General features: G+C 33.9%; 11 protein-coding genes across 18 annotated transcripts; 6 read left to right on the plus strand and 5 right to left on the minus strand.

Moving 5' to 3' along the window:
- Positions 1-2,341: 2,341 nt before the first annotated feature.
- On the plus strand, positions 2,342-24,271 carry LOC126842891 (elongation of very long chain fatty acids protein AAEL008004-like). The gene is made up of 9 exons (XM_050580106.1): positions 2,342-2,690; positions 5,566-5,706; positions 14,200-14,390; positions 19,629-19,709; positions 19,792-19,848; positions 20,535-20,640; positions 20,757-20,893; positions 20,991-21,176; positions 23,146-24,271. Exons 2-9 carry the CDS (start codon positions 5,646-5,648, stop codon positions 23,263-23,265), a joined length of 939 nt encoding a protein of 312 aa, XP_050436063.1. The 5' UTR covers positions 2,342-2,690; positions 5,566-5,645; the 3' UTR covers positions 23,266-24,271.
- Positions 24,272-28,811: 4,540 nt separating this feature from the next.
- LOC126842700 (uncharacterized) lies at positions 28,812-29,227 on the plus strand. The gene is made up of 2 exons (XM_050579795.1): positions 28,812-28,905; positions 28,998-29,227. The coding sequence occupies exons 1-2, from the start codon at positions 28,812-28,814 to the stop codon at positions 29,186-29,188; spliced, it is 285 nt and encodes a 94-aa protein (XP_050435752.1). The 3' UTR covers positions 29,189-29,227.
- Positions 29,215-49,410, minus strand: LOC126842699 (cubilin). The gene is made up of 61 exons (XM_050579794.1): positions 49,007-49,410; positions 48,662-48,791; positions 48,410-48,586; positions 48,296-48,331; positions 48,067-48,207; positions 47,750-47,998; positions 47,489-47,630; positions 46,928-47,028; positions 45,997-46,120; positions 45,731-45,910; positions 45,509-45,655; positions 45,233-45,420; positions 44,977-45,148; positions 44,725-44,906; positions 44,495-44,657; positions 44,230-44,435; positions 44,003-44,162; positions 43,740-43,927; positions 43,485-43,659; positions 43,173-43,398; positions 42,965-43,095; positions 42,714-42,900; positions 42,484-42,644; positions 42,218-42,411; positions 41,794-41,950; positions 41,503-41,726; positions 41,070-41,429; positions 40,836-41,004; positions 40,284-40,621; positions 39,804-40,194; positions 39,260-39,592; positions 39,027-39,196; positions 38,734-38,962; positions 38,445-38,669; positions 38,146-38,301; positions 37,849-38,015; positions 37,613-37,741; positions 37,270-37,475; positions 36,970-37,148; positions 36,629-36,880; positions 36,382-36,546; positions 36,089-36,291; positions 35,822-35,996; positions 35,566-35,751; positions 35,396-35,487; positions 35,140-35,319; positions 34,565-34,972; positions 33,768-33,911; positions 33,530-33,692; positions 32,982-33,182; positions 32,623-32,755; positions 32,322-32,557; positions 32,027-32,247; positions 31,773-31,938; positions 31,489-31,703; positions 31,053-31,197; positions 30,719-30,888; positions 30,479-30,650; positions 30,003-30,143; positions 29,511-29,617; positions 29,215-29,405 (listed from the first exon to the last, which is right to left on the minus strand). The coding sequence occupies exons 1-61, from the start codon at positions 49,081-49,083 to the stop codon at positions 29,292-29,294; spliced, it is 11,259 nt and encodes a 3,752-aa protein (XP_050435751.1). The 5' UTR covers positions 49,084-49,410; the 3' UTR covers positions 29,215-29,291.
- LOC126843193 (uncharacterized) lies at positions 49,406-51,985 on the minus strand. Its single transcript, XM_050580560.1, has 3 exons — positions 51,760-51,985; positions 49,958-51,255; positions 49,406-49,415 (listed from the first exon to the last, which is right to left on the minus strand). The coding sequence occupies exons 2-3, from the start codon at positions 50,995-50,997 to the stop codon at positions 49,406-49,408; spliced, it is 1,050 nt and encodes a 349-aa protein (XP_050436517.1). The 5' UTR covers positions 50,998-51,255; positions 51,760-51,985.
- A 776-nt stretch (positions 51,986-52,761) lies between these two features.
- Positions 52,762-54,453, plus strand: LOC126842841 (uncharacterized). The gene is made up of 6 exons (XM_050580028.1): positions 52,762-52,976; positions 53,073-53,223; positions 53,322-53,574; positions 53,807-53,917; positions 53,984-54,092; positions 54,182-54,453. The coding sequence occupies exons 1-6, from the start codon at positions 52,847-52,849 to the stop codon at positions 54,334-54,336; spliced, it is 909 nt and encodes a 302-aa protein (XP_050435985.1). The 5' UTR covers positions 52,762-52,846; the 3' UTR covers positions 54,337-54,453.
- Positions 54,454-56,904: 2,451 nt separating this feature from the next.
- LOC126842835 (cell division cycle protein 20 homolog) lies at positions 56,905-61,467 on the plus strand. Its single transcript, XM_050580019.1, has 11 exons — positions 56,905-57,291; positions 57,442-57,576; positions 57,648-57,784; positions 59,008-59,111; positions 59,204-59,344; positions 59,410-59,539; positions 59,616-59,809; positions 60,245-60,424; positions 60,511-60,638; positions 60,706-60,955; positions 61,031-61,467. Exons 2-11 carry the CDS (start codon positions 57,464-57,466, stop codon positions 61,220-61,222), a joined length of 1,569 nt encoding a protein of 522 aa, XP_050435976.1. The 5' UTR covers positions 56,905-57,291; positions 57,442-57,463; the 3' UTR covers positions 61,223-61,467.
- Positions 61,468-62,786: 1,319 nt separating this feature from the next.
- Positions 62,787-70,573, minus strand: LOC126842833 (ninein). Of its 2 annotated transcripts, none has more exons than XM_050580015.1 (18): positions 70,452-70,573; positions 69,778-70,054; positions 67,864-68,024; positions 67,717-67,789; positions 67,329-67,638; positions 66,989-67,255; positions 66,629-66,769; positions 66,392-66,554; positions 66,194-66,310; positions 65,532-65,662; positions 65,267-65,459; positions 64,542-65,129; positions 64,343-64,477; positions 64,094-64,276; positions 63,869-64,012; positions 63,516-63,639; positions 63,347-63,447; positions 62,787-63,259 (listed from the first exon to the last, which is right to left on the minus strand). In XM_050580015.1, the coding sequence occupies exons 2-18, from the start codon at positions 70,025-70,027 to the stop codon at positions 63,134-63,136; spliced, it is 3,207 nt and encodes a 1,068-aa protein (XP_050435972.1). In that variant the 5' UTR covers positions 70,028-70,054; positions 70,452-70,573; the 3' UTR covers positions 62,787-63,133. The 2 variants fall into 2 exon arrangements, with proteins under 2 accessions (XP_050435972.1, XP_050435974.1); XM_050580017.1 differs by lacking the exon at positions 70,452-70,573 and adding an exon at positions 70,221-70,340.
- A 128-nt stretch (positions 70,574-70,701) lies between these two features.
- LOC126842843 (ribosome biogenesis protein NSA2 homolog) lies at positions 70,702-71,919 on the plus strand. The gene is made up of 2 exons (XM_050580031.1): positions 70,702-70,936; positions 71,112-71,919. The coding sequence occupies exon 2, from the start codon at positions 71,122-71,124 to the stop codon at positions 71,899-71,901; it is 780 nt and encodes a 259-aa protein (XP_050435988.1). The 5' UTR covers positions 70,702-70,936; positions 71,112-71,121; the 3' UTR covers positions 71,902-71,919.
- A 1,453-nt stretch (positions 71,920-73,372) lies between these two features.
- Positions 73,373-78,068, plus strand: LOC126842839 (retinol dehydrogenase 12-like). 4 transcript variants are annotated; one of them, XM_050580025.1, is made up of 7 exons: positions 73,373-73,641; positions 73,711-73,845; positions 76,405-76,608; positions 76,862-77,020; positions 77,109-77,234; positions 77,475-77,682; positions 77,774-78,068. In XM_050580025.1, exons 2-7 carry the CDS (start codon positions 73,725-73,727, stop codon positions 77,895-77,897), a joined length of 942 nt encoding a protein of 313 aa, XP_050435982.1. In that variant the 5' UTR covers positions 73,373-73,641; positions 73,711-73,724; the 3' UTR covers positions 77,898-78,068. The 4 variants fall into 4 exon arrangements, with proteins under 4 accessions (XP_050435982.1, XP_050435981.1, XP_050435983.1 ...); XM_050580024.1 differs by having other exon boundaries at positions 73,374-73,845; XM_050580026.1 differs by lacking the exons at positions 73,373-73,641; positions 73,711-73,845 and adding an exon at positions 74,116-74,301.
- An 871-nt stretch (positions 78,069-78,939) lies between these two features.
- Positions 78,940-82,858, minus strand: LOC126842834 (acetylcholine receptor subunit beta-like). The gene is made up of 10 exons (XM_050580018.1): positions 82,652-82,858; positions 82,337-82,565; positions 82,016-82,263; positions 81,720-81,946; positions 81,610-81,654; positions 81,034-81,140; positions 80,734-80,950; positions 80,483-80,678; positions 79,670-79,822; positions 78,940-79,311 (listed from the first exon to the last, which is right to left on the minus strand). Exons 2-10 carry the CDS (start codon positions 82,465-82,467, stop codon positions 79,004-79,006), a joined length of 1,632 nt encoding a protein of 543 aa, XP_050435975.1. The 5' UTR covers positions 82,468-82,565; positions 82,652-82,858; the 3' UTR covers positions 78,940-79,003.
- Positions 82,859-100,987: 18,129 nt separating this feature from the next.
- On the minus strand, positions 100,988-106,048 carry LOC126842844 (uncharacterized). 4 transcript variants are annotated; one of them, XM_050580032.1, is made up of 3 exons: positions 105,653-106,048; positions 101,632-101,873; positions 100,988-101,491 (listed from the first exon to the last, which is right to left on the minus strand). In XM_050580032.1, exons 1-3 carry the CDS (start codon positions 105,754-105,756, stop codon positions 101,112-101,114), a joined length of 726 nt encoding a protein of 241 aa, XP_050435989.1. In that variant the 5' UTR covers positions 105,757-106,048; the 3' UTR covers positions 100,988-101,111. The 4 variants fall into 4 exon arrangements, with proteins under 4 accessions (XP_050435989.1, XP_050435990.1, XP_050435992.1 ...); XM_050580033.1 differs by lacking the exon at positions 105,653-106,048 and adding an exon at positions 105,049-105,218; XM_050580035.1 differs by lacking the exon at positions 105,653-106,048 and adding an exon at positions 105,034-105,218.
- Between the last annotated feature and the right edge of the window lie 38,131 nt (positions 106,049-144,179).

The raw sequence follows: 144,179 nt of genomic DNA on the forward strand, positions 1-144,179 counted from the left end.
AAAGTCTCATTGCAATTCTTTAGACTGTATTGGAAAACGTTTACTTTTCGGTTTACGGGACTGCCAATCGATTAGATTAGATGTTTATTAGTCAAAACTATCATTTAGTCATTATCGACCAAGTTCGTGTCCAGACAGAACAGAAGAACGAGAAACAAGATAAATTAGAATATACACTTCGCACCTCAGGCGGGTTTTTTTTTGGAGGTGGGGGGGGGGATATACTCCATTGTATTATTTTCAATTTTTTTGCAATATGATCTATAATAGAAGAGAAAGCGGTCGAGTAGTAATTGTGTTATAGTGTGAACTGTGCAAAAAAAAACATGTACCTTCTCGGATTTGCGTTAAATTTAATAAAGAATGCTTTCTGTCAGGGTCGATGTATCGTTTTAGTATGTTTGATGTGAAAATAACAGCTTAATCGCGTGATCGATGATGATTATGATAGTAATTAAATCATTCTTATGCGTATGCGGAAAAGTGACAAGATAGGAAAAAAAATTTGGTTCGCTGGCAGTAGACAGGTCTGGCGGGTTGCCAGAGCTTTCCAAGAGCTCTTGAGTGAGCCGCCGCAAGCCCTGTGTATTATGCTGACAGTAGAAAAATAAACCACATTATAAACTGACATTTTGAAAATAACCAAACGATTTATATGTATTTCCCCTACGTCCGTCCCTAATATCGTTGGATAGTTAATAGAAGTGTCCACTGAAATGTCAAAAATCAACGATATCATCTTAATTCTCAGTTATGGATTAAAAAAAGACTATATCCATAGCATAGTGCACAGGTGTGATGACTGTATTTTTTTTTTTTTAGAAATTTAGTTATGTATAGCAATAGGCACTTAACATCATCATACACGTTTTGTACAAATATTTGAGTTTCCAATTTGTATTGCTAAGTCAGTATCTTGTCGTTTCTATACATTAAAAAAAAAAAAGGAATCTATGACGCATGTGTGACATCCAATCGATCTAGATATCACAGGTTATCTAAATATCAACAAAACAATTAACTAATGAGTTACTATTTAGGTTTAATGATTTTGATTGTAACAAACTAAATATAAGCATATTGCTGGCCCGTGTATTAATTTCTTAACTAATAATAAATTGGACGATAAACTGAATTGGTATTTTCGTATCAAGCCCGCCCACAAAGAATGAGTTCAATGGGTGCAAATAATTATGAATTGTATTATATACCACACTAAATTAATATCTATCTACCGCCGTATTTCATGATTACTATTTTTGTAAAATTAAATCATACTAAAAAATACTCAACGTTAACATGGTATTACATTGTATAAGTTGTATTCGACTATAATTATGACAATATACTATTGAGCTGGCTCTTTAATTATTTGCCCCGAACAAATTATGTATTGTTCCATGTACCTATTTAGCGCCAAAGGAAGCTAAATGTAATGTATGAATATACAATTATTTAGCAAAAATAATCTCAGTGAATTATTTTTTATTCCCTGTGAGAGGAGCTATATAAAAATTACACGCGAATGCATGTAATAATACAGTATACACACATCAATACATATATGTTAAGCGTTCGGATACATCAATAAGTAATTTTTAAATTTAGAGGTAGGTTTAAAAATAGATAATGCGTTGAATCATTTAACTTGAGATTTATCTGATTGTTAAAAGCTAACTCCAAGTGTAGAGTTCAGTGGTGTTTGTTAATATATTGCCTTTCCCCCAGGCTTTCTTATTATCTTTTTATAACTTTTTATTTTTTTGATAATAGATTACAATATTTATAAAACTTAATAACTTGGTTTTGAAAAATGTTATTTTTTGCATATTAAAGTAGTGTTTTTGGTTATATGCTAAATACATAAAGTATCAGGGACCTATTGTGCGTTTTACAGAATGCACCATTATGTAGGTTATAGATGGCACGCTTACTGTTTGTCGACTACTACGGGGTTTTTTTTTTATCCTTTTAAGTATGTCCGTAGTATGCAAGTACTCGTCGATGAAAACAAAGTACACTTTTTAAAAAATAATGCACTACGTGTAAAAACGGGAGAGACGACGGTGTATATTATAATATTGCCTCGTCGATGGATGATTGCCGCGTCCGCCAACCCCTTAATTGTTTTCGCGGTCGCTTCCCTCGGGGTTTTTTTCCCCTAAAGATCCGGCCGTGTCCTTTTAATAAACAAAAAATTAAAAAAAAACGTATTATACCGGTAGTTATTATACTGCCGTCCGGTTACCATTGCCGCCGCTCTCGGTCGTTCCCTCTCCTTAGTGTTGGCGCTCCGCCGTCGCCTCCGTGGCTCTTATAATAATCGTCGGCGGTATCGGTCCAGTCAACCGCGTGGCTTGCGTGCGAATGAACGTCCGGGGCGGCTTATCGTCGTTTTGCTTTACTCGTTATCGAAAATAGTAAATACAAAAAAATAATAATAATATTGTTATTATTCTATTTAAACGTTTCAAACGCATAAAAAAAAAAATCGTGCGTCGGTATAAATTACGCGTACGACGACTAGTGGTCAGCAAAACGACGTCGATCGCCTAAGTAGTGCGCGAATCCTTAGATCTCTCCTCGAGATCCTCGGCGTCCGAGGGACCGTCGATCGTTTAAATATATAATTTTTTTTTTACCTTCAAAGACAACAACGACCGCAGCAGCAGCTTGTCGTCGACTACCAGGTTAGAAGAAATACAATTAATTTTTTTTTTTTTATGCGATTCGAAATATCAGCTCGATTTTTGGCAACATTTTTTAATGGGCTTCCCGTGTTAAGAGACTGCGAAAAACGGTCTTACAGTAATAAATCAATAAATTGTATAACTTATTATCGCAGAAGTAAAAAAAAAAAAAAGCTCAGCATTTCCAATTTTTCCTCTCATTTCTTTATCTTAAATTATTATTATTTTTTTTTGCGTGTCTCGTCATCATAATCGTTATGTATTTATGCGTGTGTCATAGCGCACCAAACACACCTCCACGGATTGAACCGGCAACGTTTGAAAATAATATAAGGTCGGTCATATTATGTTGTGTGTGCGCTGTGCTCAAAGTACGTGGGTCGAATTCGAAAATCGTACGCACAAATTTCTATACTCTTTAAGATTGCGTTAACCACGTGTGGTTAAAATATTTAATAACATTAAAATGATTGTACTATTTTTTTTTTCGATTAACTCAATAACGTGTTCTGTTTTGTAGGTAAGGGGTATTAAATATCATTATTAGGTTGTAGAGTTGTAGTAATCATGAACGGACACGAGACCGCGACGTTTTGACGCACGGTGACGTCAGGGTAGACCACCGACCCCTGATAGATCCCCTGCAATATATAGGTACAATGTATACGAAATAGCGTGCCACGTTTTTTTTCCCATTAAAAACCGTTCCGAGGAGTCGTATAAAAACAACAAAATGTACATTATAACAAAACAGTTAAAAATAATAGGGAAATCGTCGGCGCGAGGGTGGATTTAAGCGGGAGTATAATATATATATATATATATATATACATACAGGGTGATATCCGTTAAAAAACTATGAGTAAAGCCCCTTATTTTCATGAAAAATAACTCGATGTGAGACCGGACAGTTGGCAAAAGAAAACACGAGCCTACAATTAAATAAAAAAAAAATGGGACGATTTCTTGGTTTAAACCCAGCAAATGTTTGATATTCAACCAAAACTACAGTTTTTATTGGGCTTATATGTACATTAGAAAAATCCCAAGTGTTTGCACATCTAGTAGTAGACAAGGAACGACATACTATTTGTTTATTTTATATAATTGTTCAAAATTGATTACTGTGCAGTCATAATTATTATTTTTTTTTATTAAGTTATTCTATTGTAAAATATGAAATGTTGTTTTAAAAAACCAAAAGTTAAACATGTCAGTAAAACTAAAATTTAAGAATGATACATTTTTTTATAAATTATTAAAAAATATAACCGCTTTGTGTCAGTTTATCTTGTTTTTAACACTTAACAATACATTGCAATCTTAGCGAAATTGACTGGATCTTAGTTTGACTATCTCTACGTATAGCGTTTAACTTACTTACAAAGGATTCATAACGAATACTTTACCAATAATTCATAAGCACTGAAATTTTGTTACAAATGTTAAACGTTGCCCAAGTATAACCTTTAAAGTTTTAAAAGTCAGGAAAAATAAACAGTTGCTTGATTAATTAATAACTGGAAAATATTTGTTTTAAATACTACTATATTTATAAAAAAAAAAATAACGATTATGAATCTCTAATCGAATATAAATAGTTCAACAATTGTTTTGTGTCTAATACAAAGTTATAAAAATATATCGCTGTCCATTTTACCAAATGCTTCTGCTAAATATTTGTCATGAATTTTTTTTTACCTAAGCCCTCATGCGCAATCAGAAGAAAGTTTATCACTATTACATTGACTTAGATTAGTCTAACAATGCTTTGCAGTTTAAAATTGAGTTTTATATTGTTGTTGTTGTTTTTTTTTAATGATATCAATAAAACTAGTGACAAAAAAGTCTATGTATTTTGGCTGTATTCGACCACCTGTGACAACGGTATTTTTTCTAAAAACCATGTACTGTTTTTCAAGTTCAACCCTTTCGAAGAACATAATTTTATATTTTATAGTTTATAGGTAACCTCGATTGAGTGCACACCCATAGACAAACCCTAATACGCGGTTTCTTTGCGTAACAGCTTGGCATTACGATGAGACAACACATAGCTATACTAACACTTTTACTTCCTCCCTCCTTCCTGATCGCACAAAAAACGTCATTTTATGGACGGCGCACAAATGTAGTCGTCCGTGATAGCTCACCGCGTTGATATCTACAGGTCGATAATTAATTACATGTATTTAATATATAATAATTATTTTATATACGGACACAATACAACCGAGAGTCTCAATTACATCAGGGCAACCGCTACCGCCGCCCGTATTAGGGCCACGACCGAGGAGGTCAACTAAAACTAATCCGACCTGTTTCTCGCGTTTATTTATAAATCACATCTCGGTATAAGTGTATATTTTTTTATAATTTTTTTTTTTTTTATATATTATATTATATATATTATACACAAAACATATGTAATATTATTGTTGTACACACGTTCCGCCCGGTCGTTACCGTGCTCTTCCACAACAACTTCTGCTAGGTACCACTACTACTACTACTACTACTATTACTATTACTACTAGTAGTAACACTATATTTTACTATACTACTCGCCATTATGGATGCATACTTGCTGGCTTAGCGCTTCCTGTTTGTAAATATTGCGCACCCCGCATTATTACATACGGTTATCATTTTTTTTTCCTGGTTCAAAAATCTCTCTTGTACATTTTTAGAGTCACGTCAGGTCGTGTAGGTATACTTGCTGCCTACCTGTTTTTTTTTCGTTTCATTACGTGACATCATTATTGTTTTTTGTTTTGTATTTTTTGTCCGTCCGTCTTCGAATAATATTGTTATTGTTGCGTTTGTTTTGTCGTGAATGATATAAAAATTTTAATTGCCGTTTTCGCGTTTTCAGTCCAACAACGACCGCCGAATTCGAAGAGACGACACCAGTGATTTTCAACGGAACCAAGCATCTCAACCCAAAGCTACAAAATGGCACAACTAGTCTTAAACATTATCGACAGTTACCATGATATAATGGACAACAAGAGCGGTAAGTTATTATAGTTTTTGTCGTATACATAATGTTAAAAAAAAAAAATGGTCACCGGAGTCAAGACGGACATAACCGCATGTGTATCTTGATTCCGGTCTCTTTGTTAATAATAATGTAAAAAAATATTGAGCACATTAACATTAAATACGTAAAAGCAGGGCCGGCCTGGGGGCTAGTGTGCTTAGGCAAAGTGGGCTATGGATAGGAAATATGCCAGCTCTCCCTCATTTGCCAATGGATGGTAAAAAGATCTGTTGAGTGTTGGTAAAAGAGATTAAGATATATTTTAATATCCTACTATAAATTTAGATTACGAAAATATTATAATTCAAAACTTTGCCGAACGCTGTAGCTTTTATAAAGTACAGATTTTATTTTTTTAATTAATTAAAAACTTTTTTACACTAACCACTATTTTTGGGTTATGGATAATTTCGGATCAGTAATATTCGACCATCGAATATACACATATTATAATAATTTTTCCACTACCAAACAAAAATTAACAATATAATTTGAGCGATATAAACTGTATAAACTATAATCTACCATTTCTAGGGTAAAGTGGAGTAGTTGTAAACAAATTAGGCAAGGTCAGATACGTTAGGAAGTAGATTACGTCATCTCTTCTATTTCATATACATAGTTGAGGTACTTGAACTATAGCACTAATAATAAACCCTGCTAAAAAAAAAATGCGTTTATTTATTATATTATTAACATACTTTGTTCGCAGTATCGATATTTTCCAAGTTAAATAATTTGTAAATTTGATGACGCCAATAAAAAGAAAACAATCAGTTTTAAGTGTTTTAAATAAAAATAAAATACTCGGCCGTGAAAGGACGTTTACTGATTAAGAATTATAATAAGCATATTAACTTTCGATTTTCTACTTCAGCTAAGTATGTTTGGACACATTTGAATTGTTAAAATAATATAAAGTTTAAATTCTATACTCGAGAGCCGAAACTTAATAATTCGAAACAACAAAGGTTGTTAACTTTAATATGAAAATTCATCGTAAATTACATTTTTTTGGAAAACGAATAAAGATACTTTTTAGTTTGGAGGAGATACCCTATTTTTCTTATGATTAAGGAAAGAGATCTTATTTAAATTGCTTAAGATATTTCTCTTATGCGAATTTCAATGTTTTTAACACGTTTATTCTTATTTAAAACTTCAAAATCTAATTTTTGCCTTTATCGTTTTTTGGTTCTGGATTACAGTATTATTCCTTATAGAATTTTATGCCGTTTTTCATCGTTATTCTCGACTAACGGCAACACTTTAAAACAAACTTAATTTGAAAGTAAAACGATTTACAAACTCCTAAACTCGTGTATAATATTATTTATTGTATTTTTTTATTTTTACATTATTTTCAGCTGTTGCATTTTTGAATTGGGGCGTTTGTTGTTGTCATATTTTTTTCTTATTCCGTTTATATTTATAATATTATATTAAAGCGTGTGCGTGTGAGATCGTCGGATGTTATGTAAAAATCGCCTATTACTATTACGTTAATCTCAGCTTACCCACACTCGGTAAATGGGAAACGTCTGGCTGCAATATCAGGAAAAGAAATGTTTTTTTTTGCGCTGCCGGGGAAAGGTGTAGATTAGTATTTTGTAGAACGTTAAATAATAATATTATAATAAATTTCTTCGGACCGCCTCCATCTGAGCTATAGATTTATTATAGGTACTCGAATATATAGCTAACGAGGTCTAGCGACAGAGCTGTTGCTCTTGAATAGTTAATTGATGATCGTTAAATGGTTGCTCAGGTACACGTGTACAGTATTTAAGTAGTGTTCATTTTATTAGGTTATGGTGTATAGTTTTGCTTTGCCTATGTCGATTATAGCACCTATTTCATCTCGGCGCGTGCGTGGTATTTCATGACAAATGTTATTAAAAAAAAAAACTGAGATTTTCTCGCTGCTAGATATTATCTATTGTATAACAAATAATAATCCATAACATTTAATTTATACATTTTATTGGAATTTGAGAACGGAAATTGGACACGGGCCAAACAGCTGATTTTATAATAAGCCATTGAACAATAATGCTCATTTAATCTTTTTTTATTCGGCTACTTCCCTTTTTATTAATAATTTTAAAAAACTAAATCAAATTTTTAATACTAAAATAACTTATAAAATAATAACCGTAATTGTATTGTCATCAAGTTTTCAGCAATAAACGAATTATGCAGAGTTTACATAATATTGGCACCTCCTATTATTATAATACATTTTTATATAATATAATACATTAGTACACTCTTATTATAGATAATCATAAAACAAAACTTGTAAATTCTGATATAAATAATAAGAGGTAGCTTCTAAAATGTCTTAGTTTATAACAGGTTAGGGTCTATGTGTGTACGTTTACCGTATCGAATTCGATATACCTACCCCTGATTTGCTGTCTAGTTTATACCTGCAAAAAACTTTGTTTTAAATTTCCCAGTATCCATCTAACTATGCACAGTATCACAGAATACCTTTTGCAAAAGTAGTGTTTACCTTCAGACCTATAATATGTGGAAGACCCGTTGCCTCATGCCTGTTATTCGTGTGTTATGTTATCGTTGTAATCGAGTGTTTTGTTGCTGGCGTGCAGAGTAGTAAGTTCCTCTGTGTAAAAGTTTTTAACTTTCGCGCTTCATCGAACGCCTGTCGTGGTTGGTATTTAATATAATATACACGTATAGATGGGTAGCTATGTATAAGTATATCTGTATATGCAGTTTCAATCAGAGATAGTTTACTTCGGTAGAAAGTGTACAACGTTCCGTGAATATCGTTTCTGGTTAGCACAGCTCCTGCTGTTATCGCTGGCATTCTGGTTATTCAGTTGTGCCTGTGTTTGTCTGTGTTTGTTTCTTTGCTGTATTATACACCGTCTCAAATATTTTATCACTTAGTCTCTTGTTCCTGTACTTTCCCCCTCGATCATCGCTCGTATCTTGCTGCTTTCCCCCTTTTCGTTTTAAACGGCTGAGCCAAAGTCGTGTAGTCATGATACGCTCGTGTTAAGGGTATGTAAACAGCGTCGGGCTGTCCCTAAAAGATCCACAAATAAAAACAGCAAATATAACAAAGTATAACAACACTTAACTGCAAATTTTCGAGATTTGAACAAAAATTTAAAATACAGAATTATCGATTAAAATATAATATTATATAAAGGAAATATTGTCGGTATTGTGTGGGCAATACAGTACAGTAAGATTGCAAAAAAGAATGAAATAAATAAAACAAAATTCATGTACATAATTTCTCAGTTGGGGATATTATCAAAACGGAAATCAAAGTTTAATACACTATTAGCATATTAATGTATACGATTCAGAGGACCGAAGTAACTATACTTTTGGGTGTGGCTTTTAATTAAAAACGTTTCACTCTTCAATGCACTCGGCATCCTGGACAATCAATCATGTAATTCGCAGAAATTAATAAACAATATTTTCGGACTTTCAACGGTTAGCTAAAGGCACTAAACTTCAACGAGCAACTGGTGTTTAAATTCTATTTCCTCATATATTTATCAATAATTATCTATGTACGTATATTATAATAAAAACATTAAAAAAAAAAAACATAATTCTGCATCACACATTGTAGCTGATATTTTATTTATTAATAATGTTTGTAAAATTTACTTTAATTCTACTAAAAAAATCTACTTCGATTATAAAATTCTAAAAACAACAAATTTATTGTTATTAGACAACATACTATTGTTGTCTTGTTAAAAATAGTGGGTGTGATGACTTCACGGTTTATCACAAGTTAACATTCTAGTTTTATGTCTATGTCGTTTTGCGAATTCTAGATACTATAGTGGTTAAATGATGCGGTCGACGAAAAACCACAGTTAAAAAATACACAGTAAAATATCAACTTATCGAGCCTCTATAATATGTTATTAATATTAACGCGACATTAATAATTATTGTTATTGTATGTGGATGACCAATTATTCGTAATGACGTGTAAAATATTTATCAAATCGATAGTTTTCAATTTATACATTCTTTAGGTATTCAATTCATTTTATACTACCGGTTTTGATTTAAACGATGTATTGTATGTTATTTCATCGCCTGAAAAATATTATATTACTATACAAATATTAAGGGCATAAAATATCGGCTTACCGGTATTGAAATCGAATTACGGTGGTTTTAATTCAATTAGTTTTCATAGAAGTTGAAACTTAGATTATTATTCGTCTATTCCGTTGTTATCTAGTTACCTGTATGGTCCACTGTGGTTAAATAAGTTTGATAGATGAGAGCAAGTTCTTATCAAGCGTTCTCCGCTGTTTTCAATTAAAAACGGATTCCTAAACATAATTAAGGATGAATTTAAACAATGTCTACTTCGCATATGGCGTCTAGTTAAATGGCTTGATTATGAAAGGCACAGTTGCGAAATTTTAGCGTTGTTCATTTAAAGGTGTAAACTGTTATTGTTATTATAATAGCGAACCGATAATAAAAATGAAAACCGCGCTCGTTCGTCTTTCAATATACATAATATTAAAATAATAACATGTTCCTGTTATTAAATTAGTGTTTCTAATATCATGTGTATAATATAATATACTATACCGCAGTAATATGTCGCCGCTTCTATTGTCAATGACGTTTGTTATTGATCGACGACGGTGGAATTCGCAAATTCGGTCGTCTCTTGCCGAGGCCATTGCCTATTACTATTATGTATATTGGATTATTAGACCTGACCGGCAATATTGTACAATACATATTAAAGTCTATCTGCACGGACGACTACGTTTATCGAAATGACCGCAAGGTCTTCGCGCTAAGTCGTTTCAAGTCGGTAATACGGTTTTGCCAAGCAATTCGTCGTTTCCTTCGATACCGCCCGGTAAGATATAATGCAATGTTTAAAATACAATATAATGGGCTTTGCCGAACGACATTATTTGGGCGGCTTGTTTTCTTTGTGATGGCTTGCCAAAAGCATTAACGGTGACGATACACCCGGAGTAGTCGTTTAATGTATACAGAAAAGTCCAATTATATATATATATATATACTTAGATATAAAAATACTGACAGAGGAGGAGGGAGATCATATTTCGCCGGTTCTTGTTATTATTATATGTTATTTATATAAAGTCTTGGTTTTTGACGACCGGATCGATACACGGCCATGGGGGCCGACAAGCTCAGGTCGGTCGCAAGTTTTATTAATGATGATCCGGTCTGAGTGAATCAAACAGATTGTTTGCAGTGTCTTCTATACTGTGCTGTAAATATAATATGTCAACCGGCAACATTGTTATGCACTTTTGATGTCGCGGTATGACGTACCTAGTTCGACTGTACGGACTTTGAATAACTTAAACGCGACGGTATTGTTTGTTGCTTTGTACATTTTTTTTCTGTTTTTTCTTGCCGTGCATGTAGTGCGTTCAAAATGCGTAAACAGTTATGTATACAAATCAGAAATAACTAGAACTTATGCTTGACAGCGCTAATTTTGAAAACTATTTCTTTCAACCCTTAATCGGACGCGAAATAATATTTACGCTATAGATAGCTATATTTTCGGTTTTAGTTTTTTGTTCAAAATTGTGTATTGTATTGCACTTATATTGTTAAGCTAGGCCGTTTAAAAAAAAAGTATTTGATTGATTGAAACAAATATTGTATTAATTAATTCACAAAATCATTGTTTCGTTTTGGAGAAAACCTGGATTTTTTTTTACATAAAAAAGCCCAAGTCAGTTAGGATTTTGGGTAAACTTAAATGCTATAAAGCTTATAATTTTGGCTAAGTGACAATAACACGTCTTGCTGGGTTTAAACCAAAATAACCTGCTGGTTTCTTTGGGTTTTTTTTTTGTCAACTCTGTATCTAATAGCTAGGTATTTGTTTGTATTCGACGTGGTTAAAAGCAATCCGTTACAATCGGTTTGTAGTCGCTTTGCTTTATAAAAGTCGAGGTAAAGCTGCGGCGGGGCCGAGTGATTGATAAACATTGTTGTGGATAATAACGTGGTAAAGCTTTTAAGTTTCGGTTTTATTTCTGTTTTTACTTAATTCTCTTAATAGCCAGCTCGCGTTGTTTATCAAAACGTTTCGGTCGAGCGATCGTTACATTTATGTAAGGCGAGATTAAGAGAAAACACTACTTCTGCCGCCATTAATCAATTGACAAATAGCACGCCCATTGTATTCGTCTTAGGTTCAAGTACACTACGCGAATTTTTATAATGATAATAATAATAATAATAGAGCATGCTAGTTTGTCGCAAGAACCCAAGGTGTACGCAAGAGCTATACGATTTGTGTTAAATACTCTACACAATATACAGGAATGGTAGTTAATCACTTTTCTCAGTTTTATATATAGTCACTATACGTTATTTCGTTCACTTGTTATTTAGATTTTTATTTAACGAGTCATTTATAAACGGTGTAAGCATTGTTCAGTCACTTTTCCGGCTCTTAATTGCCACCCCATCTACTATTTCCACTCGACTAGTTGATTACTTTAATTAATTTAGGTTTAATTATTTTAATTTCAATAGACCGGGTAAATCAAACTTATTTAAAATGGACGTTGTAGTACCTCCAGGTCTAGGTGTAATCTTATAGTTGACAGGAAATATAATATTTTTAGCCTAATTATTACATTAATGTTTATCGCTATTTCATTGCTCACCAGATAATATCCGATCTAGTTGAAATTATTTGTAAAAGCGACGGTTGTGTTAATTATGTATGCCATGTTGTAATTTACGTTTTTTCCTATGACGTGTAACTTGTTTGAATTTGTATTATTTTTTTTTTTTAACCGATCATACTTAATAAATAACCGGAACTTTCGAGTGTCACGAATTTGAACCTTCGTGTTTGTCTTTGTGTGTGAAAAATAAGTTAAGTACAAAGTTGACACCGCGCGCCGCCTCTGTCGCCTGTACTTAATATAATTGCATAAACAATTAGTTTGCCTTCCTGTAAAAACACATTATGCAGTAAAGCTCTCGGTTTATGTTAACGATTAGGTTGTTAATTAAAAAAAAAAAAACTTGTGAACTCTAGAAGAAATAATTTGTTTAATGTATTCCCTCCGAAACGTTCGATTACATTAATGAAAATGTTTATTTATGTTTCAACGTCTACTCTGACGTTTTTAATCAGTGTGACATACGTCACAATGTGCACACGAATAATACTATCGAGAGAGAGGTGTTATTGATACATAAAAACGGGACTCTGCAGAGTTGGCCGTAATAGTTTTTTTTATAGAAAAATAACAGGCCCAACCCAAATAGGTTTGTCGTGTATTCATTAACTCTAAAAAAAACAATTTTTTTGACAACGTTTGTTGGGCTTAAACAAAAAAAAAAAAATTAGCCGGGTTACCACTTGCACACCTACGCCAAGTCAAGTAGGTAAAACAATATTAAATATTAATAATAATCATAATAAGTGATGACGCTGCCAGGGTTCGTGCCTTCGAACTTAACAAGTCAATGTCTATTTAAAAACTATTGGTGGGGGGGGGCACGTTGTACATGCAATGTAATATTTATATGTAATGCATTGTGTCAATACGTAGTAATATTATAGCATACATCAATCAGACAGTATAATATGATATCTTTTTAAATCTATTTCCATTTTCTGTAAACGTTGGCCAACGGTTAAAATCGATGCCATGTGTGTGCGGCCCTGCAAAATGTAATGTGTGTTTTGCGTTAACTGTCAGAATATCGTTCAAATCGACATGAAAAAAAAATAATATGATATTATATATTTTAATATTATTATTATTAAGTCGACGGTATCCGTTGGAAAGCAATGGCTTAACATGTTAACTGCTGTTTAACAGCACTACGAGTAGATACTAAAATATAACCACAAGAAAAACACTTAAAGTTGTCTAGTGGTAACGAGATGTACTCGCATCAGGACTTGGCCGTTTAAATCGAAAGTAGAATGATTAGTCGCCGAGGAGTTAAGCGAGACAGTTTTATAGTTAATGGTTCAGTCCCCTCTACAGCACATGAGCAGATAATACAGATAAATGCGTTTCAGTAGTAGAGTTACGGTTTTGTGAACCGCAATTGAAGAAAAATGTTCGTTTGCATTTTAAAGTAATGAAAATAAACTTTGGACCTACGCAGGATTGGAAAGTGGCAAAAAGTCATTGACAGAGTTAGTAAAATTACGGGGTAGGATTTTTTTTGTTCAGTTTAATTCTGGCAAATGTTCGGTATCCAACTACTGGCTTTACCAATTCCGAAGCGTCAGCTTTTTAAGCTGGGTCAAAAGTAAGGGGACTGAGTGAGCCTCCCCCCCCCACCTAATTTAACGTGTGCCAGATAATATTGTATATTTGTAATATAAAAATTATATTATCACTATACTATGTCGCAACTGTGTTTTTAAATTCATTACTTATGAGTGTGTTTTGTTGCCAGACCCCAGAGTGAACGGCTGGCCCATGTTATACAGCCCGTTCCCGACGCTGTTCATATGCCTGTTTTACGCGTACTTCGCCAAGGTGCTCGGACCCAGACTGATGGAGAACCGAAAACCGTTTCAGATGAGAAAAATCCTCATAGTGTACAACGCCATACAGACCGCGTTCAGCGCTTGGATATTCTACGAGGTGAGCGCAACCGGTGAATTTATCGTCACGGCAATGTTATAATTACCATCGGTGTACGATGATAATTATATATTGTATTACATCATTATTATTATTTGTCACGTGTGCAGCCCACAATACCCCGATATAGTCATTTTGCAGCGCTCGTTTGAAGGGGGGGAGGGGAGGGGCAATATGCGAAACAGACTCAAAATCGTCTGACTGGAATTCGTTATTGGCACAACACGGTAATATTATTTTTTATCGTCATCGTCGTCGTCGTCGCCATCATCGCATGATCAATATTCTAAGAACGATATAATAATACACACGAAGAACGCCGCCGCACGTTATGGCGTTTCCGCGTTCGATTTCCTCTTTTCGAAACTCCTTGAAACCTGTCTCCCACTCTATCCGCCTGAAATCTAAGTGGCTAAAAAATAAAATCTATACCCAAAAAGTATGGGTGTATTTATGCATATCCAAAAAAATAAACATTATGACGGCTATGAAACGGATGGCAAGTTTTTCTATACCAGTACCAGTTATTATAACGACTAAAATTGTATTATTTATGAGCTTAACAACTATTCGGTACTGCCGCCCCGTCTTCCACCATTGTATGTATACTTACTTCAGCGGTGTTGGACCGTTTAATCAAAATTAAATCATCGTCTGGTTAGGGTTTATATACAGTGTTATTGTCTTGGGGAGAACGACCGTGACCTTTGAGCGCCGTTGCGGTTGATCGCTCATCTCTTATGAAAACCGAAAGTGTACGATACCGATATTGTTGTCGCCGTTAAAAAAAAACCAAAAGAATTCGGCTGGAGTGTTATCCGACGTGTCTCCATGATAACCATTCACAAAACACACACACTCGGCTCTCAGCGGGTCAGTTTTCTTACCGAGTGGTGGGGTAAATGGGTCATGCCCAAACAAACCTTTCCCCTAATTACCGCGTGGCTCTGGTGAGTTTTTGAAACAAAAGCAACTAGCGTTCTCAAAATTAAGCATTAAGGAAAAAACTACAAAAGTAGTTGGAAGCTGATCAGTTGTAAAAGACGAGAAGGCGTCATTGAATAAAAAGACTTCAGGAAAAGCAAAACGAATTTCGAAAGAATAGAAATAAATTTAAAAAATTAACTAGTTAAGTTGCTAAGAAAGATTAGGACCCTAGTATAGAGGCAGAGGTACAGATAGGTGAACAGAAAAAGTAGTCTTGTGTGTGTATAATTCGGAAACGAAGAAGGATAACCTGTCTCATCTTTCACTTGTAAGCTCTCGTCAAACGGATGGATACAGAGATACAGAGGCACGTGGAATGGGTAATGAAAATATGCCGGCAAAGGGGAGGAAGAAGAAAAAGTTTTGGGTATTTTTTTTTTTTTTTTGAAAAGTCTTTTAGTTTTGATCTGTTTGCAACAAAGCCAACGCATCCATCTTAAATTTGAAACAGGGAATGTTATCGATTGGCATCTTTGGGTTCTTGGATATTTTATTTTATGAGATTTTCAACAAGGACTATAGGAGACATTTGCGGGCTTGAAAAATTCAATTAAAAATCCAGTTCTTAATTCGTATAACTCACTGTATTCATTAGTTGATGGGAATTACGGAATTTTGGTTTTTGATACTCTCTTTTGCCGCTAACTGGTCGACTGCAGTGAGGTAATGAACAGTAAAAAAAAAAAAGCCACCCATGGGGTTTATTTTATAGACTTAAATAAGCGGCAGTGACCTGACCTCAGCGTGACACTACTTGCACTTTTGTTATTGTTATTATACTTAGTTTTTTGTTGTCAATATTGCGCACTATCGACGAGGACACTCGGACCATTATCCGTACACTTGTAGAAACTTGTTTCTATCTTTTAACTTGAATTTTGTCGTCCGGACTTAAGTGAACATATTTTTATAATTTACGCAGCGACAAAATAGGAATATCTAGAATCGTTCTGACTTACAAAATCACCTTGAATCAATTTCCGTTTTCCCAACCTGTTTTGAGTTTTTTTCATTTTAATTTCAGCACTTGCAAACTTGTGTGTTTTTCTTTAATCCGGGTTTAAGAATTGTTAAAAAAAAAAAAAAATACTTTAAGCGTTTCCCTAACTTTGTTCATAATATTTTAAACAGTAATTAAAATTCGATTATAAATCCAGAAAACTTAAGCTTCTTGACTTACTGGTTCTTTATCATATTATTATACCCGACCGAGATGTGTCGAGGCGAAACCAGTCTCTCTCTCTCTCTAGAACGTCGTTAGTGTGTTGATAACATGATATGGCACAACTTAGCATCAACATTACATGACTAGTATAGATTCTCACGTTTAGCTCGGTCATTATTGTATTATTTTTATTATATTTTACACGGGTTATATAGTTTTTCTCCGGTCCAAGTGTGCTTTCCGGTTTCCCGACAAGGTTAAACGTCGTGTACGCGCACATTATCCAAATCGAAACATTATAATTATAATATCCACTACACATAATATATTATCGTTAGATGAACAAAAACATTTATGAAAACAACGGGAGACACGTTTATGTATATATTATTTATATTTTCCATAATAACAGTATTTTATAATATTATGTTTGCGATTGAACACAACGTCAATAACGTTGGTACAGTTTTGGTCGGCCAAGACAACATGCAAGAATCAAACTACCAACGCGTTTTAACTTCTATTTTTATCCGACTTAAATCTCTTTTTTTAATTATTGTTAATGTTATTATTTAATTGTTGTTTACTTTTTTTAACTCCCAAGCGTCGTCCTTCTTCTAGCAATTACACATAGCCGCTCACTGTACTGTGATTATATTATTTTTATAAATGCTGTTATTGCAAAATGTACAACTAATGTTACTACCGGAACTCCGGTTACTATATTTTTTTTTAAAGCGTTAAAATTTGACTACTGTGACGTGTACAAACTGACTTTGTGTAGAAAAGTTCGGTTAGCTTTTGAATAGATCATCTAATATTCAAGCTTTTGTCGTGAGGCCAAATTAAATCAATACTGTGTGCTGCTGTAGACGGCAAAATTGTCGTAGTTAAATAATTTAGGTCAATCGCGAGTTGGACAAAAATAAAAAATTACATATTGTTTTTGGTAAATTCAATGTAATGGTTTATTGTGTAAAAAAAAAAAAATATAACAACAGTAGGGTTAATCCACTAATGATAAATTACTTAACCTTTTTCAGCGAAGCAAAGGAAACAAAAACAATAAATTTACCGATATGACATTGGCCGATGTTATTTTAGATTGATCAGTCGAATTTATTTCTGATTTAATTTCCTTTTTTTATTTTTTTGGTTCCATTTAACGGCTGTTTACATAATAATGCACGAGTATATAATTTTAAATTTAAATGTATTAATAAATCGTCATTTAACATGGATATTTTAATAAATCATACCTGTACAAAAGTTGTAGTATGTTCAGCGGGAGTACGTTTTTAATTTGGAATGACCTTTTGGTCGTTTTTGGGAAATATCCAGCAGATACGATAATATTCGCATATTACCTATATGATCATTTGTTACGCGTACGATTAAAATACTTTCACACATTATTGGCTTGCGAATCAAAATGTTAAATTCATCTTTCGTCGCTTAGAGGTTTTTTTCCCCAACCCGTTGCCGAGTTGATCGCAAGAAAGTGACGACGTATATATCGGCCTTCGTGACGTTACGCAATGCAAACAGATGTTGTTGGCAAGTCTACACTTGCATACTTACACAGTAAAACCAAAATTGAACGCCAACGACGGTGTTGGACGGTTAAAGTGTTTTCTGGACAATTTTCACTCTTTTTTTTTTTTCCACGCCACACTTCCTTACAATATCGTGCTTAGGTGTAGATATAAAGTTGGCTGAAACACAGAGTTATCTAATATTTTTTTATTCAAGTTAACTAAACTTTTTCCGGATTTAAAAAATAGAACCGTCCAGTGCGCAAAACAGTTTGGTTAGCGCACTCGTACCTGCATATTACAGTATTATTATAATGTGTTCAACAACGTAATCGTCTAAACAATACTCTAATCGAGAGACAATAGCCAATATTGGGATGCAACAATATAGTGACTAACATGCGTGAAATCGTCGGGTATTTGGCAGAGTTTGCTGGAGCGTATTTGCTCGGCCCTACTCCTCTTCTCCACAATAATCATTATAGGTATATAACATTATTATGGCTATGCCTATACCTTGGGCATTGTGTATAAAGGCATACCGGTTGGCGACCGGTGTCTGACATTGTTGTGTTTTATATTAGATGCATTATTCGCACATTATAGTGATTAGTAATCAATCGCACGCGCGTGACCCAAATACACGTAGTCTATGTGTGTCTTCGTGTATAATATTGTCATTGAATTATTGTAGGAGCAACCGTTTTTGGGGGGGGGAGGGGGGAATTTTTGCCTCGGACTATCTAGTAGACATTGGCGGGATTGCGGGAACCTGGACAAGAATCCTTAATATTCATATAGCATAGCCCTCGAGTAAGGTCACCTCAGAATTCTAGTGAGAGTTTTTAAGAGTATGAACTTCTCTCGAGCTGTTTCCCGCCGATGTCTGACAATGAAAACCAGACCGACCTATCTCTGTTGCTGGCCGATATAGTCTATAAAAGTACCATTAAATACTATTTAATTACAATCAATCCATGCACGGTATGTAGTCAAAGTCTATTTGTCGTTCACAGGGTGGAAGGGGCACACGATGCGTTTGCTCGTTATCGAAGATCTCTGTTTTTTTTTTATGCTTGCCAACCGCCTAGTGATTTTATAACAATATTTATACTTAATGTAAATTGTATTATTACAATACTGGTGTTATTATCATTATTGTCGCCGGACAAACGCACGATAAAATGTGTGCGGTGGTTCAACGATTTCGATTAGTCTTGCCTTGGGCCGGCCTTGACTAGGTTTTCCCTCGGTTTTTTACTCTGGGGAATAATAATAATAATACACAAATAGTATAAGAAACGACTGTGTGTATATTACTTAGATTATAATATGTGGCTTGGACGAGAAGTTGAAACAAAGAAGGCCGCGCGCGTGACGCCAGACAAATTCAAAACTGTCGCCGTCGTCGACAGATAGGTCCAACAATAATAATAATAATAATAATTATAATGATGATGATAATAACGATTAATGCGTTTAATACCCCAAAGCGCGCGTTTGTGTGTAAAATATATATTCATATTTAATTTGAAAATAATGTTTTTGCAGTACATGATGAGCGGATGGGGAGGTTCGTACAGTCTGAAATGCCAACCTGTCGACTACTCCAACAGCCCGATGGCCTTGCGGGTGAGTTATTCGATTATTATTATTTTCAATACTGTGTGTGGTTATAAAGACATTTTAATAATACATTATTAATCCGTTGTAGATGGCTCGCACGTGTTGGTGGTACTACATTTCCAAGTTCACCGAATTCTTCGACACGGTAAGCGCAGTATTTATAAAATATCCTAGGCCCGCAATCTGACCATCTCTCTCTATTTTACACCGAGTTGTTGTGCACCTGTAGTGGGCAAAAGACTATATATTATGGAATGGAATGGGAAAATTTTCCAATTTGCCAAAAGTGCTGTGGTTGTAATTATATAAGTATGATTATACAGGGTGTCCCAAAAATAATGGTGGGGTTTCAAACGCAGTCATTCGAAACTTGACGACTCCCTCTTTCATTCAAGCCCTACCGGAGCGCTGTAGGTCCAATATTTTACAACCTACAGCCGTGTTTGAAACCCCACCATTCTTTTTGAGACACCCTGTATTATGAACCGCGTCATACCGTTTGTGATCGGGGAATGGGATGCACGCGTACGGGATTCCGGCGGCGTTTGACGGGAGAAAAGTGTGACGTTGGAAATAAATTGCCAGACGTATATGTGTATGCGTACGTGCTTACCAAGGGCACACGCCGGACCCTAAAGGAGAAGCGGCACCGGGGGGGGGGGGAAAGGAGAGAAATGACTGAGAGGATAACGAGGTGGAAAATATCGATCGGCTCCGCGGTCGGGTTTTCGTGTACGCTTTAGAAGGAATTTTTTATTTTATTTTCTAATCCATTGCCGCCGCCAAAGACTTGCGATTTCTGATAATTTTTTTTTTTTCGTACAATTACAGTTGTTCTTCATTCTGAGAAAAAAGAACCAACAGGTGTCCACTTTGCACGTCATCCACCACGGATGCATGCCCATGAGCGTTTGGATGGGAATGAAATTCGCACCGGGTGAGCAGTGCAGCAATTCCCATATGGTGTTGTTGCCCACACGGAAAACCGGCACCGGTTTCTTGTGTTTTCATACTTTCTTTGTATTTTACTTAATACTCGGTGTTTTTTTGCAGGCGGTCATAGTACTTTCTTCGCGTTGCTCAACACTTTCGTGCACATAGTCATGTACTTCTACTACATGGTGTCGGCGATGGGACCACAATACCAAAAATACATTTGGTGGAAAAAGTACCTCACCTCGTTCCAGATGGTGAGTAGTCGAACCTCTCCCTCCCCGTCCTTCCCCTCGTCTAAGCCGCCGCACTAAACTCATTGCCGTCTCCGTTTTCTTTTGTGTCTTGCTACAGCTGCAATTCGTGTGCATCTTCATCCACCAGTTCCAGCTGTTGTTCATCGAGTGCAACTACCCGAAGAGCTTCATGATCTGGATCGGCCTGCACGGCGTCATGTTCTTGTTCCTGTTCTCAGACTTCTACAAATCCAAGTACACCAAGGACGGCAAACCGAGATCATCCAACGAAGGAGCTTGCATGGTGAGTAGCACGACGACGGCATTCGTCTTTGGTATTTGCCTTATTTTTGTTTGGCCACTTAAGTACATAATATAAGGTGTCTATCTGATGAGTAAGTTCTACCGAAAAAGTAGCTTCCCGAAAGCAACTGTCTTTTATTTTAAACTTCTCAAATAAATATCAGTGCAAGTACAGCACTAGTTTGAGTTGGTCTAGTATAAAATTCCATCTTCCATCTTCTCCATTAACTTAATTAAGTTTTAATCAAATAACTCTAAACTGGACTTGATTACTTTTTCTTTTTCCGACGCGAAGCTAACAGGTCGGTCATATTAGTATTGGTTTTAGAATGAGCGTGTTTTTTTTATTTGTATGCAATGTTATACTCGAGAAACTTTTTTTTTTTTTTATATTAACTTGAACTAGTTTTTACACAAAATTAAAGTTCAGTGGGTTATGTAATATTTGTCTGTGTCAATATGTACTCTATCCGCCGTCCGGGTCGTGTGTGTTATACCACAATTGGTTTTTCGTTTCATATATGTATTATATTGTATTTCTCTTGCAGAGTTTCCGCCCGGCAAACAATACATATATTACTCGCACGAGATTTTTTCTCCCTTTCGAAAGGCAGGGACAATAGACTTTTCCATTAAGTCCGTTATTTGTAAAAATCTGTCTTTCCCCCCCCCACCCCTTTTAAAAGACTATTTGTTTTCCGTTACGTGCTCGGCAAGGTTAGGTCACGGCAGTCGCCAAGTAGTCGCTTTGAGAATATATATAAATCATAAACTTTTAAGTCGAATATAAGTCGTCTCTAGGTTAACGCACCGGTGAGGTGGTTAAGCGACAGTTGGGTGGTATTTTGTTTAATATGTTTCATCGTCGTGTCCTTATCGTGTCCAAGCCGATTCTGTGTGCGAAAAATTAGCGAAATCTTAATCCGAACAAAACAAACACCTCGACAGTGTCTTGGAATCGCGTTAATGGGTTTTTAAATGTCCGATAAAATCGCTACGTTACCCCGGATGTTGATGATGGCGCGTGTATGTTGAATATATTAATTATTATTGTATCGTAGTGGTCTATAGTTGCTTTGGGAATTTTATCGCTAACACTACGTGTGTTACATAATAATATGCGTGTGCCCTCGGATGTATCGTCACTCGGTGCTGACGTGTATTCGGTTAGGTTAGGTTAGGTTAAACTCAACCTAACCGGAATTAAGCGTGTGTGTCGCATAAATGTTAAAAAAAAAAAAATGTAAATAATTATGTGCCAATATGTGACAATAATATGTCGTCTTATAATGAAAACACTACTATATTGCATCATATTATGTTTCAATTGAGAAAAACACTTTAATATCCTTTTCCGTGAAACACTAACCCGGGAAAAACCACCCCGAGTAAGGCGAAGAGAGTTGTTTATTTTGTTTGGACGGACGAGTAAGATTTTGTCTCTACTTTGCTGTTTTTTTTTTCTTCTTTTCTTAGCAAGTTTGATTTAAAATAATAACTAAACGCGACCCTTTTCGCGAAACGCCCGATTGTTCGTCATTTTTTTTTTTTTTTTTTATGGAAAATACAATATTTTTTTTACATATATATAAACAAAGAGCTTGGATCGCAAAAACAACTCCGGTTATTGAAATTAGTCTTTATGCAGGTTAGGTTTCCGGGAAACAAAAAAAAAAAGTGTCTTATAACAACTTAAAATTCCGGTTTGCCATACCCGTTTAACTTGTGCGAATGCGACAAGGGGAATACCTAATCATAATAATAATAATAATACTATGCAAAAACGTCAACAGAGTCATAAAAAACGTACACGAGAAGAAGAAAAAAAGCGTCACACGCGACCAAACTGATCTTATTTGTTTTCATCAAATTGTAGCCAACCGTTGAGATGGTTTTTTTTTCCATTTCACTATATTGACTTACTGGTTATACCTACTTCTTATGCTTGTTTTTTTTTTGCCATTCATTAGCCAGTCGAGAACTCAAACAACTACAGCAAGTGTTCGTCCAACGAGCACGACAACGTGGTGTACTATTCGAACGGCATCAACAACGGCTTCAAGACGACCGAAGACGCCAAGACCAAGTAGTTAGGGAAAAACCGCCCCCCCACCCACACACACACACAAACAATCGAGTTATACAAAAAAAAAAAAAAACGTTCCTAAACTATATTGGAAATGGACAAAGCCCGGGCGACTCAATCAGCAAAAACAAGCAAGCACATTAGATGATAATAATAAATGTTAAACAATAATATATATATATGTATATGTATATATTATATTAAAAAAAAAGAAATATAATATATAGTATTTTATGTAAAAATCCGTTCGGAAGAAATGTTTGAAAACAAACGAAAAAAAAAAAACAAAAATTAAACTTTCAACTTTACTATAATATTACAATATATAATATTATAATGTCAATTCGCATATTATAGTAATATGTACATATTATATGTCTTCTCCCGAAATTCGACAAATTTTTTAGTTTAAGAATAAAAAAAAAATAGAAATCAATTTTCTACACACATCCACCGAACAATATTTGTTATATATTAACCTATATATATATATATATATATATGTATTTTTTTTTTTTTTCATAATAATTATTATTATATAAAAACCGTGTGTGCGACGACGCTTGATTATCTATTATTATTAATAACAGGTATTAAAATTATTATTATTTATATTCTTTTCGTGTTTCGAAACGTTTTTTAGGGGATGGGTTTTAGGTCCGTCGATACTTTTTTTTCTTCTATCAATTTTATATTAATTATATTACCTCTATTCAATGTGGGCGCACCTGTTTATCGTTTCTCTTCGATAAAATTTGGGGGAAAAAATGTTATTGGTGCCCGTCCCGGTGAAATTTGTTCTTGTTTTTTTTTTTTATACTCTTCTTTTCTCTATAACGATACACGAACGTTGTCGTCGGTTTTGAAACAATAATTTAACGATATAATAAATTATATAAAAAAAAATCCCAAAAAAAAGAAAAACAATTTGCTACGTTAAAATTGCGGAACGCAGATTTTCAGTTTTTTTTCATCGTTTTGTCGCTTTAAAGGATTTTTTTTTTTTTTTTAGTACAATAATACAGTACAAAAATATATTTGAAAAAAAAAAATTAAAAATTGTAATTAACAGTACGATGATATTACCGTATGTTTTGTTTTTGTATAATAACTAACTATTGTAATAAACGCTAATAATTATTATTATACATATTATATTTTATATTTTATACGTTGTAGATAAATTACTGAGCGTCTTTTTTTTTTTTTTTTATGTTACCTTTTTGCGTAAGTTATGTTAAACGATTTTTTTTTTTTTAATTTTACTTGTCTCGTGTATTTATATTATATAATATAGTAAAGGAAAATAAGGAAAAAAAAATACTTTAGGACTCGATGCTGCCTTAGTGTGAACGATATATAGATTTTTAAGAATGCGAGGCCATTGTACTTTTCTGAATCGGCTGTTTCTTTATTATTATTAATATATAAATATTTGTGTTTTTTTTTATATATATACATATAATCGTCTATATATGTATATATGTATATTATATATGCAATTTAGTCATTACCTTTTTTCTTTTTTTTTTTTTATGGCTATTAAAAATGGTGTAAAAACCGCTGAAGATTTTATGTGTTTTAATCTTTTTAACTTTTATACATAACATAACATACTATACAAGTGTATTTATTTAATGTGAAAGTAAAAAAAAAATGTAAATCAAAAAAAAAAATTGTTATTTTGCAAAAACATAGTACTTTTGAAAAATTGATGCACTTTTTTATTTTTTTTTTTTATGGTAATTACCAATTTATTATTGCGAACCGTTTATCAATATATCGAGATTGGAATTTTCAATCCGTACCGGATAGCACTAGGCAACTCTATACACAACAGTCTGACCTCGAGGAGCAAAAAAAATAAATAAATAATAAAATAATTGGATACCACATTTTGTGTACACTATTACTGTCCGTCCGTTTTGTAACGCGTTATTAAGGTTTAATTAAGGTGCATGCCAATAATTAACGCCATTATAATTTAATAAATATATATACATATATATACATGCTACCTAAACCATGTAATATAGCTGTTATAACTGCAGCGTCAGTGTTTACAAGGTCGTGCGGAAAGTGTGTTTTGGTCGTTAATTTCAGTTTCTTCAATGAAAATACTTGGCGAAATAAGGTCAGCGTTGGACATAATAATTTAAATGATACACTAAAAAAACATTAAGTTTGTTGTTTCACGTCATAACTGCTAAAAAAAAAAATGAAAACCAACTGATAATTCAGTAGAAATTTAATTTTATCGTGTGAAGTGAATTACATTATTTTTTTTTTTTTAACTTTGACAAAAGTATTATAAATTATGATTTTGTTTAATTAAAGCCAAAGGCGGCGGCATACTGGTACGTACAGTTTGCTGGTGTATTAAAAATAATGAAATAAAACTACCATTACAACAAACAAAATATAGGTAAGCCAAACACCAAAAACGAGTATAGTAAATGGGGAAAACAGACCTTGTCGTGACGTGTGTACGCCACTAATTAAAGCGGAGGCGGTCGAGTCTTATTTGGACAATACAATCTTAGCGCCGCCTGCGCCCTTTCTTGACCCGGACGAACGCGGTAGTCGAGGAAAACCAAAAAAAATTGTACATGTTGTTTACAAGTCGTAAAAGTACCCTCGAGCCGAGAGATCTCGACCAGGAGGACAAGACACGAGTGGTGTAATTAACAAAATCATTAGGCCCGTATTAACTTGACCTAGGGCTGAGTCATCCTGCGTGGCCATCTACACTGAAACCCGATGGCTATACGGATCAATTATCTATACCTATTATGTGTGTTTAGTTGTGGCTGTGGCGTTGTTCTAAACACCAATAATCTATATTTGTGTACTCGTTATATCATAATGTAATTAATCGGAACTGCGCAGTAGTACAGTATCTATGTTGTTTTTCCCCCATATCGTATCGTCTTAGGCTAGGTACCCGTAGAATAAGAAACGTACGGTTCTCGGACTTCCGGCTACCGCTTCCTTGTAATATATATATATATATATATATATATATATACATATATATAATATATATACATATATATATATATATACCGACAAACTGGTTTTTCTGACCGGAATAGCTAGCGCTGCACCACGTGTACTGCTCGTCTAAGTACCTACGTCATAGTATTATGTATAAATTATAATATTACAGTCGATTAAATGGCTGTGCAAAAAACCAAATGTGCATTGGGAATTCCCCAGAAGCTCTCGCGTTCTTGGAAAAACCCCGACGGTTTTTACAGTAATTTACACGGATATAAAAAATAAAAACGCTTCCATCACTGGACCGTAAACGATGTGTTCCTACTAAAGTGTTTTGTTTTTTTGAAATTTAAATATCTATTAAATTTGTTATTTAGGTATATAAAGTATAAGTACCTACCCCAGTTTTTGGATTTTCTGAATTTTGATTTCAGCCTGGTGATATACTTACATATATATATATATATATTTATTTATTATAATAAAAAAAAAATGAATCTGAAAAAGAACTTAGTTTACTTAGTTTTTTTGAAACCGTACTTCTTTAAACGATAGCAACGTTAATATATAGTATAGTATTGTCTTAATTTTATGTCGTGGCCAAAGGTTTTTTTAATATATATATATTTAATTTTAAATAATTAATATAAATATTATTAATATAATACTTATTGTATATTAGATGCACGGTACTCGGTATTTGTACCAAATTTTGACATTGTAAAAATATTTAATTCAAGTTTATACTAGTTGAAAGTTGCTTTACGTGTGCCCTTTTAACAAAAATCAGGAAAATGATGTATAAATAATTACAAATATTTTAATTTTCGGTATGTCTTTAAATTAAAAAAGTATATTGATGTATCATCATCTTCGAAATAATCTGCAACGATACTTTTGTTTTGTGGAAGTTGGATTGGAGTTCGAGTTGAGTTGGCCAAGTGGAATGTGTTTACCACTAAACCGTTGATGCAAGACATTGCTTTACAAACACCTTTGGCGGCTGTGTCATACATGCAATATGAGCCTATACCAAAGCTAGTCTGCTGCTGTTTTGGTTACTTACACCACCATGACTGAAAATCCAAAGTCTTGTTCTCATCTACCTCTATCACTAAAAACTTTCGATGTACACTACTTTTGATGATTAGTTCCGTGAGATCAATCGAAATAACCACTAGGTAAGAATGATAAAAATAAATAGTATGTAAATGAATGAATATTTTTGTTAAAAGGGCACTCGTGCTACACTATTGTGTCCTTTTAACAAAAATTAAAAATGTTATATCTCTGCTATAATTATTCGCACGTGTGCCGTTTTTAACACACATGATGGTCCATATGGACACAAAGAACAGAAAACCAAAATAAAACGATTTTAACCAAAAATTTAACACATGCCCTTTTCACAAAAAGCGATTCATTTATAAAAAAAACTCGATTTGGCTCCCACATACCTCAATCCAATTAACGAAAATAATATATATGCAAATATATTATGAATGTACTATATAATTATAATAATAGTCTATATGTAGGTTTCACTACAAAAATATAACATTTTTTTTTTTAATCAATAGTCTATTGATCGCCTGTAACTCAACAAATATATATATACAGTTATTTTGCAATTTGCTTATTTAACCTGTGGATGCACACTGTACCGTATATAAAATATTATTGAAAAATAAATTGGAGAAATTTGTTAGAATTTTCTTTTCTGATTTATGCGCTAGTAGTGGGAGAATTAAATTTATTATTTTAATACATATATTCGCGTAGGGTCAGAATGATACAATTTACTAGGTTTTGTAATATCATTAATTAATATTACCTATGAGAACCATCGACATTTGATAATTACTCATTGAAAAAAATATCTGTACATTTGTCAGAAATATTTTCTATATTACCTACCGTTTGACCTACACTTTTATTTTAATTTCCATGTAATTTTTTCATGCCTAGATTCTAGTTCTAATATCTTATTATTACTTATACATTCATTTATTAGTATATTATCTTATTAAGTAATTATAACATATTGCTTAGCCGCTTAAGCCTAATTATTTTCCTAATTTATTTATTCAAAATTGCGTTGCTTTACTCACTGGCCCTAATAAACAATATTGATTTTGAAAATGAATTTTATTTTGTAAACTTTATAATATGGCAATTACTTTATTAAAAAAAAAAATGAAATAATCCGTATATTAGGTACACGCATTTTCATAGTTGTCAAGTTAGCTTTTTTGATTTGTCATCTTGGCTTGAGGCTGTAATAGATTGGGTAGCACATTTAAGTTTGTTTACAAGAAAGTGTGTAAACGAGCACAGAGGCGAGTTTGAAGCGAATGATTGCTTTTTGTTTTTTTTTTTCAAACAACAAAACAGTCTTTATTATTTCTATAACTGAACTATTTACCGCCTACTGTTTATGTATTATAATATAATATAATGTCACGCGTGCAATATAGTAGTAACCCTCGCAATAGTTTGATCGATAAGTTCGTGCAATATTGCTTTCTTCCGGTTGTCAGTGTGTTCACAATGAGCGAGGAGGTCGGCAACGTTGAAGTAAACCGAACAATCTTCTGTCTGGATAAATCATCAAACTTACCTGTGCAGATCGAACACAATCCAAGTACGTTTACTTACTTAGATTTACTTAAATGTTGTAGACCAAACATACTGTCAGTAGATGCGCTTCATAGATTCGGTTTGTATACTTTTTAGACTCCCATTGTTCGAGTACCGTCAAACGACATCCGGCCAATGTTTTCTACACGACCACTTACCACGATTATGGACACTACGAACCTCCGGCCGACAGCGACCTAAGAAAACGTTTCTTCGGCAAGCCTCAGCGGTTCGGCCAAGAGCAGTTCATCAGAGGAATGTACAGGAATCGCAGTTTGAATATGTGATTGAAAAAAAAAAATGAACCAATTCGTTGTGTCTAACTAATAATATGCACGCTATATTGTATTTTCGAGGCATAGTATATAATATAATAATATAATATATTCATTAGTCGGAATGTAGTTGAAAATTCAATATCCAACCCGACCCGACGTTGTGTATGTTTGTGGTGTACCGAATAAACACAGCTCCCGTTTTGCTTACATGATACGCCGGAGTGTCCTGGCAAACAATAAGTGTACAGAGTTTTTACACAGAAATTAGAACATAATAATTATTGTTATTATTGTTCATTATCGGCATGTGCATTTATATTATTATACTCACCCCGCCGCAGTATTTAGCCACAAACGACTCTTTGCCGGTGTTTTGGTCGACGTCGTACATGTCCACGAAGTTGGTGTCGCACATTGATTTCGGTCCAAGATCAAAAACTTAAGGGAAAAAAAACCACCCCAAGACGTTGTGTTTATATGTATTTTACCAGCTATCGGTACGGTCCAGTTGCAGTTGAGCCGCTTATATTATTAGAACAAGGGTCAAATTTCAAACTTCCAGGAGACACAAAAAACTATTTTTCTATGTACATTTTTTTTAACAATACTTTAAACTTTGAGCATATCACTACACTCGAAAGTAGTCATTAGAATATATTTTACTTTGCAAGACTTTTTTTAATCACAGCTGTACTCTGGTTTATAAAGTAACACTGTTACTCCTATTGCTGTACGTTCCGGGTACGCATACTGGGCTAATATTCTACAACCCTTGTGTGTGTGTGCCCTTGTTCTAATAAGTTTCTGAATATTATTCACTTACCTCTAAACGCTATTCCTATTGGCTGTGGCGCAGGTACAGCTATATCCCATCGGCAAGTGGTGCCGTTTCTGTATAATTTCGGATACATTGGGCTCGTAACTGTACCCTTTGTGTTGAACAGTCTACCGCCACATCCTTTGCCTATACACAAATATAATTGGAAAATATCATCAATGGGCGTTATAATAATATCTGTTTTAATGTTAACTTCTCAGTTGACGTGAGCTGTAACCGATTTATTTCCCAATAGTTAGATATTCATAATAAGGAACCGGAAATTCACGCATTGTTACACGTTTCGAGGTTTGTTTCAAATGTGTGCATATTTTTCCATATTTGCAGCATATTTTACAATTACAAACACAGGCGAACATACATTATTAATATTTGTAGCGCATAAATGCATGCAGATTTCGGTTATTTTTAGAGCATAAACTTCCGGGCCCTGTTCATAAACATTTGTCAGTTTCAAATACCTTGATCTGTTGACGTGTAACTAAAGTCCATCGTTCCACTGTCTGCACGCGAGACCTTATAATGCATTGTTAGAGTCGACGCCGAAGAAAATATGGGCACAGGTGTGTACACTTGTGAAGAATCCGTGAGTTTTGCCAACAAAGGTGCCGACGTGGACGAGCCATCGTAAACCTATAACCATATGAGTTTACTGTAAAACACAAGTTGCAAAGATTGAGTATGAATGGATAATATATTACTTTAAGGAAATTCGAAGGGTCGTTTATGGCAAACGTAGTAAAGTATACAGAAATCGTCAAATTGGGTTGACCGACGTCTATGGTGAACACACAATCGTCGGAAACCGAAGATATTTTATTCATATCAAACATTACACGGCCCTGAGTGTTGTTGTAACTCGGTTGGCATCCTAAAACGACAAACAATTTAATTACTAATTACTAAACGGTATGATTATTATTTTGTCATGCGAATATGCGATGTAAAGATTCAATAATTGTATAATTGCTGTACAATTTTTTTTATGAAAATAGATTAGTTAAGAAATATAGTGATCATATTATGATATCTTACTGGTTTTGGAATATTCCAACCGGAATCTCCTGGACGATTCTCGTTCATCGGTGAATAGTTTCAAAGTCAAAGGCTTCCCCCAAAGTCTAACGTGGAAGTCGAATTGATGATCTACATGACATAACCGCAACGTAAACGGCGTCATCTAAACCAAACAATTTATTTCAGTCTAGAACATACTTCAGTGTGAGTTCAATACAATGATTATAAATATATACACTCTTTGTGAAGGCCATAATATATTTATTTGTTTAAATACAAGACTATTCAAATAAAATATCATTTGCTCGAAAAGAAGCAAATAATACAGCAAATAATTATTATTGGACTAGTAATTAGAATTGATAATTCTTAATAAAAATCAAATATAAACTCTGGCGTTTAACTACAATATAAGTAGGTACAAAAATTCATTGAAAATATAATAAATAGTTACTTCGGTTGAATATTGAAGTTCTAAATAGTCTGTTTGGCAATCTTTGGTTTGTTGCAACGCGATTTCCGTGAAGTGCAATGACAATATTGGATAGATTTCGTCCACGCCTATTGTCCAAACGCATCTCAAGTTGTTATCACAAGACATTGGGTAGCCGGGAGAAGCCAACACTTGTGTCTTGTTCGAAGCTATTAACGCACGTGGACCGCATACAGCTGGAGGGTAAAAAAGCCACGGTGTGATTAAATGCCAAAATAAAAAAAACAATAATATTTAATAATTACATGTCACCGGTTTAATCTTCAACTCAAAGTCGACGCCAACGTCGTCGCTAAAAACTTGCATTCGTATATAAGCCTCACTGCCAGCCGAGATCAGCGGACCAACGTCGGCTTCTCCAGCGCAATACTTATGAATACTTGCACTTGCCCGACCCGGACCGTCTAAGAACTATATTTATGTAGGTGTGGGAAAAAATGAAAAAACAATAGACGGCGTTATCGTTGCAACGTTAAAGTATACAATAAGTTAATTATACCTGTATAGAACTACAGCCGCAGCTTGTAGAATTTGTGGAACATTTCGGGGTCTCTGTGTACTTGACCATCTGTATCTGCACCGCGTACGATGAATTGACTATAACCAGCCAGCCGCAATCCAACGAAGTCCTTTTCAACCTTTTGGGCGATTCCAGTGTGTACCCAGATTGATAATTCGTTTGGTCCAACTTTATTGTACCACCGCATCCACTAGCTTCGCCTACAACATGTTAACACGATGATACCATTAGGCTGGATAAAAATTGAGATAAAAAATGATGGATGTGTACCGACCATAAGTGAATACAATTTCGCCGGAAAACCCAAGGTTGTACGCCGAACCATCGTTAACAGCTTCAACGACCATCGAGTTGGCCGTGGACCGAACTACGGGTAACATGTCGTTCAAATCTCCGCAAAATTCGCCTAAGGTCTTATTGGAATTTATTTTGGGACTGTCATAAACTGTGACCAAGTCCGAGTCGCAGCCTTCTCCTTCGTTCGACATGCCCACTTGGAATTTATTGAAACTGAAAACAGTACCAGTACATAAAATATAATAATACAAAGTACTTAACGCCACGCTTGACCGTACAATAATTCGATTATCTGTTCCGGCGGAGCTTGAATTGTCCACGTACAGTTAACCATATAAGCATAGCTTGCTAAATTATTGTTCTTGTTTACAAATGTTATCAATCCAGGTTCAGTCATTTCGCCTCCACATCCTACACATCAAACGGGGTATATATTAAAAAAAGTCCGGCACAATGTTTGAATTGTATTAGTATATTTTTTGTAATTACCAAAAAAAAAAAATTTCCTATTAAAAATATTAACATTTAACTGATTACATACAATGGCAATATTTCTGCTTCGTTTTTAAGTTATACAATTATATATATATATATATATATATATATATGCATTATTAAAACCATGCATTTGTCTTACCTTCTGTGTCGTATTCAATTTCGAATCCTGAATAAGTACCCGAACTATCCGTCTTGAACAATAGCATTACATGACTATTCAGAGTTAGCACATTTGGCGAATTTTTCCCGCAATATGTCCCGATCAAATGCAATGACTTCGCATTGATATTTTCATGCGGTTTATCATAAATCGTTAAATTGTCATAACGACAATTGGCATCTTAAAAATAAATTCGATGACACTAATACAATATTATGTGGTCTACAAGACGGAAAAGTAAAAAATATTGTAGCTGTAAAGTATATTAGGGTGGTCGTTATCATACTTAAAAGTAAACTGTTCGGTTAACTAATTCTTGATTATTTATTGACCCTTTATTTGTTATTTAAGAAGTTATCATAAACTAATTTACCCAGTTTGTTCTCAAGTCACTACTATGATCTAAATACTTAATAAATCACGTTTTGTTATAAAAACATCTAGGTATGCGTTTAAGACACAGCTTTATATATTTTTGTATCTTATTGCTAGTGCGGTATATCAAACTCTTGGTGTTGTTCACAAACCTTCAATGTTGAACGATTTGAAAACCAAACGAATGTTCTTTTTTGGAGCGATTATGGTATAGTTACACGTTAAACCGTGACGATACAATTTTGGAAAGTTCGGGGAAACGATTTTTCCTGTACTCTCAGTGAATACACCTCCGCAAAAACTCTTCCATGTAGCCTAAGCAATAATAATAACGATTTGGTATGACTGAACAAATTAACATATTTTGCGCTCGTTGTTTATAGCTATTACTTTAAATCCTTCTGCTGTTATTTCGCTATCCGAACGGAAACGAACTTTGATTTTGGTCCCCGTAGAGTTTATCGTCGGCGGTACTTGTCTGCCACATAACCGATTTCCAAGAGGTACCCAGTCTCCATCTACGAGGTCGTAAACCTAAACGTATTATGACATTCATAATTATACAATTTTTAGAAATGTGTGATAAATACATTAATAAAAAAGAGTAAAGAGTATCCACACTTCATGCAGATACATCAATAAATGGATATCTCCTGCAATCTAGTATTGCTGATATCTTATCTCTAATCTACTATCTCTATTAAGTCACCTCTATAATCCCTCCATAATGCCTCCCTCCATATGAGGAGACTCTTAAAAAACCCAACCTCAAGATGACACTCTAAACCAACCGGTTAGGTTTCCTAAACAAATTTGGCGGCCAAACAGTGCATGTAACTCAATTTAATCTAACTCAACATAATCTCTAAACGACCCCTTTAAGGGCCACTCTCCAAAGAAACTCTATGTTGATACCAAATATCTTAATCTGTTTGCTTAACAATAATATTTAACTACTGTTACTCATATTTACTACACATTTTATTACATGTTATCGCATTATCATTACTATAAATATTGCATGTAACGACAAACCATACGAATAAATAAAAATATAATTCCTTCATAATCCTCCTCCGTGACACATAACACTGACTCGCAGCCACCATAAGACATATATTCATGTCAAAAAATTATAAAATATTTTATATTAATGATGATGTCCAGTGCAAACGTCGGGGACCAACCTGTACGAAATCTTTGGTGCAGTTTTTGCTCTGCTCCACGTTGAACCTGTCGACGAATGTCAAACTGATTCTGTTGCCCGGTTCCACGTTTATTGTCCATTCGCATTCGTCGTTGTCGGGATAGGAGCCCGGGAAATTTGTGCTGGTTATTTCTCCTTTTTCCAGTAAATACGACTGGCCGCAACCGCTTTGCACTTTCGGTTCGATCGTTACGTTGAACCCTTTTTTCGAAATTTGATCGCCGGACGCAAACACCACCCAGATATTATTCGAGAACGTCTCCAGGTTAGCAGGCAACACATTACCGCAGAATTTGCCCAACAACGGAGCTTCGGGGTCAGGCCCGTTGTGGAACGCTAAGAAATTCGATTCGCACGAGGATGCCAAATCAAAATCGGTGAAACGAATCTAAACACAATAAAACAATATTATCAACACATATTTTTCAAAGGCACTTCTAGTGTGTAATATAAAATCTATAGCATAGATAACTGCTCCTTCTGAGGTCTCCAATGCATATACAATATACAAACTTAGTTAGACTTTATAGTCTATATATATATATGTATACTTACGTTTACGTTTTGGCCTTCAGGAAGTTTTACCGACCAAGCACAATTCGTGTTGGGTGCAAAGTTTTGCGGGTAATTCGGACTTGTTATGGTCAATTTTTGTCCTTCAAACATTCCACCACATTTACTTACGGTGTAGTTGAGAGTGGCTGTATAGTTGATGTATTTTGTGTTGCCTTTAACCTGTGTACACATTTTAATGTAAACGTTTTAAAATTAATTATCACGGCGTGGGTTGTAACAATAGCCGGGCTCTTACTATGACATGAGTTGATGCTAACGGACTTCGAATAATGAACTTGTCGTTGGAATTAGCGCTTGGCTTGTAGTCTTTTAGATATATTAAGTTGCCTGAGTGGGAAACGGGCCGAAACGAACATATTATACATCCACGTTGAAAATTGTAATTGTGTTAAATTGTATAATTACCGTCACTGGCTTCCAAAGTGTTGGTGTAATCAAACGACATGACGTTGTCGGTAACTTTGAAATTCGCATTTATCACTACTGTACCGTTTTTGTTTACAAAGTCCCATGCGCAATAAAATCTTGTCAGGTTCGAAGGAGGCAGTTGTAATTGTCCACCAGCACTAGTGTCTATAGATCCTCCACATACTGAAAAAAAAAACAACTGTCATAGTCTAGAACTTAACCAGTGGACAAACTTAGCCTTTAAATAGCTTACTTGAAGGTTTTTCCGACGTGAACTTCAGTCGAAAACCAATTTGGCTACCATACGAAAATCTGTACACGACAACCATCACGTTGGAAGTGGATTCGTAGACATAGTTAAACGTCTTGAGGCTATACGTATAGTCGATACAAGTTTCGCTGTACATTGACGCTTCGTAGCTCATAAACTGAAATATTTCAATTTATACCACAATTTATTATTTTATTACACTGTCGAATATTTTGTAGTAAATGAAGTAAAATATAAAACGGTAATTACGAAAAGCTTTTCTTTGTAATTTCCCCACAGTTTCAAGGTATCGCAGCGTTCGGCGATCGATCGTCCGTGCAGAAGTTCCACCGTAATCCGACGGCCTTGTGGCACAATTATTCTGTACACACAGGCTATTCGATTCGAATGCAAGCTATCAAAACGAGGTCCTTCTATCTCGCCACTTTCCATCTCATAGTCTTTCGCACAATCTGTCAAACCGCATAATATTTAAACAGAGTAGTCAATACGAATTTATTGATTTCACCCGATCCGAGTTCATCAAACATATGTGTACATACCGTTGTACTCGGTTTCATAAGACAACAAGAACTTGGCGTTGTTGCTCTTTGATGTGAACGGTCCACTCTTGGGAACCGATTTGAATTTGATCACTAATTCCTGACCGGACGATCTGATTGGCGAAGCCGGGCTGTTGGATCCGAAAACCTTGGTTATCATCGTTCCTATAAACGATTTTTATTCGTACGTTTAATTTAAAGAAAACAGTGTACTTTTGTATAGTCTTAGAATAGTGTAGTGTTGTACTTGTGCCGTTAAACTGGTCCACGTCAAATATGGTCAACGTGTCGTCAACCGTTTCGTTGTCTGCTACCGCGTGGATCACCCCGTGATCTGGTATTAGCCTTTTCAAAGACAATGTGACGAAACTCAGCACAATCCTATAGTGGTTGTTGACTATAATTCGGTACTCACAGTCCATGTTGGAATCGTACGAGCCCGGATAATGGGGCGAAGCGATGACACCTTTGGCACCGCGACGAGTGCCACCACACCTGGCTTATGATTAGAAAACCAATATATATTATTTTAAAAAGCAAGCAACCGGCTTTATAATAACATTGTACTTTACTGCCGAATCGCAATACCTATGGACAAATTTAATTTGAATCCGTTGCTCGGCACGTTCAAATCGGTGAAATACTTGATGTACAGATAATTTTGTGTGGTCTCGATATCAGGAATGCCCGTCGTTCGGCACAACCGATTGATCACTGGCGAAATGTGAGCACCCCCGTCTCTGAACTCGAGATATTCTTGTGGACACCTGAAGAAACAGTGTAAGCAATAGAGTAGAATAACAGACCCTTCATTGCTTGTGTTGCCAATCCAAATCGCAAGCTAATAAATCCTACAGACGTCTCGAAGATATATATATTTCAACTTACTTTTCGTCATATTTAATATCTATGTCTTCGACGGTGGCGGAAATCCGCTCTCCTGTAGGTGCTACTACGATCCAAGTGCATTCTGTGTGTGCCGGTGGTATGTTTGGGTACATAGGAGATGTAATTTGAGTGATATTACCGGCGTCCGTCAACGATATTTGGCTACCGCAATTCAATGAATGTTCTTGGTAGCTTATTGTAATGACCTAAAAGTAATAACATGCGTAAATTGTCAATTTCAATTAACCGTACCGAACCGTTCATTATAGTATACTACAATGCTAGCCTAGCTTCGCTTTTTTGTCAAATATAACTGTAATGCTTTTACACTATAAACACTTACATCGTGAATGTCTGCTTTTATTTGAACTTGTAATTTGTTGTCAGTTGTCAACGGTAGAGTTGCATCTGTTTCTTCGCAATACTTGCCTTTACCGAGAAGAGGAGAATCTTCGTAAATACCATTTTTCAACTGGACAAATTTCAAATAATTAAGTGAACCACAGACAAATGTACAAACTACAATGTAGCTGTCACTTATTTTGAAGTCGTTATAATTTTGCACGGTTTGTAACTCACCAAAACATAACTATTTGAACAAGTAGGAGTGCTAACTGTCGCTGTTTTAAAATGTGTGATTTTCAGAGCGATTTGTCTGCCAGGGCGCACAGTAATATTCCAAGTACAGGAGGATATCGCAGTTACATTAAGTGTACCTGATCTGTCCCTTAAATGACCACCACATTCTATAAAAAAATTATTCAAATTCTAAGTAAATATTGGCTAAACTGCAAACAGTTATAGGGCTCATCTATTGACCATATCAATTGAAATAAACACATTTTTTTGTTGTAATAAGATTTAAATAGTTCTTACTCATTTTTGCTTCTGCTTTAAACCCAGTACCGTTCGTTTTGCCTGATACGAATGATAAATTTACTATATTACTACCAATCAAAGTCGAATCTGATCCGGGAATTTTATTTTTGCATATTTTGTCCAAAAATTTCATGTTTCCATTATCTGGATCCACTAATAAAAACAGTTAGGTTTTTTACAACAATAAATACATATCTACAGCGCGTGGTGGTACATGTTCGAGGTTTGTACATATTCATGTCAAAAATAGAATGTGTAGTGAAAAATAACTAATAGTAAAGGCATAAATAACATACGCGTTTTAACAAGTATATAATCCCTGTAACAAGACAGGAAAGCTCTTGAACTCGCGGACAATTGAACGTTTATAAAATCAATTTCAATGTGATTTCTTGGTTCAGTGTGAATTGTCCAGGTTATATTCAGATTTGGCGCATACCCAATGGGATAACCGGGACTTGTAATTATCACACTGGAGTTGGTAGACTGTGATAAATAATAGTCTATCTCGGATGTGTTCGCTAAAAATAATTAATAATTTTAATAATCAACATTTTGAGCTAACAATCTGAATTGTATACTTACACGCGGTTTCGTAGTCAAACTCGGGAAACAAAAATTGGGCAGATGGTTTATCCAATTGAATCCATGATATCAAAAAATGTGTTACTGCGTAAGATCCACTGAGCGAGTCCGTGTAGAACTTGATGTACACAACGTTGTCGCTCGATAACATTGGCTCTGTAAAGTCCGAATATACTAGACCTGTACTCGACAACAAATTCACCGAATTTTCGTCGTAGCCATCGAAAATCTAAGTAGACAAACAAAACCAGTAGAATATCATACGGTGTAAATAACGACTGAGTTGTAATTACTTCTATGTAGTGATCCGTAGACGTAGATATCATTTCCTTAAACACTAATTGTATTCGTTTTCCATTGTCGACAGTTATTCTCCAAGAATAATGACCATTGCCTCTGAACATTTTTGGATATCCCGGATTGGCAATCATGCCAGACCGTCCTCCCAACTCGTTATTCGATGCTAAGTTACACGATGGATATTACTAGTTTTTCTTAAAATTGAATGAATCATTATTGTTTTTACCGTATTTAAAATTAGCCGTAAATCCTTTGGCAGAACCAACGTTGCTGGAACGGAATTTCACCCAAAGTGTTTCACCAGACATTACGGTGGACGGAATATTCGGTCCACAGTAGACGCCTAAAAGTGGACCCACGGAATTTCCTTCTCTGATTTCTACATAGTCAACGTTACAAAATTCATCAGACTCTAATTGAAAGTCAATAAAGTTTAACGTCATGCGATTTCCAGCAGACGACTTTAATATCCAAACACATTCCGCATCTCTCGGATACCCGTTTGGGTAATTGGGCGAAGAAATTGTTCCTCTGATCGTGTCGAATGTTCCACCACAAGCTATTTAATAACATAAACATTAAACGATATTGTATTATTTTCAACTTTTATTTTAAACATAATAGCTATCGGGCTACATTAGTAATAGCAATATTATGATCACGACCGGAGCTTTGATTGTCGAATCCTGAATTGACGGATCAAATAACACATCAAATTGATTGTGCATTCTTATAAAAAAAAACAAATTCATTATACTTGAAACACTGACCTATCGACCGTACAGAATAACTGGCAGTAAACGAATCAAATCCACCTGAGGTTTCATTAAACTCAATTCGCATGGCGGGTCCGTTACTTATGATAGGCGATGGGAATGGATTAGATTTGCAGATTTTTGTAATTTCAGGCGCGTCTGAATCACGGCCTTCCAAAACTCGAATAGTCGATGAAAACAACACATTAGAACAGTCCTCGGTGTGATTGCCAACTACATCTTCAGTATAATGGCCAACATCGATCTGAGTAAAAGTTAACGTGACCTTTGACTGAGGAATTCCCGATATAATTGTCCATACGCAGTTTGACGATTCCACGGAATTAAAAGACGGATGATTGGTGATAATCCCTGAATCATTTGTCACTAGTTTGGCGCCACATGCCTAAAATATTACAATTTGAAAATGTCAAACAATACATTGTGTTCACACAACAGCGATCAGGCTGGCGTACGATTAAGCCGTGTACATACTATTCTGTAGACAGCCTTAAATCCTTTAGCGCGTAATTCGCCTTTTCCGACTTTGAAAGATATTTCTAGCTTATTAGACGAAGATATAATCGTTGGCGGGATACTGTTTCCAGAATGGTTCAAAAGTAGTTGACCTTCAATGTCACCGTCGTACACAAGCACCCTGTCGTTTCCTAAAACCGGGTTACTACGGGTGCTAAAGTCGACAAACGTTAAATTGATTAAATGAGTTTCTGTCACTTCGATGTACCACACGCAAGAGCTATTAGAGTCATAGTTTTGAGGGTAGTTGGTTGTGTGAATAACACCCTGAGGCGCAGTAAATAGTCCTCCACATTCTAAAATCAAACCAAAAAAAATAAAATTAATGATAAAAATTTTTGTTTTAAACGAATACCGAGATTCGATTAATGTACAGTTGGTAAAATATCTGGAAATTAAATTTGATTCTTAAAAAAAAATTGCATCCTCCTACATTTTCACCTACTTTGCTCGATTTCAAAAAAATAATTGTAATCAATTTATTTATAAAAAATAAACAGTTCCACCTACTTGATTCGACATTTTTGTATGAAGCTTTAAACCCTTTCCTCTGTATACCGTTGTCCGAGACAAACTTTACAAACGCTGTATTTCCACCGGTAGTCACAATTACCGAATTGGACTCTTTGTGACATATTCTAGTTAATTCGGGGCCAGAATCATCTTCCCCGCTATAAATCTGAAAAATGTAAAAAAAACATGCATCGTTCCAAGAGTCGTTCAAATGACAAATTTTTTACTTACTGCTAAGAAATCAAAGTTGCAAGACAATGACGATTCGAACCAAAAATCTTCTACAGTTATTTCTATAGTATTTCCATAATCGACGACAATTTTCCATTCACACGATACACTACTAGGGTACACTCCCGGATAGCCAGGTGATGTGAATTCTCCATCCGGTTGATTAAGCACTCCCCCACATCCGTCAACTATCCACTCTAATCGAAAACTATCGTATCTATCCAAAAACGGCCATTTACTTCGGAAATTATAATTTACTCGCACAATATTCGTTGTAGATGATATTGTCAGAGGTGGATCGCTCGTACAATATTTCCAGAGCACTGTGTTCACTTCGTCTAGTTTGACTCCTTCGGATATCTTAGGATAACACAAAAATATATTATTACAATAAATATTACGCATTCCTACGTTGTGTATAAAAAAAACTTACGGTTAACTGAGATGTATTACAAGAAGTAGCTGGATCCATTTGACCAAAACGGTGGAACATGAGTGCTCGCATACGGCTGTTAGCCATTTTGAACGTAGTAAAAGTTATGTTCATTTTATTACCTTTGGGAGCCATAACGGTCCATGCACATTTATCCGTTAAAGTATTTTCATATTTAGCTATTTCTATTGCGCCCTGGTAGCCTTTTAACGTTACGTTACAATCTAAAAGAGAGAGTAATATATTTTATTTCAAGTAGGTATTTTAATTGTTTAACTTTGCCATACACACCTGTAGCATATTTCAATGAAAACCCTCTGCCCTTCGATAAACCACTACTTCTGAATTTAATGTACATCTCATTCGAGGACGAATGAACGAACCAAGAATGGACGTCAGAGCAAAAAGTACCCAAAGACTTGCTAGCTGTACTTGCACCATCAAAAAACTGAAAAATAATCATTTTATTAAATTTATTAACACCTACTAGAATATAATGTAGGTTCACAGTCCAATCAACGTATAATATATTCGTGGGATGTTTATTATATTTATAGCATCTGCTTTCGTTTAAAAAAAAAAAATAAGAGCATATAGCCTAAGGTAGAATAAGGTGGACCACTTTGTTTTGCAGAAGTGCAGGAATTGAACCATATGCCCTATTGGACCAAGCTTGACGCCTTGTTCAAGTATGTTTACTGAATACTGTTCTTACTTCGAGGTAATCGTCTTTGCACAAAGATCCAGAAAAAGCGCCAGTTGTTAGTTCAAGATCGACTATAGTGAGTTTGATCTGACTTCCTTGTGTCACGGCTATCTTGTAAAAACATTCTAATGTCTCCTGGACAGGCAGCGGATAGTTTGGCGATACTATGTGTCCGATACCCGAGTTGAGTGTTCCGCCACAACCTTCAAACATACGTGCATACATGTATTCGATTATAAGTTTATTGTATCTCGAACAGACAGTAGGCGGCTAACCTTTTGCAGATGTATACCATTGCATCAAAAATCCTTTCCTAGCACGCGATCCATCAGAAACAAATCTAATGAACAGAGAATTGCCCATCGACGATATAGATGAAAGTATCTTGCTTCCGCAAAATTTCCCTATCAAAGGCGACGACGCGTATCCTCCGTTTCTGTTTTAAACATCATTCAAGAATAAGTCGATAACAATGATAACAATAATAATTTCAAATTGCACGGACCGAACTTCAACGTAATCAAAGCGGCAGTCCATACTTTCTTCTAGCATGAAAGATGTAAAATTCAATTCGATCTGGTTCGTCACCGGCACGGTTATCACCCAGCTACAATCTTTGGAGTTTGGATATTCGTCCGGATAGTTTGGAGATTTAATGAAACCTTCCGGAGTGAAAAAGTTTCCACCGCATGCTAGAGAACGTGAAATGCGTGTTAAAAACGAGAAAATTACTTTACTACCAACGCCGCCGAGTACCTTGTGATTTGGTGAGAGATATGTAACTCAACATAAACCCGTCATGGGATACCGATTGATCCGTTTTGAAAACAACCGTCACACGATTTCCCATTGAAGTCAACACAGGTGGCACTTTGGTTCCACAATATCTGTCGCAAAGCAGATTAAACATAATTTATACATCAATATCTCAGGGAAAAGTCCGCAGTCGCCACCAAGTCCCCACCTAGCAATTTTCGACGAATTACCCTCTATACTATTGTCGTACACTTCAACATAATCGTTGTTGCATGATTTATGATTTTCTAATGAAAACGAGAGCCACGTTATCTGTATTTGATTAGTTTCGTTTACCGACACGATCCATTTGCAAAATTGATTGTGGAGATATTTTTCCGGATGTTTGGGCGACTGTATGATGCCTGCAGACTCTTTCAGTATGCCGCCGCATGCTAGAATCCGGTTAGTGAAAACCACCAATAAGATGCAATACGATTATGGTGATATATTATTGTAAGTTTCTCCCAGGTATACGTACAGATGTCAATAGTAGTATAATTTGCACGAAACCCTTTATTGTTGTTAGAGCTGTCGGTGACGAACTTGAGTAACATAAAATTATGAGTCGAAATGAAGGGTAGTTTGGGTAATTTTTCTGTATAACCACATAATGTCGCCAATCTGGTGGAATTTTCCGTATCGCCGTCTCGTATCTGTTAGTGAAAAAAAAAAAAAAAAAAAAAATAATCGAGCGTCGTACAAAATTGGAAGAGAACAAGATTCTTGTTTATACCTCGAGTGAATCATATACACAGTTTGGATACGTCACGTCTTCAATGTCCATGTTTAGTACTGTAAGACGTATTGCTTTACCCACTGGCTGAGAAATGAGATATTTACAAACGCGATTATTCGGATACGGATTAGGGTAAAACGGAGATTCAATTATGCCAGTGCTTTCAGTATATGTGCCTCCGCATACTGAAAATGTTACAATAATAATTTTAATGTACATATATAGCCTATATGTAATCCGATAGCTGTTACAGTCCTTACTCGTTTCGTATTTAATGGTGAATCCTTCAGCAGCAGAAGAAACGTCGGTTTTAAACAATATGGTCACTTCGTTACTGCTACTAAAAATAGGAAGATCAGATTTGGTTGATCCGCAATAGCGGCTGATCAATGGTGATTTTATGGTCGGTCCATCGTGAATCTTTAAGACAAAATGGCAGTTGTTATTTGTTAAAAAAAACCAATTACAAACAGTTTCAAACACTAACTTCTAAATAATCGGACGTGCAGTTTTTCGACGATTCTATATCAAAACTCTTTAGAAACATTAATTTAAGCTTTTGTTTCAAAGGCATTCTAATGTGCCATTCGCAGTTCAAATTGTCCAAATACATTTTGCTATCACTCAAAACGTTCATCGGAGACGAAATAGTTCCCGAGGGGCTTGTGTGAACACCTCCGCATCCTGGTACACCTATTTACCGATAACGACCGACTGTAGTAGTGCCTTATATTTAATCACCATGTACCAACCTTCAATAGCACTGTATGTCATTTGGAATCCATAATCTTGGCCAGTTGAATCCGTATGGAAGTGCAAGTGAGCGTGTGAACTGGAAGTTAAGATCGGCGGAGGCACCGTGGTGTTGCACAGTTTATCAATAACAGGACTGTTCATAGAAATGCCGTCTCTAATCTGAAAATCATTTTTTTGTTGTATAATATATATTGTGATAAATATTTTAAAAAAAATTTCTTTGTACCTCCAAATAATCATAGCATTTACGTTGTTTTTCTAATCGGAAAGAAAAAAATTGAAATTGTATTCTCTTGTCGGGTGGACCGTTGAGTGTCCAATAGCAGTTTCGGTTTGGAGGGTATTTCCCGGGAGAACCGGGAGAACTGAGTGTACCGTGCGTTTCAAAATTGATTACACCGCCGCAGTCTGAAATACCAATGCAAACCCACTGAAATGCCTGAGAAATAATAAGATAATATGGTAATGAGTTAAATACTCGGTGGCGTCGTTGTATAGTTCAGCTGAAATCCTTTATAGTTCTTGGATTGATCACTACGAAAACGTATGGTCACAACATTCGAATCGGATATTATGCTGTTATTGGCCGGCAACGATTGTCCGCAAAACTTTCCCAATGATTTTCCATCGTCTTCGTCACCGCTGAGTATCTGTAACATTAGTAATAATTGTTCTCTGTACTTGTCATTGGTGTCGACAAACTATGTTGGCTAACTATGTATGTATGTACAAACCTCAACCGAATCGAAACGACAGTCAATCGATTTTTCGACATCGATCCACACGAAAGACATGTTCACCACTTGAGTGTCGTTCACGTCGATGGACCAAGCGCAGTTTAAATTGCTCTCATAGGTAGCAGTGTTGTTCGTCTCGGGATAACGGATTTCTCCCTTGGACTCCATAAGATAACCGCCACAACCTTAACGAGACAGAAGATGATTGCATTTCATTTAAACGTGACACATTTTAGACAAAGTGCTTTCGGTGCTTCTATTAGTACTACATACTGTCTAAACGATTTTCACACGAAGGCCCAAAGTATCCGGATTGACACACACAAACGGTAGTTCCCGGTTCGAATCCACTAATGCAAGTCCCAAAAACACAAGGAGTGTCTTCACACGAGTCGATCACCGGTGTTTCGCATACCTTTCCTAAAACCCAATAATTTGATCCATTGATCTAATAGAGTGAACAAACCATTTATAATATAGTCTATAACGCTATACCAGTGTAGCCTGGATTGCAGACACATGTGAAACTAGACGAGTTGGAAACGCAATTTCCGTGAGGACCACACGGATTCGATGCGCAAACATTCGAAACGGCTGTAGGAACACATCCGTTTTCGCCAACTCCAATTCCACTATAACCCAAACGACACGTGCATTGGATTGTCTGACCATAAGCTGAAAGTATTTTTTTTGTTTGTGTAAGGATCTTGTTAAGGCAATGTCTAAGGAAAAAAATAATAACGGATATTTTTTAACAATACATGTGCACAAAGCGTTGTAGTGGCAGCCTCCGTTGTTGATCGAACAAACCCCTCCAGTGACGTACACACAGTTGAACCCGTCGCCACTATATCCTGGTGGACATGGCTCGCAACGAAATGATCCCTAAACGTTTTCAAATCAAGTCATTACATCATTATACCGTACTTCTAATCCGAAATGTTTAGGTAATCTCCATAAAAAGCATAATAATACGTCACAGGTCTAATACACTCTGCACCATGAGAGAAGTAACCCGTTGCTCGACCGAAACGCGTTCGATTCCGCGCATAGCCACCGATAGGCCACACCCACGGTCGGCGGTGGCGGCGGCGCTGCATATATAGGGTGTATCATAACGTAAACTCGATACAGTATGTCCTAAGACTCACGTCTTACGTATTATAATAATAATATAATAATGTAATAATTCAACAGTAAAAGCAAGCGCGTGGTTCAAAGACGTAAGACGTGAGTCTTATGACTTGTGACACACTGTATCGAGTTTACGTTATGATACACCCTATATATGCAGCTCCGCCGCCACCGCCGACCGTGGGTGTGGCCTATCGGTGGCGATGCGCGGAATCGGACGCGTTTCGGTCGAGCAACGGGTTACTTCTCTCATGGCGCAGAGTATAGTTTCATTATTTTGTTTTTATTACTTAGAAAATAAAAATAAAAAAACGCTATAACGTATCACACCTTCCTAATAAAACAGATTTAATTTAAAAAAAAAAATGTTTTATTTATTTAAACTAAAATTACTTGTTATTTCAACTATTCATTGCTATAGGCGTTGTTATAATTTTAATAAAAAAATAGTTTAAGTTAAAACTGTAATGGATTACATAATAATACACTGTACGTTGTTGATTTAAAAAAAAAGAGTCTTTCTATAGGTTAATACAAATTATTGACATTTTTGTTTACCCTTGTATTGATGCATTGGACTTTAGGTAATAAACTACATCCGCCGTTATTCTGTAAACATTCATTGTTATCCGTGCACACAAATCCATCACCCTCATAACCTTAAATTACAATGATAATTGTATTAAATTCTATGTTAATTGTGTTTTACTATTATTAAAAATTATATCATAGCATATAAATGTGGATATCACGACATTTTTGTTTATTAAGTGTACCTACTAAATATTATAGTATTTAAAATGCAATAACATATTTAATACTTATAGTGCTTTTTATCGATGGTTTAAGATTGGTTTTTAACATTCATAGATTGTTCGCATCTAAGCGTTTTCTTGCAATCAATAAGTTATCATCTTGTTAAAATAGGATACTATTGTCATGTATCGTTTTTGTATATTTTATTCTTAAATAATTATAATATATAATGCCTTTAATATATTTAGCTTTGTCATCGGTTGGGTACATTTAAATTAAAATTATTTAGATAAATTTCAAACAAAAAAATGTCAAATTATTGTCTGATTTCTAGACCGTCGTATATATCATTATCATACCTACCTCTAGGACAATTTCCACATGTAAACGACCCCCTGGTGTTTTTACAGTCTACCGGTGGGTTTACTGAGCATGTATGTTTGTTTTCTTTGCATTCGTCCACGTCTTTGGTGCAAGCCGGATTATTTCCGTCGGTTGTCCATCCCTGGAAAAAGTGTTATACAGTTAGGGCCACTTTACACTGGAGGGGTGTTCACAATATTCACCCTTTAGCCGTTATTGCTTATCACTTTGGTGTGTTTTTTATGTTCATAAAATACTCACTTGATCGCATATGCAAGTGTAGCCTAGAGAAGAAATTTGGTTGATGCAGATGCCATTTCCGCACAGTTCTTTAGACGTTGCCATGTTACAGTCGTTTTTCCTTTTCGTACAGTGCAAACCGTACCAGTTGGGAGCACATTGACATTCGTAACTGCCCGGGGTGTTCTTACATTCTGCCCCGTTTTGGCACCCCAACTCTGTGTGCATAAAACGCACACATTCGTCGACATCTATCTCGCATAATCTCCCCTGTGCAATGTGACGATGAGTTAAATTTGTCGTACACATTAAAATAAAGCTAAAGTAAAAACACTGACCTGCCAGTTTTGCGGACAGTTACACTGAAATCCGTTGTATTGATCCAAGCAAGTGCCACCGTTTTGGCATGGATTGCTCAAACACTCGCTTACAGATAAAAGACTGACAAGATTGGAAACCTTTTTCTCCAAATTCGATAACTTCAAATAGACGGTAAATAACAATTATCCAACTAACTACGATTCAAACTTGAAACTATTATTTTGTAACAAAATTAAACTGACTTACTCTCATTCCAAATTTAACGGGATTTCCTACTTCTTTCTGTGTCAACAAACAGTACAACAAATTGTTGTAATTGAATCAAGTATAAAAAGCAACATAAACAGCAGCGGTACTCACTCCTTTGGCCGTGCCGGTAGTTGGAGTACTGTTAAAAAAGTGCATCTCCAGTGAAGTTAGCCGATTGGTTAGACTTCTTGGTCCTTCTAACAGGGCTGCTAGGTTTTTGAGAGATTCTGCAAATACTTGTAAATCATTAGCCCGGAACGACTCTACCGTATCCCAAGCTTCTCTAGCCTAATTAAAAAATAAACCATTATACACACGACCACCGTTAACATATCTTTAAGCAACTTATTTTGTAATACATACCAGTGATATTACATGATGTAAATTTTCGCCGTTCATGTTCACATAGCCTTGTCCTTTAGTAACCAAAGAAATGTTGTGGTTTGTAGCACTTTCGATAAACAAGTGGCCATTTTCTGAACGAAAGCGCGGCCTGGATTTTAAAAGATAAATTTGAGACATGTTGTAATATACTTACAGCTACATATGTATATACAACCAGAGTTGGGCATTATTTTGAAAATTTTATTTATATTTAAAAAAACATTTTATTTGAGTAAATAAAATGCCCAACTCTGAATACAACCATGTTCTGCAGAATATATTATATCTACTGTACTAATATATTATATCTACTATTATACTTACTGGTTACTATATAAGCCAGATGTTGTATTAGTTATTATTGAAAAAAGCAGTACGAGAAAATGTAGTCGAAATTTCATTTCGACCCGATTTTTTTTTGCACTTGAAACACTTATTATTTTAATTATAAGCTAGGGTTTTGTATAATAAGACATTATCAGGCAATTACAATTTGACACAATAATTTTAGATATTATACTAGAAAATAAAAGTGTTCCGTGAGCAACTGCGAAACGAACTGAAACTTATTTAGTTTATGGGAAAACGAGTTAAAATATTAAAGGAATCTTATCGCTACACAAATGTTAAACATATATTATTACAATGCGATAGTCAGTCGATAGAGAGCCGGTTTGTTTGTTGAATCCTCCCCCGATGATAAACATTGGCACGCGTCAGGCACTACCAGCATCTGCATTTTGTCACAACAACATAACTATGTAATATTATACAAAAATTGTCGATGCCATAAAAATATATTTAAATATTATTAAAACTCTATAATGAATTACAACTTATAATACGGTTAGGTTAGGTTAGCTTATAATACTTGTGATACGGCAATGCCATAATAATACAACGTTGTGTATTTAACTTTGCTCGGTTTTGTCTGTCAAGCTAAGAAACACCAGCTGACCAAAGGCGTATTTAGATTAGGGGCCGAGTGGGATGTAGGCTTTTCCGGAATTTCAAAAAGTATACATTATAGTGCCTAGTATGTCACTTATTGAATTTTGCCAACCAAAGGCTAGCCCTTCCCGAAATAAAACACTGACCATATTATAAGTCAACTGCCATACACGCTGCTACTACATAAATATATCTACCTAATAGAAATATTGTATTTTCAAGCAAGTGCGATATTACATCAATTGATATATAAAGGCTAACTACAAAGTTCCATACATAAATATCGTTTTCTTAAATATTATGTACAATATTTATGTTGTAAACGGAATTTTTCTTTTGCTAGTAGAGAACATTTGTATAATTGGCCAATACAAAGGCGATGTGGCGTCCTTTAATTCTTTAAAATACTCGTCCATATCGTTACATATTTTCCGCAAGTCTTCTTGGATCGTTTCTAAATTACACGTTTTCGGAATTTCGACCACTTGTCTTAGACTAGATTCTACTAATTCTGCTTCTAGTCCGTACATTTTCCCATAGTAATTGTACTGGCGTAACGTCGAGGTTAACATAGCGTCGAGTCTCTCTTTAGTCACATTCCGGTATGAACTCAAAAACGCAATAATATCTTTTACATGACAGAAGTGTTCGTGGGCGATATAACAGACCATCTCTTTGAACGTACTCAACGGCATTGCTAAAAAATTCGCACGGATCTCTATTAAAATTCTACAATTTTCCGAATCCGAATCGAAACAAGTATGCCATGCAAATATGATAAACCACATTTTTTTTACATAGTACAAATGACGGACTATCGAATAGTACACTACCAATAGTGCATTTTGTTTGATAGCGTCGGCGTATGTCAGTATTATGAAATAATTTTTACTCCAAGAATTTTTCACTGCGACGTAGCTTTGCTCGACAATACTGTCGTTGTAAAAAGGAAATAATCTTCTCTGCGGAATGATCTTTCTGTAGTCGTGGTGCTCGTCCCAAACGAACTCGTACATGTTCGATGAGTTTTCGTAGATAAACAGTTCGTTCACTTCGCTGTCTTTGGTTAGCTTCAGATAGTTGATAACAGATTTAATATAGCCGACACAATACGCCATACCTTCTTGGTTGTGATAATCCGTAGGGACATTTACGTGCTGCAAGTTGTTTCGTCTTTGGCACAGAACACAATAATCGTAGTTTAAGTAAATGAAGTGTACAATATTCAACTCGTTTATGTTAAGTCGATTGCCACTTATCGCATCTAACGAAATGGATACAAACCAAATGCATAAAGGCACTCGGGCTTTCACAAAAATCAGAACCGACAACATTCTGTGCACGTATTCTCGGTGTAGTTGCATTGTCGGTTCGTTTATCTGGTTTAGCAAAACCGCATGTTGTATGTAATAGAGCACATGAAGAAATACTAACGAATATGCACATCTTAGTTCTGAAATTTTTTTCCCGATCCTCGTATTATTGGGAAAATAAAAAGAAGGGTCGTGTTCTATGTTGTACAAAAATGTATTTATCTCGTTGTCTGAAAATATTACCGGATAATTTGCCAACGATGGAATTTTATTAGCCAAGACGATAAACTTCTTGTTCTGTTCTTCCTGCTAAAATGAGAAACGACAGCTTTGTTGAAAATTGTTGTATAATTTAACTAATTTTTATACTATATGACTTCTATAGTTTCATAAAAAAAAAATATTTCTTTCAATCTGGTTATTTATTTTAATAATAATGAGTCATGCATAGTAGATAAAACAAGTGTTTTTTTTTCTATCATATTTTCAAGGCTTAACTTTTTATTGTTAAAATCAGGATTTTCATGTTCTCATTACCAGTAGTAACCCTAAACAATTTTATTTTTTTAAATTAGTCAATTTGATTGTATAATATCGGTGTCACACTGCCTTGAAACATTAAGGTTGTGTGTATACATGTTCACACATTGTCAAAAGACAAAAGTTGTTAGTCTCACTTGAAATTTTCAAGAAGTAATGTAAATAGTCTGAGTAGGTGCTACATATTTTTAAATGCCTACTAGCTATAGGCATGATACCTTAGGTTAGTCCTAATACTTATATTATATTATTTAATCATCAACCAGCTATTACTTTTAATTAAAAATTGTTGTGCACATAAAAACAATTTACTTGTTTAAAATCACGTTCGCAATATGCCATCATTGTGAAGATGATGCCAACAATACATTTTGAATACATTATGTCGGTAATTCGTATTTAAGTAACAAATAACATTTAACTATAAATGAAGATTACACCTAACATTGTAAAGTGTGTTATCTTAAATACGGAAAACAATTATTTTTTATTAATATGTTAGTACTATGCAATAACATTTAACATAGAAACTATAACTAGATGATCATTTGTACTCAATTGTAATAATAATATGTACACCTGTGTATATGTGTATTTGTATTTTACCAAAATACAACATAATATAATATCTAAATATTGATATTATTTTTTGTTTAGCTAGTGCAAATTATTTTTTTAAAACTTATTAATATGCATACAGATGGATACTATTATACTAGACGGGTTGTAGAGCACAGACTACAAAATCAATAATGTTTTTTAAACCGTTGTATAATTTGTATGGACAAAAAATGCAAAAATAAACGCATTGCCTTAGTATTTTTAACTTGACAATGTTGTCTTGTCTTGAAAATATTGAAATGCAGTTTGTATAATATGTATACAGAAACAGCTGTAGCTGTACAGTCAAAAGCCAATAAAATATATCATTATGTCTTTCCCCTAGAAACTTTTTCTCGTTAACTTTAACACTGAATCGTTGGCATTACGATTCCATGGAAATTACATAAAGTAAAAATCAAGTCAATATCCGTGCCAGTGAGCTGAGTGGTGGTGTTAGAACTCACATGGCAATACATGAATCAATGGAGTACCAAACCCTCGAGATCGGTAGTTTTTCTATTGGAACAATTGAAATAACATTTCAATGGAAATGTTTTGTTTTTACGGTGATTAATATTTTAGTAATCTTATATTTTTATACAGAAAACCTACTTAAAACCTCGAAAGATTAGATAACAATTCGTAGAGCCTCGTGAAAGTTCCTAGTGACAAAAACGACAGTATCGTGTTATTGTTCAAGCATAAGTGTTTCGGCTATCATACAGTTGAGTAACACGTTGTAATTCAACAATAAACTATGGCACTCGAGCCGCAGTACGTAGACTACTTTAACGACGACGAAGAACTTGTATCTAAAGTCGGTGTCAGCGACATTGAGATCATCCGAGGATGGCTGACAAAACAGCCACACTTGCCAAGAATATCAGGTAGGTACAAGCAAATTATGCATATTGCTTACATCCACGTGCCACTAATATTAGTTTTTGTAAATTGACAATTGTTTTCCATTTTTTTTGCGCTAGACAAACAGCTGGTGATATTTTTAAACTACTGCCAAAACAATTTGGAAAAGACTAAAAAAATGATCGATTCCTATTACACGACCAGGACACACTCGGCCGACTTGTTTGCCAACAAAACTATGAAAGAGCTCGAACAAACCTTCGACACGTAGTAATATTGAAAATTCAGTTTTTTTTAAATTATTATATTATGTTAAACAATTTAATGAAAATAGGCGTACAGATGCTATATTGCGGTATTATTTCTAGTTACTTCCACAAATTACCAACGTTGCCCAATGGATGTAGAGTGGGTTTTTCGCGACTAAGAGACATGGATCCAAGTCACTTTAACACGTTGAACACGATAAGACTTTTGTTGGGCTTGTACGACATGTCGGTCAACGAGGACCCGTTGGCCCCGGAATGGAGGTTCGTCATTGACATGACCGGATTTTCAATGGGCCATTTGACCAAGTTGATGGATTTAAAACTAATGAGAAAATGTATCGCATACGTTCAGGTATAGTCGATCGGAAACACGGGGAAAATATCGTCGGCTTACAATTAGTGAACGGTACATCAAATCAAGGTGTTGTAGTTTTTTTTTTATTAAGTTTTTCTGGTGGTCTAAAGTGTTGACCGGTGAAACCCCCCATTTGGGCCAAATCTTAGTCACCGACTTCGTGTGTATCGCCGCTTGTAAGCCAACGATATTATAATTATTATATCATGTTGTTTTGTTGAACTTTTAGTTCGTGCAGCCAATACAACTGATCGGTATTCACATGATAAACGCCCCGTCGTTAGCTAGTCAGCTGCTGATATTCTTGAAACCGCTTATGCACAAAGACATGTATTCAAGGGTAATGCTACGAGCCCATCGTTCCGTACTGAGAGTTCCTTTCTAATATAAATTTTTTGAATTTTAGATAAGTGTATTTTCGTCGAGCGAAATGAAAAACTTTTATAAAATCGTTCCTCAAGAAAACTTGTCGAGCGACTTGGGTGGAAAATCGCCATCTCTAGAACAACTGAAAGGTATTAATTGACATCTACATTGTGTGTACTATTTAATGGCATTTTATTGCCATTGTCGCGTCGAACTTAACGATTGGTGTTGTGTGCAGAAACAACGTTTGAAACGCTTAAGAAATACGAAAAATGGTTCGAGTTTGATGACAAATTTGGTCGCGTAGACGAGACCAAGAGAACAGAAAAATATCAATATAAATCAGACGATTACGGATTAGAAGGATCTTTCAAAAAACTGGAGTTTGATTAAAAAAAAAAAAATCAAACGAAACGCGTTTCGTTATTATCATAATATATTACCTATTGCAACATTAGTGTAATAATATTAATTTATCAAGTATTATAGTTTCAAAACTGATAACAGATATTTTTCAGTCAATGTTTTTTTGAAGCATCAATATTGAGAAATGGGTTCGGAACTACGATAAAGTCAACAGAAAGCGCAATAATATTGAATAATAAATTGATAACGCGGTTATAATAATGTTATATAGTATGGTAATTGAAACTGATTTGTTTGCATTACTGTAAAGTTGAGAAAAAAAAGATAGGAGGTTTTGCCTCTTAAACGACGAATTAATCCGGTGTTGTGGTTTTAACGTCATATAACTAATTGGAATTAACCGTCGTTACTTACCTACTTTGGTTACCTACTAGTTTACCTTAGATATTTAAACAACCCACCACTAATGAACGACCGAATAAAAACACAATTATTCGTGTTTCAAATTTTTGTACATCTAAAAAATTATTGGCGCCAACCAATAAGCAGTTGGTCAGTTGATCAGGTAAAAAAAAACCACTATATTAGGACCCCCAAAAAAAATGTACCCAGGTAAATACAATGTTGAAACTGATTTTCCAAACACCAACCAAAAAAGCAACTTTTAAAATATTTTACTCCACGTTCTTGATATAATACATATGTGATATTCCTAAATAATTTATGGGCAATTTTTAACATAAACGCATGCTGTTGCCGTATAATTTCAAGAAAACAACAAGTAATAATAGTGTTGTAATATATGTAATAATTGTATACTGGCCAAGTATGCTATTCTCACGTGTATCCCGTCTACTAGAAATCAAGGCAGAATATTTTTAAAGATTAACCCGGTCATAGAAGAACTGGATTTAAAACTAATTTTGGTAGTTTTTTATTATATTTACACGTCGCCCCGTTTCCACCCCGACTCTAAGGGCGCTAGGGGTTTCTTTCCAGGATCAAAATAATAAATATAGGTATTATATACCTAAACGCCTACACTTATTTTTAACTTGTGATATTCGGTATTTCTTACTGAGTTTTGACTTGAAGAAGTAAGTATATTTATGAGTCACGGTCCACGGGCAGTGGTTTGAAACAAATTAGTGGGTTTGCAAAGATGTTTTTTTTATAGGCCTTCATCCATAATAAATAAAAGAGACTACTATAGTTAGGTTAGGTTGTAATAATATTGTATGCAATATTATTTTTTGTAGTCTCGGGGTGTACAAGGCGTGATTTGAAATTATCAACTGAGATACTAAACGTTAGTTTTTTAAACTGTTAAAAAAAAAGAAATAATGTTCGTATTGGTATGCATTACACATGGTGGGAGTGCTTATCTTTCCCTATCCTTTCTATTCTACATATTATCTCGCTTGTGCTGTTCAAGTAATTTAGTAGTTATAGCTACTGTACACATATTTGTGCGTCATGATTTTTTACAGGAAAGCAAAAATTAATAACACAAATGGTTCAGTAATTGGTAGCTATTTCATTCTACACTAACAAGGTCTCATTTGTCAAGCCTTTATCTTGTCCTTCGTTCGGGATGGCGGCCTCAAAGGGTTTTAATACAGCCTATCCCTGTCATTATTATTATCTATGAGAAAATTATATTCATAGTTTTAAACTATTGTGTAGGCGTTTTTGTAAAATGTATTCTAACAAACACACTTCGTTAGCTCACTGTAAATGAACAGAAATGTTTTTAAAAGATGTGATATAGTACGGGAACTAAATAAATACCATAATGATATCTTAATAACATAATATACCGTCGCCTAAAATCAGTGTCGATGGATATATATATTTATTATTATCGCCTAATATAATATTTAGGTAAATAATATTATAAGTCACATAACATTATAGGGACGAGTAAGGATGACCAGACGAGCTGGGACAGTCAGCAGTTTTCAAAATTCCGTTTAATTCGTGATAAGAAGTAAGAATCAAATGGTACATAACCTCAAAATATTTTTAGTGTACTTATGGTCTGTCTTATAAAGGTCTAACAGCGATTTTACCAAAAACCAGTCAAGAGAAATTTTGTATTTTTAAATCAAAAACATGGCCTTTAGGTAAATTTTTATCTTTTTTGCTAATTGCACAGTTGTATATTTATCGATACGGTAAAATTAAATGTCAATACTCGTTAACTAAGTACTTGCTAACCATAATAATAACAACAACTTATAACACACTATTTATTATTGTAATAATATATTGTGTTTTTAAATGATTTGATTTTATTGTATTTTATATTATTATTATTATTTCTACTTGTTACCTCGATTAGATTTCAGAATTTGACCGACCGGTATAAATTAGTTTTACCGTACCTTGCACAGATAGAGTATCTTACAATGATTTTTAAAGAAATAAGAACAGCTGTCTCGGTCGAGTAAATAAGAGACAGTACGATTATTTTACATTGGCCATTTGTACACACTGTATACACACCCAATGGTATAGCTGCTGTTGTTATCGAATACCAATGTCCCAGCCAACAGCTGCCAAGCCAATTAAATCCAAGCGGCATGCATAGTCAGTTGTTAGGGAAAATAACGGTCATTTTGATTTCAACAGCAGGTATAGGCGATATAATAATAATAAACATTAAACGGACGCATTCTTATACCAGAAATCGGGATACTATTTTGTCCAGACTCCAGAGTCCAAACTCCACCGTATGAATTACAGTGAATACTGAATTGTGTGTGATCTACAAGTTGTCATTATTATATCATGTTATAGCAGAAAAAACCCGAGTTTTTTTATTGCAATTTTATTGTTCACCATATTCGACGGAATTCCTCGCTATTATTATTGTTGAAGATTCCATTTTTAAATTTGTTTCCAACCATCCGACTTCAGTTCCTATTGTGATTTGTGTCCACACGCACGTCAACCACACACTATTCTATAGCACACAAGGTAAGGAAACGTTTTAACATTGTTTTTTACAATATTTAAAATTGCAATGCTAATGCAGTTTTGTATATTTTATTAACGTTAGCAACATCATGTTGTAGAGTACATTACATTTTAAATTTTAAATTTCTTAATTTTAATTTTACCGTTCAGGCGAATTCACATTCAAACAAGAATGTCTCAATTCGCCTTCGTAAACGATCTCAAAAGTGCTGTAAGGATGGACGACCCAATCACCAGTGGGCCGGCTCCCCGTTGGATGAAGAAAAGCGTTGAATCAAACTCGAGGTCTGTATCCTACGCTAAAATACCACTATTGCCATGAGTGGGTAATGAAATAATCAATTAATTATTTTTAGTTCGGCTAACACGTCCAGGAACAAGTTATCTACCTCGAGTTCGTTCAGTGCTAACATGAGAGCGTCTAAGGAAAGCATGGACTTAATTTCCAGCAAGAAGACGCCATCAAAAACACCAAAGAAATCAAAATCACCTGGTATGTGACATTTTTTTAAAATCAATAATATCCATGTTGATTTTATTATCATTAAAAAATACACAGCATTCTATAATCATCTTTTCAACAAAAATAAATTTTCAGTCAATTAATTTTGTTAATTACTGTAAAATTTAATTTGAATGTTAACTTACCTTCGTGAAATGAATGAACTGAAACAAAAAATGAATAGATTTTCTAAAAGAAATAAGTTAAAACCTCGAAAACTTGATGTGAATTCTCCGGATTTCTCTTATCTTAGATGTAAAACATTATCTGTTATTAATGAAAGTAAGCATTCACGTTATTTGTTTTGTGTAAGAAATAAAAATATCATTATTGTAGTGTGTTAATAAAAAAAAAAATAATATCTGTGTTAAAAAACTAGCATATCCAATCCGTTGAAATTACTGACATGATAAATTATATTATTATAAATGTAAGGGTGAACGTAGGTATCGCAATTTTTATTTAATAAATAATTTTTTGTTACTTGTAGTTGAAAAAAACATGACTTTTTTTTGTTGTAAAAATATTTTGAAATAATGGGTTTTTCTAAATGGCTTACTGGTTAAATATAGTCTTTGAAATTCTGCTTACAGTTTGATAATTACTCTGGGTCACTTACCTGGAAAAGTTCAATAATATTTTTGGAGCAGATTCTTCCAGTAGAGTGTCTTTTTATTTCTATAATAATTAAAAATCATATTATGAATAATGTTTTATATTTTTACAATAAGATCGTAGGCAATTCTTCATTGTACATAATGTAAATATAGCCCATTAAAAAAAAAAAATTAACCTTACCAATATTTTAACACAGCAAACTCCTCTCTCTAGTTGTTCCTGATGTAGAAATTTCAAAATATGGACTAGTAGCGTTCAAACGAAATTTTAAGTACACTTGCTAGACATTGAGAATCGTACATTTTATAATTAAACGTGCTACATTAAAATAATATTTTATACTTTATAATATTGAAAACAATTATGTAAACATGACTGTTTAGGATAAAGTTATTTATTTGTTGACTTGAAATAACCAAAACTATGATACTTTTACTTTGTATGTATAGTAAAATAATACATTAATTTTGTAATGAGTCTTAAAACAATTTTATTAATCGATTTATTGATTTGTATTTTTTTTAATCCGCTTTATGCTTGAAATGAGCAAATTTGTATGCATCTATTTACAGTAATAATTTTTAATTTTGTTTCAGCTTCAAGATCAGCATCCAACACACCAGCCAAACCCAAAACACCTGGTGGTGACCGGTTCATTCCTTCCAGAACATCGACAAATTTTGACATCAGTCATTTTAAAGTAAATACACGCAAATTGTTAAAATTATACTTTTCGTAAATATTCAATTTGAAATTGTCCATTAACAATTATATGAAATTTTTGTTTTTTAGATGAACCAAGAAAATGAAAATTTTGACATTAGTCCCTCGAAATCGGACTATAGAAAAGCCATGTCTGAAAATCTCCATGGCTGTGACATTAATAACGTTCGTGTTCTGTCCTATCAAAACAAAGCTCCAGCTCCCCCTGAAGTATGTTGTTTGATATTTATACAATTTTCGAATGTTAATACTCATTGCGTTGTAAATGTTTTTAGGGCTATCAAAACGCTTTGAAAGTAGTCTATAGCCAATCCAAGACTCCAATGAACGTACGAGGAACTACTCGTTACATACCTCATGCGCCAGACCGTATATTGGACGCTCCTGAAATAGTTGACGATTATTGTAATAATATGTTCATAACTAAACTAATTAAAAGAAAATCAATTAAATTTTTTTAAAAATATTTATATGTAATTAGATTTAAATTTAATTGACTGGAGCTTCTCTAATATGCTGGCTGTTGCTCTCGGAACTAGTGTTTACCTGTGGAATGCCGACAGTGGTGCAATCGATCAACTTCTTGATTTAGAAGGTGCCGATTACGTCACCTCCCTAAGCTGGGTTCCTAATGGAAATTTGTTGGCCGTTGGAACCGCTTTAGGACCTGTACAAGTTAGTATTGCAGTTATTACATTAAATATGTATTTTAATTAAGTTTTCAAAGTTAAAGTAATTAGCCAACTACTAGAGTAAACCTATGACAGTTAATACCAATAATAAAAATGCTTGCAAGTAATCTTCTACCTACTTTTTTAGTTCACTTATTATCTTCTAAATTATTTTTATTATAACTTTGTGTTATTTCTTTTTTTTTTTCAATGATATAATATAAGTTTACAACCTAAGCTCGCAAGAAAAACAAGTTAATCTTCAGTCTTGGGAAAAATTCAAAAATAATTATCTCGATCTAGATAAAAAATGATTTGAATAATGCCCAAATTTGATGTCATATTTTATCGATAAAACTTAAGCGCAGTTGCGGCCAAAATAATCTGATATTCCTAATTACTTATGTACAGAAATTAATCATTTTTTTTTTGTTTCCAGTTATGGGATGCCTCACAAACAAAGAGACTGCGTGTAATGAATAGTCACAGTTCTAGAGTTGGTGCCATGTCATGGAATACACATATTCTTACGACTGGTTCTAGAAATGGACAACTCGTTAACAACGATGTTCGACAAAGAGATCATGTCATAGGCACAATCCAATCCCATACACAAGAGGTACGCTAAATAAATGTGTTTAACTCAGCCAAATGAAATAGGTAAACTTATGAATTATCATTGTAACGTTTAATGTGTTAATACAGGTCTGTGGTTTAAAATGGTCACCAGATGGACGTTACCTCGCTAGCGGCGGCAACGATAATTTACTCAACATATACAGTGGCATGCCTGGCCAAGCTACATATCAGGCCGAACCTATTTACAGTTTCAGGTAAATGAGTATAATATTAACTAGATTGAATTTTTCAAAACTCCTAATTGCAAACGTAACGTTTCAGTCAACATCAAGCTGCAGTCAAAGCTTTGGACTGGTGTCCGTGGCAAACAAACGTATTGGCCAGTGGTGGCGGTACGGCTGACAGGCACATACGGTTTTGGAACTGTAATAACGGCCAATGTATCGACTCGGTAAATGCTAATTCACAGGTGTGCGCAATACTGTGGTCAAAAACATACAGGGAATTAGTTTCCGCCCACGGTTTCGCTAACAATCAACTTACCATCTGGAAGTATCCATCGATGACAAAGGTAGTAATAACTTCTACAAGACAAGATGTGTTTATTTCACAATAATATATTAATATATTATTTTAATTTTAAAAGGTTGCTGAACTGACAGGACACACGAATCGTATATTGAATCTTGCCATGTCCCCTGACGGCTCGACAGTACTATCTGCCGGAGCAGACGAAACATTACGAATGTGGAAATGCTTTTTGCCAGACCCGAAAGTGAAAAAAGAACAGGAGAAGCGTTCTTCCCGACCCACATTGTTAGGCCCTGGCTTACGATGATTATTCATAGTTTCAATTCTTATAAATACTTGTGTTACAATTTTGAATTATTTTTATACCTTATCAAAATCTTTTTTTTTCCCGTCTAATTTTACTTTTGTCTTAACATTTTCCTATTTTTTCTCAATGTAATATTCTTAGTACAAGTATTCTTAAGAAAGTCTTTCAATGACCACATTTAACAGTCTTGTTAAAATGTACTAATAGCTTTTTGACAAAAAACAAAAAATGACTATACTTATTGATAACGACTGTAATTGCTTCTCAAATTATATTAATTGATTATAATAAATGATTTTGATTATTTATGTTAAGGTTTTTGATTTTATGTTCAAAACAGTCTATAGTTAAAATTGGGAATGGGAAACGTTGGTTTTTATGTACTTGAACCGTTAATTTTTGTTTAACATTTTTTAGAAACACTAAAGAGAGAAAAGTTTTAATTTAGCACATTGTTGTTCGGTATAATATTGGTGTATTTAAAAACTAATGATTTATTTGGCACAAAATAATAATTTTTTTAAAGTATATTACCTACTTCAGAATTCACTAAATAAATACTGATGATTTTAGTTTTGGACTAGACATTTTTTAATAGGAATAAATTATTATTCACAATTATCTAATATCTGCATTTCATAAATGCAGCTATAATCAGAATAAAATAAAACAGTTTTTTTTTTCAAATGAGGTTTATATTTAAAATGAATAACAACAAAAAAAGCACAATAATAACTAAAGGAAAAAAAAAAGTGTATAATATAATTTATTTTGTAAAACAACTTGACTGTAGTTAGTCGTAATACGCTTGCTCTTATCAGTCACAACCATTTAAAAACCCAAAACTTTTTTTTAAAATTTAATCGAGTATAAATAATTCCATAGTGTCTAGTATTATTGCAACTATATTATACTGCTGTGTAGAGCTAGTGTTAATAAATGAAAAATTTAACAATGGTTTTTCAAATCGAGTATTATATATTATTGGTATATATCGTAACACAATGTAGACGTAATTCAAAATTACTTGGAGGTAAGCAATGCATATAAACAACCTATAAATAATTCGAATTAGAAATTGAATGTTTCGTTTACAAAATTGACTAGAAATATTGAAATTAAAACAGTGAAACACGCAACAGCGATCGTGTTTATAATCTTTGGTTATCTCCAAGTTAACAAAAAAAAAAATTGTATTGGTTACACGTAAAAATAATACAGTTGAAAAAATGTGACTGAAAGATTCAAATAATATAGTAACAACAATTAATAATAAAACTAAAAGATTAATATGAATAAAAACAAAATTTATAACTAAGATTACCAATATTCAATACATAATCTTACAAATTATACAATTAATTTTTTTTTTTTTTTTTAATAGAAAGTGCACACTTATCGCGATAATTTAAAAAGGCACAAATAAAACAGAAACGTACAATTGCTGAATGTTAAAATCGAACATTGGTGCAAATATTAGCTTTACATACAATTAAGATGATATTAATATAAAAATTTTTGAAATACTCAAAAGTTTTTCCATTTAGAAAATACACAAACAAAATCGTTTTCCAAGGATACATATATTTAGTTATTTTAGAAAATACCCTGCTACAGTTTTTATTACTATGGCTGACAGAGCCATTTGATAAGCTCTTTTATAAGGCACTGTTTACAATATAATAAAAATACAATAATGATAATTATTAGTATACTTAGGGAACTCAAAACGTATTCAATGAAAAACAAAACAAAAAGTCCACACCTTAAAAATTAGTGTACGAGTCCTTAAAACTATAAATAATTACAATTTCAAAAAAAAAAAAATTTAACATTAGGTTGCAAAATATTATAGTATATAACAATAATAAGTAAAATATAAAAAATAATGTACAAAAATAATATAGATTCTTACATTGAGTTGTAAGTCGATGAATGGTCAATTTGCAATTGAAGATTATGTACCATTGACATAAGTTTAGCGTTATCAATAAATAGTTCTTTGACTACCATATCGGCACTCATAAGTTGCTTAGTCTGTCAAAACAAAATGCATTATTTGTAAAAAATACTGTCAATTTTAATCGTAATGTACTTTTCGATTGCGTTAAATGTAAAACATACTTTATCTTTTCTCAGTTTAATTTGTTCTTCGAGTCTGTCCTGCAAGGACCGTAATATTTTATGAACTTCGTCTACTTTCAACTGATGTTCTTTCCATATAGCTGTAAATTATAAACAAGAAATGAGATATTGTTTAATGATAAAAAACATTTTTTTTTTTATCTCTGACCATCTGTAAGTTTTTGATGTCTCGCCTGCTCGCTGTGCAGCTTCTGTTCCAATTCTTTACATTTCCTAGCCTCGGTAGATAATTGGTTACTGTAATAGACGTCCTGTCGAGTTGGCTGATTATTCTGAAAGCGAAATATACACGTATATTAAAATATTATTTGTCATAAATAAAAATAAAAGACTCGTACATAGCCGTGTTCGTCAATGAGTCGTAACCAAAGGACAACATCGATTTAAAAATTAACAAAATATATGAAAATAAAATGTTCTGGATTATTTAGAGGTAAGGTCAAGTGGTAGTTATTTTACAGAAATATTAAGAATAAACTCTATCTAGGAAGCGATACTCACAGATAATTTGATGAAATACTGTTGTAAATTTGATATTTCATTTCTTAATCTGTTTCTTTGTAGTACAAGCATATGGCATTCTTTATTTAATTGATGACACGATTTTTTTAGACTCAAATGTTTGGTTTTAAATTCATTATAAGCCTGTAAAAAAAAAAAAAAAAATACTTATTACCATCTACAAAGTAATTACATAAATTTGAAATATGAAAAAAAAATTCTCACCGTAAAGTTTTCGTTGCATTTTTCACATTCTTCCGATAATTTACAAACAGAAACTTCGCGGTCAACTTTTTCAACTAGTGGAACTATTTTGCATTTTAATTCATCATTTTCTTTTACTAATCTAAACAACTCCTCTTCAGTTTTAGTTTGATATTCCATAAATTCTGTTTGAATGCAATTGATCTACACAAAATACACAAATACAAATTAATTAACTAATCAGCCGTTTAGCCGTTTTGTCACACTAACCTGTTCTTCGAGTTCAGAATTTTCATTGATCGTAGATAATTTATTATTATCGGAAGTTTCAGCTTGTAACATATCACTGTACTCTTTTATTTTGACTTCCAAGTCGTTCAATTTTTCTTCATTCATTTTCTTTTCCTGTGAAAATGAACGCCACAGCTGTTGAATTTTAAACACAATACGCATCGAAAACAACACTTACCATTTCATTCAGCTTTCTTTCTTCATCCAATTTCGTTGACCAATATTCTTCACACTCGTAATATTCATTACGAAGTGCATCCATGCCATTTTCCAACCCTGTGCATTCGTCTTTCAAACGTTTTGCTTCGTCCAAAGCTTTGTCGGCGACTTCACCCAAGTCGCTGTACCTTGCTTCCCAATCAGCAGTAAGTTGTTCACAGCGTTTGTGCAATTCTTGGTTGTCCATTTTGCACTTGTTGTACAGCTGTTGTAGTGATTCAATTTCACTATTAGTGTTTGTCGGCGAAGAGTCCACAAATGTCGACTCTAAAGAAGAGTTTTCAAATTGTTCGATCAACGAACGCCGAGTGGGATACTTGGCCAACGGCGATGACGAAATCACGCTATCTGGACTATGCTGTAATACGGGTAAAGTTTTTTTCTGGTCGGATGATTGTGATTTTTGTTTCATTAATTCCAAATAGTTAATTAGTTCGTTTAATTGATCTGAATTGATTTGCGATTGCGATAATGTGGATTTGATATTGTTAACAAGCGTGGATGAGGTCAACGGACATTTTTGTTCTAAATCGCTAGAAAGTTCATCCTGAAATTAATGAAAATGTTTTAAAAATAAATTCTTAGAATGTTCAAAGTTTTATTTTATTCGCAATAAGAACACGTTAAGTTTAACCAACATTTGGTTCGTCGCCACTGAACAAAGTATAATATTATAACACTTACTTTGTTCCAAGTGCTACTGTCAGATTCGACTGTATACGTCTCCGAGGTGTTGGTTGAATCAGTGCATTCTTCAGCCAAATCATTTGTCGTAGAATACATATTAATTTTACCAAAACAATTTGGACTGTTTTCTTCGGCTAAGAAATTTCTCACATTACTTTCAAATGATCTATCATGATCTTGACTATGCAATCTATATATTATAATAAATTTTGAATTATAAATAATATTACTAATAATCAATTTAAATTAACTAAAGATTTACCCTTTAACTGCTTCGAGTTCAATTACTAATTCGTCATTTTGATCTCTCAAAGTTTTATTTTCATTTTTCAAGTTATCAATTTTCTCCAATAGATCTATTATTTGTCCATTGTTTGCTTCGAGTTCCAACTCCTAAATTTTAACAAACATTACTTATTTACTACTTCCAAATATTTGATATTTCATTAAACATAAGCATTATTAGTTACTTAAACTAGAAGTAAATAATTTTACTAATCAAATTGAAGAAATTAACAAAATAATGTTCAATAAAATATTAATACTTGTATATATATTTTCATAATTAATGAAACAACCGCTGCTAAATTGTCAGCATATAACTTCTTCAATATTTTTGTTTTTGAAATTTAAATATTATTTAGACTTTTGGTTGCCATACAAATATAACAAAAAAAAAATCTCTTATCATGGTCTAAAGGTAAGTTTGACCGATAACAGCAAGTCTTTCACAATTATTAAGCTAGAGAGCCAAAATATTTAACCAAGTCGAGTTCAATCAACCATACAAACTCTGTTAATTTATTTCAGATAATATTTGCGTTCAATATATATCGAGAAAAACTCATAGTGAGATGTTAATTTTTAAGTGAAATGAAATGACAATATCAAATATCGCTGAAAGTAAAACTATTTCAACATTACCTTTTGCTTTAATTTTGGAATTTCTTGTACATGTATTTCCAACGCAGCATTCTTTTCTAATGTTTCTTCCAAACATTCATTTAATTGAGAATTTTCTTTTTCTAATTTACTCAATTGCTAAAACAAACGTAATATAATTTAGAACATTACATTCGGCTTTATCAAGATTTTTTTTTAAAAAATAAAAAAATAAAATACTTTTTTTATTGTTGCGAGTTCAGATTGTAATTCTGATTCATAATTTTTAATTTCTCTTAATTTTTCATTGAGCATATTGTTCTGACTAAATAAATGATCTTTTTCTAATCCCCACTGATCGATTAGTGTTTTTCTTTCTTCATTGTGTTTATGCTCTAAAGCACTAAAACAAGGAATGGGTACAAAATTAAAATGAATAGTCAAAACCAGGACTGAAGTTCAAACATCAACACATACATAATTTTTTCAGTCGAAGATTTTTCTAAACGCATATGATTTTCATCAACTTCTTGAGCAAGCATAGCGGCTCTGTTGTTGGCAGTGTCCACGTCATACTTCAATTTATCTTTCTCACAACTCACCTGTTCAATAATCATCCTGCAAAGAGACAAATTAATTAATTAAATATGTATCAAGAATTTCAGAACCAAATGAACTGGCAGTGGGTGATTTTACCAATCTGGACTAAACCATTTGTTTACAAATGTGAACTACCAAAAAAATCAGTTCTGACCATTAGACGGATGCTAGCTGTAAAAGCCTCCACCAACCACCAGTTTGGTTGGCTTCGATATGATGTAAGTATTATTATCTTACTTGAGCCATTTATTCTGATATTCGTTTAATGAATTCAACGCTTTCAGTAAAACAAAAGCCGAATGTATGATTTCATAACTTGGTAACGTAGAAACAGTAATGTTATTATGCAATTTGCGAAATTCAGCACTTATACTAGATATTAATTCAAGTAAATTAAACATAGATTCTGAAGACGGATCTATCCCGAGGTCTTGCAATAAGTTTATTGGCTCGGGTATGCAACAATTATCCCATAGCTCAACTATGGTGTTCACATTTACCAACCTAAAAAAAAACATAAATAAATAAAATGAATAAGTTAAGAGCTAAAATAGAGATTTAACAATATAATTATTACATTGAACTGGGAGAGTTGTCCCCGTTATTGTAAAACGACGTAGAAGATACGCCCGACGTCGATGTTTCAGAGTCCGGTGAAATAGATCGAAAATCTAAGTTGTTGATTATTTCAAGTACTTCTTTAATGGGTATGTCATCGTTTGTGTATTTTTCATTAATTTTTTCAAACAGTTTTTCATTATTACCAAAGTGTTGAACCACATCGTATAGTTGAACTTTTGAAATGAGACCGCTAGGCGTAATTTCTAAATGTTCACAAGCCAGACTCAAGCCATGTTTGTCCATTGACAAACGATCATTTAATGTATCTACAAATTAAACGTTTGAATGTTAATTGTAAAATTAAAACTGTCTGACACCAAATCTTAATATAGAAATATTCATACAATTTTTATCGTCACCATGAGATAACATTCTATTTTTTTCTTGTAGTTCGTTAGACTTTAAATTTGACGCTCCCTGTAAACACCACCAATATTTTTAAAACATACTTGTAAAAAATTAGTTATAAATCTAACCTAAAGTCGACTTACATTTTCATATTCCAGTTTTCGAGGAGAAAATGACATACAGTTATTCTTCATATCGTTCGGTGATGATTGCAGTGGACTAATGATATAATTGTCATCTCGAGGTTTCGATCGACGGCCATATTTTTTTGCACCAGAAACATATTTTGGTGATATTTCCCTTACTACAAAAACAAAAAATTATTAAACTCCTTGTACTACAAAAACCGCATCATTTGGAAACACAATGGACGCTGTTTCATTTTACACAATCGGCTTTTACCAAATAACTTTTCACTATTCACTTGTCACATTTCAACAGCTATCATGAAAAATGGTTTTTAAATATTGATTTTACAAATTATACATATATATATATATAAATATATATATATATATATATACATACATATACATATATAATACTTTATATCAGTAATACATAGGCCTAATATATGTGTGTGTGTATATATATATATATATATATATATACAGGGTGATCAATTTAGCGTAAAACACTCATTTTCTCGGTAAGTAATACAAATTTTAAAATAGTTCTTCTTCTTGAAATCATTTATACTTATGTTATTTTACAATTTAGTAGAATTTCCAATTATTTATCCATTTTAGTTTTTTTCCAGAGCTCTATCAACTTGCTGTAGCACTGAAGATGACAACATAGTTGTCAATCCGTCTATAAGTGTTTTTATTTTGGATAGGGTTTCTTATTAATTAAATTCCCATTTTTAAGTTTCAAAAGTTTATAGCGCTAGGGAAAATACTTAAAAACGTAAATATTTGGTAATTTTACAATGTTGTAATATATCATAAATGAAAGTGTTTCAAGAAGAAGAACTATAAAATTGTTATTACATTTCGAGAAAATAAGTGTCTTATAATTGATATGTTTATTAATTGATCACCCTGTATATAATAAAACATGTAAATGTTTTAATGACAATATGTCGATAAAAAAAAAATCCAATTTTAAATTTGTTTATTGATTATAATCATAATAAACATGAACATTAAACAGCCAATCAAAAGCATTAGTTTACCCATAGAACTTAGTCATAACAAATTCTTACCGAAAACAAACACTAATAATGGTAAAAAATCTGTAAGTTTTAGAGAAAAAAATAATTAGTCATTGGATACTATATTATATCTTGTAGATAATAAACATATCAATATTAATTTTGTCATCCATATAAAAGCAGAACACACTACCCACAGGGGCGTAACCGAAGAACTAAACATACATTTCTATATAATAAATCACCCACCCCCTCCCTCGAAGAAATTTCTTATACTCGTAATTTTTATTATAAAAATTAAAAAAACATATATATTGAGTCAAAATTTGGAGGGGGATGACTTTGAGCGTTGATTGTTTGGAAGGAGTAGCTTAGTCAAGTGTAAGTTTGGAACTACTACTATGTCTGTGTTGGGGGGGGAGGTTCAACAATTTTACTGTAAGCACCTCAAACACAACCTGTTTACACCATTGATAAATAATAAATAGGTACATAATAATGCTCAATATTTTTTTAGAATTGTTTAAAAATGTCAGCTGTTGACAAAACAAAAAAAAAATTTTGTAAATTGAAGTTTATGAATTGTTCATTTTAAAAAGTATAAAAATGAAAGAATTTTTTTTTCTTTCTAATGTCAGTTGTCACCTAAATAATTCTATAGAAAAGAAATAATAATAAAGAATGTATTTAACAGTTTTTTAACAATAACAATACACTATGAGTGAAAGGAATGTCAAAAATAAGGTCAAAGAACAAGCATTTAGTGACAAAAAACTATTAGCATTATTATTATTGAAGAAACTTTTTAATTGAGAAAAATTCAACTTGATTGTCTACTAGTGACATTAAACATACTAAAGTAAAAACTTAGGAATTATTTTTTAATTTATGATTTTCTTACCCGGTGATAACTCTCTTGGTTCATTTACATCTTTAACGCCATTATTTGCTAAATAAACTAAAGCATCTCGAAACTGTTGAAATGAAACACTCGGACATCGATCCAAACATGACCAAATGTGTTCTCGTTGATTGAAGTCCAATTGTAAAGTATCACACAAAGCTTCTACGCCATTATGATCTACGACTCCATTAGCGTTGCACTCACTTTTGAATAAATTGTACAATTCTCTTTCATATGGTTCTTCCATATTTGCATTTAAAAACCATTACCAGTCCTGCAATACAATTTGTTATTAAAATGATAATATTATTAAATGCTAACATAAATATGTCCCATCTTGAGCCTAATCAGTAAAAAGTAAGAAAGAAAAAATGTCAGTTATTGAATAAAACAATTACAATATAGATATAAAACAAACATAATTTTCAACAAATAATTACATATTTCATTGGTAAATTTCGGGTGAACTTTAAAAAAGAAACATTATAGGGAAACCGATACACAATATGTTAGATGTTTGATGTTTCATAACGGAACAGTACGACATTTCACTTACTTATCAAAAAATAAATAATGAACAGTTATTCGATTAAAAAAAAAAAAAATAGGTATGCATAACAATATCAGTGCATATTATTTACTATAACAAGAACAAAATAATTAAAAATTACCTGGTTTTTCGAGCTGTGAGTCACAATCATAATAATTTAATCTTGTAATGAACATTGAACACTGTCAATTTGTCATGCCAATAAAAGTAGAATTGTATTATTGTTATTGCTATCAATATCGCATATGAACTCGCTTATCATTGTATTTCCTAAAAAAAAGGCATTACAGTTTTTTTTGTTATACAATGTCTTTGACATGGCTGATTTTGAGGTTAACATAATGTGTTGCACAGACATGTTGATATTTGATAATTTAATTTTCTTTACATTGAGTGCAAACTCAAGTCAGTTTTAAAATTTAAATTATTTTAAAACAAAAAAAAAAATGAAAACATAATACCTAAATACGTACTTTATTTTTTAATTAACAATTGTCATTAACCTAGGTATTAATAATTAATTGAACATTATATTACTGTTATAGTTAAATTTTTAATAATACACACAAGGTATATTTTGTTGATATACAACATCAGCTACAAGACGTAAGTTATCTGTTTTATATCTATCCTTTATATGAACTGTATTTTATCATCGTACATAACTTCTAATATTTTAGAAGATTTTACATTTGTTTTTTTTGTTATTGATACTTAGTCTTTTGTTTATATATTGAGTTATAATAAAAGATATTTCATAACAACCGTTATCATTTTACAGAGTATAAACCATGCCACAGAATGAGTACATGGAGAGGCACCGTAAATTGTACGGTCGCCGTCTCGATTATGAACAACGTATGCGTAAGAAGGAGGCGAGAGAACCTCATCTGCGGTCAGACAAAGCAAAACGTCTTCGAGGTCTGAAAGCTAAACTTTACAACAAAGAGAGGCGTAATGAAAAGATACAAATGAAGAAGAAGATCAAGGAACATGAAGAGAAACTACAAAAAAAGAAAGAGGATAAACCTAAAGAAGGCGCTCTTCCAGTTTACTTACTCGATCGAGATGTTCAGTCTAGTGCTAAAGTACTGTCTAATATGATTAAACAAAAACGTAAGGAAAAGGCCGGTAAATGGGATGTACCAATTCCCAAAGTACGTGCTCAATCCGACGCTGAAACATTCAAGGTATTAAGAACAGGAAAATCCAGAAGAAAGGCATGGAAGCGGATGGTTACAAAAGTATGTTATGTCGGCGAAGGATTTACCCGCAAGCCGCCAAAGTTCGAAAGGTTCATCAGACCAATGGCGTTACGTTTTAATAAGGCCCATGTCACTCATCCAGAATTAAAAGCCACATTCTGTTTACCTATCATTGGTGTAAAAAAGAATCCAAATTCTCCCATGTACACAAATTTAGGAGTCATAACTAAGGGTACGGTCATAGAAGTAAATATTAGTGAGTTGGGTTTGGTCACGCAGTCCGGAAAAGTAGTGTGGGGTAAATATGCCCAAGTTACTAATAATCCTGAAAATGACGGTTGTATTAACGCTGTACTTTTGGTTTAAATAAATTTGTTTTCATTATTTTATGGTTCTTTTTTATGTGCACAGTGTTGCTAGTATTCCAGTTAATGGTAAATTCCTAATCTGATAAGTGGTCCTATAACACTGGGGAACAAAAAAATTTATTTTTGTGGCATAAAATTTGTCTATGTTTTTAGTAAAAAAAAGTATAGCCTAAGTTATACAAATATGAAATGCAGTTACTTTGTTTATAATAACTCTGGTTCTCGAGATAAACTACATGTCTAAAATATCATACTTTTGCGATCTACCCTCCTTCAGTTGTATTATTTTAAGTATACCCAACCAAAGGTTGTTTTTACCAAATTTACTTACTTACCGCAGTCTTACTTATCAGGCAGTGGTCTCTCGGTTATCTGGCTATGTGATAATGTGATATGTGATATATGTGTATAATAACCAAATAGTTCATAAAATTGATAAAGCCAACTAATTAAGTCCAAATAAACTGATAAGATATATTAATAATAATAATTTTTGCTTTGTTAACCCCTTCTGCAGCCTATTAGCTGGAGTCTATCTCATAAACTAGAGACAATTCGGTAAAACTGATATTTTTTGTACTTTGTAGCCTAGAATTATTCAAAATTGACACCTGTATATTGTGTCGCAAAATAACTGTTCCCCAGTGTAATTTATACATATTTTGCCTAATAACTAATAAATGCTATTAGTGACAGTGTATAACCATGCAGTGTTAATAGGTTATTAGGTTTATTTAAATAATTAGTGGCCGTGTGAGTAAATTAATAAACGTAAAAAAGCGTTTATATAATATTATTAAATAAGTTATTATTTATCTTTACACAATACAAAACAGTATGTTGTTAAAAATACCTATTAAACTTGTTATTAAAAAGGTTACAAAATATCGGTCTATTGAAAAACGGTAAATGTCACATTTAGTTATTTAGTATGTATATTAATATGATTAATTGGCAATTGAATTTGAATTACCAATTGTTATACTCGTATTAAATGTCCACTTTCTCTACATTTTTATTACAATTTTAATTATTACCAACATTGTAGATTCGATAATTTTGCAAATTTTAATTTTTCCCAACTTGCAGAGAGCAATATTTTTTTTTTTATCAAAATTTGTTTTGACTTCTAATGATGGCCGCGAAAAATTGAATTTTTCCTAATTTTAATTAGGATATTGCATTTTGTAGGTTTTTTAATATTATGACTTTATAGTGAATGATTTAATATTTTATAATTTATATTATTAACAGTTGTGTAATTATGATTTAGTTATTAATATTGTGTAATAACATCATCTTATATACATTGGTTCATAAACTTCATATGCTAACATATCCAGGTAATGCAAAAAACCTGTTGAGCGTGTGTAACGCATGCGCTGATACAATCTGTGTGTACAGAAAATCAAAAAAACAAAAATTGGTAATAATACAATATATGTTTAGTTCATTTTAAAGTATGACGCTGTGCGGAAAATATGTGTTTTCATGAAATTTAGTACAACTGCAAACTTGTGTTGCTTATATAATGTTTACTATGCTACGCCACAGCTGTTGAAATTTTTATCATAAAATATAAAATAATGTGATCATTGATCTCGATAAATAAACGGCAGAACAGTGATAATATATATATATATATATATGTACATTAACACAGCATACACTAAAGTTGATATAGCACACAAACCTATAGTAAAAAAAAAATAGTTTCGTATACGTGTGCACGGCTGTGGTAAACTCTTATCATCATATTTAAAAATTCTCATTTTAACGAAAGTTTATTTCATTTAAAATTAAACAGTTTAAAAGTTCAAAATGGAGTATCTTTTACCGAATAGCTGCAAGTCTTTTGTTAGTCTCGCCGGAAAAACGGTCGTCGTAACAGGATGCAACACGGGAATTGGAAAAGAAATTGTACTGGACCTGTACAAGAGAGGTAAAGTTAAACCTACTGCAATGTAAATATTAAAAAAAACTTATTACAAAATTTGATTTCGTTGTTTTAAAAATCATACTACCTACTGCGTACTGTCTGAAATAGTTATTAGTTACAAAAAAAAAAAAAATTAAGCAACAGTAATATGCATAATTTAAAATTCTATGTTATCTTATCCATTTGTGTAGGTATAGAAATAATTAGAACTATGTACCTTTACAGAGTACAATATTATTAGCGGATTTTCACTTCTATAGACAGTCTATAGAAGTGTACTATAGTCGGACTATAGTTCAATATTAAATCACACATCATTTGTATTTAACAAAAGTTTACACGTTGTCCGAAATCGGATATTATATTTTAACATCTTTAGAGTAATTTAGGTACCTACACTTTGATGTACCACATTCATATTGTGAATTGTAGAGAACCTACTTTTAATGCAAAAGTAAAGTGAGTTTTTTTTTCAAAAGTAAGTTTTTTAAAAACGTGGCTGATTCATATGAGATCCTATTAATAAGAAGTGATCACTTATGTAGTATACATATTAAGTAGGTACATAGAATTCCTGTTTTTTAAGTCTCCATCTTAATTTTGTTATCAATATTTAAGTATAGATAATGTATTAAATTTTAATTAGTTAAAACAAAAAATAACTAATATTATCATAGGCGGGGATTGGGGGGGCTTATCCCCCCAAAATTATCAATAGCCCCCCCCCCCAATTATTTGATCACTCATCAAAGTAATAAGTTCCTTAGTTAATGGAGTAAAAACTAAAATTATTAATAAGAATAAATTATGGAAATTATTTCAGTTCCAAAACGGCCAAACATTATAACAATGTGTTTGATAATGTTATCATTTAATTTTAATTCAAGTGCTAAATAAAGTTATACATTTTTCCACTTTTTGTGATTGCGGTCGCCGGTCAGTGGTCACACTGTTAGTTTGACCAACCACTGACCGTCGACCACAGCTGTCGTGACGATACACTAACCGCTAACGTTTTTTTTGTTGTTTATTGTTAAATTAAGTTTTTCTTTTATCTTAACTTGTGTTTAAAATAGCAAAATATTTTGATATTTGTAAATACACCAAAAAAAAAATGACATAATTGTTGAAAATAACACCGATGTAGCTTCTGGCTTTTCAGCTATGCGCAAAATTAAGACATGGTTACGTACTAGTATGTTGCAAGACAGGTTTAATAATTCATCCATATTGTACATTGAAAACGATTTAAATATTGATGTAGAAAAAATAATTGATATATTTGGATCTAATTATTATGATTTTTATTTATACATTTGTAATGTTATATAGTATTATATATTAATAATTTAGGAGTGTAAATCTCTTGCGGGTCATTTTAGGTAGAAAAATGCTAGCCCCCCCAAAAAATTAATGAAATCTCCACCTATGAATATTATCAAAACGACACAATAATATCTTTTATAACTAGGTATTATTAATTGTATTAATGTAAAATACAAGTTTAGTTGTCTTGTAAGTTAACTTGATTATACAGTAAATATTTAATAATTCGCTACCTATTTAAGTAAATTGTAACAAAGAGCCATTCTTAAACTTAGAGGGAACATGGCCGTAGACGGAACAGTCTCTTTCAGGAACGAGCTAACTATTTTGATAAGACAGCTTAAAGTTTAGATTCGAATTGATAAATCTTGATCTGACTATTTTTCTGAAGTTGTCAAGTAAATGCATGAGGTCTGATTTCCAAAAAAATTGTATCAATAATTTGTTTTTGTACAATAATGGTATTTTATGCTGCACCTACTTAATAATTTTTAACCCACCAAAAGATGACAAAGTAACCACGTTTGACGGGTGTCGGCATAGTTGTTATCTGTTGGTATTCCGATATCAATGTATTATTGTAGATTGAAAATAGCCTGTGATGTCTATAAAGCGATGATTGCTAGGTGTTTAGTTTTAATTCAATTGTTAGGGGCAGGCACGTGGCGGAATGAGATAAGGCGGCAGTGTACTAACGCGCGGTCGCTGCCCACTGTCGGTTTGTTCCTTCGGTGGGGGGCAACTGTCTGGAGGGAGAAATAGGCACCTCCCCTCTTTGTGGGGCCAACTTGTTTGGTAGCGTTAAGTCGGCAGCCAGCTATAAGCCCGAAAATGCCAAACCTAAAACCGTCCAAGACCCGATCGGTGGAATAACAGGACGTTAAACGTAAGAGATAGAGAATTTGTGCGATTAGCGATTGAAGTACCTAAAGAAATGATAATCAAAAAAGGTAATCAAGGGGGGTTCTTGAATTTTGAGAAGGGAGTAGATTTCCAACCCTTTTATATGCTAGCTTCCGGACATGACGTCTTGTAATCGATTGCCAAGGTGAGGTGTGAACACTCATCGTCGGATTTAATTTGTAATGTGATCTTAAATGGTGGAAAGAGACCCCCTCACTTGATTCCACTATTCCGGCCGGCAAATTTTGATGGAAAAACTCTATATAAGGAGATGATAATCAAGTAATTAATAGATTTGACACAATGTTGTTAATTTAAAAACCGTTTATCCAGGTGCTCGAGTTATAATGGCGTGCAGGAGTTCATCTAGAACACAAGAAGCTATGCAAAGTATCAAGCAAATGGTCGAAAACGACGAAAATGTTGGAGAATTAGTGTACAGACATTTAGAGCTGTCGTTTTTTGCTTCCGTGAGGAAATGCGCCACGGAAATATTAAATTCCGAAGAAAACATACACATTCTAATTAACAACGCAGGTTAGTATGCTTTTTTAAATTGGCTTTAGACCACCCGGCGTTGAAATGTATAAATCGACTCAATAAAATATTATGTACCTGCGAGGCAGAAGGGTCCAAGTCCATTTTGATCAGATTGAGGGGTACTCATGTGAAAATTAGTTTTTGTTTATATTTTTACCACTCTCAAAAATGGATCTGAGTCACCGAGACGGAAGCGTCCTTCTACCTCTCAGGTCTTTAAAACGATTAGACAAAATGTAAATTCCTATAGGTATAATGATGTGTCCAAAGACAATGTCCGAGGACGGACAAGAGCTCCATTTCGCCACCAATCATCTAGGTCATTTCTTGTTCACCTTGTTGCTACTTCCTAGAGTATTGAGGTCGAAGCCGGCAAGAATTATCAACGTGACTTCATTAGCTCACACATGTAAGAGTCGCCGACAAATTATACCGTTATAATATTATACAAATCCACCGCTTTTATAGTTGTCATTTTTTCTACTCAATGATTTTAGGGGGCGACCAACTGATGCATTTCGACGACATCAACTTGGACAAAAAATATACTCCTACCGGTGCTTACGGCCGGTCGAAATTGGCCAACATTCTGTTCACTTTGGAACTGGCAACACGACTTGAAGGTTTACCGCGGATAAATTTAACACAGAGATGGCAAAAAACGACCAAACCCCAAGAAGGGATTTTTTTCTATTCCAACTAATGTTTCGTATTTATCCTCCTCCCCCCCCTCCCCACAAAAAAAACCGGTTTACACATATCTAAACAATTTTAATTTGTTTGCCAACTCTGCAGTAAATTATTATTGTATAATTGTATAAAACAATGCGCCATGTATACCTAAGTATGATATTTTTTGCCAGGAACCGGCGTTAATGTATATGCCGTAAATCCAGGAGTGGTGCACACCAACTTGAGTAGGTATGTCGATCAGACAGTGTTCCCGGGAGCTTCTTGGCTCTACAACGGTTTTACCAAGCTGATTGTGAAAACACCCCGACAAGGCTGTCAGACAACGTTACATTGCGCTCTGGACAGTGGATGTGCCAACGAAACAGGCTTATACTACAGGTAATAATATTGTATCCTATTAGCTGTTGGGTTGTACGATAACTGTATTGTTATCGACTATATGTTATATATTGTCTTTTCCGCGTGTTAGCGATTGCAAGATCGCGGACCCGTCGCCGGCGGCGAAAGACAAAGAGACTGCGGCAAAATTATGGGAAGTTAGTTGTAAACTCGTTAATCTGGACGCCGAATACGATCCATTTAAAGCAGATTAAGAATTAAATACATTTTATTTAAATACCCCCCCCTCCAAAAAAGAAAAAATGTACACCTATTTATTTCAAACTTTAGCATATTTGTATTATAAATGTTACAATATGAATTATTTGTTAATAATGCCTTGTTCGTATAGCATTTATTATTATATTATCGCTGTACCTATTGTGTTATCTGTTGTATATTATATCAAAAATATTATGTTATACATATAGTGAGTCACTATGGTATAATCCAGCCGGTGTCTTTAATGATTCGATCAAATAACACAATTCAAATAAAAACGTTGGTGCTTATTAGAAATAATAAAATAATATACTATGTGCACAATTTGGCTCTCTAAGTGCATTTTTGTGGCTAGTAGTAATTATTACTTGTCTCGATTGATAAATTGCAATAAAAACCATCTTCATATATATTAAAGTTCAACTTTGGTACACGCTGTGGGGCGTCGGCAGTTTTATGTTACAACTCAAGATAAAAAGAAATATTTTTATATCAAAATATAAATCTTAACACGTTACCTATTAATAATTATGCAATATGATATTTTTTTCAATATAATTTGTAATCTATAAATTCTCAGGTCAATGACCTCAGCTGTTGAGAACTTAAATAAATAAACCTTTCACCCATAATTTTTTCTGATAAAAGCAAAATGTATGTAGTAATGAGAAGCAAATAGAGAAAAGTGACCTTTCGCTTGAAAACCAGTTTTCGATTTCGCATCATTATGTTCTACATACTTCAACTTCAACATTTAAACAGATATTGAAAAGACAACTAAACCCCACCAATAAGAACTCATTGTTTTTATAATTTTTCTAAAGCTATAATATAAATAATAAAACATGTATAATATATTATTTTGTACGCTGCAAAGTTGGCTTATAGTTGGTTAAATGTAAACGGGCCGGTAAATTAGTGTAAATAAATAAAAAAATAAAAGGTATTTCCCTCCCTTAGCAATTCTAGTTTGGTTTATAAAGGTTAAAATTCGTTGAAAACCTTTATAAACCAAACTAGAATTGCTAGGGGGGAAAAATACCTTTAATTTTTTTAAATTTATTTACAGATATTTTCCCCCATAGGTTTTCAACGAATTTTAATATAATGTCAATATTAGTGCAGTGATTGTAAAATAAAACAAAAATAATATTCTTTGTGCTGCCGCAAAAACGATATCCCACATGGTGGTCGGCTGTTCTGCGTCTGGCAACTCACTGTAAACGCCAAGCGATTCCAATTTTGGCAGTAAAAATAATTTGGCGACAAAAGGTGTTGTCAAGAACCGCATCAACTTGAATGAAGGAAGTTCAGTTTTTGTTTTTTTGTGATTACGAAGCGCTATGAAAATCGATGACGTGAAAGCGTCAATTGAAATAATCAACACCATATTTAGATACCCCTCAACTGAAAAAAAAAATGTACATATTATAACTGTAATAATATTCAATTTAAATGATAATTAAACAACAAACAAATATTAACATTTTTTTTACATATTTCAAAACTAATATTTATTTAGAAGTAATTTGCATCGACATGTCATAAAACGAGGAGTATATTGTAACAGTTATGATTATACACTGGCGCACCTGCTCGTATAATTAATAGTAATTAAAATTACTGTCTATTATTTTTCTTTACTCTGAATAACGAAACCGCTTAAATATAAGTTAAACAAATTTTAAAACGATCAATAACGAGCGGGCAATAATTAAGCGATCAGTGCATCTAGTAGAAAAATATTTGAACGTTTAATACTCACACAGTATCGGCGGGTCCTGCACTTCAACTGGTACGTAGATCCCTATGGTTACAATTACAAAAGTCAAAATAATTATTGACATAAAAATGATTTTGAACTTTAAATTGGATTTGGACCAAACGAAAAATGATGACAACCACACTGAGCTTATTACTGAAAATAAAAAAAAACAGTTTCTTATGGATTAATTGTGTTAATTATTTGAAATCACAGTCTTCGTCGCCTTATCCCATAAGAATATGACCTAGGGGGCAATTTTAATGAAAAAACTAGTATCTGGATAAGTATTCAAGTCCGGATTTTAAAGATCCGTATTTTAATATTTAATTACTTTTGTTTTAATCCAGGCTAAATCATAAAATGTACGTAGTAAAACGTATGTATAACTAGATTGATTACGTTTGTTTAAAAAAATTAACTTTACTGTTTACCTTGGACAAAAATAAAATATGAAATCCAAAAAAAAAACAGATTGTTCGACTAATCCGGATTTGAATAGGTAAAGTGTTCTGCATATTCCAATATTACTATAACTACTCTTCAATCCAATTAAATCTTTTGTCGGCTGATTTTATCTTATTTCTCATTGTAACCCCCCCCTATTCCTCAATAGCAATCGCCATTGTTATTAGTGTAATCATTTTTTTTCCAATTGACATCTACCATTTTTTCACGACATAGTACTTTTTCATAACTAGTCTCTTCACACATCCAACTCAACATGTTTATTCAAGTCACTTCTGTTTTGAATTCATTGCCTTGTCCCGTTTAATCCTAAAGATAAGTTTAATTACTGTATACACTGGAACATACATATTAAAGGAGTGTGAAATAGCTTCCTCAAGCTGTTTGCGTTTCTCGATAATTCGATTTCGAGTTGAAGCGAAATATTGTTAGTGTTGACGTCCAGTGCACAGTTCATGTCATCGTTCCGTGGTGTATTTTCTTCCATGTATGAGCTTCGGAATTGGGTGATTTTCCAGCCGGAATGCACTACATTAGGGCACGCCTACAATAATATTCGCTTTAAACGTGTTTGTACAAACTACAAATTCAACACTTACGGTTTTGTAATTTTGATTTGCCTCGTAGTGCACATTCAATGTATTCTGCGACCTAGTACTTAACGGTATAGTGCAATGTTGCACGTCCCACGGCCAAAACCGCAAGTCGATATTGCATGTAGTCAGTACACGAAAAGCTGGTCGCCAGATTATTTTGCCATTACTATTTACCAAAATTTTGGCTTTAGAAAATATGTTTACCGAAGGTGCGAAAGAACTAGAATAAAAAAAAACAGCCACTTGAAGTGTATAGGCGAATTAAAGATAACATTCGAATAATTAAATAGTTTATCAATTCACTTTTGTAACACCAATTCGGGCCGCCTCAATTCAGAATGAGAAAAATGAAGTTTAGATATGTTGTGATAGGCTTTAGGATCCCAGCTAAGCCTACTGTTCGTCCACTCCTATTAAAACGATTATATACGTTTAAACACTAGATGTTAGATTTAAAATACTACGAGGATATTATATAGCTTTTCATACAAATAGTTCAAATATTTTTTCAACCTAATTATTGTAACGCGTTGTAGTTTTTATTCAACGAGTTCCTATTTTAGTTATTACACCAAGTTGGAAAGCAAAAAATAAATACATTGATTGGTTGGAACAATCAGATTTTGAGATAAAAAAATATAATGTAAACAGACATACTATTGTTAGGATAATGACATAGACATTCATTTTTTTTTATTACTCAAGGTGAATATTTGTTTAATTGTGATATGTAGATCGAGAGAATTTTATTTAAATAAAAGAGGAAAATTTTTTGAGTTGTATGATTGATAATTTATTTAAACCTCCCTAATTAAAAATTACACCATTAAGTTGTAGTCAAATTAGCCAGTTTATTTAGGTCCTAATAAAATTGCTTACAAGTGTGGCGAATCCTATGATATTAAGTTTCGATGTCATAACGTCCTATAAAATACAAAAATAATTAAGTTTATCTTAAAAATTGTGCATGCTTTAAATTATTTACCTACCAAATATATATACTGAAAATCGAAAGTTATGGTTACATCCAAAGTTTCAGTTTTTTCATCCGTCGATGGTCTGTTACTGAAATGACTGCCATTTTTTAGAATGTCTTTTCTAAGGCGTTCGATGGGTGTAAGAAAGGTCGTCTGATTGACAGTTTTGTCTAAAAATAAAAATTCACGCCGCCCTTGGACAACTCCTGGATCCGCTACTGTCTGATTGTCAGTTTTGTCTGAATCAAAATTGTAAATTTATAGCTATTAATACAGCGTTAAAGTACCTACAAATATTTCATACTGACCAGAATCTGGGTTTGGATAACAGTTAAAGAGCCATTTAACAACTTTATTGTTCCAACAGGCAAAACTGAAATAATTAATCGTTATTGGCGATGGATCCGTCCAAGTCATAAGAGGTATGGAGTCGCCGAGCTTGCCAGTGTTGAATGTTCCATTTCGAAACACTTGAATCCAAAAACCGGTAAGTCTTTCGTCGTCGAGAACAAGCATAGAACTTAAGGCCACGTTTTGATCATAATAATTTGAAGATCTACAACCATTAAATATACAATAATACACATAACAATCAATAGAATAATACATTTTTTTTTAATGCTATTTACTCGTTTAACTTCCGTATCGCAGAATAACGATTTCCGTCAACTCCAATAACTATTTCATATTTTCCTTTTTTGCCCCTGTCCGTTGTCAGCGAGATATGTGCATCGCTCGGTCCTTGCGCATAAAATGTCATAAAAAAGCAACTACCATCACAGCGCACCCAACTTTTATTCACCTCGTAATACTCGTTATATCCATAGCCCGTAGTATATGCAACGGTACATTTTTTTCCTGCGAAAAAACAATTTTAAAAGTCGTTGTTAAATGATATTTTAATTTGCTGTTCAACACAGAATTACACAAACGTTTCAATGTACCTTGAAAACCTCGATCGTTTCACCGAAAGCCAATGCTAACAACGTATTAGCACAATAATATAACACTGTAACGTATATCATTTTTTAGTTTTGTTCATGTTTTTCATATTCTATGGCTACTGTAAAAATGATAATATTTTCAGCTTCCAAAAATCAACGTACAGAACTAACAGTCCAACAAGCAACTACGATATTCAACGCAGAGGAAACGACAACCTGTTCAGTAGTATTTTTTGCAGATAGTGTTATCCAGCCTGGCACAGTCAAGGGCCGTGACGCAGAGCTAAGTAAAAAAAGTAGAAAAAACCGCACCCGTGACCCGACGACCAAATATATTTACAGGAAGCAACCAAATTTGTATTTATCTCGTGCAATCATCAATCGTTCCTATCATACACTCTATAGGCTAAACTAAAAAATGATTTATTGAAACAAAAATGAAATTAATGGTACAAAAAAAAAGTTCAAACAGGATTTTTAAATATTAACGCAAACATTTAAAAAACATTAATATATATGTAAATGTTTTTTTTTCAAATGTTTTCTGTAACTTTTAAATATACATCTTGTACGGTTAATAGCAAAAAGCGCAAAATGTCAGCTAGGTACCTAAAATATCACGAAGGACCAACATGTTATTTTTCATTTAAATAACATCTACAAGTGTTGTTTTGACAGAATTTTCGTCTACGCAAGCTATACATAAGGTCACCTTTGGATTTTAATAAATAAATAACATTTGTGAGAGTCCAAAGTGTGTGTGTGTGTCTACCTCTACATACTCGATAAAACACTGTAATTTATTTATACTATTATTGCAGATGGCTGGACGAAAGGACCTGAGGTCGGAACGTCCGTTCGAGTTATTTGAGAAAAGCTACCAACGTTATTTATTGCTCCCTTGGTGTATTAATACGGAACACAATTTAACGACGGACCCCTCAAAGTTTAATTATTCAGAATCGACACTGACCGCCGCCATGCACAAACCGTATGTGTGAAGAAGTTATATTACTTGCCGGCCGTAAATCACCAGGTACCGACCGAGTTCGGTTACCCATAAGGGATTTTACTATCCTCGTAGGCCGAAGCCGAATTGTATTAATTAAACCGAACCCCGTGCGCTATGTGTAGTTTCACGGCTATCGTTTCTCACCTATATCCTGTCCCGCCAAGGGTTGCCGTCGGGGGTGTTGGTTTAATTATAACCACCCCAAAACAACCAAGTCGTTACCGTTTTACACAAACAGGTCGAACAGGTGTTTGATAGATATTATATTGTTAAAAAAAATCCCCGAACGATTGTCGGCAATACCGACAATATAGTTATAAAATATTTACACCGATCGAATATACGAATTATTTAATTTATCAACGAATTATAGTAACGTACAAATAGTATTATGATTTTTTATACGTGTTTCGGCCAAAATGTCGATGGTCCATTGTGTGTAGATTTGAATAATATACCGACGGGGGAGCCAAGTTGACTACATAAACAGCACCTACACCTCCCTTGCGAGTGCGAAAACAATAAATAATATTTCAACGCCGTCCCGGTTTACTCATCGGAATTGCTAATGTCCGGCAAACTCTTCGCCCTGCAGCCCAGAAGGGTTACACACACGACTACAAGCAATAAATCATAAGTTACAATACAAATATAAATGTATATATTATATGCCCGTGGATAATATGTAGGGGACAGTTGTGTATATATATATTTTATAAAGTAGTTTCTACGGAGTGCGTTCATTTATATAATAATATGTATGTGCGCTTGGTGTACAGTGTGTGTGCATGTTGCTAATCAGTTTAACTCTTTGAAATCATATGACAAACCTAAAAATATGTTATTAAAACGATGACAAGCCAATCCTCCAGTGGTCAGTGTAAAAACCTTTGAAAGAAAACATTTCACAAACCATAATTTAGCACTAATCGGATAGTGAAACTAAAAATTGAAAAATACAAATATTGCCCCCCCCCCCCCATTGACAAATCCCTGCGGTCGCCCTTGCTGTAAATGATGCGGGCAGTGTGTACAATATTATAAATTATATTTTTATGTTCCTCAATAGTACTACAATAGTGTGACCTTTTCAAAGCGCATCATAGTTGGTTGACTCGCTCCCTTTTTATAAAAATAAACAATTTTCAGACAAACGTTAAAGTTCTACGGGAAATCGAAAATCGTTGAATTCTTATTTGGACGAAATAAAATCCGGATCACGTTCATCCACAGTTCTTATATTTTATGAATTAAGTAATGTGATTCACGGATGACCGATAGGGGACAAAAGCCGCTTATAAAGTGTCCCTTGTACATTTTCCTTACGGTTACGGCGGACGTCCTGCTATGGCCGGATTAGGTTTAAACTGTTTCAAACACGATTATTCCATTTTCAAAAAAAAATGTTCTATGGACGAAAAAAGATTAGACTTGGAATTTTCTAACGAATTTTCCTACATGGTTGCGTCTGGATTGTTACTGCAAACGGATTTTTTCTATTGGAGGTTTCTTATTAGACATTATACACAAATATAATATTATATACCTACCTACTACAACGCTGGCAACAGGATTTTCATTCCTATTTCCCCTAACGCGTACCTGTACTATAACACGGGTTGTGCTCTTCAGTTTTTGTATACATTGCTTTGACTATTGGCTTGTTGGTTGGGTTTCTTTACGGATTTTTAAAGATGCATAGTATATATTTTAGAGCCAATGTTAAACTATGTAATGAGCTTTTAAGTTAGATCTTAGATTGACACGTGTAAATTATGTTTACACTTTTTTTTGGTCAAAATAAAGAAGTTTTAAACACAATACTATAGTGTCATGGGTGTTATTTTCTTGAAAAAAAAATATATATTTTATGATCAATAAGTATGGAGGCCGGATTTTGTATGTTTTTATGATTTACTGTTGTGCTTTGTGGTGAAATCGATACCGTTCCCCAGTCGCCTGGACGTAATGGGATATGAATATTTTGACTGTGGACTGATCTATTTTATCGCGCTTCCATATTATGTTATGGAACTATATCACTTTTTTCTCTCCATTGTACTACATGTAAATGCGAGCCTATATCCTTGGCCATGTGAAGTCATTAGAAATAATTTATCAAATTCTACAAAACGACCGGCCATTACGCCGGTGTGTGTGTGTGTGTGTGTGTTATGGCTAGTACTAAAATAAAGTTAGGACCCCTCGCTTATAGACGCACCGCATATCATCATGCATAATATTTTTCATCGAGGTCATCATAGAGAAATGCATGGCAATTTTTTTTATCGCCCCCGCCGCCTTTAACGCGCACTTCAGACCAGTGCCAAATGATTTGGACACTATATATCCATACAAACACACATGAAAAACGGCTCTCATCTATGAACACCCAAATGGCCAGTAAACACACGGGCCATTAGGTACGCTTTACGCACCCCATCTTGAATATTATATTGAATATTATCACTATTTTATCAATACACTTGTGTACAGTATCCAAGTAATGGTTTAATAACTATTATGCTCCAAACCTACCAAAATATTACAGTAGAATAGAAAGTTTGAAAAATAGTACGTTTTTTATGCAACGACATTTTTTTAAGCTTTGCCGTGTAATTTCTTATTTGTTTTAGTTTCGAAACTGTCGTTCCAGACACGTTTCAGTCTTCAAAGTCATCTTTACAAGTTCAGTCGAGGTGGTGTCGATTTAACTCCATGACTGGTATTATGTAGGTATCATTTATTTTTTAAGAATCCAAGACAGTACCATAGAACAGAATATATTTTACTTTAAAATGACTAGAATTAAGCACTTCAAAATAGTATGCACTATAACTGAAATCGTACTTTGAATATTGTCAACATAATATTCTTACATCATACTTTGTAAGAAAACTGAATGTTTCTTTAATATTAAATTTAATAATTAGGTATGTTGTGTATTTAATAAATTATAAACGAATTATTTACAACACATCTTGAATATATTATTATATTGATAAAACATTTTGAAAATATGTTTAAGATATATTTTTGTTGATATAGTGAACAAAATTCTATCCACTTGAAGTTTTTTTCTCCAACTAGCTCATTTTGTATTTAAATCAAATTAAATTTATAATACCATATATAAAAAAAAAAGCTATTTGTATTTTAAAGGTAGGCTCATTTTTTTATTATTATTTAATAATACGACAGGTAGTTATAGTAATAATATGTTATAATGTATGGCTTTTTTGATATTTTTATCGGTTTTATGGTTGATGAAAAGCGAATTATATAAACAATAATGTCTGTTAAACAATACAGTGCGTCAATCTACTTGCATATTGTCTGTGTGTAAAATGTTACTTGATGAGAATTAATTAAAACATTTGTTTGCTCTGGCGGGGTGGCACCCCGCGGCTGAAAAGATTGTTGATTTCCAACACAGCGGAAAGCCCTTTTGGTTAAGTACAAACAACTCCTGAAATATGATCGTGCGGTCGTACATATAATACATAATGACAAAGTCTTTTGGAAAATCCTACACAAGAGAAGCATACGTTTTTACCTCAAATCCTTTTCATTAGAAATTAAAATCATCCTGATATTCATTTCTAATTAAGACTGCATTGTGTGTACCTACTCTTCCAGAAATATTAATATCATCGCAGGATACACACACATACATATATATATATATATATATATATATATATATATATACATATAATTAACTTAGGCAACTTTACCATTGAAATATAAAATATTTTCTAAACCAAAATCGTCTGTACTCTGTATAATTCTACTTAAATACATTTTCACCGCAAAAACTTTTCATCTTTGGACAGGATAATTATTACTGTCCGACAGTATAATATTTTTTTAAATAAATAATCGTTTAATCGAAGAGTAGGTTAGGTTATTATTATTTATGTAAATTTGTTCAGAATAAAATTACAAAATTTTAACTACAGCGGTCGAAATTGTTTCAATTGTTATTTCACGGTAATTATTACCTAATAGTAATTATAATCGATATCTGTGTTGCGTCTTTGTGAGTGTTTGGACATCTGGCATGACCAATTGTTGAACAATACACTTGTACATGGGTAGGTATATCAACGAGCAGCACCAACAGAAGTCAATAATAATATTATAGCTACGGACATTTGATTTATTTTGGGCGGGAAAAAATACGCCCATCAGTTATTATATCGATTGTTGTGTTAGGTAGTTTTTTATTATGTTTTACCGCACAATCAATTTTTTTTCCCCATTGATTAATACGCCCCCGAATCTCCTGGGCTTACCAGGCCTTATACTGCAAACGGTCTGTTTGTTTATTAACATGTAAAACGAGGTGTTTTTGTTGTAAACCCGGGAAACCGCTGACATTTTGATTTTGAAAAAAAAAAATAAAAAACCCAACGACGTCCCGCAGTCAGCAGCACACGTCGTCACGGCCATTGGATTGCATAATAGATATATGTGTGTGCAGAAAATTCATGGATGAACAAATAAACTCAATGCCCGTGTGTTATAATAATACCGCGACGGTGTGCACACGTGAGACAGAGAACCCTTTTTTCTTGGAGCCGCCACGACCTCACCACAACAACGCGCACTCGAAAGGTTTTCTCTATAATATTTTATTTGTTTATTTTCATCCCCTTCTAGCCGAAAATCGAAATTGTTTCATATGGGAACGTTAACGATCCGGAAAAAAAAACATGTACATATTTTAGTCGATAAAATATATCACTTACGGATATTGCACGTTTTTCACAAATAATCATTTTTAATATAGATAATAATATTCGTACACTCGGCCAACTACCAAGTCCAAGGCTACGGTCCACTGCTAATGACTAATTTAGTTGAATGCAGACTGTGATTGAATCGGAAGTGGCTCATAGTGTAACATTGATAACACATTAAAATGATAATAATATTGTACTCGTGGGTCTAAGTAAAAATTAGTTATGACTAAGTATATCAGGAAATGATGATGTCTAGCATAGGCTTGTGTTCCTTTGTCGGTAAACAGTGATTATTACAATGAATTTTTTAAATATTCTGCAAACACTTTTATTTGCCAAATAAAATAAATACTTGGCACTGCTTTTAACAAAAGTGGTGGACTTGTCGTATTAGATTTTATACAACAGCTGTTGTTGGTTTTCTATTGTTCTTGTATACTCGTTATTTAATGACATCACATCGGCTTAAAGTTAATTTATTGCACTGTTCCGAAATCACGTGCCTTTTGCAGTAAACCATTTTCAGTATAATATGTGTTTCCTTGATTTTATTACTCGTCTCCGGTCTCCCGTATCCGTTATCAATAAATTCCTAATTATTATACTATATGCTTCTATAAGATTCCTTAGTATTAAGTCTTGAATAGACAACCACACGGGACGTAGTATAAAAACTGTATAGAGTTTGATTTTGGTTACTGGTTAAAAATGAAAAAACAACACTAACCGAATAACCAAGTTGCTTTGTCAATAATAAACATCATTGTATTAAGTTGCTTTATGAAGGTTTTTTTAAGACTGTGAACAATAATAACAATAATGTATACTATACTGTAATACAATAGTAAAACATAAACAAAATTTGAAGATAATAATTATGACACCACCGTGATTATGTACACTCGGGCACATAAAAATGAATATACTCTAATGGCCATTAGTATCAATTAAATTAAATCGAGTTTAGCTTATAGTTGCAATACTGCTGAGTTACACTTAAATTGTAAGTATAATTGTTACATTAGCACTAAAACACATCATTCAATAATATACCAAGTATTGAAGTCTATCGTTTGACGCGAATGACATAAATGCAATATTTAAATACACAAAAGCGTAACTATCTGATAAGATGTTTGTGTGTATATTTTATTTAAATGATAGCCTGAGAATGGGAATGAAGTACTGAGTTAACTTTTTTTTGTGGACAATTCAAACTTTCCAAAAAGATTGATTTTTCTTTCCATAAAGTTTTTTTTGGAAAAGTTTTTTAATATAATATATTTTTTAATAGTATAAAAACTGACGATTAAAGTGTCTAACTCTACTCTTTGGAAATGGAGTTACAAATAATTCGAGGAAGGGCAATAGGTCGCAAAAAGGCAAGGGGGGGGAGACCCGTATCTGTCCCTCGTTTACACCACTAACGCAGTTAACCTATTCGAAATTGATTGCATACGACCGTCCGTACAGGCTATTATAAATAATAATATGTGTGCACACTACATTTTATACACAGTCTGATAATGTTAACGATTTTTATGTGTCACCGTTGGATCGGCAAGCGGCAATAAAAAATATATCGCATAAAACGAAGATGTTATATTACGTGTCGTTTCCCTCTTCCTTTGTAAACTTTTATTGCAAAAAACCAGCCAAGTTTACCATTAGCGATCGTTTGTGTTGCAGTTGTTGTTGTGTCGCCCCCATGACAATCCAACTGTACAGCATATAGTATATTGTGTAGCATTACAAGCTACACGGATCCGTTTTATTCGTGCCCAGTGCACACGGGCTCCTTTGGTTTTCTTTTTTTTTTTTTTTATCGCCAATTTGGACAAAATACACTTACCGGAAATAAAGAGTGTATTCGTCATTTTTGTTTTTTTTTGTAAACTCCTGCAGTTGTTATCTCGTGTTATGTAACCGAACAAAATGCAGGAAAAGCCAATACCGTCTGCCAAGACTGCCGGCTGTTCTTAATAATAATTGTTCGCAGTTTCCTTTCGGGTTGGTATCAGGAAATGTGTTGCGATTAAAGCGCAAAGTGTAAACCCATAAACCTTATGATTAATCCTCGAGTTCGGTGTCTCCAGAATACATTATTATTACCAACATTGACAGAATTATTGTTATTGCCGACCGATTACAACCCATATAACTCGTGAATAGTTGCATGTACATGCACTGTACACTGCCTTATGCATAATGGACAAAAACGGACATATGCATATTATGATGTATGTATGTACCTAATATATATTTTGAATTATGCGAATCTATATTATACAGTGCAGGGATGGTCGTAAAACGTAATACCGCAATGGTCGTTTTACAGGAGTACAACATTTGATTTACTAAAAAAATAATGTTTTCCATTTGATGATGATGATTAATAAATAAATTATTATCATAATATGGTCATATTATGATAACAAGCTATCAGGCTTGTAATATTGTAACAATTTGAATTAAATAAAAATAGATTTTCACTTTAAATGCGTTCTGTTCCAAACGTTTTTTTTTTAAATAGAATATTTTTTTTAAATCGTTTTAAAAATTTTAATCTTAGTCACGATCGGTTTTCATCATAAAAATTATAATAATAAATATTATTATTGCCCATACACTTACAAATGTATTTAACTAGCTAAAAGTTTAGCAGATATTATAAAATACAGTTCTTTCTTTATATTATTGATTTTGTAATAAGTATTGAAACAGTTTTATTTTTCAGTATTAACGACCCATTTTGGTAGATATTTCTGGAACAGTTGTTTCATAGCCCGTTCAGTTTGTTTAACAGTAATTAAAAACAAAAATAAACATTGTATAGGTTATTTGAGCCGCCTCAGTGACAACAATATTTAAAAAAATTATTTTTTCTGAATAATAGTTCTCTACTAACACAAGGCATAGGTACATTAGTAAGTCAAACAAAATTAAAGTCACCGTAACTAAATATTGATTTGTGTTAGTAACATTAATACACAACTAAAAAATCTAGTTGACCTTGTTATGGGGCCTCTACACTAGCTTATTTTATTAAGGCGCATTGTATAGGTAATTTTTCACTAAACATACATATTACCGTAGAAAAGATTATCTGTTTTGATAATTAATTTTCTTTTTCAACAATATGATCTACTTTTGTACAAAATCACATGTTTCACAGTCATTGCCTTGAAAATGATAAGAAGAATTCAAATGTTTTCAAACAGAATTCAACTCCGTGTGCCCAAGGGCGGCCGTTGCATAGCCTAAGACGGCTCTGGCGGTTGATTCCCATTCCACTGGATAGGTACATACGAGTATAACATGTACATTTCAATGGCATGTACTAATGTATTATATAGGACTGACAAACGCGTGTTAATGTAATTCGAACGGAAGACATTTTAGCGACATTTGATGTCACGAAGACGATAATATTATTAAGTCTCCGAGGTGGCGATAAACCACGGTGGCCGCCCCCTTTGTATTGTATTTCATTAGGGAATTATTTCTTTAGTACGCAAACTAAGCGTACTTTATTACTACCCTGTACTTTATTGCTCCTACACTTACAGCATAGAATAGAAATTAGGCAAAAGCGCACGTAGGTGCAGTAATCCTTTTTTTTCTCTCTCTTTCTGAATTTTAAATATCGTATGCAATAAAAGTCTCTTTTTTAACAACACGGCGCGCTTTTTTTCATTAAGTTTATCACTCGGAATGTCAATAAATTCGCGTGGACTTAATTTTTTCCCTCTCTCGTTTGAGCCGATGATGCAACGAAAGAGGAAAAAAAAAACAGCACACTTTAGTACGTATTTTGTGTTTTTATTTTTATTAGACTGTTTTTTTTTCTTTTGCCATTCAAAATAAAAGCTCACGTTACTTTTTAAACCCTTTTTTTTCGTTCATTATTAAAATTTGCACAAGCGTTAAAAAGTCTCCGGGCTCTTCTGTTTTTTTTCCCATCCCTCTTTCGAATTAAAACCAAAAGCAATAAAAATATCCGACTTTTATTACTTCCGTTTATTTTTTCCCTGTTCAGACGATTACGGGTATTTAGGTTTTTTTTTTAAGCCAAATTGAAAACAACACAAGCTGTAATACTAACGTCGTCATTTAGCCTTGTGTTATTATGTCGACTACTTATCTTGCTTAAGTTTCTTTTATGGGTTTTGCCTAAACCGTTGGATAATTATAATTAATAGCAATACAATATGGGTACGAGTTAAACTTTATCTGAATGGTTTAGTTTTTTTTCCACAACAAAAAGTGTCTATATCAATGATGTGCGAATTGAATTTCTTTCTATATTAACAGCTATAAGTGTTGTGTATTAGACATTATTGTGCCAACTAAATTTAATATAATTAAAAAATTACTTTTAAAAGACTTTAAAATTAAATACGAAGATGGAGTAAAAGTACTGACTATTTTTTGTTTAATTTATTTTTGCTAGTTTATTCGATTTTAACTCAATTAATACATCTAGTACAGAAATTATGATTAGAGAAAAACAAAAATGATTTAATACAAATTGTGTTTAATTTCTTATAACTTTTGCGGATATTGAAGCTATAAAATGTTTTATGATAATTACCGTTAAAAATTAACAAAGTAGGTACAATTTATAAATTAAAGATTAATAATGTGATTAGTATTTTACTTGTCATTTCAAATAATCGGTCATGAGAACCAAATATTTTTCATATTAATAAAATCAGATTATAATAGGTATAGAGGTTTGATTTTAATTTTGTATTATATTTATTAAATATATTTTGAAAATTACCAAAGGGGTAAACTCATAAATGGTAAACTATACTATTACTTCTAGTTGCAAACAAATGGTATTACAAATTATAGTTGTTGTAAACGGCCAAAGGTTAAGAACAAAACTGATTTTTACTTATACAACTTAACAATTAATAATAGTTTGCAGCTCGCCGTTTTGGTGTTAAGTTCGGAAATAGTAAAGTTTTGAAAAGCATAACGAACATTTATTGAACATTTTCTTGTAAAAATACATTATTATATTAATGTACAACAACAAGTTCACTTTCAACTACTTACCACACGAAGAGTGAACTGTAAAATTAACAAATTGTTTGGACTTTTTTTTTGTTTCTTTTCCAAGTATTAAACGTCCTGATAGTGAATTTTAATTACGCCGCCTCTCCGCCCTAATACTACTACGGGTTATTAGTGTTAATTAATTCGGCTCGCAAGAAGGGGATCTAACTACCGGAATTACCGGTGCCGTCAGTCTTCCTCTCCCTGGAGATTCGTACCAAACATAAACGAGAGGCCCTTCGCTCAACCCTTTCGCCTGCATGCGTGGGAGTCGATACAAAAGCTTATTAATTGAGGATTGGCTCCCCGCAGTTCACATTTACCGTATTCGTGATCCGACATCATTATAATCATGTTTTACTTGTAATATTATGATTAATGCGTATTAAAGTTCTGTTGCGGTTCAACCATAGTAATATATTCATAAAAATACTCGCCATGTTTTGTACTAGGTAAAATATTATGTTATAGCTTACAACAGCTCAAATCATGTTTAATTACAAAATATTCTGTCCGTCTGTAAGTCTAAAAACATTTATAAAATGATTATTAAAAATATTATACTTAAAATTTTGCTCAACACTAAATCATTAGTCCGGCATTGTTAATTAAACAGCATTTGCGAATTGCATTATTTTTGTCAAAACGCATTTTTTATAAAAAAAAAAAAAGTATTAATTTATTAAAAAAATAAATATATAATTTAAACAATATTAGTTTAATTTTATGACAAATTATTAACGGCCTCGTGTTGTACAAGTTTATTTTTTTTTTATTATAATATTCGCACACGTTGGGGGTTACATTATTATATTGTAGGGTTGTGAAAACCCCAATATACATGTCCATTAGTTTGTAGCTGACGTGACCAGAATGTTGTTATTATCGCTTTTCCACGTATCATCATTTTTCACGCTCCAAACGGTTTTTTAAAATGTCGCGAGTATCGTTAATGCATGACAAAAAATATTTTATACTTACTAAAAAAAAAAAAAAATGTAAAAAGGGCGCACAATATGTTGGCCAACGGTTACTGTGTAAAAACCATTAACGTTAAAAAGCGAATTTAACTTTTCAACTGAAATTATTGTATTTCGGGGCGAAAAAAGGAAAAGCTGTTATAAATGAAGATTGATGGTTGTGGCGAGGGGATGACCACTTAGGCAGGTCAAAGGCGATCTGCCGCCCGTCTTCCACGCGTGTTTAAAGTGCCAAGATGACCGCCATGTATGTAGTTGGGATAGATCCGCCAGACAGACATGAAAACAAAATATATCCTGACCCTCGTAAGTTCACTGTGGTTGCATTTTTTTTTATACGAGTCTTCATTCATAACGTTATCGCATAATGTATTGTGATAAAAATGTACTGAAATAAAATATGTCTAAAAATGACATTAATTCTTTAATTTGCAAACTTAAGAAAAAACAAAATATTACAAGCAAATAATTGCTAACAGCTCAAAAACCCAGATGATAAATATTAAAATATGACTTGCCAGATTGAAAAAAAAATCACAAGAAAAACTTATTTTGACTTTTTTTTAATGATGAAACACTTAAGTGTGTATATGATTCGAATAGAACCTTAAGACCGGCGCCTACTTCTCAAACCTAGAAATGAGTTAATGAGTCAATTTTCTTATATTATTGTTATTTGTTTTATAATAATACATTGTTTTTTGTGTATTTATTAAAAATAAAAAACGCTTCGATGCAGTCCTTGGATTTTTCACTTTAATAATTTTTGCCGGGTTAGGTAGTATTCGGATACTGTGCTGAATTTTGCACTATATTTTTTTTATTGTATTATGTTGGGCAAAAACTGAATTGCACAATATTATCGCGAGTCTTCAATAAATTGTCTCGATTTACTAAAATAATAATATTATCAACGGTTTTAATTGCTTTTTAATTTTTACAAAAGGTAAAAACAAAACACAACGACATAGTACATAATATTAATATTGCATAAAATGTACAACCGCTCAAAAGTAACTTCGTTACCATACTTTACAGTATGCTTACTCCCTTGTGAAAAATATATGATTTGCATATTTTACACAGTGTATGATCTCGAAATCGAAACAGGACCTCGTGTGTGTGTTTTTTTTAGTTTATACAAAACAATCGTCGAAACGATATTTCAATACAATAAAAAAATATATACAATATTTTCTATCCTCGGGGCAACGCACGGTAGCACGGTAGGTATGTAAATTTTGTTGTTGTTTTTTTTCTTTCATATTATTACGCATAATACGGTAGCTTCAATTCGCGTGCAAACCTTATAACAAAAATATCGTCATAATGTTATATTTTTTTTTTGGTGGTCGGGAAAAAAATGATAACGTACATATAATAATAATAATATGGGGGAATACGAAATTACTTCAGCAAATGAAGTCGGTGTGCGGTAGAGCTTATCTATATATATATATATATATATATGTATATTGTGAGTAAAAGGGTATGTGTGTGTTTTATCCCTGTAAGTCGGTTCCATTTGGACGGGACCGATTTCGAATCCGTTTGACAAATGATAAACATTAATCAAATCGAGTTATTCGTTTATTAAAATAAAATAGCTATTTGGACCACTATCATCATCATCATCATCATCATCATCGTCTGTCGGCTCTCGCTGTATAATACTTTTTTTTATATTTTTCATTTTTATGTTTCAATTTATATCCACTATACTAGTATATATGATAATAATAATAATATATAGGCGGGAGTTTACAAAACTTTTAAGTCGGCGCAAAATATACATATTGCAGGCAACGTCGATAAATCGTTATTGTTTACATGGAAGTAAAAAGTAGAGTTAATAAAAAACACAATAAACTCTCTTTGCTTCGATTTTAAATATTAAGTTGCCGCTTTTTGTTTGTTTTTTTATCGAACAAGAGTTTATTGTTTTCGCAATTTTATTTAATTAATTAATCAAACTTGACAGCATTGTCTTTTGACTTTTTTTGTTAAGCTTGATACTTTTTTTTTTACTGGCGACATTTGGCCACAGTTAGTAGGGTTTTTTTTTTAAATTAAATACACAAAAAGCGCGGTATCGGGCCGGAACTACTTTTTTTTTTTATCTTCCCCAAACGATATAATATTTTTGTATTATTATTGTGTTTCTAGTTAATGCTCGGCCATGCGAGAAGGTTACAAGCAAAAACGCTTTCACGGCCAATCTGTTTTTTTTCTACTCTACAGTACACTACGGTGGTCTTGCAGTATAATATTATACTGCACACAGACAAATCGAATAACGACCCCAAGTGTCTGGTTTTTTTTTTTGGCCAGTGCAAAATGGATAATGACGGTTCGCTGTCGTTTTTAAAGATTATACATGTTATCATACAGCTTTGCTGATAGAATCGAACGATGACTGTATAAAATATTCTCCTTACAACTTTAATATATATTTATATACATTTTTTTCTGACCTTGCCAAAACAAGAGGGTGTGTTTGATGAAGCGAGCACGCGTGGCCGTTCGTCAGCTCGCCATGATTTGTCAAAGTCTCGGTGCGTTCAATAAACTTCCGGGGCAAAATCCATAAGCAGTTTCGACAAAAAAAATAGATGTATTATTTTTTTTATTCTTATGTTTAATGTAATTGAGCGTACAACAATAATAGTACAACGCATAATGTGTTTAGTAACCGCGTGGCCGATCAAACATGTAATAACAGCTAAAAATGATACATTTGGAAATGGAATATTGTGCTAATTAGTCGTTTACTGGTTGCCAGTAGACAATAATTTTTTACACACATCTAACATATTTTGTTTGTTTAATACAATTTGTAAGGTACAACGTCTTAAGGTGACCCGGTGAAAAACATTTAAATATTATATAAGCCTAGAAGAACTGCCCTCGCTGCTGTTAGAGCTTGCTGCCCTAGTAGGTCCAGATCCGCAAAGCCGGATCAAGCACGTTCAGTCTTTAATTTTTTTATTATTATTAAGTTCATGCATTAAAATATGTATGTTCCTAATATATTTATAGCATATTTTAACGGTAAGGCCGGTTAGGTATACAGACATAATCCGACCGTGGTGGGACCCTTAACCACAGTCCGCGCCCTCGCAAAATATGTATTACTGTAGTAAGTATTGTATCATCAGCTATTTTGGGTTTTATGAACTTCACACGGTAGCAGTTGAGTTCAATTTTTGTTATTTGCATTGAGCTTTTACTTTTATCAAATCTATCTGAACACTAATTGTTGTAAGTTACCAGCGACAGCAGCTGGTTTATACAACTGGAATCAGTTGTAGTTCGTTTTTAGCGTGAAATTAAATATTGGGTATGATTTTTGAGCTGGGGTCCATTAGCTATCAAGTCAGTTTAAGTTCTATCGCAAACAAGTGCTGAGAAAAATAGGTAAATTTTTTATTGTCCATCGGCCTGCATGAAAACGAATTAAAAGCATTTTTTTTTTAAACCACCAAAATAAGCAAATGTCCCGAAGTCTCGAGCCCCCTATCGCTGAAAATTAAACGAAAACAAAACAAACATAATAATAATGTAATATACTAACTATTCGGTATTCTTTGCCGATATAGGTAGACCGTGCATTATATCTGTAACAACTGTGAATAAGTGTGTAAGTCGGTTTCAGTGATTTTACAGGGGAGCGATTTCAAACTGACCAGCTGCCATAAATCAGCATGTAATAATCAGTAACTCACGTCTCTCTCAAGGTTTTCTTGTTGGTCCAACGAGTTAGACATTTATTCAAGGTGTGCCAGGCGCTTTGGGCTACATCCTATCGTATTTTGTCCAAAATTCGACTTACACACTTATCACACAGTTGTTGCAGATATATTATAGTGTATTGTTTTTAAAAAGCTTTCGCCCAGGCAATATTGTACAATGTCCAGACAGATTGATACGTTACACACACACACGACGTGGGGATGCGACTTTATGATAATGCCGTCGTCTCCCCAATTGAGAATATTGCGACGTGTACAAAGCGCCAGGGAAAATCGAATCAATGGGCCGGAGTGCGGGGACGGTACTGCTGCACGGTGTGCGCGCGCCAAGCAGTCCGGCTTGTGTAATAGCGATGCCTCCTCTGGGCCGCGGTTTGATGGAACGTGAACTGATAAATGACACATGCCCGCCGGCCCTCGGTGATAACGGATGAGCGTTGACGGCCGTGTGGACATTTGTACCAAAAAAAAAAAAAAAAAACACACAGTAATATAGAGCAAAACAAAATAAAAAAAAGGAAGAATGTAAAAAATTGATACGGGTAAAAAAACAAACCCTCCGACGGTCATTAACGATACACGTGTAAAGTGTGGGGATGTTTGAATTGTCCACCAGCACGGAAACGGGCATCGATTTGTCCACGCCACGACCGGCTGCTGCTGCTGCTTCCCCTTCGACTTGTCCGGAGACCGGTCATTTTTTTTCCTTCTCGTTCACCAACAACGATAATAATTGAATTTTATTGTGTTTTTTTTTTGTGTGTACATGTATGTTAACGACTTTGTAATTGTTTATATCGACAACACAATACAGCAACTAAACTTGTAATGACACATCTTTGGCTTCAAACCCGCTCGAACCCTGGACCGTATGTCATATATATAAATTATTAACACCGACTTTATAATGTTAAAAAAATGGAAAACTTTTAAACAAATGTTAGAGGTACGCGACACTTGAGCTACAATTATTAAAAATAATAATAAAATAGAGGCGATGATAAAGTTAAAATTTAACAAGTACAAACGCATGTTTTCGTACTGCCGCTTGGCACAAACGACTGCGGGTCAGCTGACTCTCTATAGGTACCTACATAGAATAATATCCGGTACAAAACGACCCGCCCCTTCTTCCTTCCCACTGATGTATCAACGTGCTAGATAATAGTATTAACGATCAAAGCGGACGTTTTGATTTCCATAATATGCTTATCATACAAAAGTACAGTGTACTTACTTAATTTGATGTTAATTTGCTTTAAAATTCTTAATACAAATGGATTAAAATAATTGTTATCATGCCTAACAAAAAAATGTGTCCATCAGTGCTATAATAAACCTAACTATTATTAGTGATAATTTATCATCAGCATACACATTCCTCTTATAATCCAGTTTGAAACTGCAAAGTTATCAACCGCCAACCATCATGGGCTTTTGAAAATGATTAAAATTCAAAAGTCGTAGACTTGTTAGTGATGGAAATCCGAAAATCCAGATATAAAAATAAAAAACGCTATTTAAGCCACTTAAAAATCTTAGTTATATCATTAAGGCCTTCCACACATTATTTTATAAGGGAGTCGTTTTGAAATGTATTCAATCTAACTGATATAACTTGTAGACCATCTCATCGTCTTTTTTTAGTAGCTTTTTATTTTTTTGCTTCGATCATATTACTCGCCATTTTGTTATACGGCAAGTATGTGCCATTTATTATTCAACGTCTAAAAAACTACCCTTCCTATACACGGTATACCTAATAAACGAATGTAAATGTACATATTATGTGATACGACTTTGGCGAACGATCGTCCAAATAGAACACACCTTCGACGTATTTGCCCGGCGGCTGCACAGTTGTAATATTGTATTTATTCAAATTTAGCGTTCAACAGCCGAGATGACTTCCACCACCACCCTGTGTTCGTGTGTGCACACATAGTCAATTTAAACGACAAACGGAAAGGGCGGCTTTGTATGTTGTTCTATATAATACACCACCACCTTATGGGCATGGCACGACAAGCGCACAGCTGTCTGACAACAAGTAACATGAATGTATATATTATTATATTCAAAATGTGATTTTACAATAACACCGTGAACGCTGTGTTTCTAATATAATATCAGCTATATTATTATATTGTGTAGATTGAAATTGCATGATCGTTTTCGGGACGCATCGGATCAAGTGCAGGCATCCGAGAAACGTCTTATTGACGTTTCCAATGAGAGACACCCGCAGAAGAGAACCTTTTGAACTATACCAGCTATGTCTAAAGTCTTTGATGTAACGACCCGATAGCCCATTACGTCCCAACTTGTATATAAATATATTGTGTACATACTGCGCATTACCGAGGCACGTCAGATTCTCAACGACAAACTACATTATTATGGCATAACCAGCTATAAGAAGTATTTGCTAAATATATTGTTGCGGTTATATCATGATAATTGAATGGTACTGGAAAAATTCACTTTTTTCAAAATTCCAAATTTCCGTGTAATAAAATTGGTTTTACACGTTTTTCTTACATTAAAACAATTGACTTTCTGATTTTTTTCCATGTACCATCACTTATTTATAAAAATTTGCAGAATAATTAGACGAGTATTATCGAGACGTTAAAAGAAACAACATTTTGTAAATTATTTAATTTTTCATTGAACGAAATTATTATTATTTGCCACGTGGGATAATAATATATTATTATGATATGTATCGTCCAATGTGTGTATTTTCTCAAGTATGTATAAATAAATTCCAATACTTTACAACATATTTTGAAGTATATTTACAAGACAATCAAAATATTATCAATAATAAAAGTGGCTTAAATTGTATAATAAATATTATGTTCAACGAGAAAAAAATGTATTAGTCTTACAATATTATTAATCGTGATTCATGGCCTTAAAAAATAACAAGGTTTTGGTAAAATATTCGTCCATTAGGGTTTTTTGGTTTTCTAGCAGGTCGCGCATATGTTTGTCCTGTAATTTAACTTGCTTGTTGCGATCTCGGCGCAACTCTTCTTTTAGATCTTTAATTTGCTTTTCTAACGACTGGCATTTTTGGTACATGAGCTGTTCCGGAGTGCTATCGGTTTGGGTATGGACGTCGTACGTTTGAATGATGTCAACCTGAGGCTCGGCCATTCTGTAGAAGTCAGTCTCCATTTTATCGTCGTCCACGATTTCAGTCTTTATCCCGTCGACCGAGTTCATGAATTCACCCTTGATCCCTTCACCTGTATCGTGGCGTGGAGGAGAGTCTAAAAAAAGAAAAAGCACACACACACACACAATATTACACATTAATAATACTGTAGAACATGAAAAATAACACAGAGGGTACTGTTTAAAACAACGTCCCGCCCAAAAAAAATAGTAACAATAATTATTGTATATTTACTTGATATTACTTCACACAAGTACGTCATAGCGTTACTAGGTTTACCGCCAAGTACTTCGTGAAGTAAGTGGAAGTATGACATCCTCGAACTTGCCGCTCCGTTTTTCTCGATCCTCACCAGTTCCACTTTGTAGTCCTGTTTGAGATGTTTCCACTTGGTTCTCAGTTGCGCTGCATCTCTGGTAAAACCGCCTGCTGCCATCGGTTCGACAAGTCTGGAGTACAGATCTGAATTCCTTTTTCTAAAAACAAAAACAAATAAAAAAATAGTTAGTTTAACTAATAAACATATTATATTTGCTCTCATCTTAACATTACACGAGATGCCGTCAGCGCGGAATCATTGTCAATTTTAAAGTTATTCAGAGTGTTAATTAACCAAACAAAAAGTTTCTACCAATTTGTAAAAAAAAAAAAAATATAATTTACAATAAATACATTTTTCGAGAAATAAATCTTTTGAAAACTGTAATTAGTGGTATTGTGTTAGTAACTATTGTCTGTCGCAGTAGATCCATTGTTATACAATCGTAGCTGGTTTTTATTTTACAAATAGACTTTTTGCTATTTATAAGTTGTCTGCGCTGTGGACAATAATAACATCATAATATACTTTAAACGTTTTGTTAACAGCTATGTAGGTACAAAGAATAGGTACAATGAATTTGATCAGACATTTTAAGAGATTAATCGTTGAAACCAGTCGCAGTCCGACTTGTGGTCAGAATAATGTCAATAACGAATTTCGTGCATTTAATATGAATATTATACTTGGTAATATTGTGTATTAAATGTTGATATAGAATGTGAACTCAACAACAAAGCTGTTTATTCAAATGACGCAAATTACTGTTAAACAATGTACTCGTTTAGTGGTATCACTGCCTTAAGAACATACCACACAATGAAACCTTTGAGTTGCAGTAAATAACAACATGTGAGACCTTTGTAAATTATATATGCTATAAAAACTTGTCTTTCAGTAGTTGCAAGTACTATTATTATAAAGAGGCGAAGTCAATGAGATTAACAGTCCCGTTCTTGGTTGAAATTGTAAATCATTTTCATAATTTGTTGCTGGAGTTCAGCTGTAATAAATGAACAATTCGCTGCGTTACCGACATAAGTAATGACTGTGTGTGTGTGTTCTGTTATTAGAAACTTAAATGATGTTTTTGGTAGACAACGAGTAGTAGACCTAATAAAATATTATGTCTTTTGCTGTTCCGATTATTATTATTATAATGTAATGCGTTAGATTAGGTGCGAAAAATCGTTTATACCAATTTGCCAACTCGGCTGAAAAGCCAATACGAGAGAAACACAATATTACTCAGACAACAAACACACAAGACCCGCGTAGGTAGACAAAACAATGTAACGTGGAATCTTCAGGTACCTGTATAGTATCTAAACGTTAGTTACGCAAATTGTGCGAACACTGTCAAAACTACTAAAAAAAACTATTTTTGTGTGTTTAACCGTTTGTGTTAACACACCGTGTCCGCGTGGCCTAGTCAACAACAGTCCACTAACCGTTTAACACGTCACACTTTCACTTCACCAAATTGATTTCAGGTGAACACATTGTAACATTGTGTATTGGCGGTATAAACATAATAACATTAGTTTGTACTATATTATAATATGTATTAGGTATGATTACACGAATCGTTTTCAATACTAAAATTAATGGGGAAAAAACGTTTTTTTTTTTTTGCCCCAATGAGAGGATAACTACTCGATAAAACTCGACAAGTTTTGCTTCGGTGTTGGCCGATACAAAATCTTAACATATAAAAAGTACCGCGCATTTTCTAATGACGTATCGGTCCGGTTAATAAAAAGAAAAAAAATGCGGTCTCGTCTGGTCCTAGTTTGAATCGCACACACCGAACACGTCTCTAGATATACATGTATAATATAATATCCGTTTTGCTTGAACAGGCTCGTCGGCTCATAACTGTAGATCCGGTCCGGTCTTAAAAACTACAGACCGTGCAAAACGTGTGTACACATAGGTTTAGGTAGAGGTACTAAACGTCGTTTATTAGTCCAATGTAAAAATAAAAATGTTTGGCGATTTGATTTATGAGAGAAAAACTTAAAAAACCAGCGATATTTTATTGCTTAATCGTTTCAATCAACTCTCAACACACGGTTCAAGACCATCGAGAATTACAAGATTTTATTTTAATATTTTAAAAAAAAAAACCGGTACCCATTAAGGCCTACAATTATTATAGAGGGAGCAAAAAATATAATGTATACTATCGAAAATTGCAACAAAAAATATATAAAAAAATTACCTAAATCCTATCAAATTGTATAGTAGTTTTGCTGCAATGATGTGTTTCTTAATTTCACTAAGCCGATGGATTTTTATTTTTGTTATTGCGGTGTATAAACTACAAGATTACTAATAGAAAAAAAAGGCTGAATGTCATGTCCAACAATTATTTTGATACAAAGCGAGTACAGAAAAAAAAAATATGTTTTTCTACCAAGAAATGGGTTGACAAATCTTGTTTTTGCGTCGCCGCCGCTTAGATGAGAGAAAATTATTTTGCTATACAACAAATTCGAGTGACAACAAAATATGATATATCATAATATATAGAAACCGTTCAGATGAGTTTGTAAGTTAAAAATTATTATTATTCGGATTTGCTCGCGATAAAGTTAACACGCAAACAAAATAAATATTATACCGAAACGTCGTTATTGATGTGTGTGTGTGTAATGTGATGCACAAATGCAGGTTTTTATCTTATCTATATGCTATTATTCAACGCACTATTACCATAGTGTCTAATATAGCATGTGCCATGTTATATTTTAGGTTTTGGTTTATAATATATTGTAGTAGCGAGCATGCATATCATTGGTATTGTGTGCTTTCAACGGTTTTAGTATTTTTTCAATAGTAATCAAAATACGGCTATTGCGTTGGTAACATCCGTTACCACGCACTTAATATTATATAACGGAGGCGAGTGAACTAAACAAAAAAAAAACATTTAAATAAACAGCAAAATACTAATCTACTATTAGGCCTAAGCTCGTAATATATTACAATAATTATTAATGATGTAGATATAATAGGTAATAAACGTTTGTCAATATCGTCAAAGTGACTTTAGACAGTGTTTTGACCACGAAAACCCAACATTGTGAATTGAGCGTTTGAAAATTGATTGGTTGGAAAAATATTCTATAGAGTACTTAAAAAAAAAAAATAATTTGCCAATTATTATAAAAAAACTATTGGCGTTTTCAACATTGTAGTAATAGCTATCAATACACACGGGCCAAGACGAATAATTGTACCTTAATCGATTGCAAACATTGAATATTGAAATTAGTCGATGAATAATAAATAACCCATGTGAATTACCTAACCTTAGGTGACCTCACCGTTGAATATTCGTAGAGTCAATAGGTCTGATGAACGCTAAACAATACAAATCGCCTTAATAAAAACGTCAGCCAATCCAAACATGAATAATTATAGCAATAAAAACTTCACCGCTGCGTCTTAGAAAAGCATAATAATAATAATAATAACGTTGTAACGTTATGCGCGTGCAAGTGTGAGTCGACTGCCGTTTAGGTAACGCACGTTTATCTTCATTTTTTTTTTCCCACTGCCCGCCGATCAAAATATATTCCGTTTTATCTTGGCAATTATCATGATGATGATAATAATAATAATACAACAACGTTTATATTATACGTTATCGACCCGGCTGCGCTGAGACAAAACGTCATCGGTATTGGTACAACAAGAGCGATCGTTCGACATTGTTGTTTTGTCGTCCGTATATAACGGGGTAACGAACATTGTCTAACCCACGACGTCGTCCCGTATCACCCCGGCGGCCCATTTACTCCTCTCCCGATAGTTTGCCCGCCAACCCCTACCCCTGCCCCTCGCCCCAGACCGTTACGTTTGAAATTTCGTACAGGACGCGCGCTTGCGCAAGACGCCAAAACCGCCACCACCGCCGCCGCCGCTTACCTTTTGCTGTCCAACATGTTCGTGATGCCCATGTCGATGATCAGCCTGATGAAGTGTTCGGTTTCCCTGTCCGACCATATGTACCGTTTCTTGACGTCCTGCATGTCGACAACACGGCCGTCGCCGACGCCGCGGGTTGTGTTTTTAATTTTTCGCGCGTAAACAAACACGGTAATTCGACGGTTCCGTTTGCGCGGACACTATACAATATTATATGTTGGCCAAAACACACGGGCAGAGGAGACAATAACGAGCCGGATAGAACGGAACGAATACACACAACACGGACGGCAGTATAACGCGCGCACACCGCAGTGGGTACGTTCCGGCACTGGTTTCGCTCGCGCGTGGGGCCCACCTCGGCGGTATCGAGCTGGCTCAGTCCCGGGCCCGGTCGTGTGCACGCGAAGCAGCTGTCGTCCGCGGCCGGTGCGCATGCGCGAGCTCTGTCCCGTCGTCGCAGTACGGTCGTCCGTTGTGCGTGTACGCGCCTGTTACACGGCCGCCCGTGTCGGCCCAGTTTCGGGACCGCCGCCGCCCGTCACTGCCACTGACGCCGCAGCCGCCGTCACAGTTGTTGTTGTTGTCTCTCTCTCTCTGTGTGTGTGTGTACCGTGTTCCCTCTTCCCCGCCACCCCCCGGCCGTCGACGCCGCCGCCGCTTGCACCAAAACCCCGCGCGACCGTAACCGGAATCGCACCGGGACCCCAACGGACCGGTGCGGTGCGTCAGTGTGTGTTTTTGTAGAGTACACGACACTGCTGTTATAGTATAAGGCATATAATATTATAACGATTATACCATATTATAGCAGGCCGAAAAATAGTAGGCCGAGCCTGTTGGACGTCCAGGAATACCTTCCTGCTCGCCGTTACAGTCAAAGTCGTTGAAAGCGTCATCCGGGGCAGGAGGATCGGGGCGGAGGAGCCGGTCGTCTTCCGTCCTCCAACTGGCATTGGGGGGGGGGGGGGGGAGACGAAGCATAGCGAGATCGGACTGTAGGAATATTGTTATTGAACCGAGAGTGACGAAATCGCTAAAATAAAACGATTCGACAGATAATGAATACCGATAAAAAACGTTACGAAGACAGCATAATTAAATGCACTTAATATTGTGTTGAAAAAGTATTATAAGATTGGCAACGATAAGAGTCTGACGATGGTCTGTTTATGATAATTTGCTACCGTTTTTACCAGTAAATCTTAATTAATTAATAACGTTAATTGTTATTTTGTCTGATACGGCCTGTTGATTCGCCCACACCTAGTAAACCTGGAAACCGAATACGGTCAAGGTATAATAATGGTGTATTTAAAGTTTAAATACATTATGTTAAAGTTAAATTCAGGCCAATGAATATGTTTACTACAGGCACATCATTTGATAGCGTTTGAAGTAGCCACCACGGAGATAAATAATTAAGCGTCACACAAGTACATAACTAAACAAGGAAAACTGCTTATTCAATTTGCCTAAAATTCTATATAGAAAAAATCTAGGTAACACTTTAACCGATCCAAAATGTTATGCTGCTATAATATAACCGTTGAGCATCTTGACCGAATAATATATATATATATATATATACCCGAACACCTCGAAATAAAGAACCGTCGGACAAGGATACCTACTTTTGCTATTAATAAAAATCCCATTAAAACTATCAATACATTGTAAGAAATAGGTTTTGCAAAGTAGCCGATTGCGCAAGTTTTGAGAAATCGTAGACATTTTTCAAGCATAATTTGCGTAAGAGCCAACTTGCTAAGCAACTCGTCGTCTTTATACCTAACACGATTTTAATGGTGTTTTTTTTTACATAAAACAGCTGCTTTTAATAGATAAAATCGTCGTTTACTTACTATTCATTTTAAAGCTGTAATTGTTTTAAAACAAATTGAAATTAAAGTTATATTTAAAAAACACCTTCTGACTTAAATCTAATTTATTTGATTTAGCCTGACTTAAAAAAATGTTTGTAGTAACGAAACAGTTTCCTCTTCAAAATGTGCTGGCTTTCATTGTTTTGTTTTTAATAAACAATTTTATTTGACTTATATGTTATGTGGATCTATGTATTAACGATCAAAGTATACTTAACTAAAATATCATATTATGGAACGTTAATATCAAAATATAACAATTAATACAAATTTTAATGTTATTGTTTATTTTAGAGAAATATATTTATGCCACACACTCGTACACAATTATAAGTGTATTTTTAAATTTAATATAAATTTGTGTTTACATCATTTAAAGTATTCTACTACAAGCAGAGAAAATCAAATGTATCGCGATGACAATTTCCCATTTTATCAATACACAATTATGGTTCCACTTCGTTGATATATTCTACGAGTAACCGGATCAGGTTAAAGTCGACGTTTTTGAAAACGCAACGGAGATAATCCAAAAATACTCTGGTATTTTCCAAACTGTGGTAATCAATCCGCAAAGGTTTCTTTGTAATATTCAAATTTTCTACTTCAGTCTTTGTCAAACTTTTAAAGGGTATCTGCAATTCTTTACCGTTGAGATCGAAATCATTAGTAGCCACACATCCGAGAGGCTGACAGAGTGATCCAAGTGTGTCCATTAAATAACTTACCACACTTTGTATTGTTTGTTCTTTGTTAACGAAGTTTTTGAAACAGTTTAGCAAGTTTTTTACATGCAGGTCTTCGGACAAGCTTAACATATCACCAAAATCTTTTATCTTTTTACACCATTCTTTTGCGAAAATCTCGTAATGGATCGATTTTTTAAAGTTTTTTTCCAAAAAATAAACGTGTTTTAACGACAGCCGAAAAATGATGATTTTCAGGAAGTTAAAGTTCAGTTCATAGTATAATTTTATGTATTCGAATTTTTCGGTAGAAAAAAATAAATTACGTGCATTGTACCACGAGGAAGTCAACAGTTCACCTGTGCCGTTCCATTCTACTTGTGCGTTGAATACGACCATTAAATCTTCTTTGAAAAAATCATTCACACCTAAGTTGTTCAGTAGAAGACTTCCGATTTGTAATGTATTCCCAACGTATTCCTTGTACGGCTGACCACATATGTTGTTTTTCATAAGCAACCCTTTGGCTTCGGCAATGTTGTGGTCCATCAAATGCGTCAACTCGCTTCGTGAAGGATCCGGTATTGAGGATATCAACATCTCGTAGCTGTCTAATGAACTGCCTGGACGGCAATCGGTTAGGTCTCCACGCAGTTTATCTATGACATAGTCGTGTGTGGCCATAATTTTCCGACCGTCTTCCTCCTTGTTGGATGACTTGTCGTAAAAACTGTACAGCATACCCATGTACAAGTGGAGTAACCACAAGGCACCCATACGCATGATTTTTAAGCGGTACAGTGAATCTATTTGACATTTCAAGATACGACTGTAGCTGATTACTCGGCCTACCGTCGGTTGCATATTCAAATAAAGAGGGTCGTCGAATAAATGCCTTATTACCAGCAAGTGTGTCAAACCGCCAAACAGGAAGGTGCATTTCAGATCCTTGTGGAGAATATGTTCTGCAACACTGACGTTTGTGGGATAGCCGTAGCCGGTTTCCAATGACTGTGCTGATTGGCAAACAAACAACACCAAACCCAGAACAATAATTATTATCGTTAGTATTTCGTAGCGCATAATAATATTTCTGTCTAAAACTTCATTCAAGTCGGTAGGGAAAAAAACGTTCGCTCGGTTGCTTCTCGAGGTGACTAAGTGTGGAGACTGCCAGAATTATCAAGTTTACCATGTTTACACGAAAGCTTACACACGTGGCGTTTTTCGAAGAAAAATAATTAATTAAAATTTTGTCGTCGTTTATTTAGACCGTATGGTTGAAATGTCTGTATTTGTTCTATTATTTTATTATGACTTTTGTCATTTACTTATTGCGGTTTTTAAATAACATTCACAATATGTACATAAGGAAAAATATACAACAAGCAAATAGACAACGAGCAGGGAAGCTATTCCTGAGTGATAGGGGACCCTTAAGGCAGGTTTGGGCTAGGGGGTTGTCCGCAATAGTGGCTGTGTGCTGGCTTGCGATTAATGGATTCGAGTGGAGAAGTAATTTGGAGTGGAACGTTTTATAGTGATTCTTCACTAAAGTTTCGACTGATTCGATGTTATTATAAAGGGTAAGGTTGGAAAATTGGAATCTTTGAATCACACTTGCAATTTAATTTGGGGAAACATGTTTAGCAGGAAGAAACATAGGTAATGGAGCTTCAAGCAAGGTGCTTAATTTGTCTTAGTGTGTGGTATTTGGAATAATGTAAGGGTGAGGTATGGAAATATTTGAGAGGTGTTCCCAAAAAGATTGGCTTCGTCGAGATCCGGTAGGGCGAGCGACCCATCTAATTTTTTAATAAGACAGGAAAATTCTTTAAATTTGAACCAGTTTTTAGTGGTTTTCCATAATGACCCATCCAGCATGTTTAAGAATATGAATTTTTTTTATCAAAAAGGTAGTTTTTATAGGTTTTTTAATTAAGTTTCTAATGGTCTTTGACAGATTATTGAAAGTGGTCTTGTCGGATAAAAGTCTAGATCTTTGGAAGCGAGAACGGGCCCTGCGTTTTTCAGCGATTAATGATTTTATATTGGGAGATAAAAGATAAGAATTATATTTTGAGAGACATCTCTGATGAGGTATGTTATAGCTGATTGAATTGAACTGACTAGTTGGTGTGCTGCAGATTCTACTTCGTTGCACGTTTTAAGGGAATTTTTTAAGTTTGTCATAACATATACTATATGTGGAAAGTTATTATCAAAATACAATAATTAATAAAAACTTTACTTAAATTTTTCAAGTTATTGTTTAATTTAGAAAAATATATTTATGACATACAGTACAACTGTACACAATTATAAGAGGAGTTTTTAGTTCATAAAAGTTTGTGTACACTACAGTTGAAGTATTCAACTACAAGTAGTGAAAATCAAATTTCCCATTCTATCGATACACAATTATGGTTCCACTTCGTTGCTATATTCTATGAGTGACTGAATCAGATTAAAGTCGACCGTTTTGAACATCCAACGGAGATAATCCAAAAATACTCTAGTATTTTCCAAACTGTGGTAATCAATCCGCAAAGGTTTCTTTGTAATATTCAAATTTTCTACTTCAGTCTTTGTCAAACTTTTAAATAATATCTGCAACTCTTTACCGTTGAGATCAAAATCATTAGTAGCCACACATCCGAGAGGCTGACAAAGTGTTCCAAGTGTGACGATTAAATAACTTACCACGCTTTGTATTGTTTGTTCTTTGTTAACGAAGTTTTTGAAACAGTCTAGCAAGTTTTTTACATGCAGGTCTTCGGACAATCTTAACATATCACCAAAATCTTTTACCTTTTTACACCATTCCTTTGCGAAAGTTTCGTAATGGATCGATTTTTTAAAGTTTTTTTCCAAAAAATAAACGTGTTTTAACGACAGCCGGAAAATGATGATTTTCAAGAAGTTAAAGTTCAGTTCATAGTATAATTTTATGTATTCGAATTTTACGGTAGAAAAAAATAAATTACGTGCATTGTACCACGAGGAAGTCAACACTTCGCCTGTGCAGTTCCATTCTACTTGTACGTTGAATACGACCATTAAATCTTCTTTGAAAAAATCATTCACGCCTAAGTTGTTCAGTAGAAGACTGCCGACTTGTAATGTGTTCCCAACGTATTCGTTATACGGCTGACCGCATATGTTGTTTTTCGTGAGCAACTCTTTGGCTTCGGCAATGTTGTGGTCCATCAAATGTGTCAAATCGCTTCTTGTAGGAAACGGTATCGAGGATATAAACATCTCGTAGCTGTCTAACGAACTACCTGGACGGCAATCGGTTAGGTCTCCACGCAGTTTATCTATGACATAGTCGTGAGTGGCCATAACCTTTCGGCCGTCTACCCATTTGTTCGATGATCTATCATAAAAACCGTGTACCATACCCATGTACAAGTTGAGTAACCACAAGGCGCCCATACGCATGATTTTTAAGCGGTACAGTGAATCTATTTGGCATTTCAATATACGACTGTAGTTAACTATTTGACCGACCGTCGTCCGCATGGTCAAATAAGGAGGGGCGCCGGATAAATGCCTTATTACCAGCAAGTGTGTCAAACCGCCAAACAGGAAGGTGCATTTCAGATCCTTGTGGAGAATATGTTCTGCAACACTGACGTTTGTGGGATAGCTGTAGCCGGTTTCCAACGGTTGTGCTGATTGGCAAACAAACAACACCAAGCCCATTACAATTGTCGTTAATGTTTCGGAGCGCATCATAATATTTCTATCTATAATTCCATTCAACTCGGTAGGAAAAAAAAAACGTTAGCTTGGTTGCTTCTCGAGGTGACGAAGTGTTGAGACTGCCAGAATTATTAAGTTACCATTTTTTTTTTTATACTCAAATGCGTATCATACGTGTTTTTTTTCGATGAAAAATAATTAATTAAAGCTTTGTCGTCGTTTATATTTTAGAACATATGGTTTAACTGTCTGTATTTGTTCTATTCGCTTATTAGATTTTTTGCTAATAAATAAAGTTATTTTCCTAATCCGGTTATAACAAATAGTGGATTTCTATATTGTTAAGCAGAGTTTCAATAACTATCTCCCCGAGAACCGTTTATAAAAACCCCAATAGGCTGAACAATGTTTCTGTATAAACTCAAATAACTATGCAACATTTTTAGTTGGAACTGAATTTATCTAAAAAAAAAAAAAAGGCAGGTGGAACTCAATTTACCAATCACGCAGTAAGACACGTAACGAATTCGTAAGCAACTTCTTAAAATCTAAGTTTTGTTTCAAAGTTTAAACTAATAAAAGGATAATTAATATTAAATTTGCCCCGTTATGAACGGTATTAAAATAAGAAAATCTGGTTAGTGACCAATATCAAGTCGCAATTTTTTTAATATTATTGTTTTAAAAAAATGTAATCTCCGGCTAGTGTTGAACCTGGGTAACAAAAAAATGTACCTAGACAAGACAAAGATAACTTCATACAGATTTATCTTGATTCAGACAACCGGCTAGGTTAATTCTACAAAACGTATCAAAGATAAAACAATAGTACTAACGATGAGTAGTTTTTATTATAGATAATTTCAAAACACTAACAACATAATTTTTCTATATTAACAAATTTGTCGACATCAGTGTTTTGTTTTTTATTTTTGTATGGGTTAGGTATAACGTCAAGAGCTTTCTAGATGTTGCCCTATGTAGCCGATTCGATCACAATGCCGGGTTGCAATAAGTGATATTAATAAGGGATATTATTAATAATAACGAGATAATGGGGAATATATATATATATATATACAATATAGTGACTTAAAGTGGCGAATACCTGCCGACAATCCGCACAGAAAATCGGCACAATGAAAATTCTTCGAACCGTGCAAGTTTAATTACATTGTCGGCGCATCTAGAGGTTATAATATTGATAATTCGCACGGCCCATTGTCGCGTTAGTATTATATTCTGATTATATATATATATAATATTGTATTAAAAATTTAATATAATATTCCCGTCCGGGGGCGCATTATTATTAACCTGTTAGCCCTTTGCGCCCGACCAAATGACAAGAGTTTCGCAAACTTGTGAATCGTTCACGCAACGCAAGTACACATAGTATTTTAATCTCATTATCGTCCTTTTGAAATCGACTGCCCGTTCGGAATGGGCTTCGGAAACCTCAGGCACGTGCAAGCGTTAATCGCTTTTGATCATTGCGCACACCCCGTTAATAATCCAGGAATATTATGAAAAATTACAAACAAAAAAAAAAATATCATAATAATTCTGTTCCGGTCCGAATACTACAACGGAAATCATATTATATTAATTCGTTATGAAAACGGCATTTATTCGGTATTTTTTTTCACCACCTTAGTGATGTACAATTATCATTATTAATAGTGACAAACCGCGCACTGTACACGGTTTAGATAATAATATAGCAGCTGTACTATTGAACACTGGCTTCAGTTTAAATTTGAATAATATATTTTCAACTTGAATTTGTATCTGAAAACGTTCACCACTTTGCCGAGCTCAATCGCATTGTGTAGCCAAGTCACGTGCTCCTCGTTTTTGGAAACACAATCTACGGCGATTCTTTTAGCTTTGGTTTCAAGAACTTTCTCAAAAGCCATATTTACACTCGAAGGTGCGGTCGCGTATCCGAAATGTCTTTTAGGAGGATAAAGATCCACAAATGATTCCCCATTGCTTCTTTTGAATGAATAAAATTAAGATTGGGTAGCACCGCGAACACCTCTTTATATGAATGGAGAGGAGGGGAGTTGTGGAAAATCTTTACACCCCTACCCACAAATAATCAATGTCTATAAAGCCTTATCCCGAGTGATCGCTCTCAAAGAACATATTTTTTTCACAGTAAATTAAAAAAATAATTCCCTACAGCGGCGTTGTATGAAATCGCATTCGTTTGATATTTTCGAAATTATGACTTGACAACATAATATCAAACGAGTTGTATTTAATGGAGTTCACCGTACAAAGAGGACAGTATACAATATTTTAATAGGAATTTTATTTGATTAAATAACTAATATTTTATAATAGATAAAATTCTAATACATGTTAAGGAAATATTAGTTGTGTTGAGGCCTGGCCGCGCTAAGTATAGTATTTGATGTATTGAAAACAATTTATATCAACAAAGCAGAAATATATATTTTTTTAACATTGTATTTTATAATTTTGTATTATTATTTTGACAGGAACAATAGCACAAATGCTTCAAAAATATTTCTTTAACGTTAAAAGACAAATTACATATTTAGGAGTTAATATTGTTAATAATATTAAGTTTCCCGATAAAACCAGATTTTTAAATTTTCTTACAATATTAACAAACATTGTACCAATTTTTATAAATATTTTATTTTAAAATATATATTTGCTGTGTTGTTCTATCCCATAAGGCAATTATAATTTTTTTTTTAAACAAGTAATAATATTTGACAATATCTTTAAAATTATTTTTAGATCAAAAATCAATAATAGTTCATATCTCTTTTAATATATAATTATACATGTAATATTTGCAAACCTGATGTATTTAAAGTAGGTATATTCAAATAAATAAATAAATAAAAAACGTTTAGAAAATATTAATATTTCTAAATTGCTGTGTAGGATGTGCATATAATTATAAATATTGTGTAAATGATTTTTAAGGATGTTGTATCACAGAATAAATTTCATTTATTCTGTGGTTGTATTTCGATACAACATTCTGAAAACATTTTCTGTTACTAGCAATTGTGCTCGCAGCTAAAATATATTTACACATTACAATTAATGCTGTTACAATATTCGAATTGTTAATATTAATATTTACATTCTAAAAATCATATTTTGGCTGAAAATCAAACGTTATAAATTGCGTGATTTTATAATGGTTTTTACAATATATTTTATAATTATATTGCAAGCACAGTTAAAAAGTATAAATCAATTTTTGCTATTTGGCATATGATTTGCTTTCAAAACCTTTAGTAAAAAATATCATTTTAAAACCGTATACTAATGCTGTGCTGGTTGAAATGTATTGGTATTGGCGGTGTCCCTTTACCGTGGAAGTCACCGCCGCCGTCGGATTAATATGCATATTGAAAAAATATTATAACCGAACTCTAATCATGGTAATGCGGCGCATTTGGAAATTATTTCAAACGGACGACAACGAGCTTCGTCTGAGGTCTTTGATAATACATTATTATAACCTCTCGACATTTGGAAGAAGAAAAGCGGCAATAAGTCCATTGTAACGGTACCGTCTAAGGATTTACTCCGAATTTGGCCTCGACATGGCCTGTATAGAATAGCTTTTGAATGCCTCGTCGCGTAGGATATTAAAAAAAAAAATACTCTTTTTTACCGAAAAGAAGAGAGAGACTGACGTTTAAATAATTTTTTACCATTGGTGCGCGCATTACTTATACGTGTATACACAATACTCTCTTTATATTGTCGTACGAAATCGTTCATCGCATTGTTGTAACCGAGAAAAAGAGATCCACCCCCGTTAATATACACCGGAGCCGTAGCCCGAGGCATCATTATCATTGTTATTATCATTATTAGCCTTCGGTCGTTTCTAATTGTTTTTCGTGTACGACCAAAATGACCGCTCGCGGAGGTGCACTCGGATATTTACACATAACGACCGTGGAACCCTTTTGTGACCGCAAACGGCTGACCCTTGCCTCGGAGAGAGAATAAAAAAGCCATGTAAAAGGCAACCCCATTAGACATTATAATATCGTTCTTTTTTTGCGCTCCGGCACCCCTCGCGCTCAAAGTGGACACACTTGGCTCGCCCAAAGTCCACCCCCGGCACGGACGATTCGATATTTATGACCTGGAAGACCACAAAACGGTGGCATTCCCCGCCAAAATTCGATTCACCGTGTTAACACACACATAGATATTTTCACCAAGTGCGATATAATAATTATTATTATTGTCGTCGCTTGAATTATGACCGCCGCCGACACCGTAACTGCTCTCCGGACGGACATATTTTATCTCCATAATAGGAACATTGCCGGACTCGGCCGGTAGTTAAATTCAACTCGACCGTTTACTAATGCAATGCGCCGTCTAATTTAATCTATTGGAATTGCCGCCGAGCATTATTATAAAGGGAGTAGAATAAAAAAAAAATCGGAAGGGTTCTCAAGTTCACTGCTTTAACGTTCGGAAATACGATATAAAATATTATGCATTTTCGTGGACTAATTTTTGAGTCATCGGTGCACCCTTAATACAATAACAAGTGTCAACCGGACCGGATATATTTATGCCGTTCACCGGCGAGGGGAACATTATTATTTAACGTTATTATCATGTCTAATCAACTAAAACGAAATGGCTCTAATATCGTTTGTGAGCCGGCACAGTGACATAAAACTAACAAACAAATGCATAAATCTAATTCAAATATAGTAACTACTATTTATAACTACTTAAAATAATTAAAAAATATACTCATATTTCGTTGGAATTTCTAATAAACTCTTATATTTCATAGGTTGGGAGTGTTGAAATAAGGGTCGAAATTAAATATGAAATACATACATACACTGACTGGAGTTGAATACTTTTGGAAACCGCGAGAAAACTAAGCCGACTGCCAAGTATATATAGTAATGGTCTTCACTCATTCTTTGACTTCTAGAATTGGGCATCAGCAAAATATAGAGAAATAGTAACGGGGATAGACTTAAGTGCGGACTTTTCTTTTGAAAACTCGAGGGGCTAAAATTAGGATTTTGAAAAAAAATACTTGTACAACGGGCAAAGTAGACATTTTGATATTTCGATTACAATAATACAATTGTCTAGAGTTATGAGTTTGGTAATTTTTTTATTGAACCTTTATGGTTTTTATTTTGACCGCCATATTATTATAATAGTGTTTTGGAGTTATTGTCGGTAGTAGTTTTTTTTTTGTTGAGGGTTGATTTTTATGATATGATTTTATGCGAATAAAAAAAAAACCCCGGAAAGAACACACAAGTCGTTCTGCATGCAGAAACGTATCAGAAGATTTGTACGTAGGTTAAGTCACGGATCGAAGCCAACGGATGTTTTCTCGTGGGTCCTTCCCCGGCCGTCAGATGTCGATATTTATTATTCAGATGGTCGTAAAACCGACTTATATGTAAGTACTTGGGCCGCGAGTAGAGAGGGTGGACGAACGGAATAGGAAGAGTTACGACCGTTTCCGTAGGTTTTTTACTCTATGTATATAGACGGGAACCTAAACAATGGATAAAATATAATAAAAAATAAAGGAAGAGGAAGGAGAAAATAAGAAGTTGTCGATGGACAACGAGTGGACATTATCCGGATCAATTTGACGGTCTGGCGGTGAGAGTGCATATAAAACCTCTCGGAGGAGTTACGCTATAAAAACGAGGTTAACATCGCTTTTACGCGGACCGTCACTTCGGATGTCCCTCTTAAAATTTCCAAATAAACTATTCCGGTCGAGGCGCCGGTCGGGTCGAGGGTATTTTTTTTTTAGTTTTATTATCTATTCAAAATAGGGAAAAACCGCGTTCGGGGTCACCCACGATAATGAATCCGCCGTAAAAAGCTCACAGACAACTGGGCTTTTACCTAAGAAAAAAAATCCACTCTCGGCTCTTGGAGTTTTTTTTTACGACAAGGAAATCCCATTTTTTGGTTTTATCTACAAAATATATTTACATAACCCATTCCTTGGAGATTTGGAATCGCGGTCGGTTCGACCGAAATAAAAAATGAGATCTTATTAAATTCGCTAATATATTTTAACAATGCGGGTTGTCGGTCAAAAAAAAAAAAAATACTCAAACTTCAGAAAGACAATTTATTGGCGATGCGACCTCCACTTACTAGAACACTTTTGTATACTAAACTTTTTAGTTTTTTTTTTTATACTTTCTAATAGATTCGAATTTTTCCGGACACTACTTGTCTAGAATACTTTGGTAATATTTCATAATGATTGTCCACACGATTTGGCTTTTACTACTTATTAGTAGTATTGTTTTATTTGTTGAAAAACTCAAAAGTTTTGAGCGTTGACCGTTGGCAGCAGAGGAAGGGGGCTAAAAGACCGATTTTTTATTCAGAAATTAGATTATTAGTTAGATTTATTAGTAGAAAATCTATAAAAAAGTAAAAATATAAATGCTTATCAAATTTAAAACAAAAAAAAATGGGCATGACGAAAGTAGGAACATGGATATGTTTTAATATACAAGTATTAATGGGACCCTGGTACTTTTGGGTACTTTCTAATATTGAAAGTCTTACCTCTAATGTCTTATCTCTTACCTCACCTCCAGCATCGAGCTGGACCATCTCATAACTCTAATCTCTTATCTCTAATTATTCAAATATTCAACTACCACGCTGTATGGAATAGGAATCTCTTTAGATGATCGTTTATGGGCAAAGTCTATTATCACAACACTAAAGACTCGTTTTACGTTCAAATTTCAACGGTCGGTTTCGGAACAACGTGCGCCACACGATGGACTTATTAGGAGGTATAAAGGGGATTTTTTCATAGGTGCAAACAAAATAATAATAATAATAATGTAATCCCAAACAAATATCATTATTATGGCGAAGATATTATAATATCGTCGCGCACACACGGCCAAACGGACAATATTTCATTTTTCTTTTCCCGACAAAAGTGCTTTATGTTTTTCTCGATGGGTCGCCCACGTGTGCGGCGGCGGCCTGTACACACACAATCAAGTCCTAAAAGTATTTGGCGACATCGTTGCCGCGGTGTTGCAGTCAATTTGCCGGCAGATTGAACGGCGGCCTCGGTTTTTTTTTTTTTTGATAAATGAAGCACATCCCTCGGTTATGGTTTGTCTCGGGGACAGAGCATAAGGCCGCCCCGGGTATCATTAATTCGCGTCCGTCGACCGGTACATGTTTTTCTAACAGACCGCTCCCCCTCAGAAACCTCAGGACGGAGCCCGGCAAGATTACAGTGCAGTCTCGATCGAGTTGGAAAAATATATTCGCAAAACGCGTACACGCGATGATCGATGAACGATTTCTGCAGACGGTTGAAAACAATTTGTCACCCCCGCGACGTACTTGTATACAATACTAACCGAATTACTCTGTATACGGAACGCGGGGGCGGGGGGTGGACACACGGTTTTGCGCTGCAGATAAGTTTATTTTCTCTGCCCACTTCCCCTCCGGGAGGGTTTTTAATTCGCGTCGCTTTGTATTGTCCAATTATTTAACAACACTGGGTCGTCGGGGCCCCATCTAGCCGAGACGTGATTCCGTGACGGCGACGGCGGCAAAGAGGTTAATTTTTCAACCGACTTCTTCTTACAACAACAACAGCAGCAGCAATACAGTCGCCGCAGCCGGTATATAATGGACGTGAAACATTATACGACCAGATGTAATTAATGACGGCCGCCGACTCGGAACGTACATTATATTGTAATCGGATAAAACGACAATTTTGTCTCTGGCGACACGACAAACGCAGATCGAGCAATCGTTTCGGGCAACCGTTGGCGCGACAGAAAACCGTATATATACCATTATATTATAATATACATCAGCTGTACTTTTGCGTGGCAATAGTTTTGAAAAAAAGTGTGAAATTTCAATATACTGCCTTTCCCCCCCATTTTCCTTCACCCTTCTCCGCTCTTCTCTTAAAATTCGGGTTAGGTTACGCAAGTTCAGGACAGATTACGAAAATATAATAATTCTCATTAACTCGATATTTTTAGTTATTCTCTCGGAGCACTTGACATTATTTTCAAGTGGCAACACAAATTGCCTATACGAAACTCCTTAATCGACGTTAAATGTGTATGTCGTAGCGGTAAGGTTGTTAAAAACTAATTTTTGTTGGCAAGCCTTTTATAAATTCCTGTTGTATTATTGTAAATTCGACATTAAAGCGGTGTTTTACTTTATTGTAATTTATTTAAAAAAAAAATCCCTTATATACCGCCTTACAAACAAAGTTAAATTATTATTATAATTTTTTTCACAAAAATGGCTTCTTTTATACACCAGTTTTATAATATTTTGTATATTTATACAAAATAATGTTTTATAATAGAATTACTAAAAAACAAAAACCACAGACTATTTAAATAATATGTAAATTAATTTTGATCATTTCTTATTCGAATAATTTAATTTAAAATTACTCAAATAATATTTCATTCGAATAAAATATTATTCTAATAATTTTAGAAACAATAATTATTCGAACAACTTTTACTAGAATAATGTGTTATCCGGATGATTATTTAGACAACGTTTTATTTGAATGATGGTGTACAACTCTGTTTACGCCTAACAAACACTGTTTGCACAGAAAAAAAACAGTCTTTGGTCACTTGAATTTTTTTACGCATTTTTCTCAAACATAGAAATGCAAAAAGAAGTCATGTACACGGGCATTATGATCTCTAACAGCCTGACCTTAAGTCGTAACGCTATTGTGTTTGACAATTTAATTTTACATAGACATTAATCACACACACTACCCGTACTGGTGCAAGTGTTTTGTATTGCCTATATAAAACTCCTTACAGTGTCTCGACAAAGTAATCGTCAACTATATTTTATTATTCAATTGTAGACGTTTTAAAAACTGAACTTGAATCACTTGCACGAGTAAAATATATAATTTTTAATGTAATGAACGGTTTAAAACGAAAGTAAACGTTTTGAAGAGTTTTAATACCGGGTTAGCCACTATAAACTAATTTACATGCCGTCTGGGTAGGTTTATGCAATACCTTGGGGGGGGGGGGAGGGGGACTAAGTTTATCGCCTATATGTAATAGCAAGGCGACATAAAATATTTGTCTTTTAATGTAGTGCTAGCCAATGGACACACAAGAAGTTAGTTAGTAGGTGTTTATTGAACAACTGACAAAACACAATCGAACTTACTATACATAAAATAGTTTATTTTATTTTTAATTTTGTATAAAAAAACAAACAAAATGCTTTTTAAGTACTTAGGTGAACCGTAGATATTTTATTTTTATTTCAATTCTAAAATTAATCTTCAACTGAATTACTGGTGCGTTTCAAGCTTATTAAATATTTCGAATACGTTTGCAAATTGTAGAGAATTAAAATATAAAAAAAGTAACTCTGTTTGTCATAATTATTATAATTTTTTTAATTTTTTTTATTTTACTTGCAGCCTCTTGGGCACCATGCCAATATCGCCTAATCGCGTTATCGAGTTCAAAAGGGGAACTACTGTATGCTCAGTGCTAATTAGCCCTTTGGGTATTAATTGGAGTAAATACCATTTAAAGAAAACAATAGATGTAGAAAAAAAAACGTCCCTGAAAAAATACTCCCATTACTTTTTATTATTTTTCGAGACGTTTTCCCCCTTCGGAGGGTATGACAAAAAAACATTTTCTACAAAGAACTCATCAAAATTAGAGGTTAATGAGTGGGATGAGCTTTTGTTTAATACTTGTAGTAAAATATCTGAAAAACAACCAAGACGCTGTGTTTTTCGTTAAATTAAAAGCGAGGGGCCTTAAGCTTTTGGTTGTATAACGTTAATTGGAACTTTTTTTTATAGTATTCTGCCATTTTAATACCGTGGACTTGTATTACTCTGCATAGCATTATTTAAAAAAAAAAATTAGATTTGTATAATAATTATTATGTAACAACAGTTAAAAATATGTTGAGTGATGTAATATTGAATTTAAGTTTAAATATATTATTATAATGTATACAGTTTAATAATGTACAATAGACGATAACTAAAAAAATCAATATTTGTAAGTGATATAATAGATTTTAATATTTTGAGAAAACTGATACAATCTAAAGAAGGATTGTAATAATATATATTAGTAACGAGTGTTTCAAACTACTTAAAATTTTATATAGCCTATTTTAATTTACACAGCAGTTTACAATAATTATAAATACTTTCCAAATGTAGTATGGAATAATTTGAAATATGTTTTACAAAGAAAAAAGTGTATTTGTCTTAAGGGTTTGAAAAAAAATTCATATTACACGTGTAGCTATCATTAAATTTTTAATAATTAGGAAATATGTTTGTTCTTATATTATTTGATTTCCTGCAAAAAAATATATATACATACATTGACAGATGAATTTAAACAATTATTATAAAATATTTTATATTTCGATGCAACAAAAATATTAATACTGTATATTTTAAAAATGTACAGCGTTATTCATCTCTTTTTTTTATATACATATAGATGTTTTAGTCTCAGGGATAAAAACATTTTTAATTTTTAAACGAGTTATGATAAAAAAAAAAAATACTGAATTTTGGAGGTACGATTCATGAGCATCCGTCATATGACCGGAGATCTCTTTGTACAGTTAGTTTGGGTATCAGCAAATACAGTGGCTGCTCTACTATAAAATATGTCGTCGACAATATTCGATTAAAGGTCATTTCATGATAGGGTCCCGAATATTCAATAATAAAGTGGTGGCGGCGGCGGTTGTAGAGCCCTTTACTGGCAAGTCTGTAAAAAAAAAAATGTATCTTCCATCGCTTTGACCGTACTACTGCTGCTGTGCCCGAGGGAACAACAATGGACCGGCCGGGTATGTTTGTCCGCAAACGTCAGTGGGCTTTTAAGGTCCACTTTTTTTTATTATTATTATATATATACATACATATACACTTCACGTCATACACTATATACGTACACGTTCCATTCTTTACGGTACCACCTGCGGTGACTTGTTCAACGGGAGAAGAAAAAAATATGAATCTCTTCTGGAAAATGCGAACGGGTCCGACAGATCGGTATAATTTCGTTGAGTGCCTGAATTTCCATTTTCCCCAAAAAAACATCAATGGACGGGCTACTACTTGAACGACAAAAATGCGGGTTTCGAGAGACCGACAGATTTTTTGACAGTCTCCCTCGTTTTTGTCGTCTGCAATCGCTTCGAGTTCGACATTTACCGGATGATAATAGTGGCAAGTTCGCCGCGGGTAGCAAAAAAAAACACAAAACACAAAAAAAAAAAAAAAAAAATGATATATTTTGTCAGTCCCGATAAAAAATCTACTATAGAAAAAATCATAAATATAAATATTTTTCTGGATATTTTATTTTGAAATTATATTCCCAAAAAAAAATTATCGGGTAAATCCCAAAATAAGAATGCTACGTTTGCGATCCGGTTAATTACTGACATTTATAACTTTATGAAATGTAATATGAGTTTTTATAACTTGAATAATTATTATGAATCTAAAGAGATACGCACATTAAGAGGACACTACCAACCCGAAGGAATAAAATGTAAGCAATGTTTCGGAAAAATCATAATTTAGAGCTTAGATTATGTTGTATACTTTTTACAATTAATTAGATTAATTATATCGGTTGTTATTTTTTATATCATTCTTTGTATAAGAAAACTTAAAATTTTACTCATCAAAATTTAAAGTTTCTTGGAATTGTTGTAAAATCGTCAAATTTTCACAATAGACCGTACAATAGACATTTTTCTGTTCTTAAGCGTTTTTTACATTTCCGAAATCTCAATTCACTAACTTTTAATAATTTATTAAAAAATACTTAATTAAAAAAATTAATAGATCTATAAAAAAATACCATTTTTAAATTTTAAACATATTAAGAAATATTCTACTCTATTTTTTTTTTTGAAAATTTGGTGAACTAAGTACTACTATACTACTATCATAGCCTCTACAGTATTTATTCGCGAAAATACTTTGACTTATTACATTAATCAGACTGTAGGTGATATGGGGATGGATTATTTGAAAAATAACAATACATTTGTAGAAAATATACCTATTATAAACAAAAATACTTTTAGTATCCTGTATTCAAAATACAATTTTATACACCAAAAATGCGTCAAGAAATGTACCTTGTATAATTATTTTCATGCAACATAATAACATATAAAATATTGTGTAAACGTTGTAAATGTGTCAGACCGTTGCTAACACGTTGTAAAACAAACATTTTTTTTTATCACTTTGAAGTACTTCTTTTCAAATACATAATATATTACATAGCGCAGCGGTAGCCCTTCAACGAAATACACCGTTTCACTCGCCCAGCAATAAACAGCTACCTTTGAGTGCTATTGTCTAGGGTGTCAGCGCTTCGAAATTGTTTAACCGCCATGGCCAACTCACAGGAGAGACACACCGAAGTAGGTACATCCCTATCAAAAGTACACGTTGCAGTTGCCGCCGACCGAGTGAAGATTCCCAGCAGTCACAATATCTGCGGTGGAAAATATGAAAGGGTTTTTTTTTATTTTTGTTCAACCACACAAACACATAATGGTGTAAACACACAACACCAACCGCAGTCGGTCGGATAAAAAAACGATTAGAGACTTCAAATGTTTTTTTTTCCTATTATTATTATTTTTTTTTAGCAGGAAACTTAGGCTATATGCTTGCGTGGAATATATAACTACAATAACTGTTGTTCTTTTGCAGTTGCCCAATGGACCGGAAATAATGTGGGACGAGTGAAAAACTGCGGCTAAATTTTCTACACGACGAGGAAGCATTTGATTTTATTATTATTGTTATTGGTTTTTTTTTTATTATTTGAATCGGTGGCTTTTGTACAGTATACCAACAGCCAAAGGGTTCGTTGACATTGGGGCGACTAATGGTGATCAGGTGTCCGACGGGTATTATAACGTGTGGCTTTTACAACACCGCCTCAACTCTTTTCTTTTTTTATTTATTTCCTATAAATAATAATTGACTTCCGCATATTTGAACCCATTGATTGTCGCGCAGAGAATATTATTGTTGTTGTACTTTAGTAATGTATTTCCTAGACGAATTACCGACACCATCTGGTTAACGATAAACACAAATACACATTACATTATAGTTTTGTATTCATTGCAAATATATATGTATATATGCCTGACATTTGAAATGCTGTACTGTATAGTATATTCAAATTAATGCAATGAAGATTTTGTTGACATTCTCAGAAAACAAAACTTTGGAATAAAATACAATTTTCTCTGGAGTATGGATATAAAAAAATTGCACTACCTACTGACTTTGGTTACTATTAAGTGTGCAGAGTTATGGCTTTCGCTGGAAAGCGAATTCGGATTGAAAAATAATGTAAAAAAAAAAAAAGAATTCGGTTCGGAGCTAAATGATTTTTACTCATCGCACTAAAACCGCCGACCATTGTCTGAACGCGACCACCGGGGAAAACGTTTGAAGCAACATTCGTGGGAATGAAACTGGTGGTCGGTCTAAAACACATCTCCGGCGGTTGCCCGTGTGCAATATGCTTGCATCCGTAAAATCGGTTTGACAGGGCAAACAAGCAGCCAGATCAAAATCATTGAGCGAATTTCACGCCTGACACCGCGCCACCGCCGAGGACGGTTACTAGAAATTCGTACACGTGAGTCCCCGGGGTTAATTATGCACGTGCTCGTGTCGTGTTGTGGACGTGTGCTCCCTTTGGTGGGGGGGGGGTGGAGGGGGTAGGTTGTTTATATGGTAATATAATAAATGTGTATACGTTTTGTCCTTAAGGTCAGTCTCTGAAAGTATAATATATACGTATAGGGCGTCATCCATACAAATACATCCGTCTACAAAAAAAAAAAAAAAAAAATGTTCACTTGTAAAATTAAAAAGTACTCGATGAAAATAGGAATATATTTTTTACAAATCAACAACCGAATTTGAAAATCCATATTATCCGGACCACTACTTGTGATGTGAACTTATATTATGAGAGAGCAGTTTAAGAAATTTGGTTAATATAAAACGAATGTACTCATTCTGAAAACTGTTTTTTGCTTTAAATTCAAATCTTACTTGACAAATAGTGAAATTATTGTGCTATAAATTATGGTAATTGAGAGCATTGATATGCAGGCTAAAATATAATGCAAATATTAAAAAAGGGGAGCCATCGCTCACTGTGCCATCTTTCAAATGACGCCCCTTAGATTCAATAATAACATGTTATTATTATAAATATTGCTAACAAGATGTTTTTTTGAACACAGCATTTTCTCGAAGCCCTAAAATTAATTCTATAAAGTAAGTATTGTTTTGACAAATTTAAAACTTAAAACACATGTTATTAAACGCAGCGCAAAGTGACTTTTTTTGATCTCCAAACGGAGAGCAGTTGTGTAATTATACCGTCTCACAAAGATTACAATTAAAGGCTTTATTTTTCTGTGTCGTTGAGGTGTGACTGTGTGAGAACAAAACAAGAACAAGAACCTACAAGGGAGCGTGCTTGATGTTTAGCTCTTGGTTATATTCAAAGTGTAATCAAACCGAGTTCTCATGCGTGATCAATATAAGAAATTGAAATCTTCCTTTCATCATCGTCTTATTATTATTATTATAATGAACCAATGTCATAATCTTACACTTAAAGAAACGTACCTACCTCTATATGTATATTCGCCCGTAGCATTGTCGTTCAATTACCAGACTATTGTATTCCATATGATTATAATATACCCTTCTGTGGCTGTATTGCGGGAGAGCACTACACACAGGCACCAAGACGGCAATTGCCGTTTCCAAGGGATTTTCTATTATCTTTTATTTTCGGGTTTTCCCGCGTGCAGTGTCCCTGCATCCGTATTCTTCCACCCTAATTTTTTTTTTTTTGAAAATAATATATTGACAAGTATAAATCAGATATTTGTGCTCTGTCTTTCTTCCATTTTATTTTTTATTTTTTTTTTATTGTGTGACTCCGTCGTCGCCGAATTATTAAATCCGAGAGAGAGAGAGAGAAAGAGAGATAGAGAGAAAGTTCCCTCGACAATAATATTATATATAAAGCAAAACGCTCGGGGGAAAAGGTCTTTTGGATAGGGTTGACGTCTCGTTGCGGTGTGTGTGTGTGGGGAATGGAACAAACAAGACACGGCCGCCGCCGCCGCCGTGTACTACCGGCGAAATGATAATAAATATAAGTGATTTCAATAAGGCGATTTGACAAAAGATGAAAAACTGCTTTGCCCGTGTACTTACTTACCTCGACGGTCGGGGAAGTAATGTAAAGTTCTCTTTTTTTTTGTTCGCGGTATACGAAATCACCAGGCGAAAAATTAGTGTCGCATTGTCGTGGGCCAACATAAAAGACAATTTCAACGACGGTGGAAGAATAAAGTCGGTGTATCGACCAGGTGAATTCGGATGAACTCTTCGCAGTCCGTGCACAGCGCTTTGATCTTTTAATATCACGATGACTTTTTCGTTGGAGAAAATAAAACTGCTAGAGAAGACACGCAGGTTACAATAGAATCGAAAATAATATCATCAAAAATCGGTTTAGATACGTTTGGATTGGCTTACAATATTATACTTTAAGACAGAGTAGGGCGAAAATAATGAAAAATTACCAGGTTAATAAAATATACATTTTCAAAATCTTATTTCAAAAATTGTAGCTTTTCACTTTCTCAAAATCCAGATTTTTTCCAGCTGTATTTGGAAGTTTGTAATTTTTCCATCGATCCTTATGTTGATGAAAATTACAATTATAATCAATATAAGGTTACATATGAAGAATGCTCCAAACGGCCTTTATTCAAGTTTGTAACTAAAGTAGTCAGAAGTGTCTATAAATTTGACTTAATACTACCATACATTTATTTTTTTTTTTTACAATATTTGAGGCGATGAGTGTAAAAGTGGACTAACCTACAAAAATTGAAAAATGGAGAAAATAGTACCATTTTATTTAGAATTAAAAATAGTTTGATGTGACACTAGCTTTTTTTAAATTTCCACTGGGAGGCAGCACTTTAAAGAAAATGTATTGTACCTAGTACAGTGTAAATGAAAAACTTTTAAAGTTATATTACTCCCTTTTTGGTTTTGCGGGTAATTAGTCCACATTTGTGCCTCATATATAGTTATATTAAAATTACCTAATACAACAGGTGGATAAACATTTCCGAATGGTTTCTCTGGTCTAGAAAAATTATAGGTATCATATTTCATGTGTTTACTTAATGCACATTGAGCTTTTTCGGTATGGCCTGTATGTAAATAATCCAGCTGATTAAGACGAAGACAAATATAATTTGTGTTAATAGTCCATTGTCTTATTTAAGTTGGAAACGCTGATTCATAGCTGTTATTATCGCTAATTATTAAGGATGTACGTGAAAATCAAAATAGTATAAGTGTGTGTGTACTCGCAATACACACATGTAATGAATACTTCCAGAAACGACCGGGATGCAATAAGACAATTTTGCTGTTTATAACATTGCAAACGGGAAATAAAGTTGAATTTATTATTTTTGCGTCGTGTTCCGCCATAAAACGAACGAGCGCCGTAGGATATTAAAATTTGCCCATATTCTCGAGTATTTTGAGTGGTTAGTGTTATCAAAGTAGATGTAACCATAAAACGCGAATAACGGGATTCCTTTATGCGTATGTATGTATGGCCACTGAATAAATACGGTTCGGCGAGGTATTGCATTTTTATTATACTCAAATGTCATATTATTATTATCTGTCGGAGGGTATAAGAGGAAATTTGAAAAGGGCCCAAAAATCTATATGTAATAACATATTTATAATAAACTGCATAAAGCACACGTCACTGCGAACGCCATACTATATTATCACAATGCTTCGAATCGGGACATCCTATTGTTGACATGATTTTTCAGACGAAAATAAAAAGTTCAATCGAGTCATACCGCGACGGTGGACGCTGAAGGAATTTTTTTTTGTCGTTTTATATTATTAGTATCCGCCTACACGGAAAGTCGGATGGAAAATCTCATTTTGTAAGTACAACAGTTTTGCCAACATGACAATCCGAGGTGTCGCTAAGCGGTTATCCTGAAAACATATAAGTTATAGTTCAACAAACAAATTTAATATAATATGGTCACCGATTCAGACCATATATGTATAGGACCTTGTATGTGTGATATGAAAACAATAAAATCATTCATAAGTATTAAACATAAGCGTTGATACAAGTAGTGCAGAAGAGTACAGTCTAATAAGCGACCTGGTGCAAATTTGTTTCACGTGCCCTATATAATAATCCATAAATGTATGGGCTCTGTAAAAAAAAAAAAATTGTAAACGCCAACACCGACAGCTGCCACACGCCAAGTTGCACTACCAAGTCCAAGGCCGGGAAAATCAATAGACACTGAGATCATAGGCATTGTGGTAATTGTGTCAATGTAGTTCAGCGTTTGTGTTTCGTGACTCGTCACTGTAGAAAAAAATCAATTATTTAAGTTGCACGAGCGTCATTTCTTTTTTTTTTATATACTCTCAAAGTTACATAAATAATATATAAACATTGTTTAAACGCATTGAAGTTTGTATTTTGCCTCTTTGTATCTCTCCAATATTAATGGAAAACGTAGGAGCGTGCAATGGAACAACAAGATTAAATATTAAACCGAGAATGGCCTCTTATTACGTATTGTACTTTTGTAGAGAAATGTTTAAATAAGCATTCGAAAAGAACAAAAAAAAAAAAAAAATAGAAGATAACTCATTCTTTTGTGTTGAAAAATGTCATCAACAATAACGATAATTATTGTACATTGTTAAAAAAATAGTTAAATCAGTTAGTACTATATACAATAATACAGAATAAACAAAGGAGGTATTGAAAAATAATAATATAAAAGTATTTGTGAATTAAAAGTGACATTTACGCGGTATTTTTTATTGGTAGTAATGGAAAACCAAGTTTAACGATTTTATTTACCGAGATAAACAAACCCTACTTTAACAGTTAAATGTGATATGCGTTTTTTTCCAAAAGCACACTTTTATTGGTACATTTCTATAATGTTTTATATGTTCTGTCGAAGTATAAAATACAATACAAGTATAAATTGCAAAGGATGTATTTATTATAGTAGCTCGAGCGAATATTATTATCGGCAAAGACGTGGAAACAATTAAAAGTTAATATAAAATAAAAACAATAATAATGATTACAACTTTTGGTTATAAAGAGGGGTAAACCGTTTATTATGTCAGCATAATAAAGTAAGACTTTGGACAATGACAATAATTGCAAACCCTTTAACTATTATTGGTGGATTCAATTCCGCAATAAAAAATGTATAACGTAAAACGGTTTTTAATATTATATTTTCTTTCATAAAATTTGTAACAATTTTTATATACCTATATATTAAAATAAATAACATTTATATATATGTAGCAAAATAAGAACCATTTATTTTACGGCTTTTTTTAATGAAAAAGTAATAATAAATTCGTTTTATTTTTGCAACTTAACAACGACGATTATCATACCGAGAGATATTTTTGGTTTCAAACAGTAATTGATACGGCCATTCCCTATTGAAATTTCATGTTTTCAGATATTCCTAAGTATAACAAATCGACCGCGTTCAATGTTGTTAGAAACATAATATGTTGTTTCTACTATGGTAATAAGTGAGTTTCAAAATTTTAGCTTAATGTTCAGTTTTAGTGAAAAATTGCCTATACAATGCGCCTTAATAAAAATACTAATGTAGAGGCCCCTCGATAATATAAGACACGAACCACTATGACTATGCTATTTGAAGCTTCCACGGGACTCTACGGGCGAACGGATATCGCATTATAGACGTTTAACAGAATATCAGAATATTTATGACAGCTTACCCGTGCGGACAAGTTGCACGGGATTGCACTACATTGCGCGTGCACCGGACAATGCTAGAGCCGGCACTCGTGCGCTGTGCCCTTGTAACAAATTGTAGGCCGGTCAAAACAATTAAGTCTTACGGAGGACACGAGGACACGTCGAGGAAAAACGTGCATTCACCACGTGTGACGTCATGTGCGTATACTATGACGGGCTGCAGCGGGTTGCAACTGCGCATGTAGGCCTTATAGCACTTAAAACGACGACGCCTATATTATATTGTATACATGCATGTGCATCAGCGCGCAAAGGTCGTTAAACTCTGCCTCCCCTTGACTCTCCCTCCCCTCTCGCCTGTCACCGGGATGCAGCCCGGGGGATAAACGCGTGCAAAGAGGCCGGTCGAAAGGAGGTAACGCGCAAAAACGGTCGTCTTGGACTTCAATGGACTTGCATCGCACGGAAGGTGCCGGGGATAATGTGAACGGTGCGCGAGGGACGGACGGGGTTGAATGGCCGGAGAGAAATCTTATTATAAACGTACACACATATATATATCTGTATAAACTAGGGACTTGAAGTACGCAATCGATCGATAATATTTAGAGGGGAAGGGTGCGGCGCACTGCGGTGTCGCTGAACCCTGGTCGGCAACAAAGCCCACGATGGGCGCATGTGTATATATATAAACTGTGTGTGTGTGTGTTTGGAATCATATTATTATAAAGGGACCGAGAAAATAACGTGCAGTTACCGGTGACGTCACTATAAGCCGTATAATAATAACATAGGCCTAAACGAATACATATATATATAGCACAAGAGTTTGCATAATGTGCATGTGCATCCGGCGGGCGCAGTGTCGACGAACCCGTGCGCTTTGTCCTCCCCGTGTTGCCGCTGCATCACGGTCGGCTTGAGGGGCAGGTGGCCCTCTCCTCTTTGCCGAAGGGAGGCCTACCCCACCACGTGTAGAAACGGCAAGGGCTCGACGACCGCGTGCACGGCCTATATAGGGGAGGGACCGTTATGGAAACGTGCAAATTACATGTGCAGTATTTTTTTTGTGCTTCTTTAAGAGCAAAATAGACAGCAACGTGCACCGACCAGCTGTCAGAAAACCTCCTCGTGGTAAAGAAAAAAAAATACAACTGATCAACGTGAAACGGGCACGTGTGACTCAACGACAACGGTATATGATAATAATTTATTTTTACCGAGTTGTTGATAAATTATACGATTCTTTTTTGGAATATACGAACACGCAGATAGGTTATCCGTTTTTTCGTAACTTGGTAATGATGTTGAGAAACTAATAATTACAATAGTATACATTATTGAAACTGATAATTTCGCCTATATTATGAACCCCCTTACTTCGGTCGACATGTACCCCGTTCGATGTACTATGCCTCGAGACCTTTATATGGGTCATTCGTAGTCGATGACCTAAAAAACATGAAAAAAAAAATCAATATAATATATGACCTAAAAACGCCCTGAATGTAAATAATCGAAACTAACAATTTGAATAAAACAAATTGAATTAAAAATAAATAAAAAAATTATTAAAACTCGAGTGGAGTATTGTATTTACACGACTTGCGGATACTCCCACTTGAAAATTGTTTTTATTAAATATTTAATAATTTCATACACATGTAATTACCATAACATTTTGGTGCAAATTGCTTGAAAATGATTAAAATTTTATAAAATAAGTAATTTAATAAAATATGGGGTACGGTTTTACCAAATACGGTGTAAGTGAAACTTTTTTGTCATAAGAATGAAAGTAAACGCAGGTACAACCAAGATTTTCTTAACATAGTTAGGGTTAATTATAATCTTTATTGATATCCAATAATAGTTTTACAGTGTTGAAAACACATTTTCAAAATGTCTTTTAGCCGGTTTTAAAACTAAACGCCTCAACTATTACAGTAGTAAGTACTTGCTTCACTTCTATATACTAGTAGAAAAAAAACGCGACCGTCTTGTTTATTATCACAATGCAGGTGTTGGGGCTGGAAAAAATAAAAACTAATTTTGAAATAATATATTTTATGTTGTTTATTTTGTACACATTGTGCATGGACAATGAAACACATTATTCGCATACCCGCACAGCACACTTAAATGGAGTATTAAAACTGCGTTAAAAAAAAAAATAATAAAATTGTCAATTGTTGACAATGAAGACGTTTCTTCCTGTATATTCATAATACACAGCGCGTAAAATCGTTGAACCGCAATAATTTCGTTTTAGACTTTAGTACTCGAAATAATATATATATATATATATATAAACGACGGCTACTTAAAGGCCATAAAGTTTATTCGTAATTCGTTTGTAAGGGATTTACTAAAAAACGGTGGCCAACTAATGACACACGTCTAAGTCATTATCCCCACCCCCCCGTCGTCTCGGCTTCCGCGTACTTGTCACGGATTTTGCTTCTTTTTTTTTTTTTTACTGTTGCTTTTTATTTGCTCATAATAAAAACCGACGGCCGACAGTAAGTATTGTAAACCCTGGTCTCTAAATACGATTGTGTGCACCGAGCGATTATTTTACGACCTCGTCGAATGTATAATTTGCATCGTGAAAAACGTCAAAATATATTATATTGCCACCGGCACAGTCTGACGGGGGGGGGGGGTGGTTTTTTTTATTGTTCCAAGTTTTTCGGCAACAGCATACGAACTGTTGTTATATAAGTACCTACTATGTGCGCGTAACGAGATTATACTCATCCCGCCGCCGGTGTGAGTGACAGAGCTAGAGACACAGATATCTGATATACGGCACAAGCGGACAATATAATAATATATAAGAAGATAATAATAAAATAAATTGAATATTTCCAATCGTGTACGCGCGTTTTTGCCAATAAAACCGGAAAACCAATTGCCGACGATTTTAACGCTTGCCATAAACCGTTAATGCGCTATCGAAACAATTCGTTTTTACACCTACAGGGTGATCGAAACACACCACTCGTCCCAAGCAAATACATTGAAACGTTTATCACTAGATATACTAGGTAGGGGTGGGACGTTAAAAATCAGGATTTACAAAAAATATGTCTAACAGAAATTTGGCACAAAAGAAAAAAATGTTTTCTGAACGAGAAAATCGGTTAAGTTCAGTTTTAACTTTTAAATAAAATTTCCTGCAAATGACTACACCTGTAAAATGTATCTGATGCGAGCACCTACTTATAAGACCGTATACCATAGCTAAAATAAATGTTTTTAAATGTGGTCCGTCTCCTAATTACCAGCTTGATATGTCTATTTAATACCGTTAAACGTATCAATTAAATTTTTAAGACGTGATAGTATTGATGCATTCGGTTTTTATTAAATTAAAATGGCAACTATCATTCATACTTGGAACCGTTGATTGAACCGTCTTGTTGCAATTTATATATTATATTTTAATTAACTATGCCATTTAAAAGTGTAACATTTTTGCTCACTTTGCGTTGGTCAAATATTTAAAAATAAAAACAAAGATTTCGTTAATTTGCTAATTATTTTTTTCAAATTCATTACTCGATTCTCATTTGGCTATTCAAATTGGTACGAACGAGGAGTTCTGAAAGGCCATATTACACATTGCAAAATACAACAATACCATAAGCACCCTGTACACGTTATACGGCGCGAGCATTAAAAGCACACACGTTTTAGTGGCATACAGGAGCGGCACCCTCCCCTCGTAGGGGGCATAAAAATAGTAATTGAGGGAAAAAAACATGACTATACTAGAAAATGCGCTAAAAACCGTCGGCGTACATTATACACATTAATAACATTGTCAGAGGCATTGGAATATTATGTAACACAAAGGTTTATTGCCGTTTTACGGCCGGGTTCAGCGTAATGATTGGGTTTGGCGAAAAACGATGATAATTTTGTATTTTATCGGCAATGCCGGCAATGTCCATAAATATTATCGTTACACATAAATAACGCTTATACACATTTATAGGTTTTAATTTCTAAAATGGACGATACGGTCGTCCTCTTCATCCGTGCAGTCGTCGAGCGGCGTTTTTGACGAGTGGCGCCCGCTAAACGCATGATCAATAAAACGATATCCGCCACTTTTTTATTTCAAAGTACCCGGCGCCAGACATCGTTTTTTCCGCGGGGAGGGTCAAAATTAACGAGGGGCAGGCTCGGCTTGCCTTACCTGTACCTGCGTTTGTTGGAAATTTCTTGAACTTCGGCCCGGCCAAGAGTTTGACGTGTCACGCGAAGGGGCCCGGCCGCACATGCTGTGTTGCTGATTAAATAAACTAATAGTTTCATCCGGATCCCCTAAAACCATACACCGCCGCCGCCGCCGGTGGGGTCGTTCAGTAAGTGTAATTCTATCTTGAAACGTTAACTTGGGACGATAAAAGCGAATGCGATGTATAAGACAGTGCACGCAGCAACCCTTCGGTCACGGCATAATCTCGTCGTGGATATCTGCCTTAATTAATTGGTCCTGTCTTAAAGTTTAATTGGTTCCGTGCGCGTGTGTCTCGCTGGATATCTTGTTGTCCGGACAGAGTTCTACTCAACTAACACAACTCGGCCGGCCCAAACAGACTAACACTGACGTTTGACGTGTACATATAATGGTAAATGGACTACCGCCGCCGAGGGAGGCTTCAATTTCTATTTTGTCGTTTCCGAAATTCAAGCGGAAATGGCGAGCGGCCACATTTCCGAGTCCGTTTTAATTATAACACGTCAACGACTATTATAGTACTCGCTAATGTTGTTTTCGACATAATATTCGGTATCTGTGACGTTTCGCATTAAACTAGACGTTTGTCTAATATAGTTTGTCGATTTTCGTAGAATTCGTGTATTAAAATGTTATTAAAATGATTAGCATACATTTCAATAAATATTAGCCTGTCTTACCTATCCGGAAATTTGACTGAGAATTTGTCCAAAACTGAAAACTGTATTTTTTCTTTAATGGTCAATGGTGGTTTTCAATATTTGTTATTTGGTTACCTATTATTTGAATTTGTTCGAGACATCAAGTTCGTAAAAAAAAAATATTGCATAGCCCACAGACCTACTATTATTATTTTTTGTTGTTGTTAAGGAGGGGGGGGGGGGGGTCAAGCACTCTTGTGCTCTCAACAGTGTTTACTAAAATAAACATATGTAAAATTGTGTTACATGTTCATAACTTTTCATTGTTTACCGTTATTTAAAATAATTTCTAAACGATTACTAGCTAAGTATAATATTATAATTGCTGAGGACATTAAAAAAAAAAACAAATTAGAAGTGAGTTATAAAATGTAAACAATTTTAGCTTAGAATCCGAATACTGCTTTGCTATTGCTAACGCTGTTTTCCTGATAATAAAATAATATTATGCTGCCCATAATGACAGTTATTATTTACTTCTTATTGTTAAAACAAATTTCATAGGTTTTTTTAATTCTAATAAAATGTAGTTAAATAACCGTTGTAACAAACATAATTATTGCTTTGCTATTGTTAAGCTGTAATGTTTGAAAAATTAAAGCAGTTAACAATTGCTTTAAACAAAAAAATTATCATTATAAAATTGAAAATATTCATATGTTAAATTTTGTAAACATTTTAGTTTAAACAAATTTTGCGAAATGTTTTAGTTTTAATGCGAACTGCGAAGCTAATAAGATTTTACAGTTTTTAAAGTGATGTGTTTGTATCTTTTATTCACCCTAATCCCCCTTTGTATTAAAGTCTAAGAATACAATTTTAACGCTATCGTAGACAATGGTTTTTATCGATATTTAACAATATATATATATATATATATATATATATATATATTAACTACAAATTCACATGGAAGCATTATTTGAAAGTGATTCACACCACTTAGTAATAATAATTTGTAAATTCCTACGGCTACATGAAGCCTACCACAATTGGCCTAACTATGTCCTGACTTTACTGGACTGGCTTTTTTTTTTTTTTAAGCAATTTAAGTGTTTTTAATACTTGTTTTGCAATCATCATAACGTCTCTTATTCGTCGCTAATTATTATACTACACATATATATGTAAAAACGTTCAATAGGCACGTAGTCAGTATACAATGATGATCAACTGTACATTGGCGTGGCGCGGTTTCTATTATTTTTAAGTTCATTGTCGTTCGGTTTGACGCCTCAAGAAAAGCATATCCATATACACACACGAGTATGGGTTTTTACGTGGCTCACACCACGTTTTTAACAAGGAATTCAGCCGACCAGAGCTGTTGCATCATTGCCGCCGGTCCATTGTGGGCGCATCAAAAACACATACTTAAGGGGAAATAACACCCCGTGCGGCGTGTATATGTATAATAGTACACTACACTTCTTTGAGCCGTTATTCACGCGGCGCACGCACAACAAAAACGACCGTTGTTGCCCAACACGAGGACACGGGAACACTGACCTCCCTCAATTCACCGGATATGAGGCACGCACAATCATTATTATTATTTATTTTTTTTCGAAATGCAAATCCTTCGGTTCGCGAAACCCATTATGCCCGTCCGAGATCCCTATAAACGACGACAATGGACCGCGGCCTTGGACGTGCCAGGGGTTCTTATAATATAGTGTTCACCCTTTGGGGGCAGGCTACACAACAACGGCGTAGGATACATTCCAGAAACGCACCACGACGGTTTAAGACGCCCTGGCTTGTATAAACGCACTGCCATGCGGTGGCGGCGAATAGGTCAACGTCCTGTCGAGTGAGTGTTCCCCGTCCGTTGTACCGTATTTGTATATTGTGCAGTATAGTATACCATACAATCGCCTGTTAATCCCTCGGGATATTTCACATAAATTCCGGGAACCAAACCCTTTCGTGCGTACCGATCGTCGAACACCGGGCGCGGACAACCGGAGAAAACTGAACAACGAATCCAGAATAATTTCCGAGTATCCCCCCCCCCTCATTTCAATAGGTTAAGTCTTGGTTGGGTTAGGACTTGGTTCTTCGAAAAATAAAACGTTGTTGTTCTAGGGAAACACTATGCGATTTGCATTTATCACAATAAATTAGTATACTAAAAGGTTTTTTTAAATATTAATTATTTTTTAATAGTTTGCAATGCGTTAAAATGTCGATTGGAATTGATAAAAATACAAATTAATTAGTAGTGTGATAATCTATAAAACGCGTTTTTCCTTTTGTTTATCGCAAACAGTTTTTTTTAAAAATAAAAACATATAATTCTAATTTTAATGCAACACATCTTTATTCTGTACAGTATGTCTCTATAAATCAGGTCAGTATCACATTTAAAGCAAATTTTTAAAAATGAGTATTGATGTTTTCATGTAGCTATATGGGTTCAAGTTAATTGTCTAAGTAAAAAAGTCCAGAAAAATACATGTCCGAAATAAAAGCATTTTATTAGATTATACATGGTTAATAATTATTTGTCCAAACAACATTCGTTTTGTTTTTAACTTTCATTGTTTATAAAAAAACGACAATAAATTATTCCAAACGAGAAATAAAGAATGTGCAACAACAAAGACTATCTCTATTGACATAAGAAATGAACAACAAATAATTTTTCATCCATCAGAATTAGTTGTCATTGTTTCTTGGACATATTCCTAACCTCGCTAAAAGAAGGATACATTTTTAAAGAACATACTTGATAGAAATGGTATATTTAGTGGAGATTACATACAGAAATAAAAATAAATAACGCAAAATATGTTAAATATATAAAATATAATACATTTAAAAATTATACATAAACTATTTTCAAGACATTGAACGTATTGTAATATGTTTAACTGTTGATAAGGTTTTTTTTGCTTTTTCTTTGGAATGGAATGGTGTTTAACTTAGATCTTAAAATATCATAAATATAAAAATTATCCAGAAAGTTGAATTTTCTTGTTTTTGGAATTTAGTATACAATAATACCCGGATGGTTTTTATTTATTTAAATCACAACGAAATAATGTCTAGCCAATAAAATAATTTTCTTGTTTATATGTGTTTTTTTTAATTTTCGGTTTCGCGTTCTGAACTGGACAACCGTATACATTGGACATTTTAATAAAAACCAACTGTTTTATATTATATACAAGCCAAGTGCCTCGAACGGATTGGAAGAATAATAACGGTGTGCTCTTTATTACGGAGACGATGCGATTATTGATGTTTATTTTCTTATACAAAAAAGTAGTAGATATGTATAGGAAAAAAAACAAGATTGTGAGTTCATAAAAACGTTATAAAAAAACGAGTAGCTGCTGTTGTTCGTCTCATTGTTTTAACGGATATCACACAGCAGAGAGGCTTTGGCTACTCGCCCCGGCATGTGTCCTGAACATTATAATGACAGCGTGGCCTATACCGTCGCCCCTAGTGACTGTTTTGGCGTACGCGTGCGGTAAACGCGTGCATTAACTTCAGTTCACAATATATAAGTACAATATATACATATTATAAAATATCCTATACATACGAATAAAGCCGATTATACCCGCAATCGTGTAATCCTCGGTTTTCAGGTTTTTGTACACACAAAGCTCAGCTCGCTTGTGTATGTATATATTTTTCAACCGAGTACATAAAATTACATTGGAATTATCATACTGTTAAATATTCATTATTATTTTTTTTCGCCGTCTAATTGTTTGTAAATTAATCACTGCGGATGAACTCTATACACATTATGTACATACTACATATCGGCTGCTGACGGATTATAAACGAAAAGCCCGAATCAGGTGTATAGACACATATGATGTATGTATATGTACATGTGAGGACTCGATGAAAATGTTAATAATCTCCGGGTTCCCCTTTGTCTTTTATACATAATAATAATAACGTGGACATATTTGTTTATTAAAAACAATGCACCGCTCTTACCCTTGGCCGAGTCCGGTGTTTTTCATAATCCCTCAGTGCCCGGGCCTATGTGCTGCTTTAAGCCCTTGCAAATATGTCCTTTCGATCCCTTTGCTGTGTAAAACGGGCCTCGGTATTTTTGCGGTCGACATTTGTTTGGAACCGCTTGTCCGCAGTAGAACAGTGAGTGTGCATGAAAAACGCACAAAGGGTACTCTATATACTTACCCAAATGGTAAAGTTTTGTAATAAATCTAAATCTGTAAGAATATTAGGGGGGGGGGGAACATATATTATGGACATTTTAAATAAACTAGACAGTGCTTAAATAAAAATTCAAATTAAATTAAAAAATCTACATTAGGATGTAATTCATAAAAATAATTTTATGCAAATTACTACTCGTTGTTTAAATAAAAATTTCCTGGTTTGAATTTTTAAGTAGGATTTTTTTCAAAAAAGCTAAGGGAATTAATCACTATAGTTGAATGATTGAAATTGACGTTTGATGATAAATAGTATTAACACAGAATACCTACAGAATAATTATTTTGTGATGATTATGTCAAACTACGTAATATCCTACTAAATAAAAATTGAATTCAATTTATTTCAAAGATATAAAAACTACCAAATTATCAACTTAAATATTTATTATGAAAAAACTCATTTGTCAATAGTTTAAAATTTTACCAAAAATGTTAAGCAAACAATTCGTACAAATATTATATATTTTATTATCCTCATAATGTTCAATTACCGGCATTAGTTATGTTTAGATACAAATAATATTACCTTTTGATCAAAAAGGTTTTTCGCATCAATTTTTTTTTTAAATACTTTTCATTAAAAAATAATAATTTTTGTTTTTTCAATAATAATAGTTTGTTTTAATTAATAAGTCATTCTCGGTTCACTAACCGAATATTAACTTTATAAGTGGTTGAGTTTCGAAAAAAAACCGGTATTATTTAAAAAATATACTCATGCCAATTGCTTATATTATATCATTTTTTAATAATGCATAAACACAATATAAGCATAGATCAAAGTACTAAATGTGTATGCACATGATTATGGATTTAAATTTTATTTCTCAAATTTACATTAATGAAGACTATTGAGGCGGATAGAAAATTGCGAAGATATTGCTGTTTAAAAATAAGTTCTTAACAGGAATATAAAAACAATATCGAACAGATTTTTAATACATTATGCTATAATATTTTTGTATTCTTATGAGTCATAAGATCATTTTTAGTGCAATTTTTTTTAAACTCACAAAAATTATTTGAATGCATTTTAGAACTTAATTTATTTGAACTTGGGGAGAGGGAGACTTTTTAGAGTTGGTCCGAGCCCTTTCTTAGCGCCGCCACTGACTATACAAATATAATAAGAACTTTTATCTAGTACCTGCAAATGGACTTCATGTGATATTATGCGTCCAAGAGACTCGTGGAGACCGAACAATTAGAACACCAAGAATTATCGGAATGAAGATGGCAACACTATTATATTACTGTAGTCGGTATTTTGTGAAAAATTTAATAAAAGCAGTCTTCAGTCAGATGTGTAGACATTGCATTATAATAGACATTATGACATGTGCTTACTCGCTGCTTGTGAATCCTTATTTGTGTCATTAATCTTTAGTGTATAGAATAGCGTTAAAAAAAAGCATAGTTCTACATGAGGAAAACAGGGCGTTTATTTTGCTGGTAGATAGCAGCACAGTATTGTATTTGAAATTACTATATTAATGCAATATACTAAAAACCAGCTACGTAACAGTTAATTATTACAATTGGAAAAATGTCAGAAACAAATATGAAGATACCGTTTCAACCAGAATTGGTCGTACATACCAACAATTCAAATTTTAATAGCATTTCTTTGATAACTATAGCATTTTATACTGTCAAAATAATTATTACATCATGCTTTTGGCGAAAAATCAATTCTTATAAATAATTCTTATAACACAAACATTTTCGTTACAGCTTTTGGTAAGTTATTCTTAAAATATCAATCAAATATTGTATTTTTATTTCTCAAAGTCAGTGATATTAAAAATATATGTATACACTTAATGCAATGTGTAATAGCACAAGATAATAGCGGCTGTTACAAAAAATCAAAACAAAGTATAACAATACAACTAGGTATTTGTTTTCTGTGTCATGTTGAATTTTTTTTTTTTATGGCCATATTATGTCAAATGCACATTGCCTAACGGCTATCGTGGAAACTTCGGCGACTTCCAACAATAGGAAACCACAAGATATTTGCACGTGCTGCGGATAAGTCAATCCTTTATGCGTCGCTGGTAAGCAAATGCAAAACTACCCGTTGAAGCTCGATGGGATGTACCTATTTATTCTCATACTCTATATGTGTGTGTGTATGGTTTATATACTCCTGTAAATTGCCCTCAGGATATTTGTCCTTCGTGTACATTTCATTTAACGTTCATTGCGCATCAACCACGGTGCGGTGCTCGAGTATCATAATAAATGTACATACATTGAGTCGTTGACAGAACAGTGTTTTTGTCGTTTATGCGTTTGCTGTACTTATATAATATACTTACACTGTAAACTCGGGTTTTGTGTGATTTGTTTGCTCGACGGATACGCGTGCCAGCTAGATAGTACACCCCGAGGCATCAGTTTCTTCCACTAGGTATCTGTATATATAAACTATATATATATATATTACAGTATACAATACACTGGGAATTCATTGTTGTCAGTAGTTAATAGTTCATTTTACTCAGAATTTATTTTATAAACAAAAATTGATACTTCAATATGTATTGAGGACTGTACAAATTCGTTTACTAATTATGTATAGAGTATAGACTGTCGGTGAACGGATCCAATATCGTAGAGAACAAAATTTAATCTGACTTAGAAACTATAATTACTGTCATTTGTTAATAATAACTTGAATACTCGTTGAGGGTATGTTCAACAGTGAACATAGATCTTGTCAATAATATAGTTCTTTCATCGTGAATGTTGTTAGCTAGATTGGGTTAATAAAATAATCCAGTTTGACATATTGGCAAAACAAATCCGTGATAAAAATGCGGTTTCATTAAACCTTAACAGAACATTAAATTTAATCCATAATAAGTTTAGGGGGAAAAACATGTTAACATCAATATCTTATGACAGCTAATTTCACTGAATCCACCTGCCGTTATTTGAGAAATCAATGTTGTGCAAGGTCAAGGCGTTTAAACGGAGATTTAAAGATGGGTATTGTAAAACACTATTCGCATTTATTATTATTAATTTTTTTTTACCGAAAGACGATCGATCAGAAGCTTAAAAGCTCTTTTGAAATAAATTGCGTGCGCGTTTAAGCGCTGTAGACGCTCTATAATTGTTTTTAGGGTGTCACAATAAAAAAAAATTGCTTCAAAGTTAAAAACAGGTGGCCCCGTCCAGTAGCCGCTTTTTGTACAAATACAATGGCGACGATTTGTACCACTCGCCCAAAAGCTATTGCGAGCCTTAAACAATTATTTCCCGACGATTTCAGCAGAATAAAAGAGCGACGTTTCGCAGTAAATATAATATGTTTCGGAATCACATTATCCTTTCCACCCACCCGACCCTGTACGTCCGGGGGAAAGACGGTGGCGATCGTCGGAGACAGATGTCATTCAAAAACGATATTTTTGCATAATTCCATTAGGAGTGAGGTGCCGCCACGCCGGTTGTACAATATACAGTAGTAGCAGCCGTAGTACAAGTACATTATAACGGTGAAACGCGGAAAGCGAAGAATCGCGAGCGAGCACCGGTGGAAGAAACTGTTCGAAGCGGATTCGGTAGAAAATTATTGTTCATTAGCGTCACGTCGGGGTTCTTTTTAAGAGTTTCCACCCCTCCCCGCCTACACCGTACTTGTCGGTGTTCTTCTCTTGACTTGTCTCGAATCACTGCTCAGGTTCGGCGGCACAATATCGAATTAAGACGGCCGTTTATGAATTATTCAAAAAGCTCATTTCGTCGAGTCTTGGCACCGCACTTGCAGCATACGTGTGAGAGACGTTATGCGTTTTGTACGGGGTTTTTTTTTTTTGTTTTTGACAACCAAAGGCCGTCTTAGCTTTGTCAAATGATATTATTATACAATTCTCGACGGTCGTCGTTGTAAACGCATATTGTTTCGACGTTTTACGACAATCTTTTAGCGCGCAAACGGAATTATGGTATTTCCGGATTCGTAGGATTTGTCGTTCGAGCTGCTGTACTTGATAAATTGCACAAAGGTACAACAAATCCGCAGTGAAGTCCTGTCAATTTTGATTAATTTGCTGAGTAGTCTTTTT

Source organism: Adelges cooleyi, unplaced genomic scaffold (assembly GCF_023614345.1).
Source record: "Adelges cooleyi isolate 19-005CV unplaced genomic scaffold, UGA_ACOO_1.1 ACOO_flye_CR_arks_rails_tigmint_CR_PRNA_574, whole genome shotgun sequence".
In the NCBI taxonomy this organism is placed as follows: Eukaryota; Metazoa; Arthropoda; class Insecta; order Hemiptera; family Adelgidae; genus Adelges; species Adelges cooleyi.

Coding starts and splice junctions, on each gene's coding strand:
- LOC126842700 (XM_050579795.1), top strand. CDS start 28,812: ATGAGCGAGGAGGTCGGCAACGTTGAAGTAAACCGAACAATCTTCTGT. Junction 28,906..28,997: donor GCAGATCGAACACAATCCAA/GTACGTTTACTT, acceptor TATACTTTTTAG/ACTCCCATTGTTCGAGTACC.
- LOC126842833 (XM_050580015.1), bottom strand. CDS start 70,027: ATGGAAGAACCATATGAAAGAGAATTGTACAATTTATTCAAAAGTGAG. Junction 67,256..67,328: donor GACAACTCTCCCAGTTCAAT/GTAATAATTATA, acceptor GTTTTTTTTTAG/GTTGGTAAATGTGAACACCA. Junction 66,311..66,391: donor AACTCGCAACAATAAAAAAA/GTATTTTATTTT, acceptor CGTTTGTTTTAG/CAATTGAGTAAATTAGAAAA.
- LOC126842841 (XM_050580028.1), top strand. CDS start 52,847: ATGGCACTCGAGCCGCAGTACGTAGACTACTTTAACGACGACGAAGAA. Junction 53,918..53,983: donor ACAAAGACATGTATTCAAGG/GTAATGCTACGA, acceptor TTTGAATTTTAG/ATAAGTGTATTTTCGTCGAG. Junction 54,093..54,181: donor ATCTCTAGAACAACTGAAAG/GTATTAATTGAC, acceptor TGTTGTGTGCAG/AAACAACGTTTGAAACGCTT.
- LOC126842834 (XM_050580018.1), bottom strand. CDS start 82,467: ATGACATTTTATGCGCAAGGACCGAGCGATGCACATATCTCGCTGACA. Junction 81,655..81,719: donor ATTTTCAGTATATATATTTG/GTAGGTAAATAA, acceptor TGTATTTTATAG/GACGTTATGACATCGAAACT. Junction 80,951..81,033: donor CCCGAATTGGTGTTACAAAA/GTGAATTGATAA, acceptor TTTTTATTCTAG/TTCTTTCGCACCTTCGGTAA.
- LOC126842835 (XM_050580019.1), top strand. CDS start 57,464: ATGTCTCAATTCGCCTTCGTAAACGATCTCAAAAGTGCTGTAAGGATG. Junction 60,425..60,510: donor TCCAATCCCATACACAAGAG/GTACGCTAAATA, acceptor GTGTTAATACAG/GTCTGTGGTTTAAAATGGTC. Junction 60,956..61,030: donor AGTATCCATCGATGACAAAG/GTAGTAATAACT, acceptor TAATTTTAAAAG/GTTGCTGAACTGACAGGACA.
- LOC126843193 (XM_050580560.1), bottom strand. CDS start 50,997: ATGCAACTACACCGAGAATACGTGCACAGAATGTTGTCGGTTCTGATT.
- LOC126842699 (XM_050579794.1), bottom strand. CDS start 49,083: ATGAAATTTCGACTACATTTTCTCGTACTGCTTTTTTCAATAATAACT. Junction 45,656..45,730: donor CTGCAATCCAGGCTACACTG/GTATAGCGTTAT, acceptor ATTGGGTTTTAG/GAAAGGTATGCGAAACACCG. Junction 43,928..44,002: donor CACCATTAAATACGAAACGA/GTAAGGACTGTA, acceptor TAACATTTTCAG/TATGCGGAGGCACATATACT.
- LOC126842844 (XM_050580032.1), bottom strand. CDS start 105,756: ATGCAGGACGTCAAGAAACGGTACATATGGTCGGACAGGGAAACCGAA. Junction 101,874..105,652: donor AACATGTTGGACAGCAAAAG/GTAAGCGGCGGC, acceptor TTTTGTTTTTAG/AAAAAGGAATTCAGATCTGT. Junction 101,492..101,631: donor CTTGTGTGAAGTAATATCAA/GTAAATATACAA, acceptor TTCTTTTTTTAG/ACTCTCCTCCACGCCACGAT.
- LOC126842891 (XM_050580106.1), top strand. CDS start 5,646: ATGGCACAACTAGTCTTAAACATTATCGACAGTTACCATGATATAATG. Junction 5,707..14,199: donor TATAATGGACAACAAGAGCG/GTAAGTTATTAT, acceptor TTTTGTTGCCAG/ACCCCAGAGTGAACGGCTGG. Junction 14,391..19,628: donor GCGCTTGGATATTCTACGAG/GTGAGCGCAACC, acceptor ATGTTTTTGCAG/TACATGATGAGCGGATGGGG.
- LOC126842839 (XM_050580025.1), top strand. CDS start 73,725: ATGGAGTATCTTTTACCGAATAGCTGCAAGTCTTTTGTTAGTCTCGCC. Junction 77,021..77,108: donor GACTTCATTAGCTCACACAT/GTAAGAGTCGCC, acceptor CAATGATTTTAG/GGGGCGACCAACTGATGCAT. Junction 77,683..77,773: donor GAAACAGGCTTATACTACAG/GTAATAATATTG, acceptor TCCGCGTGTTAG/CGATTGCAAGATCGCGGACC.
- LOC126842843 (XM_050580031.1), top strand. CDS start 71,122: ATGCCACAGAATGAGTACATGGAGAGGCACCGTAAATTGTACGGTCGC.